This window comes from Melopsittacus undulatus, chromosome 5, assembly GCF_012275295.1.
Source record: "Melopsittacus undulatus isolate bMelUnd1 chromosome 5, bMelUnd1.mat.Z, whole genome shotgun sequence".
NCBI classification, from domain to species: Eukaryota; Metazoa; Chordata; class Aves; order Psittaciformes; family Psittaculidae; genus Melopsittacus; species Melopsittacus undulatus.
In genome coordinates, this window is record NC_047531.1 from 55,547,732 (window position 1) to 55,659,340 (window position 111,609).

The window sequence follows — 111,609 nt, forward strand, 5'->3', positions numbered from 1 at the left end:
GAACCTAAGCTATATGCCCTGCATCTCCAAATGGTAGCACTTTGGATACTAAATTACAAGGGGAAAGTTGTTACTTTGCAAGGCCTGGGTGTGGAAGATGGAGGAAAACAGAATGAAATGCAAGAAATGGGAAGAAGACTGCCTAGGTTTCCTGCAAGTTTGCTTACTCCCACCCAGAAGGACATAGAGTGTAACTGAGAGGAGGGAAATGCCTTGAACAGAATTTCAAATGGAAAAGCACAGGGAAGTCTCTACCTGTCAAAAGGCTGGAGTGATTTGTTTGCATCAAGTTTCAGTGAGCTGTTGCAAATTAAAATGGGATTAGGACCTCTCAGATGTTGCAAGAACACACTGCAGTGAAAATATGTCTTCAGATGAAACAACTGAAGATGTTACTACCTTCTCTTTCATGTATGCTTTTTGGTATACCCTTATTTATGGATTCACTCTACTCAGACTGAATTAAATAGCTAAATAAATATAAAATCAGATCATGTAGTATTAGACCTTTTCATTAAATCCTGGGGCTTGATTCATTTGCATTTTATTTTGTGTTTATAATGCATGCTTATTTTAATTACTACTGCTGCACTTTATTTGTAATTGTCTGTGCAATGCCCAAGAACCTTGCTAAGTGGATAAGGGAAACACTTTATTCCGTAACAACATAATTAATCCATTATTATTCATTATTACTTATTTTCTGGAGTGAACCAAAAAGAATCAGGACTTTGAAAAATACAATACCAACAAATTATCTGTGGCAAAAATAATCTTCACCATTGTTTTCCTCTAGATACCATCTCTCCTGAAGAGAGAAGCAGCAGCATTTAGTGACCTGAAGATCTGGTTAAATGCTAAGGTTGCTCGCAATCAGGGATCTGTCCCCTGTCCGGGCCTCCTGCATGGTCTTGGACAAGTCATCCAACCACTCTATGTCCCTATTTCCCTTTCCAACAGCTACAATCCTACCATTCACTATCTATGGGACAGTAATGCCTACTGCACTAATGTGCAGAGCTTTGCAAGTGATGTATGTTAGCTATTGTGGCAGCATGATCAAAGGCACACAGTGATGGCTGGGTAAAAGAGGAGGCATTTCATAGCTATGCAGGATCCTTACTTACCAAGCGAAAGAACACATTCAGTTTCTTTTGATAACCTTGCAATTCCTCCTGAATGAATACCCCATTTTCATTGAATTTTCTTATTACAGAGGATTATGCAACTCTTCTCTCTTGAAGTTTTGTAAGAATATCCCCACAGTCTTTCATGTCTGGCACAAAAGCATTCTGCTGCATTTTCCATTGGCACATACCTGAAAGGTTAGGTATGGTCTTACCGTTTTCAACCACCAGTCACTACACCCACAGAGAAAACAGGTTTCTTTCTGATTCTCCTAACATGCTTGTTTTTAGCTTACCAATCCATGCCTGTAGGCATCTGTGTAATTTATGACAAAGATTTATTAGTAGAAACTAGGCTAATGAAGCTGGACAAGCAAATGAAAGGTGAAGAAACAGTGAACGAATACGTCAGGACCACTTCGCACAGTAAAAGTCGTATCTTCCGATAGGCATTCAAGCACCATGACAGGAGGCTTCCAAGCTGTTTTGCTCCATCCCCAGTTACCGAAACCAGGACAATTTCTCTTTATTAGTTAGTAACAACCTGGCTGTATACCTGGATAGGCCAGTACGATGGCTATGACCCTTATTTATTCATTGCTTTTATCCAGCTGAGCTGCAAAAGGACATGATGTCCAGTGCAAAGACAGAACTCTGCACAGAGCTTGCCTTAAGAGTTACAACAGCCTCCTCTGTTCTGCAAGATAAACAGTCTTTGCCTGAAGTCTCTCCTAACAAGGACAAGGTAGCTCTGTGAGTGTGTGTGTACGTGCATATGTGAGCGTACCGACAGCCATTCCTGGTTGTTTCCCATCATGTACTGATGCCAAAAGCACATTATTTCCATTGGTGTCCCTGGACTTTGTTCCTATGAGGCAAGACTGAAGTGATGCTGTTCAGTAGTGTCTCTGAAAGGAGACAGCACACCAGCACAACTTCCCAAATGATTACTTTCACACTTCCCCAAATATAGCTCAGGTGTTTTCACCTACCCTTTTTGTGCGTGCCTTTTTTTTCGCATTCCCCTATAACCAACTCTCCCTTTACAAAATAATACCAGATCCTCCTCAGTCATTCCCCTGTCACGAAATATTAATGACAAATTAGGCAATGAGATGGAGGAAGGTCTCCACTAAAACTTTCCAATAAAATCAGAAGTGTGTGGGATATGAATGCTTTTAGTTGTTAAGAGTTCACTCCAGGGTCTTTCCCCCCACCCCAGCACACAGGGGACATACGGCAATGTTTCCCAATCCTCCAAAGCCATCTCTAAGAACTTGAGAGAGAACTGTGAATAGCAGTTCTTTTTTAGGATGAGTCTGTGAAGAACTTCTAATCCTGGTGGTCCTATTTCCATCAGTTTACATTCCCAGGGCTATCTGTGAACAGAAGAGCCTGGAAATACACCTTTCAGCTCCTCTGAAACAGAGATTCTCCCTTACACTGCTGGGTTCCTCACTTTAGGAAATCCTTGCTACAGTGCACGTTCTGCTTATCTGAAAAGGCAAAACAAGAGTAGCTCTACACTCAAAATCAACTACTTAAAACTTTTTGTTTGCTTTTTCTTCTGTGACCTTACATCTTCTATACACTCAGTCAAATCCACTGAAATGCTTGCCTAAAAACCAGGTCTGCCTGCTTGTCACATATCCTGGATCTTCAGCACCCACAGTGTTAGGAGAGGATATCTTTGTGGAAATCAGCAGAATTGTGCATCTACACAGGAGTTCCTGAAAGTTAAGTTATTGCCTTTAGCCAGGTTACTTATTGATAAATGCAATAGGAAGCACACAGACAGTTTCTCAGACCCAAGGCTCTGAAAGCTATGGATGAAGAAGAGTTAGGGAAGATGTTAAGAGATGAAGCAAACCTGTATAGAGCCTAACAGCAAAGGCCCTTCCTGTTACTTGTCTGGTATTACTACATTCCCAGCTTCATAACCCCCAGCAAGCCTCACACCAAGTCCTAATTTTCTTCCCAAGAGCCTAAAGGACAACAGAGACTCAAAAGAACAACAAACTTCTAACATCCATTTTCCTTGGTAATTCCTCCTCCCCTGGCTTCAGATTGGCCTTTTGCATGCTAACAAGGGAAGTGATAGAAACAGAACCATTATCAACAGTGCAGTCAAACCCAGTCACAGTTATTTAAGTCACTTTGCGAAAATAAAAAGTCACCAAGTCACCCTGGAAAGGAACTGCAAAACCTAGTTCAGGAAGGAGAGAAGAGAGACTGCCAAGGGCCCGCACTGGGGCACTACCTGCCCGCTCCCTCCCGAGGGCTCCCCTCACACCGCTGAGCGCGGCGGTAGCGCCCAGACACGGCCAGAGCGGCTCCGGCGACCGCCGCGTCGCTGCGGGCCGGAAGGGAGGAGGTAGCGGGGCAACACCGCTCGAGTTTTACCTTAGAAACAAGGGCCCCAGCACCATCCCCGCCAGCGGGACGGGGACAGGGACCCTCTCACTCCCTGCCCATGCCCCTCCCGCGCCTGCGCGGCCGGACAAGGGGAGCGGCGGAGCCTCTGCGGCGGGTCCCGCCCCTCTCCGCCTCCAAGGCGCTCGGCCGTGCGTGGGCGCGGGGCAGCCGATCCGATCCGATCCGAGCCGAGCGCACCCGAACCGCCTCCTCCCCCCGGCTCCCCGCCCGCGAGAACGCGCGCGCGCGCGCGTAGCCATTGGTGGCGAGGCCGCGCGCGTGGGGCGGCTCGCCTGGTGTCGGCGCCTCCCCGCATCCCGCGCCGCTGTCGGCGGAGCCCGGCGGCCGGGCAGCGGGGCCCGGTCCCGGCAGCCGGGGCATGGAGAGCCTGCTGGAAAACCCGGTGCGCGCCGTGCTCTACCTGAAGGAGCTCACCGCCATCGTGCAGAACCAGCAGAGCCTCATCCACACCCAGCGCCAGCGCATCGACGAGCTGGAGCGGCGGCTGGACGAGCTCAGCACCGAGAACCGCAACCTCCGCGGGCAGCAGCCGCACCACGCCGAGCAGCCGGCGGCCCCCGCCGAGCCGTCCCAGGGCTCCCCGGCAGAGCAGCCCCCGCCGCCGCCGGGCCAGCCTGACCCGCTCCAGCACCACCAACAGCTCCCGGCGCAGCAGCCGCCGCCGGCGGGCAAGCAGGCACCGGCGGGCCCCGGCGGCAGCGGGCGGGCTGCCGGGCACCAGCACCCCGCTGCCCAGCCCCACCAGCACCCCGCGGAGAAGGACGGCAGGGAGAAGGGCTGCTGCGCCGCTCTGCTCCAGCACAAGCCCCCCCAGGCCATCGGCAAAGGCGTCCTGAGCCGGAGACCGGAGTAAGTGAGGAGGGAGAAGGGGGCGGGCAGGGGTGGCTGCGGGGAGCAGCGGTGGAACGGGCCCCGTCCGGCCCCGGGTCCGAGAGGGGACCGGTCTGTACCCCCCTGCAGCCTTGCGGAGCGAGAGGCGGTGTGTGGGTAGGTGGGGAATCCCGCCCTCCATCCCTCCTTCCATCCCTCCTTCCATGCGTTCTCGGGGAGGGAGAGCAGGCAGAGTACAAAGAGGAGCCAGGATGCTGCTTTCCGGAGGCGTTCGCCTCGCGGTTCACCCCTTTCATTTCTATGTACAAGTGCCTATGGTTCATTTCAACCCAGCCGTGGTGCTCACAGGCAGCATTGTGCCCTCATTGTCTGTCATAAATAAATAAGTCTTGGTTCAAAGGCGACAGCAGCATTGTGACAGCTTCTGTTTGCCTTAACTCGCAGCTATCTGTCAAAATACCCCATCCTCCCTGGAACAAGCTGGGGCTTTCCTGCCCTCACTGATGAGAGGGATATGCGTTATGTTGCACACACTGTACATGTGTTCCTAGAGATACAGATGCTGTACGTATGTTTGACATTTAGGATGCTTATCACACTTGTGTGTGGGTTGTCTGGGTTCTTTCTTTCTTCCTTTTATTTTCTTTGATGAGTGGCATCTCACACTGATCCAGCTCTTCAAAAGGACAAAGTATTTTTTCCTGGTCTCTCCTTTTCAGTGAAGAAAGCATGCCTACTAGTACTGAATGCTGATAATGGTCTGTGTGCATGAATGTATAGTAAACAGTGATGAGCGTTCCAGCACTATAGGTAGTGGAAGAGGCTACTATAGAGGGGTAACATTTTCTGGGATCATGTACCCAGTATATGCCACCAGCTCACCAGCTGGTAATTACAGCTGCAGTCAGCATTGTGACAATCCCCTTTTTTTAGGCACTTTGAAAGGAATGTTTTCTGGTTGAACACCAGACTTTGTGAAGTTAGGAGGAGAAGGGGTTTAGTTTCTGATGTGGCTTCTTTTATGCAAGAAAGAAGCTAATATAAGTATTAAAACTAGATCAGAATTCCTTTCCTGGAATGAACTCTGTTGTTTTGGTTATAGTAGTGTCAAAACAAATGAAGCACACAGCACTCTGTATAGCCCAACACATCTTCCTTGTCTGTTTTGACAATTTGAATAGAAGGGACCCTTCTCTCTCATGTTTGCTTTGAATCCACAAGCACAGCTACAACATGGAGCTGGATTTTCAGCTGATGCAAGTACAGTTACACTACTTCATAGCAGCTAAGCTCTACCACATGACTCTATGAAAATCAGTGGAGAAATTACTGTTGAAATAAATACTATCAAAGGAATATCTAATGTCAAGGCATGCTTGAATCCCCAAAGGCAGATCCATATTTCTGAAATACTGCACTGTATAACTCAGTTTCACAATCACAACTTGCAGGGAGTGGGCTACTCAAAGTATTAATACAGGTAGTAGGGATTTGCAGGATCTGGCCCTTCTTTATCATGCAGTAGATGGAGCTTTAAAAACACGTTGGGCCAGATGCTGAACTCACAGTGATTGCTGTACATCCAGAACACCATAGTTTAAGTCACTGAAGCCAAAACAATAAGAAACCTACTTAAAAACACATAATCAACCTCTTGGGTTTTTTTCAGTAGTGAATCCCTGCAGTGAAGGCTCAACATCAGCAAGGGCTTTCCTTTCTTCTGAACAGAGTTTCTAACATACGTCATTACACAGACTGAAGGATCAATTTCTATGCATAAGTCTAAAACCCTCCTTCTTACCTGACCTATCCCTTTTGCAGTGGGGTTTGACTGGGAAAGAACGGTAGATTTTTTTTCTTCATAGCAAAGTGCCCATTGCTGGTGCATCATGCAATAATCTTTATATTTTAAGTACACAGATAGATGGATTTGGATGGAACCTTTATGTGGAAAGTCAGGGCTGCTGCTGGGGATAACATAGCAATCCCTGCAGCGTTCTTCACTCAGGCAGATTAAAATAGACTGCTTCTGTTTCCTTCTATAGCTTAGGCAAACCAAAACCTTTGTACAGGAAAGGAATTATGACGGTTGCAAAACAGTCTATGTTTCTCACTCCTGCAGGTCATTTACCCAACCCCTCTCCCCACTGATTGTATATACTGGGTTTCATCATCTCCTATCTTTGACTGTTAGAAGGAAATCAAACCGACTGCAAAATCTAACTTAAAGGCAACTTGGATGGAGTGTGCAGAATCTTTCACCACCTATTGACAGCATGCCCGATATCCCTTACGATCTAGCTTACCAACCTGAGAGTTGTATTTTTGCTTTTGTGCGACAGCAGGGAACATACACTTGAATACGTACACAGGCTAGGTATCTGCACTCTCCTCCTTCCTCCCCACATCTGAACATGCTTTTCCCTCTATTACAAACCCTGAAATTCAGTGTTATTTAATTTTCTTTTCTTTTAGCTAAGAGCATAGGAACTGACTGTTCACTACAGAAAATGGCCACTCTAAACAGAACAGAAGGATATTTTAGCATGTCAGGATGCAGTGGCTGAAAGCAAGGGTTAAAGCAGCACCCAGGCAGTGCCCTGCTGTCACTGCCCAGTAATGGAATTTCTTCTGCCTCTCACAAAACAGGAGGTTCTGGCAGCATGTTTAAGGGTACTTATGCTCACCCTTCTCACCTCAGACACAGCCCGGAGATTTTGGTCATTTTGAGCCACGACTGAGGTTTTTTTAGAGCACAGCTAAACCTCAAGCCCTGAATAGAAGTGAAGTCCTGAATTTTTGGATATGTGTGACTGTTCACGTCAACCGGGGCAGTCTTCTGTAAGGGGCTTGGAAGAAAAAACAGCTGAAGCACCTCTTTAATTTTAAATAAAAGTTCAGTGTTATATTTATTGTTTGCTTTTTTTAAAAAAAGGTCAAGTTTTCTTTTTGTAAAGCCCCTTCATATATATATATATATATATATATATAAGAAAGCCTTTATTTTAAAAGGGAACAAACCCAAGCCTATCTCTAGAAAGGGAACAACTCCGGAGTTATGCAGAGGCCTCCTATTTGTTGCTGCGTGGTGTTGTGTGAGGAAGGTAGCGCTGAGCTTACCCATGGAAAGAGAGGTAAGGAGGAAGATTTTTGCAGAGATTCTCAGCAAGAATTCGGCTGCTTATTATTCCGTGGCATCTGTCTCTTTCTACCTTAGGAGTCTATTGCATAAGCACCTCACAACTTTAAAAATAAAAAAATTAAGGTCATTCGTCATGGAATGTTTTGCTTCAAAAATACAGGTTGCCGAATTAGCATAGCTTAGATCACCCTTACTAGGCAGACTCTTGTCTTAAGGGACCATTCCAAAGTGTCATCAAATCCTGTGAGTACAAATTTTCTTTCCTTCTTTATCAGAATACTACTTTCTTTGCCAACCCTCAGCTCCCTTTGTTGAGTATCAGGGAAAGGCCACGGGGTTTAGCAGACTAAGTCTAAATGGCTCAAATCCTACTGGTTTTTATCAGTGGAATTCTCACTGTGAGCTTTGCCTATGGAAGGACTTAAGATTTTGAGCATGTGGAAACTCACTTTGATAAATACAATTAGAATAATAGCTAATAATCCATTATAGTTCCTTGACGTGCCATTTACAAACATTCTGCATTGAGGTGGCATTACAGTCTTCTTTTGACTGTCTTGCCGACAGTGTAAACAAGGCATAGAAACAGTATTTGTCTAGCATGACATAAAGGATCTAAGTACTGCCTTTAGGCTATTAGCCGCTGTTTGCTCTACAAGGTAATCTCCTCATGCAAAACAAACTCTTAGAACTCTTGGAAGAAATGTTCTCAAATCACATTTTCCCAGAGGTCTTAAAGCTCATTTGGATTTGCATTGAGCTGAACACTATCTTCTTTTATTTTATCTTGGGTTGGTTTAGGGTGGTATTTTTTATCTGAGTAAAGAGGCAAGTTTAAAAGACAATGTTAAAGTCACTTAGTTGTTGTTGTGGTCTGAGGCTGTTTGCTGTATTTTTGTTTAATTTCAAAAGCTCAATTATGTAACTTTAAAATGAAGATATTATGCAGAGGTGCTGTTTTCCATATTTTTTTTCTTTTTAACTATGCATTAATGTTCTATTCTATGGATTATCTCCAGGGTAAAAGCGTTAGACAAAATCCCACTGATTTCAGTGGGTACTAACAATAACTATAAGATGGCTTTCTATTAACATATTTTGCTATATTTGCGCATTGCACCAGCACAAAAAAAAAAAAAAACTAAACAGAAGATCAGAACAACTCTGAATGACATGTGTACCCCAGATACCTGTTCCCTTCACTTTGGGTGCACAAGGAATGCTACGTTTGCCCTCTCTTTTCATTCTTTCAGATTTCCCCCAGCCTATTTAAGGGTTTAACTCCCTTGAGCTTTCACACACCAGAAATAGTTGCATTGGTGCTGCTCTGGGTTCTGCAAATCCCTGCTAGCAATGTACTGTTTCAGCATCTCAAGTTATTTGGAGTTGAGTGCTGTAAGCTGGTTTCAAATGGCAGAGGTCTGCATTAGAATAGCTACACAGATGCTAAAGCCCTGCTCAAATGATTTTGAAGTAAAAGGCATAATGAGAGGAGAGAGTAAAGTAGAGTGTTTGTGACTACGTCCCATCTAAAGATATATCCATACCAGTTCCGTTCACATTGTACTCAGTCTACAACATACTTCATGGCATGAACACACCTGCATTGTATCTACGTCAGGACCTGTAAAGGCAGAGGAATATGGAATTAAGGATTCACAACAATATTTAAGAAATAACAGACGAAGATGCAAAAGGTCTCAGCTTAGGAAGGATTCAGAATGAAGCTCTAGGTATAAAATTGCTGAGTAAAGATGGCATGAGAAATTCCACCCGCAGAGACAACACCTCAATATAGAATCACAGAATCATAGAACCAACCAGGTTGGAAAAGACCTTTAAGATCCTCAAGTCCAACCATTACCCCAGGACTGCCAAGACCACCACTAAACCATGTCACTGAGGGTGATGCTGTATGAAGTCCCAGCCAGAGCAATGTAGTGTCAAGGCTCAAAATACTATTGTGGGAAATATCACTGATGGGATGGAAACACCTGGAAGGAGTAACAAGGAAGGAATCTGTGAGAAATAATGCCTACTGGTGCTTTGGGCAGATACTACCTATGTGTCTGTGTCCTGAGCCCACTTAGAGCAGTACCTGTGAAACAAATACTCATGCCAATCTTTGAACAAGAGAAGCCAAACGCTGAAAGCAACAGCAAAAAGGTGCATTTTTAAATGCTTAAATAAGGAGGGATGTGAATGCATTATTTTGTTTTTCTGACAAGATGGTGATTTTTTATGTCACTCAGGTATATGTTCTGTTGCAGCCAGGCTGCTCTTCTCAGGAGGCAAGGGTACCTTTCTTCCGTATGCTTTTTACTGGCCCATTTGATGTCATTTCCCAGGCAGATCCAAGGTAAGGCTCTGTCAGAAGACTTTAGGAGCAGTGGAGCTCACATGGCAGCACTGTTAGCATTCAGATGAATTCACACATAGCTCTTTGGAAGAGCTACGTATGGAAAAATGTTCCAAATGAATAGGTATTAACAACACCCTTGAGAATTCCTGCCAGGGACTTGGTGCCAGCTGACAGGACTTGGTGACTCTTCGGCTGGCTGTCCTGTTCATTGCAGCCTGTGCAGTGCGGAAGGACACCCATTGTTCTGAGACTGCAACAAGCAACTGATACCTCCATGTCCTTTGAAAAACAATGTGCACGCAGGAAAATACAAGTTAGACATGGTTCATACAGTTTATGTGTGCAGAAAGTGGCTACTTATATGAGGCATACACTGTACACATTCCCACTTACACCACACTTAAAGTTATTTGCACTTCTAGTCAGGGTAAGCCAGATATATCTAGGCTTCTTGGGCTGCTCATCTAGCCCTTAGATGGTGCCAGACCAGAACCTGTCAGTTGGAAGTCTGGTCTTCTGTTAATTACAGCTTCTACCTACTCATTCAAAAAGAGTGTTCACGTAACAAAATGAAGTACACCTCTGTGAGCAAAAATACCTCTAGACAAACAGATTTAGACATTTCCCAGTTTTATTTTTTCCTTCCGCCTTGGAATCCAAGTAGAAACAGTAAAAAAAGAGCTACTGTCTCTCTGCCTTAATCTTTCTGTATATAGGGTTTATTCATCATCCGCCTTCCTGTTATTTTCCCTATAAATCCCTTGCTAGGTTGCTTCTTTTCTCTTTTTTTCCTCGATCAGCAGTGGTTTATTTATCCTTTTCCATCCTCACTTATGAAACCTTTTGTTGTTTCTCCCTGAGGAAAACACAGAAAGCCAGAAATATTCCTCTGTTTAACAGATGGAAAATACTTCATTTGTTATAAAATTACCTGTAGCCTGTGATCATTACTTGATCCACATTCCATGAAACCATGCAAGAACAAATAAGGAAAAAGTAAAGAAGAGTAATTTACGAAGACAGAGCCTGAAATGTCACCATTTTCCTTTTAAAACAAAAGAATTACATATACATTTTACCTTCAAAGAGGTGTATCTTGAAACAGACTAGTAATATCCTTGTACTCATCTATTCTGGAGTTTATAATTTCATTTTGCTAAGCCCTTGGTGAAAAATGAGAATCTTGGTATTGTTTTTGTTCTGCCCAATGGCTCTGTTTAAGATCTTTTAGAGCATTGGACAGTCTTAAGATCAAAGTTTAATTCCTCCTCATTTTTTTTTAACAGACTTGTGATGTCAGACAGTCCCTTTCATCTCCATGTATTTTAAGATCTGTAGCAAAGCATCTGGAGATCTATTGTTACAGATAATTGTGGGGAGATAGATCAGGAACGATCCCTTTCATAATTTTCAGCACAGGAAGCGGCATTAAGCTCCTGTCATGACTTGCACTGCACACTGCAAGGCAATATGTATATTTGCAGATAGAAGAGAGAATGTATTTGCATGAGCATTCGTCTACAGTACGTGTCTCAGAGGAAAGTTGAAACAGCACTTAGTTTCTGTCCTTTTTACATACAGGAAAGCAAATTGTCTGCTGGAGGAAATCCATGTATCTTTATTGACGTCAGTACAGCTATGACAATTTACATCACATGAGGATCTGTACCAGGGTTTGTGTATCTGTCCTCACACACAAATACACATACATCCACTGCTGTAAATGAATGCTGACAACAGCAATGGATAGCAACTCATTGCAGAAATAACTCTGAACAATGAGAAAACCATTAAGCAACATTTTGATTCTTTGTGTAACAGGTTTGTAATGTTTTTGCATGGTATTTTAATGTAAACTGGTAAAAGGAATTTTGTTGCAGCAGGATTATAAAGATTTATTGACTCTGTTTGATGATTTTTTTTCTTTTCTCTACCTTGTGCATGCACCCTCAGTCTGCTTCTCACACAGGTATCATTTTTATTGCTTTTGCTAAGATTATGCTCATTGATAAGCTGCTATCTTCATGTACCCTGAAGTTGCACTTTCTGAGGAGGATAGAGGTGGATCAATACTTCCCATGATTAGTCACATCTAAGAGGGAACATTTTGGTGGATCTGATGTGATTTTTAATAAGAAATTAAATATGGCAAACCTTATCCTTCCTCCTTCTTCTAGCTGAAAACAAGGGGGTCTGTGAGCTGCATAGCTAATGAAGCTTGACTTCCAGGAGATCTGTGTCACAGTTACATTTTCTGATGCCTAACATGATGTGAGATCTAAGCTTCTCCTGGTGTTGAGGCTTATGTAACATCTCTCTCCAACATGGAGACTCCTGTGTGGAGTAATGGCTTCAGTTCACTTGACAGCCTTTCACTCTCCCTCAGTGGAGAACCTACAAAGTTCTCTCTGTTGCACCCTGCCAGCTATTTTCATGGAGCTTGTTAGAGATTAGTAGCTCTGAGATTACCGTTACTCACTCAAACTTGGTTGAAACTCACAGTGGGATCTGCAGTTACAAAGTGGGAGCCAGCATAGACACACAGACACACACTGAGGCATGCATGCCTAGGAGGAAAAAAGAAAAAATTATTTGGTCACAGAAAACACATTTTGCTCAGGAACTTTGGCAATAAAAGTCAAGTCCCAGACAACTTTTTTAATTAGCTCACTAATACATCCAAATGGCTGAACAATCCAATCTGAATCTGTGATCCTTTCCTGGAGCTGGTGTTCTCTGTGCAATAACCTCTCAAAAGACTTAGAATATCAAAGTTAGAAAGATCTGGGAAACTACTGAATTCGGGGGGCACATAGGTGGAGGTTTACCATTAGCAAAAGGAGTCTGTTTCTCCTTCTGGATTTGCGTATGAAGTTGATGGATCACCTTAATCCGCCTGCCAACATTTGCATGGGCATGGGTTGCTGCTGAGATGGTTATCACTAGAGAGGTTAACTTATATTTGCTGAAACATGCTAAGGCTTCTATGTCATTCTCAAGAGTGGTAGAAAATTGATACTGAATTTATTATTGATCTTAAGGAGGCTTGAGATTTTCTTCAGGTTTTGCTGTACTTTGCATGTTTGTTCAAATTCTGACCTTTTTATTAAAATTTAGGAGCTTGCTGTCAATCTGTCTGTGCAATGCTGATTTCCAGGCAGTTCACAGTACCTTGCTCCAGTGGGAGAGCTGCTCTGACAGCATCTGCTTCAGCCTCAGGATCCAACATCTTGGTGTTGCTGTGCCTTGGTGGGCACTGCCTCCATGGAACATTGTTGGATCTGCCTCCTGGAGCAGTGTTGTTTTGGACCCCTGAGACTCTTAAAGACTTTATACATGATAGCATTTTCCATGGAGCCAAGCTCAGACATCTTTCCTTGCTTTTGTCCTTCTGTGAGGAATACCAGTTTTGCCTCTGTTGAGCTGTCCCAGGACAAGTTTCAGCTTTGCAGTCAGTTCAGAATTCTCACAAATGCCCTTGTCTTTCATTTGCTAGTTTTTAATTTGCAAATCCATTCCCAGTAGAACACCAGTAAATTGCCTGTGTCTGCCTAGGTACTCACATGCCACTCTTCACCATAGTAACTGAGTATCTTTGGATTTGTCCTGAGGGCCGATGCTGATATCCATGCACACTGGACCAGTAACTTTTATCTGAACCAGTGAAGAACCTGAGGAATCTCATCCTTTTTTCTCTGAGTACTCCCTCATTCCCACACCAAAGATTTCTCTTCAAACAGCTTTCTTCTATCATGTTTTGTGCCAATAGATCTATATCCACTCAGATTGCACAGCTCTTATCAGTAATTTACACTATTTTACCATCTAGGTGAGGCAAAGAGTCAGACTCTGTTGCCACTTAACTGTAAATCTGAGTGCTGAACTCACTTAACTAAGTGGATTCAAGCTTGAAGAGATACAACACTCATACGTTAACTTCTAATGTTACGGATCTTCTTGAACTGACTTCTGTCCCACCACTGGGGGTAGTTAGTTTGAGTTAGCTATTAGCCTATTAGATTCTGTGCATACTTGGCATGGCAATCATTTGGGATGCCAACTGCTGTAATGTCTCCCCCAAGAACTGTTTATTACTCATTTGGGAAAATACTGATCTCCATGTTAGCTGCAGCACATCCGCTGCTGGTCCCTTGTTTTTGCCAAGAAAGGGGTGAATTTCTCATCTTTGTCAAGCTGAATACGTAAGTATTGACTTCACTAGACATGCTCTGACTTGAGCTGTTATACCACCTTTATCACCTCATTTACCACGGCTCTTACACAGCCAAGCAGATAGGGAATACTGGGTTGTATCCTTGATGGATAAAAAGCATTGGCAAGGAGTTTCAGTCTCAGACATTTAGAGTTATATAGCCTCCCAAAAGTGGGAGAAAGAATCTACTCGTTTCTAAGGGAAGGACCAGCCTTCTGCCAAGCTCCATTTGGTTTCAGCAAGTTACTTGACAGGTAGGCGGAAGAATGGAAATACTGGTGACAGAGGAAGAGGGGAAGAAGAAGATGAGAGGCACCTATATGGTATCTCTGCTGTGCGCTAAGGGCAACCTTCAGGCTGGTTTTAAGTCTGTTTTAACCTACTCTTCAAATGCCAAGCCTGAAAGCATAGTTGGAGTGTTGCCTCAGGACTACATCCCAGTGGTGTGCACATCTGTATGCTCAACAGAGCCTCTGCAGCAGTCACAAGATAGGCTATACCATACTTCTGCATTCTGGAGAACTTGTCTGTGCAGGGAGATACATGCTGGTGGACGAGTGGATAGCAGAGGGGACGAGTTACAAGGGAAAGGGGAAAGAGCCCAGTGGAAACTCTAGAATGCAGGAGGGCCACAAGCCCTATAGCCTACAGCAGAGGCTGTGAAGTTTCTGAATGGCGGGTTCATTTACATGTGCCACTGTAATGATGCTTCAGTGTAGCTGGGGGGAAGTAAGGAAGTACAGGGATTTACTTCTGTCCTCATGAAGCCTCTTCCTGTGCACACACTGAACATTATCCTTAACAGATACTGACTGGTTGAAGCTACCTCCCCAGTAGGCAGCTCCTGGGCTTAAGGAAGAAGCCCACTGTGGTATGCCCAGAGTGTATGTGACTAGTTCTTATCACTGTAGGATGGTAAATTTGTCAGATCATCTAAAGGGATGCAGCTTAACTTGGTTGGGCAATGTCTGGGAGATCTCCCAGGAAATACCCAGAGTGCTAGGAGAGGACAGTGGAGTATGTCTGCAGATAGCATCATTTTAGGGATATCTGCCTGGCATGAGCACCTATTTTCAGGTTAGATGATGGGGACCTTGATCACCTGTGTCGTTTCACAGGATATACAGGCACAGTGTTATCCCTGTTCACATGCTGGTGTAAATTTGTCATCTTGTCCTTTCACTGTTTTGCTCCATTGAAAACAGGCACCCTTCTTCATTACCTTCCTCTTGTGAAGTTGTTACCTCCAGCACAAATGATAAGCATAAGGAATCACGGCCATTCTTCTGCTGCAGTTCTTTACAAGGCTTCATTTCAGGCTGCATTGGCCAACTCTCAAATCTAACAACAGAAACATCTGCACTTCAGAGAGGAGCACATATATACAGTAACATTGCCTCTTCTGAAGTGCTTTGGGAAGTAATACCCTTACTCAAGGGGAAATATTGCTAGTGTATGTCCCTACCAATATGTAAAAGTGCAGCAAGCAGGAATTATGTACGCTTTTCCTCTAGTACACATCTAACCATGGCAAAATCTTGCTGCAGAATGAATGATGGAAATACCATGCAAAAGGTAATAATAATATTAATAATGACAACAACAATGATGTCTTTTCTACATTACTTTTTATCAGTAGACCCTTCAGTGCTTACAAAGGTAGTCAGTCCTCATTTTACAGCCGAGAACGAAGACATGGAAAATGTTTTGCATGAGTTCACCCAGCTAGTCAAATCTGAGAGTAAAACCTGTGTCCCTGGGCTCTGATCTGTCAAGTAGGCTACAGTGCCTTGAAAGAAGGAGACAAACAGGACCAGAAGTGTTAAATGTTATGAGGTCCCTTCTATGGCAGAATAGCATTGATCTAAACCCTGAAATCTCATTCACTCCCTGGACACCTTGATATCAGGAAAAGGTTTGGCTAATTAAAGGTCTGTAACTTGGCCAAAAATCCTTAACAGCAGTTCATGATTGGTGTCAGTTATGTACACTAGAAAGAATGAGCAGTGGAGGCTGGAGATAAAATTGAATATTGAATTTTGTGAGGGCTTGAGACACGTGGTTTCAGGTTGGGAAGGCTGTGAACGTGTATTGCATGCAAGTCCAGCAAGGTTTACAGCTAGTCCAGCAAGGAAATATGTCTGAGTAGAAAAATGGGAGAAACCACACCTGCATGCTGGAGTGTGCTTTGTTTCTTGCAGCAAGGAACTAGTTATGAGTTGCACGGAATGATGAGGAGTAGCAAGAGAAGGTAGGTTAAGAGTCTATACTCTCTGCTGTTTCAGTTTGATTTGATGTGCAAAAACTCAGCAAGCACATGGAAGACACCAAAAATATTCCTTTTGTGAGAGCAAAAGGAAAAGCCTCCCACAGAGGTAAGCACTGCGTGTGAGCTAGGGAAGCGGAAAGTAATTATCACATCTGTGCATGTGAATAAGTTGACAGAGTACCTTCTCCAAAAGCCCCTGCCTAGCAAGATGCAGTTTCTTCTTCCCACAGCTTTGCTTTCTCTCCCTCTGTTCTCCTATTAGATACAGAACCATAATGGGGTCTGCTGCCTCCATTCCCTTCTCCCCTGACACAATCACGGCAGAACATGCAATCGCCAAGTCATGCAGAGAGTTTCAAAGTCTCGCTCTGTCAGATCTTCCCTGCCTCAACCAAGGAGAACTCTTGCATGACTGATAGGTGTGGCTTAGTGGATTCTGCACTGAGGTTTTAATTTCCAGTAATAAGAAGAGCATTTGTGGTCCCCTATCCCTCCTGTTCCTGATTCAGGGCTTGATGGTAACCATGCTTCATTAGCTCATCCTGATTAGCTGTTAACTAGGGACATCACTTTGACAGGGATCCTTCATCCTGCCTGGTTTTTCATTCAGTACCGGGGCAGGCCCCAGTGTTTTACAAACCCAAAGGGTGCTCTTTGGCACTCTTTCATGCATGTATGGGCAGGGGGACACAATCTGCTAATCCTTATACCACTTTTGACTACATTTCCCATGGTCAAGGGCTGCATTTAGTACAGACTTAGGCTGCATTTGGTAATGACAGAGATGGCAAGGGAGATCTGGAACAAGGGATGCCTTCAGGATGTGAGTGTGCTTTAGGTGTTTCTCAGATTCCTTTCTCTTACCAGCAAGGAGCCATTTCTGCTAGTTACTTTTTCTTCTCAGTTTATACTGTAGGAGTATACTAATTTCCTCAGTTTGAAAGGACTCAGCACCTCAGAGGACCAGGACCTCTCTCTCCTTTATCTAATACCTCTAATTTTTATTTCTCCATTTTGTTATTATTTGCTGCTGTTTTCAGTTCTCTGGGTTGAGCACTAACCAGAGGCATAATTAGTAACTGTTCCCTTATGATCAAGTATGGTATTAGTTGGAGATGTGCTACAAAAATAGCTAAAATATGGATGATTTCATGACATTTCTCTATTACTACTCCTTTTATTAAAGCGGCTCCTAATAGTGCAGTGATATTTGCAAACATATCAGCAAGAATGAAACTGGCCTTCGGGAAAAGAGCTAGGAGCCTCTCCCCTAACTTCACTGGCTTCTTCCAGACAGTACCTCCTGTTTATCCGTACTTAGCTCACCCTTGTTCCTCTTTCTCACTTGCAGTTACACCCTTTCTTTCCCCCAGACCTCCATTCTACAGCTCTGCTGTGAGAGTAGTGTCGATGGCAGCTACACCACTATAGCAGCATACAAATATAGCACTGCTGAGAAGAAGGTGGTGATGGACGTTTCTGTTGCTGGGTTCCTCAATAGCTGTTGGAAGATGAGGAGCATGGCATGTGTACTGAACAGTGAATGAATGGGTAGGTTGAAGTGGCATGTGAACAGTACAATTATCCCCATGAGAATCTGTCTTCCTTTTTCTCTAGATATACATTTCTGTATGAAGAAGTACATTCTGAAGGAATGAGTGGTTCAAAAGTAAATAAACATAACCACCCAGGTGAACAGTCTAAGCGAGATGTGCTTTATGTCACATAAATCCAGTTTTTATAGATGGTAACTTATATGCGTTATATGGGTTACAGGTACCCACTGAATTAACAAAGTCATCAATAAGGAAAGATGGAAGGGAAGATTTACCCAATGTTATTTAAAAGAACTTAACATGACCTGTGTTTTGTGCTTCAAAGAGTAAGCAACCGCATTCTGAACCTGGGACTAAGAAGGCTCCAGAGGTAGCTTAGAAGAAGCTCTGAGTAAGCAAAAAAAGGAAGTCATGCTACAAGGAGGAAAGGACTAAGCAGAGGCTTCTAGGCATGAGGAAGTCAATCTTGGGAAACTTCTGACAGTGCAAAGATACAGAGGTGGGAGTACTCAGGAGGCAAACAAAATGCTGACTGTTACATAGTCCCTGGTATACACTGAAACTACATTGAAACACCTAATACACTGAAACTACATATACTACTTAAAGGGAGTGTAGCCTTCCTTCATATAAATCATGAGACCGCAATCCATGGAGGTAAGAGATGCATCAGCCTTTCTTGCCACTCCATTTCTGAGCTGTTATAACAGACAGTGTGGCATTAGATCATCAGCAGCTACAGCTTTGTTTTGACACAAACTTCAGAGATGTATTTATTGATACTAACACCGTGACAGAGCATGCTCCTATTTAAACTGAAACAGTACATTTTGTCTGCTACCACTGCCCTCTCCTAAGTAGGGAGATCTCTGATGGCAAGCAGTCCATATCATGGCTAGCATGCCAGTAGGCTACCATGGGTGTGCCTTAAGATAAACTTGAGTCACCTTAGTGATCTTTGTCTGCCCTTCATGAGGGTATATCCCCAGGTGGCAAACCCAAGTTTGCTCAGAAGAGCTGTTGTGTGTGTCCAGAACTGTACTTGAGAGGTAGGACTTGTTGAGCAGAGCTCAGATCAATGCAAGAGGTCTGCATTTTGAAGAAGAGACATGTAGAACTGGAGGAGGTGGTGCTGCAGGACTCAGATGAAGACTGAGTGTTATGCAAAGGACTAGCAGATGCTGCATGTGGTGAGACAGGTGAAGAAGCAAGACTGAAACAGCATGAATAGGTCTGGGCTCCAGGGTTTGGGTGTACTGGCAACTCCATGGATGCTCAGGACTAAATTAATAGAGGTGTTGCAGGTGAGGAGAAACTACAGAGCTGCACAAAGGAAGCCTGCATGCACTCTGCATGGCACCAAGCAGTTGCTACTAATCTTTCACTTCCACAAACGCTGATATTCATATAAATTATGAAGAAAGAAAAAAGTTCCTCAAATGCATCTTGATAAGAATCTGGAAAAGTGCCGTCTCAATTTTATTCTGCCTGTCATGATGTTGAGTGCAAGTGTGAATTGATTACTTCTTACTGACCCCTTCCTTTCCCTTGTCCTTTGTAAAGTTCCGTTTCTCAGGGAACTCCGTTTCACTGAACAGTTCGGGCTGTTCTTTGTCCTTACAGCCTTGTGATTTCCACTTCACTAAGCCAGAAACTGCCTCTTTTGCTAATAGGTATTCTAGTTAATAATAGCAAATCCATCCACTGAGAATATTTCTGGCCTGCTTTGCAAGACAGGAATGCTGTTTTAATGGCACAATGCTGGCGCACCAGTGCTAATGTTTGCACCCATTTGTGTAGCTGCATTTTACACGCAGTCTATGCACCCCTGAGAACTTGTGATGCCTGTTGTAGCTCACCAAACCATAACTGTGATGGCGAGAGAGTGTAAGAATTCCATAGACAGCTAAAAATCTCCTAGGTAAAAATACTGTCTGAATTTCCATGGCACAGGATTTCTAGGTATGCATTCACTGCCTGTTTGGGGATTTGACTATGAAGACTCCAAACCAATTTTCCCAATCAGGTTTTTTATATTGTTGTTTTAATTATTGATTACTTAAGAATAGGTTTTCAAGGAAAGATAGATCAAGCCATCTCCCAACAGCATTCAAACTGGTCTCCAAAACAGTGAACTTTAGATCTAAACAAGAAAATTACATATTTTTTTCTGTTCCAAATGTCTTCTAGACAGTGTATAATTCCTGTTTTGTTAACCTTGGCACAAATGGAGATTAACCATTGAAGGCAATGAAACCAATCCAGCGAACGCCCACAGCCAGGAACAGACACAAGTGAGGAGAGAGCCGAGGCCCTAGGAGTTCTAATGGGCCCAGAGGCAACAGATGCAGATTTAATTAAACTTTTAGTAGCTGGATTGGACAGTTAATAGGGAAAGCTATCTCAGCCCTAATAAATAGAGGCTGTATTGCTAACTAAAAAAACCATTTTGATTAAGCAAACCAGAAGGGTAGGGCTGTAGTCAACAGTGGCTGTTGTCTGTAAGAGAACAATTGGCTATAGTAATGGACATGTCATGCATGGGTCTCAATGCCACAGAGGCATTCTGTGTACTGCTGCGTATCTCGAAGTTCATGCCCATCCTGGTTCTATCACAAGTGACACAAAGATGCATCAAGAAACATTATATATATTTTTTTTTAAAATTTGCCCTGTTTGGCTGCAGTGGATTTTTATTTCCCAGACATTCAGAGTATGAAGTTTTCATTCCCCTGTTTCTTCCTTTTTGTTGAATTCAGTCAAGGATATTGGAGAATCACAAATAGGAATGTCGCATGAAGCCAACACTGACAGCATTTCTTTTCTTCTACACTCCAGTATTTAAATACAAAAAACCTTAAAAGAAATCATTATCATTATCAAAACCCTCACAAAATTGGATGAAAGTCATCCTTCCTTTATCCCTCATCCCATACATCTTCCCTGACATGCACTGTCAAGACCAAAAGCCTCAAGTTCCTTTCAGTAAAGATCTGACAAAGCAAAAAGGATGCAAGGTTGAATAATAACTGTTAGAGGAAAGGAAGTATGAAATTAAAAATATAATGGCATATGAATGTAGCTTTTTAAATGCTAAAGAAGCAAAAAGCAAAACACTTTATTTTTGCCTTGCATTCCCCCGGCAAGCATTTACAGAGGTACATGACTGCGACAGTCAGTCTGTTGTTACACATACGTAGCTTTTAGTATACTTAGTTGTCTTCATTTTGCCTCCTCTAATAGATAGGAGGTCTTGAGACAGACTGCAAGCCTTCACAAGGAGAGATGATAAAGAGAACATTGATACAAGAACTTGTTAAGACAAATGAGTTCAAGAGGGTGATTTGTATTAAGGATCTTCTAATCTCTCCAACCTCAACACTGTCTGACAGCAGCTGCTTTTGTGAAGGAAGTTAAACACAAGAGCGACAAGAGTGACTTCCTTCAGAAGGCTGCATTAATTAAACAGAATGAAACAAAACAACAAACAGCTGGAAGGAGAAGATGGGGTAGTAGCTAATGCTATCGACTGGTAAGATCTGCTACATTTCAGAGGCACATGTCATGCAGGAGTCACAAAGCCTCAGCACATTCTGTGAGACGGTATTTGGTCATTAAAAGTTTCTGCTCCTGGGCCAGATGGCCTTTATTGCTGTTGCATGTTGAACAGTCTATTCTCAGATGCCAGCATTGTTGTTTTGTGGGGAGCTAAGGGTGATGTGGCAAGCTTCCCATTCCCAAATGAGCATGCTAGTGTTGCTTGATCCTGGAGGTTTACCACTGCCTCACAGCTTATTGTACTTCATATGGAGCCCATCAGTGCAAGAGCCTGCAGATTCATCTTTGAGGACCAGCCTTCAGATGCATTTGAATTTCAATTCTATAAGGTTGTGCCTCCTTCTGTTATTAACAATTCCTCATTTTATCTTTCATTGGAGCGCCCCTTGGATTGATGTAAAAGCTCTTATTTAATTAGTCTCCAAAGCAGAATTAGGATGCCCAAACCCCATGATAATACTCTGCATCCATCTCTGGTACTTCCATCATGCTCTGTTCCTTTCCTTTTTTTATATTACTCCTTGCAGGTTTTTCTTCTTACAAATCTCCCATTGGTCAAAAACATCACCAGAAAGACAGAGGAATGTTATTTTGTCTGCGATCAAACAGCAAATGTAAGTGCCATCCCCTTGATCTTTTTGAGATGCTGAGGCTGCCACAGTCCAAGCCATTACAAGCAGGAGAAAGGCTGATGAAGGGGAATGAGGTGCAGGCACCTCCTAATTTAGTCCTGTCACATGGAGCTCTCAATACGAGGTGTTACAAAGTCACGAATTCTAGCTCCTTGTAGACAGAAGCAGACATGCAGCAGGTATCTAGTAGCAGGAATCCACAGCACTTTTATTCTTTGTGCACTGCAGGCAGCAAAACACTTTCCAACAAATGTGCAGCCTCTAGCAAAAGAACAAAAGCAGAACTGGACAGTGTCACAGAAAGAGCAAAGGAAATAAATAATATTACACAAACCTTAATTCCAGTAAAAGTAAGGTGTGATGAGTCAAACTAAGTGACCCTAGAAAGCGAGCCACACTGTCTGCTGTAGGGACGGATGCTAAGGAAATAATGGTAGGCTGAGGATTGGCAGGAAAGAATATGACAAATGCTTTGAGTTTAGAATCTCAAAGAGAAAGAGTGGCACAGACTTACACACATAATCAGACTCCTCCCTCCCAACCATAAACCTCAGCAGACCATAAGTGAGGAACCTAAGTCTATTTCTAGGCACTCACGGAACTTTGTCCAGAGCACTTAGCACATATAAAGACCAACCTGTTGAGTTGGACCAAGATGGCCTCCATCTTTCATGTCTACATAGCGACTATAAAACTTTGTGTAATACCTAAAGGAGAAAAAGCCCAGCTCTGTAGATTAAAAGCACCATCACTCCTCTGCTTGCTAGCACCTCATTAGCACCTTCTGGCCTCAGGTGTGTTTTAGCTTCTAAATGTTAAGGAGCCAGTCAGGCTACAGATATATTCTTAGAGATTTAAGAGTTCACCTCTGGGTTATGAATAAGAGAGTGATAGGAAACAATTGTCTTTCCCATGTTAAGGATCATGAAGGAAAATGTAAGGCAATCACACTGAACTGTTGAATAAAGAAAATTGAGGAATATCCTGCCAACCTCTAACTAATCTTACGCATTCCAGCTAGCCACCATTATCTTTCCAGTAAGATTTCCAGAACCAGTGTAATGTGGAACTGTACACATGTGGGAATGTTCAGCGCATCCCTTAGCCTCTTTGCTGTTTAGTTTTCCTAAGGAAAGCCTGGCACACACTTCCCTTCTCAGGATGACCCTCAGCAGTGTCCAGCCCCACAGGTCATCCACAGAGCATCCCTTTGACACAACCATGCTACTCCTTCTATTCCAAGTATGCTCTCAAGGTGCCCTTGACCATGCTGATGAATTCCACCTCTCCTGCTCTATGGTACAATGCTATGGTCTGCTAGAGGCTTTGGTGTGCACTTCCCAGGGGCTCTTACACAGCAGTGCAATTAAATTTACATTAGGATCCAACAGTTGCATGAACTTTATCAAAGGGGCTCTTGGCATTCATACCCTGTGCTGAAGCACTAGCTGAAGCAGTTAAGATATTCTCTCCCTCCAATACATAGCCTTAACGAGGCTTTTCATAAGCATTATTCCCCTTAGTAAAATAGTTCGTGAATTAAGGAGTTCAGAGGATATGTAATTGGAAACAGTTCCATCAAATAATGGCTGTAGACTGGAATTCCCTTTTTGCCCTGAGGGACTCTGTTTGCAAGCCAGAAGAATATTAATTTCCATTTACAGAACCCTTCTCCTTTCTGAGCACTCAAACTGATCATTACCTGCCATGGAGACACAGCTGCTTCTGGGACAGAACGCAGCAGTGCCCTGTGATCAGAATTGCCATTTGTTCCACAAAAGCTGTTGTGCAGGTGTTAGGCTGACCAACAGAGACCAGGCCGTTAGCTGATGCGTATGACCATACCCCCAGTGATTTCTGTTACCCAAATGGAGTTTGACACAGAAGATCCCAAGTTTAGATATGCAAGCATGGAACAACAGCAACAAAAAATAACGCCTGTAATCTTACTAGGAGTTCAAGTGACTTCAGCATTACATCATGCTAGGGACACTGAAACTTATAGCATCGTCCCATGGCACTGGTGCTAGGATGACTTTGAAGGAAAACCACCACTTACTCCAGCACTCCTTCAGTTTTTACTGGAAGTCTTTAATCCAACTGCACGCCTAGACTGACACACTTAGCTTATAATAGCTGACATGATTGCATCCTGAGGAAGCATAGCTATAATCCTCTGAGCATTGCTGAACAGACCTTTTCAGCTTGGAAGCTTTGTCACAGTTTGGAGTCACCCTGAATCTGACTTTGCTATGAATTTTGTTATCCTAAACACAAGGAACTCACTCCAGTTCTTTTAAAAGAAGAAAAACATACCCTTGCAGGTGGCATGAATGCAACACAAGCAATGCCAAGTCTTACTCCTAAAGCATTTCTAACTGCCAATGTTGAACTAGGTGAGCCTCAGTTAGTGCCTATTCTCAGTATTTTCACCTTTGTTCTTATATAAAATGACTCCTCATGCTTCAGTTTCTACTGGTGTGAGGAAACTAAGTTATCAAACACAGGCTAAAGGTTAATCCAATCAACCACAACAATTCAGTCAGAAGTGCAGAAAGACTAGGGCAAAGTGATACAGGATCACATAGAAACTTACAGAGAGTCAAAAAGCAGTAGAATTGTATACTCTTGTGGGAACTCACAGAATCTAGCCTGTGCACTTGCTCTTGACAGCAGAGTAAGTTTAAGGAAACCAGTCATCTTTCAAGGAATGTTGGTTTCTGAGGACATGCTGCAGTCAAACGTGGGATCTTCAGCTTACCTGCAATCTATAGTCAAGCAGGACAGCTCTTAGTTCCTGTCAAAAATGGCCTAGTGATACAAGCATTTATTTTCTAAAGGGGTTCAGTTCAAAGGCAAAAAACGTGGCTTCTCAGGAGCTCAGGGTGAAGAAGCTAATCTGAGATTTGAAATCTGAATGGCAGTGTTCCCATCTGCTCTGAATGACTTAAAAAGGCTAAGTCTTTCAAAGTCATCAAGAGATTTCAGGAGCTTAGTTTCCATTAACACTCATGGAAAAGGAGCACTTAGATTCTCCTGGGCAGACTTGAATCCCTAAATTATTGTCCAGTATATTTTGCAAGAGAAAGAGATTGTTTAGATATCCCTGGTTCAAAGCTCCTCCTTACACAGCTCTGCAGCATAGTGACTGCCAAACCCCACCTAGGAAATGGCTAGACATGGATGGTACTCTGTTTCTCTCTCTCCCCCTAACCTCCTTATAAAACACTTAAGGGATTAATGGAAGTATTTTAAAAGTGTCTTATTGCTGTTATTCCAAACAGCTGTTCTTAATTTTACAAAATGTATTAGCAGTGCCACTAAGGACAAGATACCTTAACCGTCTTCTTTGCCTAGCTGTGCCCCTCAAGGCTTGGGGGACTCAAGACACTCAAATTTAGCATCAAGACGTTATTTTTTATCTTTTTCACATCTTGTCCGTAAATCAGGTTTCTAACATCTTCCCCACCCCAATACAGATACAGTCACATATGTATCCATGGCCACCACTGCTACAAGAGAAAGAGCACATCTGTCCCAGATCAATGAATAGCGTTGCAATGTCTTTCTCACAGCTGTGGCATAAAAGCAGACATCATAATGACAGTAGATGGAGTGGGTGGGGGAGAAGAGGCGGGTGTGTTGTCACAGGTAGTTTTGAAATGTATCAGCACTGTTTTAGAGGGAGGTGAACTTCTCAGGTTGAAGTTCAGTTACCCTAAACTGAGATGGATCATGCTACGAAATGAGGGAGAAAACACTGCAGTCAGTCCATGATGATGGATTTGTGCTGCCAGAATAACAGCATCTAGTGGCTAATCTCCAAGAGGATAGGTTGTCCATGTTAAGAACTAACACAGGTCAGTTGGAATTCAGAAGCCCCTTGCACTGAGCACAAGCATAAGGAGTTCTTGTAATCTCTCTCTGGCACCATTTAAGAATATTTATGAACACTAGAACTGGCTAAGAAGCCACCCCCACGTCTGCAGTGTATGATAAGGTCTCATGAAAACCTCTATTTTTCAATAAAATGTGACGCTTAAGAATCAGCAAACTGTTCTTGTTCCTAGGTTTTCCATTGGAAAGTAATTTAGAAAAGTTAACCAGCATTTTAAAATCTTTAAGTGTTCCTTCTGGGCCAAAAAAGCACTTCTTGTCACGAGAATGTGTGGACTTCTGCAATTTTTGACTAGTTGTTCTTTAATGAATTGTCATTCAGACAAAAATTCTAATGCTTTGACTTCTTTTGCTTCAACCAGAAGTGATACGGGTCATGGCATCTTTGGAGCAATCTGCCAGAAAACGACTCAACAATTTTGCCTCTAATTGTACCCATTAACAGAGCAAGGAAACTTCCTACTCATTATTCCAAGAATAGCAACAATGCCTTTTGAAAGGATTAGCTGAAATTTCAAGTGTGCCAGTACTCCTCAACTCTGAAAGCTCTTCCATTGATGCCAAGCATCAAGATTAGTCTGCAGGAGGAGGGAGCCTGATGTGGTGTTCAGAACTGATGACATAAGTTGCAATGTGATGAAAATTCCTAGCTATTTTGTATGAGTAACGACAGTTATAGAAAGATGGCCTTTGTACTGGCAGGCTTGGCAGAAGAACTCACTCCTTTGGGATCTGCAAAGGCTAAAAACCTTTTTGAACCTAAAACCAAAGACAAGGCACAATGCTAAAACAACATGGAAGGTGGAAAAAGGCTGTTTTCCAATTTGTGTGCATCATATGGCCCATTGTTTTCATGTTCTTTCCTCATACTGGAAATTCCACTTAAAGGTCTATATATTGGGATAAATTACAGAAGGGGAGAAACCTCATTATGTGAGGGCTGCATTTTTTATATTTGATTAGGAGAGAATGTCTCAGATGTTTATATGAAAGTTTGCAGGTATTTGTTCCTGTTAGGCTCCCATTTTGCTGTTCTCCATTTTCCTTTTTCCTTTGCTTGCAGTAGCTATTAGGGACAATCAGTAAAAGAGATATATTATTGCCTGTTAGAACATGTTGCAACTTTTCAGCCTGATTATTTTATTATATCAACCCAAATCAAGCATTTTGCCTGTACTGCACTTCCCACCTCCTGATGTACCTTCTGTCTGAATGGAAGCAGGCAAGGTATGAGGACTCAAGTGGATTGTTAATGTATGCCTTGGGGTAAGCTAACATTTTTAATGATCCCATGAAATAGACCAAAGTCCTAGACACAGCCTTTATCTCTAGTTTTCTTTGTGCATATGTACCATCTGCTTTTTGCAGCGTAGTAGGAGAGATGGGGAATGTTTGGTTTAAGTCAGCCTGGAGACTGAAGGAAATAGTCCCAATGACACCTACGCGTTCTCACAGAGATCTTCTTTTAGCTCGAGGAGGAGAGGGTTCTTTCTCCATAGGAAGACATTAGGGGCTCCATTTCTCTGCTTTCACTATGCAAGCAGATGTTTAGCCAGGTGCAGCTGTGCCCATTTGTACACTGCTGCAGGAGTTTCAGTGGTGATTTCAGCAGAAAGGGGCTGCTTATTTGGTGCCAACAAATAAGTGGAGGTTCTTGCTGTGTTATTGAGGCTATATTTTCTTTTCTAGAGAGATGGAGACTGGTTAAAATACCCGTAAAGCTAATCTATTAGTAACAACCGAGCAGTACAGGTCAGCTTCATTCCTGTTCCCGTGGTTTATTAGTGATGTGAACCATTTAATTCCAGTTCATTTTGTGTTGCCTTTGCTACTTGTAATGAATGAATTGGTTTGCTCAGACTGGAAGGGCCAGTTTTATACTGCTCAGGTTCAAGGACTTCTTCTGGTTATATGAGCTCATTTGTTGTTCCACTGACAGTTTACATAGCATCTGCGCCCTGTTAGAGCAAGGCCAATACTCAATTGAGATAGGCACAGAATAGTGCTTCTGAGACAGACATACTCTTCAAGGGCCACAGTTTAGGTTATGTAGAAGAGCACTAGGATTCAGATGCCATTCTTTTCAAGGAGAGGTGCCCATTTCTGTTCCTTAGGGTTGTTACCCAGTAAAGGAACTTACACTCACCTTTAGGGAAGCACCTGGCCGGGCAAGCTACTGGAAAGAAGTCACTTGCACTTTAGAAAGCTTCTCCCTCATTTAAAGAGGCTTTTTGCTTTGCAGATTGTCACAAATCAGGGCAGAGGAAAGCAGTATGGGAGGGCTAGATATGACATCTACAAGTTTTAGTAGTCAAGCACAGGTTGTTTCTGTCTTTTCCCTCCAACTCTTTGAATTCTTTGTGCTGTTTTCTTCCTCTCATGTGAAATTAATTCATTTGGCTCCTGTTCAATATGGTGTTAAGTACCTACTTAATCCTTTGCAGTAGTTTGAGCTGCTGAATAGAGCAAAAGCTTGGGCTATTGCTTAGAAACCAGGACTGAGGTGTTAGAAAGGTAGGAGCTTCATGCTACAGACAAGCTTGCTGTGTGACAGTGGGCATATTGTATTGACTCACTTTTCTTGAGCATCCCCCTGTGCAACTACGTGAGTGTTACTCATTTCCTTTGCAGGGGGTAGCACGAGGTGCCTGCCAGTGGGGTTTGTTAAGAGCTTTGAGAGTGCTGCCTTTGAAAGATGAACAGTTTTGCTGCAGTGAGCGCTGGATGACTGGACATGTTTGACAGCACTTTGTGGAGAAAAGGAATGAGTAGGACTGTGCATTGTTGTCACAAAGGGGAGACAGTTTCTAGGGCAGGTTTTGAAGTTGAATTCTATATTTCATTTTAATGCAAAAATGTATTTTAATTTAGACATAATACAAGGAGCCACAACTTCAAAAACCAGAGTAGAGGCTCACTGAGGCAGCATACTGGAACATTCCTAGCGCTTCCCTGGAGCCACCACTGAGCTTTGAATCTTGACAGCCTCTGACAAAGACAGTCACATACTAATGCTTAAGAACTCCATTTTGTCTTCATGTCAGGTTAGGTGGAGCAGTTTGAGGTACAAACAGTGTTTGGTGAGAGCTCTCAGGGTGGCAGTTCTAAATGGCTCACCCACATCCTATTTTTCCAGCACCCCAAAGCAAACATAGCGATTAAGACATATGGGTGACAATACAACTTCCTACCCCCACAGGTGGAACATGGACCTTGAAAAGAGAGAAGAGTTGCCTGGGAAAGCTGAAGGAAAAGAAAACCAGTGAGAGTGTTCTGCTAGTACCTGACAAAGATTAATACGTTTTTGGTATTTAAATATGTTTTGAGGATTGAGCCTGTGGATGGGTGCCGCGGAACGGACTCAATCAGAGATCAGTATGATCAGACAAAAAAGCCATTTATTGCAAAGCATTAACTCCTTATATACTATTGCTTACACACACCTACAGCAATTTGGCATATCATGATTGGATACTTGTCTAGAAGACCCTTAGTGACTAACATATAATTGGTTAAGCACAGGAGTGAGAACTTGGCCTCGAACGCTTGCCAACAGTCCACAGTTCTCATAACTCAGTGAATTACAGCTTCTCCTTATCTTGTTTGCTTAGGCTTCCTTGGGCCTCCCACGGCCTTGCTGTATCCCTCAGTTATTCAGAGCTCATGTACCAAATATCCATTCTCCTGTGAGAACACTGTCTCCACAGATGGGTATGGCATTCTGAATGCAATGGCAACAATTTGCCACTCAGAATAATAAGAAATAAATTTGGAGGCTGAAACTTAGATCAAGCTTAGCAGTTTTCAGGTAAGTTTTTTGGATTCCTTGAGAAGAGAGAGAGGCGTAAAGTCACTGCAGATTCAGAGCAAAGGTTTTTCTCTCCAGTCACCCTGAATTAGGTAGAAGAGGAGCACAGTTCACTCAGTCTTTCACATGCCATATCAACAACTGGAAAAAGGCTGTTACGCAGGTCATACAGGACAATCACAGGTTTCCTTTTGGCCTCTGGCACACTCGTAACAGGACAACATAAGACGGGATATGCAATAACTAAACATGAGAACATTCGCGATGCTCTTTCCCCTTCAAACAGGATTTAGCCCTGGTGAGAAGTTCAGAATTGACGTTGCAAAGGTCTGAAATTTCTTGTTTACCTCAGAAAACAAGAACAGCACAGGCCATGGTAGCTCAGGCTTCCACAGGGTGCCTCAACAAATCATCGTCAAAGGGATGTGCTACAGGAGCGCAGGGGTAGTATCCTTACAGCCACCACCACTAAGCCTTTACAAAGTGTCTTCAGCCCAAGGATCAGAGGTCTTTCCAGACATTCCTAAATGATGTGCCTAGCTCCTGCAGGAGGTTCACTGGGCTCAGTGAGGAGATGGGACAGCTAAGGACTACTGCTTTTTTATCCCTAAAAGTGAGGCAGGCACACACCGCCTTCTACTGCAATCTGTGCTTTCTCTCAGCATCAGCTTAGTGGGACACAGTCCCATCCTGGCACACAGGCTCTGTACAGATAAGTGGGACCGTTCACACCTCTCTTGCTGTTGCTTCAGTCTTTTTGCGGCTCATGCTGGATCATACGCTGTGGATTGTATGCGAGCCACAGAATTTTCAGCACTGCAGACCTGCACACGACCTCTCTCTAAACCCATGTTCAGAAAGTATTCATCATGGAACAGTTAGGGGCTCTTAACATCAGGCTGTGGGGTCTGCTGCCCACAGAAAAAATACTTCCATGTGAAAGCGTTACAAATGTAAAAAGATTGAGTATAGAGAGGACAATATAGGTATTGCTAGGGGAGGCTGCTATGTGAGAAGCCATATTGCTTATTGATTCTCCTGTTTGAAGTGGCAATAAATCATATTTCTCATGCAACAGACGCAAGAATAAGATCTGTTCAAAAGCAGGAAGAGCCTTCATTTGAATGCAGATAGTTAACATTTGCGTCAGGACAACCCTTAAGAGCTGAACCACCTAGGATTCACTGCATGGGACTTGAAATCAGATTACATACAAACTCAGTGGAAATACTGTTCTAGTGAGAGTTGGAGGAGATCCCAGTTGAATAACAATCAGATTCCATTTCAACCCTTACTCTTGGCCAGCTGCTTCTTTTGTATGTGCTGGGAAAGATTAAAAAGTTTGGAAACAGTATTCATGTGGTGCCTTATCACAGTTCTGGGGCATTCTCTGTTTTCTCTCACTGTACCCGAAGTTCTAACAGTTTAATAAGACCAGGGTTTGGGGTTTAAGAGAGTGGTGTTAAAGGACTGCATATAGCCAGCCAGATTACATTCTGTTTCAATCAAACCCATTCTGCCTGGAGAAAACTTAAAGGACAAAGGATGATTAGATGTATAATTGATGCCTACACAAGCAAGTAGGTGGTCAAAGATATTTCAAGCTTTATTTACCCTTTTCTGGCTAGCATATTGATAGCAGTTGTTAAGTTTCCTCTGAAAAGAGTGAGAATTGCATAGCGGCCTCCACATTCCTTCCTTATATTCTGAAAGACTTCGACTCTCTACAGAGGTCTTCTTGTACATCACTGGAAACCTTCAGGTCTTCTGGAATCCTTCCAGTCTTTTTGCTTATGGGGAATCTGCTAGTACATTTATAGTTTGTCTTATGTTCTATTTATATAAACATCTAATAAGGTCAACCTTTGTTAGAATCTCGGGTTGTGTCTCAGAGCTGTTGGTAAGTGTATAGCACAGAGACATTACCATGGCACCTACGAAGTTCTCCAACAGAGCTGGACAAATTGATTGTATCACAGAGTTCACTGGATATATTATTCATTGATTTTCACTTTGTTCACACAGCTACAGAGTGAACGAAAACAAATTCTAAAATGACTCAATGTCATTTGCCTAGCTGCTGTATAAGAACAGAATCCTGCTTCTCCTGATATCAAGGGCTGACATTCCCATTGAACTTGTTGATTAGACAGGAGCTACAAGTCTCCAAACCAGTTCCATCTGTGCATAGGCTATGGAAATGCCATTGATGCCAATACGTTTACAGTACAGTTGTATTTTTCCTTAAGCATCCTTTTAGATGATTCTTCTCCACAAAATCCAGTCTCCCACTGGTTCTTAAACTTCATGGTAACACAAATTCAGCCTGGGTTTGACTATTGTTTGTTTGGGTTTTTTAAAATAGCCATATTATCTGGAAAGCACATGACCCAGCTAGGCATTTCCAGCCATGTAAGCAGAGAAAGATGACTACTCCAGACAACAGCCTAACAATGGTATCTGAAACATGCAACTGAATCATAGCATACAGTTACACCCTGTGGCTGAAGCAACAAAATCCCTGTATTTTTTCTCTATTGATGCATTTTATACAATTCAGTATTGTTTTGCAAAGAGGCTTGAAATGTCCTATGACAGTAATCACTATGAAATCTCAATAAATGCTAGAAAAACATGGTCCATTCCAAGTGCAGCCTGACCACAAGACTCCAATCTGTAATGCAACCTGTTCTTCAAGATGGGAAATTGTGTCTCCATCCAACTAAGAGTCTGTCACTGTTTGGAAGTGAATGTGGGAACAGAATCCAAGCCTGAAAAGAAAGAGTCTCTTCCACTTAAGTTATTTAAAGAGCATTAGTTTGGCAAGAAAAGAAAAATTATTGCTATTCTAAGACCTTGCATGTTCCAAATTACCATCCCCTCTGGAACACACAACATACTATTCCAATGAGACTTGTCTGTGCTCGGTCAAAACTCTGACACTATGATCTTCATTCTCTCAGTACTGTATAGTGCAGAGACAAGTAGATCACAAGAATAAAATCGTTAAGGCAGTGGTTGTTTCTAGAGATACAGGAATTACAGTGCCTAGTAACCGAGGACATAGAAACAGGCTCTGATATGCCTTATGTATTCCAGTTATTCTGTTAATTTACTCTGGAAAAAGGAGATGGTGGTCTTCAACATGCCTAAAGGGGTGGAAGAATTCAATTGTTCTGCACAAAGGTGTAACACCAAAGCAAATGCCCTCAAATTCACAGTGGCATCAATTGCCCTGAGCTTGGGAGTTTGGAAGATGCATTTTAAATTATGGAGTAAAGCAGAAACAGAATAAATAAAGCACACCCAAGTATGGCATAGCCCTTTATTGGGAGTCATGTAGTGAAGTAGCAAAGCAGTCGATACCACAGTTAACCAGAGGATAATTTTGCAAGGGGAAGGGAAAAAGCTTTAGAATTTGTCCTTCCTTAAGGAGACAAACCTAAATCTTTTTATGTACTTGCTCCCCCAGGCTCTGCCATGCTTCCTTAAAGGAGGGAACCTGGCACTAGCAGAGGTTATTCCACAGCAGCTGAGTTGAAAAATGCTATTAATGAAAGCAACTTTTGACTTGCAAGAATTGACTTAACCTTTTTGGTTTAGTATTCAGCTTTATACAAAATGCCTGTACCTCAGGATGACAATGTACTGGTTCTTTCTACCACAGACAGACACGCACCAGTACTTTTAGTGACATCTCTTTGGTCATTTTGTAAATATCACGTAATGCATCCTTTCATGCAAAATCAAAGTTCCTCCTGATAGAAACTGCCTACCAGAGTACCCCACCGCATAGTCTGTAGTGCCAAATTCTCTCTCGTTTATGACATTTCAGATCCCAGCAAGGACCAGTGCAACTGCTGCCACACAGACCAGAAAGATTAATCTGTTAGTATCAAGCTTAATTTGAAAATATGGTGGGTAGAAGGAGAAATAAACATGTCAGTGAAGTATGCGTGTATATGGTTTGAATAAGCACTGGATAGAGTGGTGATGAAAGCAATTAACATTCATTGAGAAACAACTGTTATGAGAGGTACAGTGAGAAGGGGAATATATACAATGAGAATCAAGTGTAGACTGAGCTATGGGATCTGCTATTTGATGGAGAGGTCAGATGAGAAACATGGAGCTATCGGTACAGCTGTTTTCATCTAGTCCGGGTATGATGTTGGCCATTGTATTGAAGTAACCATGACCAGAGAGGAGGCAGGGATAAGGAAAGTCCTGAGGAGATGCCTTTCTAGTTAAAATAGAAGGCAAGTGTATAAAAGGTAGAGTTGCCTCTCAATGTTATTTGCTTGTTGGTTTTGTAAGCAAGGCAGAAGAACTTTTATCTCAAAAATAAAGAAGATGTCTTTTTCTCACCCCATGTAGGTGTTTTGTCAGTTTGCTGCAAGGACGGACATTATTCAGCGTTACTTACCCTCCACTATGAATCACTTCTGATTTTCTTGTTTTTTAATCAGGTGACTGCTGACTGTAGCAAGAGTTTCACTTTACAGATGGTCCCAGATCCCAGATCCAAAATGACCGTGGAGGCCTCAGCCCGTAGAGTCTAAATAGTGGTCTGCAGCTGCAACTCAAATTCTGCCTTTCTCAAGGTCACACAGGCAGGAGCCCAGGATGGTATTCCTGCTTCTTCATATATTTTTCTGCTGTGTGAGCATGCTGGTCTCTGCTAACTGTGGAGGGAATCAGGTACTAATCCTTTAGAAGAGGAAGTAGCAGCCATTGGAAGACAGGAATTCTAGGAACACAGAATCAAGGCACAAGGTATGAAGAATCTTATCTTCCTGTAGGGTAGGACTGGGGTGGAGCAGCCTGTAAACCACATGGAAGTAGAAAACCCTGAGATAGAGTACCCCTCCTAGCCCAGGAGAGAGGGTATTTATTCTCCATGTGCATTGGGTGAGGTCTGCTTCATCACCATGAAAGAAATCCACTGACTAATGTATCTCTGTCACAATTTGTTTGTTCCAGAGTCACCCTGAGCACAACTATTATGTGTAGGTACTCCCTGGATGCAGGGGGCTGTGCTCCAGCTAGAAGCAATGCTGAACCTGATAACCTACGAGTGTGATATTTGCTGTTGCCTATTCATACTTGTGAAGGAAGATGACTGTTCCTTCTAATCCAGAGTTCTGCCTGTGTGCTTCTCACTGTTTGTCACTTGTTTGATTAAAATATTTTTTATTAGGTTGTTTCTCTGTGAGAGGCTCCAGTGTCTCTTCCCAACACCTTTTCTACAGCTCTCAGATCTATTAATGAGCTATACTCTATTTTATACAGAGCAGCAGCTGCCAAAAGTGGAGTTTCCCCCACCACACAGCTCTCAAGGCTAAACTAGAGTCTAGGCAGAATCTGTTCTTCACACAAATTGAGATTTCAACAGCTTCTAGTGCTAAAGTAAGCACAGATGCACATACTGCCATTGCTGTTGCCTCTTCCCAAGATGGAAAGTATTGTCACATCCCGGCATCTAGGGTCTGGAACTATCACTGATGTAGCTTCACAGCTGAAGTGTGAAAGCACAGCTAGCACTTCCCGCTTATGCTTAGCACATAGTGTCAGGTCCTACAGCCCTTTTGGCACCAGGGTACTGAAGCAAACTTGTTATATCTCAGCTGTTAGAAGACTGTCCAATTGTAAGTACAAGGTTCAGAAGGTCTGCATCAGCTGTCTTGTCTCAGGAGCAGAAACATCATCAGTCACTCAGCTCTTCACTCTGATACCTAGTAACTGTTTTTGCAACTTCCCTGAAATGCCTCTGCAGAAATCGGGTTCTGTACTACAGGAAAATCTCTTATGTTTATATTTCCAGTACCACAACTTTTATGTTTTATATATATGTATATATATGTGAAAAAATATGTATTTATTTGTTTACTTTCTTACTTATTTATTTTCCCCTAAATAAATGAAACCAAGAACCCCAGCACATAGTGGGAAGCTTAAAGCTTTGTTAAGTAGAGAACAGTAATGGATTTGTAAGTCAGATGCTTCAGTGCATTAAGACTCCCCACAAGGCACAAACTGCAGTTAAGGCACCAGAGAGAGATCCAATAGTATAGGCAGACATAAGCAGCACATTTAATTCAAGATGACCTGTGTGTTTGGTGGCAGATGCAAGCTATATAGGTTCCTATAGTCATCACTGACTGAAGCATTGCTCTTTTGGCCAGGCATATGAGTGTAAGATGACATTTGTATCTCAGTTCTTAGGGCATGGATGAACAATTGGTGTATGCAAGGCATCAGGTTAAGAAGTGATGTCTTCTCTATTTTTGTGGTGATTTTTTTTCCACTGCTGCCACACCAGACAGGGAGTATAAAATAATCCAGCTCCTGGCACTAAAACTAATTTAAGCTGTCATCATCTTGTTAAGTTGACTTGACAGCACATTACATGTCCTACCAGTTTTAAATCCCAGGAATTATTGAGCAGTTAAGATGGAGAAAGGAAACAACTTCTGTAGCTTTTCCAGATCTTACGATACCTCATTAATTCCACCTGCTCTTCTGCTGCCTTAGCAAGGTCAGGAGCTTATGAAGCCTCAAGAAACTGTGAAATCTCTTCTTAACCCCAAACCAAGCATCTGTGATGGTAAAGGGCTGAGCATACAGGTTGCATCCTCTTCCCACTTGCGTTAGTGTCAAATGGTACTTGTCTTCCAGAGCAATTACATATGTAAATTCAGCTGCTCTTGGTGTCAACCAGCCGTTGTGTCCACAAGCAGTCTTGAACACTGCCTATTTCCCATGTGCCAGGGCCACTGTGGAAGCACATGTGGGTGTGTGGAAGGGAAATGGGGAAATTAAATTTCCCCTGAAACAATGGTGACTATTCCTATCTGTTATGTGAGTCAGCTCTGCAAATGGTCCTGCCCTTTTCCTCTGCTCTTCCCCTTCCCACAGCAGGAGCAGCTCAGCTCTGAAACATGCAAGAACAGGAAAATTTAGTCTTGTGCAGCCATTAGGCAGCCTATGTTCTGTTCTGCATCCCTAATTCTCTTTGTTCCCCTTCCCGGTTAGGACTTCCACTTCCAACTGTGTCATTGATGCAGCAGCCCGAGATACCTGAGAGTCTGGTAGTAACTGGGTTTCCATAGGCAAGGTCCTAAACCAAGGGCCTGAAGCAGCCTTCTGCAAGCCAAGCCAAGCCAAACAAAGCCATGATTTTTCTTACTGCATTCAGCTGCATTCCTTCTGTTACAGTTTTGTGTCAAACCTTAACTCTGAGCAGCTCAGTACTAGGCAACAGGACTATACCCCACAGAACATTCTTGATAATCTTTGGTGAGTACATGCAGAATAAAACCACTACTGAGATTTAGTACACCAGCCCAATGTGGTAGTAACAAGCTTTTAAGTTTGTCTTTAATGGCTGGTGAAATTTACTGTCATATTGCTCTGGTATCCAGCCTTGAATACAGAGCTGTCTGCAACGGCACAGAAGTGCAATGGTACAAGCAGCAAACCTGGCCATGCATTTCCATGCAGGAGCAGGTCTACAGGAGACAGTGCTGCTAAGGTGCATGAAGAGCTCAGTGATGAGCAATTTCTGTGCATGCAGCTAATTTGCATGTTTATGGGATTCTGCATTATTGAAGAGCACTCCTTCATATAGCTTTGTGTCAGTCTCCAGTGCTGAAGGACAGTTCAATTTTGGAAATTTCTGGGCTCTGGAAAATTCCAGGGCTTTCTTCCTGTACTAAGGGGTTAAACATGAGCCACATGAGTGAGAAGCCAGTAAGAAATCTAAGCCTGATTAAAACCAAACCTAATACTCAGTCATAAAAAAAATCCTTTTACTGAGTCCAATTCTGGCACTTATTCATAAAGTAAAAATAATTTATTCTTACTGAGGAAGAGACCTAAATTCCGTTTATATCTCATAGTCCCAGTAATTATGTAGGTGAGGTTGCCAATTCCACTGACACAAGCCTTAGCTTTTTTATGGTGTTCATACATATTGGCCTGAAATAGGAGAGAAGAAAAAAGGTGTTTGTTCTGCTAGCAGAGCATTCAGGCAGAGTGCTAGCTCTGGATCCCTTTAGGAGGACCACATACTCATTGGTATTAGGATGACAAACTATAATTACTATTTGAAGAACTGGAGGGGATTTGGAGAATGCTTCTGAGTGTAATTAAAGTGAACTTTTGCCAGCTATTTTCATTTTATGTAGTTATGTTATTTGAGCAAAGAAAAAAGGGCTTTTGTATAGTATAAAACAGAAGAGGTATGAAAAGATGTTTCAAAGCTACAGGAGGTTGCTCTCAGTATGCATTTGCAGACATGTAATTATTCCATTACATATAGAACCTTTAAAAGAAATTATGATATTGGAGATATTCGGAAATGAGGGATGCTGTCTTGGAAAAGGTCATATATTTTCTTGGAAAAGTAGTTTTATGTTAATACAACATCTTTCCATTAAGAAATTAATAGATCCAACTTCTGTTTATGGTAATTATTTAATTTAAATGATTTCAGGAACTTACACAAACTCCCCCTCACACATGCTTCAGATTTTGATGGCTGCTTCCTATTTGTGATATCTGAAATATAGTTTTGGCTGCTACTTAATAAACTTCTGCTCACTCACAGCGAGTGTTGTGTGTGTCAATAGAGGATCCCTTCCACATGATCAGCTGTGCACATACAATATCAGATTGCTCTTTTGTACAGTAGGTGTTTTTCCTAAGTACCACTGTTCACCCTGTTAACAGGTCAGAGCAAATGATGTTGTGACTTGTCTATCACAATAAGTCATCAGCTGCTTCCACCATTGACAGAGGATCTAAACAAGACTGATGGTGCACAATGGGCTATTGCATACTCCAACATACAGAATTTCCTCCTATCATGGCCACTTTGCCTTCTTCCTCTTAGTGCATACAAAGCACCAATCCAGTTAGCAGACAGCCATGTGTGGCTGATGTTCCTCTGAAAGAGAGAAATCCAATCTAAATGGAGTGAATGGACTCCCCATTGACCTGTGACTCAAAGGCATTTCAGGAAAGGGAGCCCCCCAGCCCCTCTAGCAGCTGATGACAAACTCTTCCACCCAGGGAGTTTCTCCTGGGATCTATGTAGCAAGTACAATCATTTGCCTGTCTTGTTCCTATTGTGCCTTAGGAAAGAAATTAATAGCAATAGGAGAAGCTTTGGAGTGAATCTCTTCTGCTGGGCAAATATGAGAGTATGAGAAGCATCCCCCATAAACCCAAAGAGTATTTCCTCAACTAGTAATTCTATGAGAATAGAACATAGCTACATCAGAGATACAAGTATTCCTCTACAGAGAGCTTTCAGCAGTGCTTGCTTCTCTCTGGCCATCCACGTGACCCAGATCTGAATCTTTTGTTCCATCCAAGCTGAGTATTATTCCCAAATCTCTTCAAGCTGCTGCCTTCTATTAAGGCACTGCATGTATATGCAATACATTTTTTATGTTTACTGCTTTAAGGATGAGATTTTCTTTGTGTAGTTGATACTTGATCTTTAGTTTCCTCCTGTGGACAATTTCTGTCACCTAGACTGACTCTGATTGCAATAAAGTTAGTCCACAGATAACTGAGAATGAATGTATCATCCTTAGTTCACCTTAAGTAAGTTACTTCATCCCACTGCAGCTGAAGCACCAAGAGCCATAAACCTGCACAAAGAGTGATGCACCTCCTAGCATGAGAAGTGCTGGAAGTCAGTCAAAAGGCTGGCCCCAGCTTTTGCTTCTGGCTGTCACAAGATTATCTGGCAGGCTGGACCCAGAAGCCAGAATGGAGTTTCCCCCTCTAGGTGATTTCTGGAGGATATTCCATTCCTTTTTCTGTTCTTGCCCATTTCTAGCACATAGAGAAAATCTGGCTGTTAGCCCAACTGCTCCTTGCAGGTGTAACAAATGCATTAGATTTCCTTCAAGTGTTTGTGGGTAACAAAATGAACTTGTCAGCAGCAATTTTCACTGAATATAGTGAATACACAGGTGACATCTTTCTGATCTTTCTCACTGTTGCGAGCAATGTCTGGAACCTAGATCCTCGGGTAAGGAAATTTCTGTCAAGTAGCCTGTTAGCAACAAAATAAAAGAGCATATCTAGGTCTATGGCAGAGGAGCAGACCCCACTGAGCCAGAACATGAGGCCACAGCTCATTTTCGCTATCCCCCAGACATTTTGCTGACTCTGTCCATAAGTCTGTGGATGCCAGCTCACATTATCCCTTCACACTCAGACCCACTTTAGTACACTTCCACACACATTTGTACACAGTTGATGTTCTTTGCACTGAAGTTGGTGCAGAACACCCCAAATCCTTTTGAAAATCCATGCACTCATCTACCAGTCATGAACACAATTTTCCACTAAGAAAAGGAGACATCTTCAAGTGAAGAGTGAGGATGTACAGGAGAAAGGCTTGCCACAAATGAAGACTAAAGCTGGGAAGCCAACTGTTCAGGAAGATATGGCATCATCATCTCCATCCCTAAAAGCAGATGGTGATAAATGAATGGCATATTTGACATATCTATTATAGTCACCCAACTAGTTAACCAAAAAAAGATCAGATCACAGCAGCATTGGCTCAGACCTTCTTCCTCCAACACAGGAAATTCCATTTCCCCAGCATGATGCCTTGTGCTTATCCTTCCAAGCTGTGCTGTTCTGAAGAACCCACAATAGCTCAAAGACACACACTTGCGTCAGCATGTCACATTGAATTTTCACTTTCCAAACAGTAGTGTATGCATATGGTATTTTATACTACTGAGGTGCATTTGTTTTAAGATATTTTATAGGGTCTCTAAACCCAACATATTCTGGTGAGAAACTTGAAATACTCTGTCAGTGGGAATCCTGTCTTCATTCCATCTCCTACTACTAGAAAAACAGATTATAGTAAAGATTATAGTAATGCTGTACAAAGAATGCATGTCTTAAAATGAATTTACACCAAGAAACAATATGATGATTAAGCAGGTGCTAAGTAGGTTTCAGAGGATGAGCCCTGATCTTTTGATCATCACATTTGTAGAGAAACTTCATGGAAGAAGGTACTTACTCCAGTGCTCATAAGGTGTTCAAGGCAGGCCAGGTTTCAGACTATAATACATACTTGATTTTTCATTTTTTAACAGGTCCTATAGTCAACAGACCAGAGAGTCAATGATAAGTATGAGGAATAGATATGAAGTGGTTTGTATAGACTATAGTGGCATAGTCACTGCCATTTGAGAGGATGTGTATGATGAAGGAGTTGAGGCAGTGATGACTTCAAGAGGAAAGTAAATCTGTAGCCATAAAGCTGACAGATGTGGAGTATAGGAAGAGGCAGGGGCAAAGAAGTTATGGAAGGGAAATAAAACCAAAGTGGCCTAGAGGTGTCGATAAGAGCTTGCAGGTTCAACACACACAAATTTCAAATCATCCTCCTATGATCTTTTGCTCAATTTTTTCCTCCGACTTTTGTCCTCAAAAATCTATCATGCAAATCTGACTCCAGACTGCTTCTGTCTTATTCTCCTCTTTGGGGATTAATACTGGGACATGTTTTGACTGAATACAGAAGTCTTTGACTATTTAGAAAAGATTACCAAATCAGTACAATCCTAAGATGCGTCCCAGGGACACTCAGGTAGCGATTGTTATAGCTGCCGGGAATGTAAAATAAAATGACAACTTCAGTTCTGTTGCACTCCTACACTTCAGTATCTTGACTACTAATCCTCCTGTCCTTTAACACACGATTTCTCAGACAGTCAAATTCGTGAATCTGGTTTGTGTAGCTCTTTTTCAGAGATAACCAATGTCAGATGTTCAAGAGGAAAGAGCACAAAGGGTCACAGTAGGTAGCCATGGGACACCCATAAAAGCCTCTCTATAATGCTAAAAAAAATAGAGTCCTTTAACATTAGCTTTGGGAAGGTTCTGCATTAAGTATTATCATAGGATAATATTTAAAGTGTCTGGTTACTCTCTAAATCTTGTCAAATTTTTGCTATCCACCATATACTATAACAATGAGGAGGCCATTGAGCTTACAAGGAGTTAACTTAAATTCCAGAAATTGGATTTATGGATGGTTTCCCCATAACATAAACTCTGCTCATACTCAACTACCTCCAAAACACCAGTCTAATTACTTACAATCAAGAGGAGTAATAAAGACAGACAGAAAGTTTTAGTGAGGGTACTTTGGAGTGAAGAACCAGGGGGAGTACTAAGCTAGTACTGGCTGTTGGGGAACCTAGTGATCTTCATTGTTCTTGCAGTAGGGGCCATGCCTTTTATCCTACATAGCTGACCAGGGCAGCAGTCACACTGGGATGCAGGGGTGATGCAGCATATTAGAGAGAATCACGCTCTATGTGCTCATAGTGAGAGCAATTTTCATTCTGTCTTCTTTTAGCATTTCTTGTAATCTAAAATCATTCATGCAGAAAAACACAGAGCTGCTCTTTATCTCTGGGAACAGGCCACTGGATATTTGTTTAATTAAAGCTGACTGATGGAGAGCAGGGAGCACCACTGTTTTCCATATTCTTTCTGGGTTGGGGGTTTGCTTCTGTAGGGGGCAGGAAAAGAAGAAAAAGGGGTTAGATTTGTGTGGCATAATTCAGCTCTCAGCAGACAGGCATCTCTGTTTCAAGATGGTTGTCACCAGTGCTAAACTAGTGGGCACTGATGAGCAACAGCACTGAATGAATATAGAGCCCAAAGGGAAATACAACTTGTCCAAAGGGAAGATAGAGCATTAAAGGCAGTTCTGGGACAGTGTGTGTTCCTTGGCCCTGTGATGTGCAATCTGGGTAGCTACAGAGACTTTAAATTTTTGGATCTTAGCTCTTGTACCCTCTACACCAGTTTTTAAGTGGAGGGAGGCTTGGCTGTTTGGGATCTGTAGTTGTAAAAACCAAAGCAGCATGAGTCAGGAGACCCCTTTGCAGCATAGTCCAACTTCCCAAGAAGCCGGAAAGCAAGAGCTACCTCCTGAGCTGACTAGACAGCTTGTGCTAGCCAGGAGGCTTGGCACAGGCCTCTCTGAAGTTCATCACAGAGCCGGAATTGCTGTGGCTGGACAGTTCATTCACAGATACTCCCTCTGAGGCTGCAGGTGGCTGGCTGGAGGATGCCTCTTGTCAGGAGCAATGTTAAAGACAACTGAATAACAGTCAGTGAGTTGTTTTCTCTCAGAGGAGAGGGGGCTAATAGTTCAGTTGGCAGCATGGGTTACTACTGGGCAAAGCATAGCTTTCTCTGTATTTGAGATAGGTTTGGACTGTCAAATCCTTGCCTCTGGAACATGCATCTCAACTAGACGGAGGAAGGCACTGACAGGCTCAGGCTGTTCCCAGTCCTTCTTTTGCATCCAAGCTTGTCCTTGTCTCCTGCTGCTCCTCCATACACAACTCTGGCAACACTTAACCTCAACAGGCCTTTCAGCATGCCTCCTCCTCTCTTTTAGGCTTCTCTTTTGCACCACACAACTCCTCTTCACTCGCCCTTTCTTCTTGGTGGCTTTTCCCTTCCAAGCTTTCATCAGGGTGCAGCGCTAAACATAATTTGTATGTTTTTAAAGCAATAAATTGGAAACACACAGTTCAACAGTATCCTGACAGACAGGAGAAATCAGCTTGCTTCACAATCACCTCCCTGATCTGCCCACAACAGTGTTTGTTTAGCTGCAGTGCCTGCAATGGCTTGCAAGTGTGAGAAAGGCAAGGTAGAGGACATAAAGGAAGAGACAGAAAGGCAAAAGAGAGAGCCTGGAACCTACCATTTTCATTGGCAGACCATTGCCACCTACCTGAAGTATTGAAAAAGAAAAAACAATTACAGATAAGCACCCCTGAGTAATGAGTCTGAATCAACTGTCACTGGATTCAAGACGTGTCGCCTTCCTCCCTGTTTTTCAAAGGCAAAACAAGCTTCATGCTTTCTGGTGTCTGACTCCTCAGAGGCTGTACATTCAAGGTTTATGTAGCCTTTCTGACTTACAAAGTAAGATTTGTGTAAAAACAGAATAAAAAAAAAAGCAAAGAAAGGCAAAAAATAAACCCACCATCAAAAGTCTTACACTGACTTCAGACAGATAAATAAATATCTCAAGACTCTACAACTGCAAAGGTTGACAGCACCACAGGGGAATGAAATCGAGGTAGTCATCAAAATCCTGCCAGGTCCTTTTGACTCACAACAAAAATAACATCTTACCTGAAGACTTCACAGAGTTAATAAGATACCTGCTTTCCTAGGGCACTTACTTTAGGCTTACAAGTGATAGTAAGCCCCTAGGACACATGCCTTTTGCACCTCGGTGAGAGGTCCTTTGTCCAGGTATAATTACAGCCTCTTCAGGATGGGACCAGGGCCACGTATTCCATAGCAAGTTAAACCTCTCCCAGCCCCTGTCTGGGTAATGCATGCCATGCTGCAAAGGCAAGGGCATGAATTTGCTAGAGATCAGGTATGTGCAGGATCAATAGATGGAAAGGAAGAGGAAAATTAATAAGGATAGTCTCCAAGGTGGAACCCAGTCCTTGGTTTTGTATATTCAGGTAGCATAAAAGAGAAAGATAAGCAAGCTGTAAAAGAAGAATGTAAATAGATCCAGAGCTCCAACTGCTCTTGGGCATTTGGGTAATTCAGATTTCATAGGAGTAATAAGATATCCTTACCTGCTGCCAGTCAGGGGAAGAGTTCACTGCACAGTCTTGGAATGCCCATTTATACCTCATGTACTTACCTCTATCAGGCAGTGTCTGCTCCTCCCTACCTCCCTGGTGGTTTGTCCATGGAAATCACAGCCCATGGATGGGGACTCAAGGATCCCAAATGGCCTGGAGGCAGATCTCTGCTGTGGGGCTGGTCAGCATCTGGTAGTGGTACATAAAAACTACTCCAGATCTTGAGATCTCAGAGGTTCAATAGGACTCTGGCTTATGCAGAAATGCCCAAGTTTAGTGTTAAATGCACATGAGAAATGACGAGAACCAGAGTCAAGAACTGTCTGTGCAGCTGCAGTACTCAGACCACACTGGTTCTCTGAAGAGTGTCTGTGAGATGTTTCAACTTGAAACACCCACAGGAGAGTGAGCCTAGAGTTCTGCAGCTTCACATCACTCTTCCTTTCCCTGTGCCCTTTCACTTTTTCTGTTTCTGTTGTGATAATCAACTAGCAAGGCATTTTATCTACATACAGGCTTCTATTTCTCCATGTGTAATTAGGAATTGGAGCAGTGCATCTGCTGTTCGAATAAAAGAGAACTGTTCATTTAGGGAATTACAATTGAGATTAGAAATGGCTGAAATCTGGGGTGTACATTGTTTGGAAGATTCTATCTGGAAGTTGGTAAAGGGTCTTGCAGATCAAGTTTTATGTGGGGTGGCTGAGGGAACAGGGATGGTTTAGCTGAGGGGAGACCTTACTGCTCTCTACAACTGCCTGAAAGGAGGTTGTAGCAAGGTGGGTGCTAGTCCCTTTTCCCAGGTAACAAGTAATAGGATGAGAGGGAGCAACTTGAAGTTGTACCAGGGGAGGTTTAGATTGGATATCCAGAGCACTGGAACAGGTTGGCCAGCAGGGTTGTGGGGTCTCCTACGTTGGAGATATTCAAGGCCCGCCTGGACAAGTTCCTGTGTGATGTACTCCAGGTTACCCTGCTCTTGCAGGGGGGTTGGACTAGATCATCTTTCGCGGTCCCTTCCAACCCTTGGGATTCTGTGATTCTGTGATATTGGGAAATAATTCTTTCCTGAAAAGGTTGTCAAGCATTGGCACAGACTCTGCATGGAAGTGGTGGGATCACCATCCTGGGAGGCATTTAAAAGACATGTAGATGTGGTGCTTAGGGATGTGGTTTAGTGGTGGACTTGGCAGTGCTAGGTTAATGGTTGGACTCAATGATCTTAAAGGTCTTTCCAACCTAAATGATACTATTACTCTATGATTTAAAAATATGTTGCTGCTTTATCTGGAAGTAGCCTCCTTGTCCCCAGTGGTTTCTGTAGAGATGAAATTCAGTCGGAAATGCCAATCTGGAATACTCCTGAAACCAAGCATGCTGCTCAGGGTGAATGCCAGCTGTAGCCGAATCAGCTGAGAGCCTTGTGCATTTCCACACTGCAGCTGGCGATGTCTGTGACTGCGGAGCCGACTGCCTTGGCACAAGTGCTCCACACCTCTTGGGCTAGCCAGCTCCCAGCATTGCTGCTTTCGGACTTGGGCAGAACAAAAACCTGTGTGGGAAAGCTGATGGCCCCCCTCCCAGGGCATGGCTGCACTAGAGATGTGAAATACGGAGGCAGCCTGCCAGGAAAACCTGGAAGAATCTCTGTCAAACCCAAGATGTTTTCCCCAGGCAGTTTATATTTGATGAGTTGGTGGGTTTATGCAAAACTAAAATTTGATGTGAAAATTCCTGATGGATGGGAGCAGAGTGACATGATGTAGGAGCTGGAGTATTTGTGTGAGCCTGCTTAAACATAGACTCGAATGTGATCCCATCTCTTGCTTCAGTAAAAAGACAACACAAGTGGTTTATGGACACACCGGTCAGAGAAGTGCTTGCCACCTGAGAAGTTTAGATTAGAAACCACCTAGTGAGAGCCAGCAACAACCAGGCTGGCAGGAGAGAAGGGATGTGAGCTGGGTAGTTACACAACGGAAGACAGGAAATGGATTTGGTATGTCGCACAAACTTGTCCTCTCTTTTTCAGCAGGTTGCATGTCAGGCAGGAACTGGGGGCATGGACAGAGGTCAGTGAGGTATAGCTAATGCTTTCATCTTCCCCTGCTGTGTTGTTCCTTCCAATCCTGTTGTTTCTGAGGAAAGAGTCATGTTGAGGATGCACTGGAAGCTAAGGAAGCAGAGGAACTGAGCAGTTTGTTATATTAAGCTAGCTGGGAAGCCGGAAGGAGGCGCCTTGGAATAGTATCATAATTGTCTGTAATTTAACTATCTTTGTGGCCGTGTCTGTCAGATTTTGACACAGACAAAGGTGGTAAGCTTCACGTTTCAGAGTGATATGGAGTGTGCAGGGCCTTTGGAAGATTCTGAGACCCCCATGGCAAGCCAGGAGACTTGGTTTTACTGTTTATGGCTGAGCTAAGAAGATGCAAAAGTTTTTTTAAAAGGAGATGACCCCATTTGAGCCCTTGGTCTCTGCATTAGCACCAAGAACAGAGCTCTAAGTGCTGCTTTCACTGACTTGGGCACAGGGTGATTTTATGCCAGCTGAGGATTGAGCCTGCTTTATTTCCCCTGCTTTTCTTCTCCTTTTATTTTCTTTTCAATTTCCTAGTACTTTCTTCCCACAACACTGTCTCTTTATAGTGACTCCTTTTTACTGATGAAGGTCAGTGTGTTCTGAATTGGTTGTTGGTTTGCACTACCTATAGCACTCAGGGGCCTCCCTGGATCTCGTTTTCAGAGGTGCTAAGCAGCTCTTACTGGGTTCCAATGCTGTTATAAGTGCCCAACACCCCTGAAGACCAGGCTCCTTAAAAATGTTCCCAGGCAAGAGACCCAGAACAAGCTACCAAAGATTAGTGAGCAGTTTTGGAAGTTTATGATCACAGAATGGTTTGGGTTGGCAGGGACCTTAAAGCTCATCCAGTTCCAACCCCTCTGCCATGGGCAGGGACACCTTCCACTAGACCAGGTTGCTCCAAGCCCCATCCAACCTGGCCTTGAACACTGCCAAGGATGGGGAAGCCACAGCTTCTCTGGGCACCCTGTGCCAGTGCCTCACCAACCTCATAGATAGGAATCTTTTCCTAACATCTGATGTAAATCCCCCTTTGTCAGTTTAAAGTCATTCCACCATGTTCGGTCACTACCTGCCCTTGTAAAAAGTCCCTCTCCAGATTTCTTGTAGCCTCCTTTAGGCACTGGAAGACGCAATAAGGTCTCCCTGTGTCTTCTCTTCTCCAGGCTGAACTGAGCCCAACTCTCAGCCTGTTTTCACAGGAGCGGTGCTCCAGCCCTTGGATTATCTTTGTGGCCTCTTTTGGATTCACTCGAACAAGTCCACATCCCTCCTGTTTTGGGAGCCCCAGAGCTGAACACAGTGCTTCAGGTGGGGTGCCATGAGAGCAGAGTAGAGAGGCAGGATCACCTCCCTTGACCTGCTGCTCACACTCCTTGTGATGCAGCCCAGCACACGGTTGGTTTCTGAGCTGCAGGCACACACTGCTGGGTCATGTTGAGCTTCTCATCACTGGACACCCCCAGGTCCTTCTCCTCAGAGCTGCTCTACAGCCTCTGCCCAGCCTGTATTTGTGCTTGGGATTGCCCTGGCCCCTGTGCAGGACCTTGCACTTGGCCTTGTTGAGCCTTGTTGAAGTTTGGTCTAGGATTTTTTCCTTTGGATGAATTCTGCTGCCTTTCTTATGTAATAAACACATGTTAGCCTTTTGTTTTTCATTTTGCTCAGGTTTGTTACTTCTTAGGGTTTTGCTTTCCTTTTGTCTTCCACATGCCATTGTCTCAGCCTCCCCCCCCCACCTGTGCTTGTTCTGTCAGATTTCTTCTACTCTTTCTGGTAATGCCCAGTGCTGATTTGCTGAGGCCATTTCTGTGCTCTAGAAAGGTTTCAGGAGAAATGTCTGCAGAGTTAATTTAGCCACTGTCAGCAAAAAATCTCAACTTTTTTGCATTACAATGTATAGGAAACATATCTAAAGAGATTTTCTGTCCCAGAAGAAATAGAAGTTAGAGATAGGCAAAATTGTTTTTCATTAGATGTATGGGATCATGAGACAGATACTGATAGAAGGAAGACTTTTTATCAGGTCACATTCCACCCTATTCTCTCCAGCTTGACAGCAGCAGCAGCACAGGTAAGGTAGGGGAATAGAATTGTCAGTCCCCTTCTCTCCTGCTCCCACCACCTCGGAGTGCAAAATGTTCATGTAAAATAATCAGGTCCTTCAGCTTCATGGGGAGTCTCTGTTCCCTTGCAACAGCCCTGGGAAAGGCATTCCCCCCTGAGTTTCCTGCTGAGTGAGCTGAACACTGACCTGCTGTGGTTTGGTTTTTTCTTACAGGAATGAAACTGTTTTACACCAGTTCTGCTGCCCAGCAGCTGATGCAGAGCAGAAGCCTTCATCTCCAGACTCCTCGCCAAGGTGGGAAATTACTGTCAGCATGACCTTTTCTTCTCCATCCCCTATTTCCTTATCATCCATCACTAATCACCCTGCCCCAGACAACACTCACATATTATCACGCCGATCCTCCTCCATCCTCCCTTATGTCCCATGTCCCCAGCACTGCCATCCCTCTCTTTTCCCTCCTAGAGGTTACTGTTTATACTGTTGTGTAATTGCTCAGAAACTGCCTCTGGCCTCCACTCACACACCTCCAAACACATACTTTCAGACTCTCTTCAAACATCTACTTCAATCACCCCACATTCACGCTTGTATCTTCTCTTACATTTCTGCATCACTTTAATACCAGCATATACATGCTTCACTCTTCTCCTTCCAAGTAGTTATCCCATATAAAGTACCTGGACACACACCAGTATAGACCCATAACCTTTAAGCTACAGCAGAAGTCACCAAACAAACTCAGGGTTCTGTCTCACACCCTGAGCATGCAGTTTTACGTTTGTTGAAATAAATGGTCTGAGGTTACCCATGAAGGTCAGTTACAGACAGATACTGTTAACTGTCACCAGCTTGTATTCAGTGAAGCCCCACTGGCAGTTGTCATAGCTCTCCCTCATCAGTGAATAACATCAGTGCCAAGACCAAGGGGTCCAAGGAGCTCTAAAAACACTTGAGATGCACATACTGCATATAGTTTCTATGCTTGGCCTTGCACCTCTCTTCTTGTTATCTCCTTCTCCTCTCACTACTTCTTACACCTTCATCTCACAGACCTACTCCTTCTTCTCAGGCCTCATCACCCTTCTGTCAACAGCAAACAGGTTTCACTTCACAGATTTCCCTCCTCACACTGCTAGACTCTTACATCTGACCTTTGGCATCTCTATGAGAAGCCTGAGTTACTGGGGAGGGCTGTGGATGGAACTGGGCATTGAATTGCAATAGGGAGGCTACAGCATTTTAGAAATGGTATTTCTCTAGTTTGTTCTGCTCTGTGAAGCAGACTGTGGTTTCTGTTTCCTTCCAAGGGAAGTGTGAGTGCTGGACAAGTGTGAAGAGAACATTGTATATATGTGTGTGCTGAAATATAGTGTTCAGCCACACTCAGAGACAAGCAGGACCACTCCTGACCATTTGTGTATGAACATGTATGAAGCCCTATGATGTCTGTGCTGAGGGCTTTCAAGCACTACTAAAGTGTGCATGACAGCCTTGTGGGACATCTGCAGCTGCACCTTTGTGGTAGGTGTGGGGACGCTGGTGAGGAAGAAGAGGAGACAGCAGAGATTTCTGTGGTAGGGACAGCTGCCTCTCCCTTGGATTTCTGAAGAGAGTGTTGGTTGTGTGCTCTGTTCTGTCTGAATCCAGGCTCAATTTTGCCATAGTGTTCTATCATCATACCCTGCTCCTTGACCCTGCCCCATTCTTCTCCAGCCTCTATCTTATGTCTGATCAGTTCCCTTAGTTTCTAGCATTTTCTTATCCTACAATAAGTATACACCTACAGTATTCTAAGCTGTTACACCTACAGTGTTTTAAGCTCTAGGGTTCCTTTTGTCAGGCCTCTCTTTTTTTCCCAGTGACTCCCAAAGGCCCTCCCCATCCCTTGAACCTGAGTTTTCCTGCCCTCCTTGTGCTGGGAACCACCAAATTTCTCAGCTGGGGTTTGGCAGGTAAATTAAAGAGAAAGTAAATTGTTTCAGTCACTTAACAACTCTGGCAAGTCACAGGCAAAGGTGAGTCTGAGCCAGGAAACTCAGGAGTGGGGATGAATGATCATGACCCCTTTCATTGTTAAGTGATTTCTCATACCTATCTATGCCTGTCCATTTTATATCTTCTGTAGCTTGTACCACTCTGCGGGCCACCTGCTTTACTTAGTTTTTTCCCCAAGGCTTTCTCTTGTCCTCTACATTTCTAGTGCCCTGTAACCCCAACAGTAGTCCTTAATCTGTGTGTGACACAATATTCTGTGTAGAGTCATAGAATGGTTTGGGTTGGAAAGAACCTTAAAGCTCACCCAGTTCCAGTCCTCTGCTGTGGGCAGGGACACCTTCCACTAAATCAGGTTGCTCCAAGCCCTGTCCAGCCTGGCCTTGAACACTGCCAGGGATGGGGCAGCCACAGCTTCTCTGGACAACCCGTGCAGTGCCTCTCCACCCTCACAGTAAAGAACCCCTTCCTATAGAGATAGAGGTGGTTGAAGCCACTGTGGCTGTTTGAAGGTAAGAAACAGGTACACAGAATTTTTGCTTTTTGAAACAGAGCAGCTTTTGTATGCAATCTCCCTATGTGACTGTCTCAGGTGAGAAGAGCATCCCTACTTCCCACACCGTGCAGAAGAAAGGCAGAGCACATGCAGGACTTCTATGAGAAGCTTTATGCTGGCCAGAAAACACATTCAAACCTGTGACAGGTTGTGACATCACCTATGGGTTTTCTTCATATCTGAAGTTACGTACACAGTGCAGCAAGGAGGGTAAAAAAGTGGCAGAGAGGGAAAAACACAGGGTCACTGTGGAGCTGACATCCATAGCTGATAGCTATGCTGCTCTGGAATGGCTCAATATGCTCCTAGAAGAGGCTCATCAGATCATTTACAGAGCCCGTCACTCTGCTCAAATCATGAACAGGCTCCCCTTTGACCCAAGGCAGAACAAAAGTCAATCAGGACTGAAATATGTGGGTCAGACAGCTTGAATAGGCAATCAGTTCCTGGGTGAGCAAGGCACATCCCTAAATAAGCTCATCAGGGCTCCCGATGTGAGAGCCTGGGATGCAGGGGCTCCCTGTGCAGCTCTCCTGAGCCCCGCTGAATGGACGGCCAGTCACAAGTGATGCTGTGGTGAATTTGATAAACCAGCTCGGGTTTATTCTTTCTTTTCTCCTTCCATGATGAGGCGTTCCCCTAAATGAGATAAATCCTGTCAGAACTGATGCCACTAATAACCATCAGCAGTCTAGTTTTAATTAGAGTTTGCTTCATTAATGCCTCAACTCCTCTCTGCGCAGCAGATTAAATAATGTACTTTCAGCTCATTTACACAAACCCCCAAACTGCAAGGCTGAGCTGCAATCCTTTAATTAAACAGCCTGGCTGATCCCTACCACTGCCTCGGCTCATCAGTCTAAGCCGATTAAAGAGAATAGGGACTAATAAAGAGCATAAACAGGGAAGTGACTCTCGTCTCTTCAAGGGACTCGGAGACTCCAATGGTGATCAGCTGCTCTACCAGAAATCTTGCCTCAGCCCACATCACTTCCTTCTGGGACTTGCAGGAATGGTCCAGCTTTCAGAAATCCTTTTGGAGACTGAGGGAACTTGAGCGGCAGGAGGGTGACACAGTGGGGAAGGTAAGGATGAAGAGGGGCATTAAGGGAGAAAGAAGAGTGACTGACTGCTGGAGAGACCAGCAAAAGCAGCCATACAGCCCAGGTGTGGGACAAAGAAGGAGAAGGAAGCACAAGGCATAACAGTAAGGGGTTGGCTGTCAGGATCAGTCTGGGACAGAAGTTTGTCTCTGCTTGTAGTTTGTGATGGTCATTGTTGTTCTCATGTGGTCTTCCTTACTGTTTGTCCTGCAAGATTTCAGATGCTTTCTTTGCTGCCTGTCAAGCTAAAAATGGCTTGACTTTACCTGGGTGGGAATGGTTAGGAACATGTCAGTGTCTAACCACTCAACAGAGGCCAATTCAATTAGGCAATTGCAATTATACCCGTTTGTATGTTCTGCTTTGCTTCACTGACTGCCACAAGCAATTCCAGCCCCTCTCTGTCCTCCAGCATGTGAATTCCTTGTAGGGGGGGTTACAGCTCTATGACTTTAGCGATGTGAATTTCACATCTGTCTGCTTAGCTGGGTTGCACCAGCAATCAACAAGACTGGTGCTGTAGGCCATGAGTATTAGGAGACAGATTTGATCTCAGAATCTATCCCCATGAAGCTCAGAGCCAAAGTACAGTATGAGGTGGTGGCAGTAGCAGGCATATCCCTGTTGCTGGACTCTTAGGACTTCCCCATTTCAAAGCATAGTGTAAATCCTGGACATGGACCACTGTTGTCTCCACTGGACTTGTACACCTCTGGCTTCATGACCATAACCCATCTTGGAGCTTGGGCTTCCACTGGGGATGCCAAAGATCAGATTGAGGGGAATGAGGAGACTCCATGGATGGCAGTGGAAGCTAGCCTTGCTTCTTTATTGAGGTTCTGATTAGAGTGTGATTTAGCCAAACCCTATAATTTCATAAAGCAACTGCTTTCTTGCTGGCTTCTGCCTGTTAACGACAGGGTTTCATTCTAGGGATTTGAATAGCCTAGTAATTGCATCTCCCAGTCTCATACAGTGGAGACTGGCATCCCAGAACAATGACCTTAAATGCGTCCAGCAGCAGCCCAGCTCTAATGGGATTACATACCATTTTCCTTTGTGGGAGGTAATAGGGCTGAGATGAGAAAGATTTGTTTCTATTAGAGTAATGAGAGGAAATGATGGAGTCACAATTGGAAGGAACAGTATATTCATTCAGTTGCCTTTCATAGGCCTTTCGGAGCCTGCCTCTGGCTTGCCTGCAGTTCTGAATAGGAAATCAGCAGAAAATCACCCCTGCTCCAGGGATGGGAGAAGTTCTACTCTGGCGATGGACACAGGGATAGCATTGGAGGGTTTAAAGATAATGTCACAGAGGAGACTGAATGGGATCTGCGTGCATTTGTATGAAGGGCAGGATTGGATCCCAGCTGGCTCTTTGGGAAAGGAGGATGTTCCACCTGCATTTGTAGGACAGAGAAGGTCCTTCCTATCTGGAAGAAGCGCAGATGAGACCTGACCAGCAGGTCGTGTTTTAAGGCAAATGAGACAGAGTTCTCCCAGGAAGAGAAGGTGTCAGGGATCTGAACAGAGTGTTCTGGAAGGGCTTGGAGGAGGAAAAAACATTTCTGGAAACATCTCTGGAAAACTTGGGCAAGCTCATCTCTTCCCACTTTCCTCACTTTCCAGTAGGGAGACTGCTGCTTAGATCAGAGTTGAAACACAGTTAGTGCAACCAGCACATATTTACTTCATGACTACAGACCAATTAAACTTTAACTCAATATAGTTTAGACTTCAAACAGCTGTGTACTCATTTCTGAAGTGCCTGCTGGATTAGTCACCATCACGGACTGGTTACTGCCTGCCATGACAGCACCAGTTAGTGGTAAGGAGACATGTAAGCCCTTGGCTATATCTTCAAGCCAGCCTTCCTCGCAGCTCTGGTGAAATTCCCTCTTGCCCCAGTTCTGACTTATCAAAGTACTGAAATGGAAATACGTGTTCTTGCTGGAAGAGGTGCTTAGTGCTTGTTGCTCCAGTTTTGTATGTGGGAGGATGAAAAGTGGAAGGACAGATTTTGAACAGTTCTTTGAAATCAGACATTCAAAATTCTTTCTTCCCAGCTCTCCGAGTACGCTACACACCAAACAGAACTTGGTAACAACCAGGTCTGAATTAATTTACTTCTGGAGGTCTGCTGTCTCTGGCTCTTCATTTTTCTTTACCTAAGCTCTCTGTTTCCATTGAACATACATTTATTCTTTCTCCTGTGAGGTCATGCTGAAAGGCATTGGCACAAAAGAGCCATGAATATTATCTACTGCACAGTCACAGCATCATGTCCTTCTTTGACTCCACACTGCCGTGGTCCAGGAGCACCTCTACTCCCAGTACAGCTCCCTCTTTGCCCTTGGGTCCTCTAACAGTTAGATTCTTCTGAGAAATCCACAAGACTTTGTTTGATTTGTGAATGCAATACCCCTTAAGGCTGAGGCCCATGGAGCTGGTGAGAACTGAACTGCTCTCCAATTCAGTTCTCCTTTTAGATCCCACTGAAACATCTTGATAAATAGGTGGGAAATGATGACTTTCCACTAGTATCCATCACACTTCAAGCATTACAGAAAAACAACTGACCTACCCAGCATGTTTTCTGAACTTGTAAAAGATTGACCTTGCCTGACAGAAAAATGGAAATCCAGCTCATGAAATGGGAAATTGGCCTTTCTGGCTTAGGATTGATGGCAGGATATTGGATATATAACTTGGAGGTCAGTGTTTCCTTCCAGCTCAGAGGTACTCAGTGTCTCTGGCCCAGGTATGAAACATGATAATGATTCTAGTCTGTATCAAATCAGGTCTACAACCTACCACACAAAACAGCATAACAACTCAGTCTAATTGGCCCCCAGCTGGCAGTGCCAAGTGCAACCTCCTACAATTAGTGGACCATGGGGGCTGAATTCTCTGATTCTTAATGGAGAAAACTCCAAGTCAGATTTACAGCATCTGGACATGCCAGTTTAAAGCAAGCCTCTACATCCAGGGTCTGTGCCTTGTGTGCTCTGAAGACAACTTCATATCCAAAGCTCTTCAATCGGACTTCTTTCATTTGTGCTAAAGTCTTCCACAGCACTGTTTTTTAAAACACAGAGGAGAAGTTTGAGCAGCGTTTCTGCTTTGTTAGCACATCCTGTTTGTGCTTCTTTTCTCATTTCTTTTCTTTATTGAGGTCACAGGCATGAAGAGAGGATTTTTTCTGCTTCTTAACAGCTCATCTACTTCTTATTCTTTCCTCCCTGTAGATTTAATAATCCTGTTCAAGATATTATGATTGGAGGTTGTGGGGATGCTGCAGACAGGCAGAGATGGGTCAGCAAAGTTTGTGTAAATATTCCCTGTGCTCACACTTGTCAGAGTTTTGATTTTAGTCTGACACAGAGATGTGGGTGAGAAGTGATTTCTAGACCCAGATTTGAGCTCTTCCTAAACTTGGGAGTCTGTAGATCCCTTGTTTTTTATGGGTGTTTTGTACAGGCAGAACTAGCAGCCTTAATTGCTTTGTAGGAAACGAGGTCCAGAACCACAGAGGTATTTAGAGCATGTAGGTTTAGGGGAAATACAGAAACACAATTATAAGCAAAAAATGTTTTCAAAAGCATACTTAACAACATAGTTACCAACAACCTTGGGAATCTCTTGCAGGGAGGTATAGTTGGCAATTCTTCTGGTACTATGACCTGGGAGGAATGGCTCTTTCTGGAAGCATCCAAAGAAACAGGAGGTGAGTTTCAGATGCAGCATCTCAGTCCTGTTAAGGAGATCCAGTAGGACATTTTGACACTATCTGTCTCCCACACAGGCATTTCTCTGCTTCTCTCCAGCAGCTGGTGCAGCCACTTTCAGGCAAGTTTGGAGAATATGAAGGTGAGGAAGTACAGTGAGGAATAGATGGGCTCTTAATGAAAAAATACTGCCTCTGTCAACATCTTTTTTCAGGAAGGAGGAAGATCGCAGGAGAGAGGCCAAGGAAATCCCATCTGAAGTATCCTCTTTTGAATGTAAAGATACTCATCAGACACTGATGAGAGCCTGAAGCTGTATTCAGCCATTGGCTAGCCACGTATTTTTCCAGTCCTTCCTTCTTCCCTGTTGCTTATAAGGGTCCTGCCCTAGAGGAATTTGGACTTGGATTCAGGTGCTTTTCTCCCACATGTGATAGCACTTGCCATTTCTTGGGCCACAGCAGGGTAATGTCAATAAAAAAGAATCAATCGTAGCCAACCTTACAGTTGTGAGAGGCACTTTTAAACAGTTATTAAGGCGAGCTAGTTGCTTTAATACTAGGCATGGAGACGATCCTCACGTTCTCTCTCCTACACAGCAAAGAATTCCCTGCCCATAACATGACAACTTCTTAGTACCAGCAGAATGCAACATAAACACCTGCTGTATCCCGTGGTTTTTGTGTGATAACACCACAGAGACACATGAGAAGAGGCTATGCCAGCTTTGGAAATAGTCCTGTATCTAAGCACTGGAAAACGGGCACAGACAGTTGATAAAGTGATAGCAGATGGACCATAGTGGAGCTCACACCATTCATTCTAATCCTCTACTGAAATCATCAGACCTGATCTGCAACAGTCAAGATGCCCCCACCACCAAAATTTGGTCGTTCGAGATCTTTTGTGCACAGAGGTGTATTCTGTTGAACTTGACACGTGTCTTCTGTGGACCCTCTGTCCACACACTTGTTGCTGGCTTACAGGGCAGAAAACAGAGAAGGCAAGAGATGGAAAAAAAGAGCCACTGAGGAATAAAGGGAGTCAAACTGACCCCAACAAAGATAACATGGCTACAGTAAGGAAAATGGGTTGGAAGCTTGTTACACAGAGAAGGATGATAGGAGAGAAGGAGCAGGAAAAGTAGGAAGGTAAAAACCAGTCAACGAAAGAAGAGAGGGAGTAAGAACATATGAACATATGAAAAGGAGATAAAGGAGCAGGTCTCTTGGTTGTAATATTCCTGCTCATGCCAGCATTCATTAGCGATGACGGCAATGAGTCTCTGGCCTTTTATTACACTTTTTTTTGTAGTGTAATGTCAATCCAAAGGTTTTTTGTCTTTTTTGTGCTCTGCAACATTAACTCATTCCTATGCAGGTTCGTCTTCTGACCATCCCATTGGACAGGCTCTGGGCTGAAATACAATAAGCTCTCCTTTTGGAAAAGCACATCTGTGCTCCAGAATTCCTTCTTCTCCATGTGGCCCTGGCAGGCTCTGTGAATAGCTGTATAGCTGAGGGAGAGGGTGCATAAGGCTGTGGGGGTGGTCACTGGAAGGGGGAAAGGAGGGAGGAATGCTAACCATGCTGTTTCTGTCTTGGTCTTCTATCTTGGTTCATCCTAGATCTGAACACACTGGCAAAGTTAAAATCCGGATCGTATCTGATTTCCTAAAGCTGGTGAATAGTGTTTGGACTGTCTGTATTGAGGATGGTGATTTGAGGCTGTGTTACTCTTCATGTTGGGGAGGATCAAGCTTCCTTCTTGGTTTGAAACAAGCAGTGACCTACTGGGCTGCAGTGATCTTAAGAGACAAAATAGCCAAGATACTTGAGAACAGAAACAGAACTTATCTGGGTTAAGCAAAGATGTTTCTGTGAAGTGGATCAATCACTGCTTCAGAAATCAATTACCCCAGTCCCTTGGGAAGGAACCCAGGGTTGCAGTCTATCCTAGGGTCTGTCGCAACAGGTAGAAAAAGAACACAACAGAAGCCCTTGCTTAGGTCTATCAGTGCCAAGAGTTGTGTCCCTCAGCCAGCTCACAGGCAGATGGAATAGGAGAGCAATGGGCTGAAGGGATATTGCAAGGTTTCCTTGCCTCTTGCCTCATAGAGGCTTTGCTGCCTCCCAGCCCTGAATTCATCTCATTTTAGCAGTGAAATTCTATCTTATCTTCTGCATGATTGCACCGGCAGGCTTTTGTCAGCGAATTTGGTAATGTTCAAACCTGCCTCAGGGGTGAGGAGCCCAGAGATCTGAGTCGAAGTGGCAGAAAGACTGCTGCTGAGAAGCCAAGTTTCTCTTTCCCGGGGTGCTGAGCAGGCAGTTACACTAATGCAGGATGCCATCTGTTTTTCCCTTCCCTAAAAGGTCATGTTTACTAAACATTGCAGAGGCAAAAGAGGTCTGGGGTTAAGGTAACAGTAATTAAACCCTGATGAGCAAGGTCCCCCTATGCCTTCACTGTCCACTTGGTTCTTTTCACACCTCCGTGTTAAGCATAGGTGCCCTGTCGACACCGCCACAAGTAACTTCCCCTGCAGTGACAGGCTGTGGGACCTCCTCTTAGTCTAACCTGCAGAGACAGCAGAGCAGCCAGCCTGGGGCTTCAAGCACTGAGGTGTGATGGGCAGCTGAGAAATGGGAGGTACTTCCTAAACCGAGCCCTGTGCTCCTGCATGGCTGGGAAAGGAAGAGAATAGAGGGTGACCTGAGTGTCATTCTGAGGTGTCACTCAGGCACACGTAGGAACTATAAGAAAAAACCTGTGCAACAACCACAGTACACAGCACAGCCAGCATTGCACCACAAACACCGTTTCTCCTGCAGTGAGAGCTGCCTTAGGCATTCCAAGTCACCCTCTGGAGGAACCTGTCTGTCTCCGTGAAAAAACAGAGGTCCTGGTCCTCAGCTGGCTGAAGTTAGCCACAGAGAGCCTGGCCACGTACAGGCATGAGTAAAGTTAGCTCCCATAGTGCTGTTCCGTAGCAAAAGGCACAACAACACAACAATGTGGGAATTACACAGCACATAGGGATCATGTTTAAATACCAAATTTGAAATCAAAGCCCTGACTTTGTCATGTTGAACACTGTAGGACATGAGGTTTTAGCTACTGTTATTACATTTTCTGTCTGCTTAATATACATCTCACCAAAGCCACTCTCAGCAATGTTGAAAAGATATTGCCTGTTTTGGTCTGTGCTAAAGGATGTTAAATTTCATTCATTTCCAGTATATTTACCATACTGTGCTGTCAAATCTATTTTACAGGTGTGTGTGCCAGCCTTTTCATGAAACAATTAATACATTCTGGGATGGGTAATAAACTTGGCTAATTATCATTAAATCCTCTTGGGTAAAACTAGTGTGAGAAGATGGCTTGATGCCACTGCCTTGCAAGGTGTTACGTGAATGTAGACAAAATCAGAATCTTGTTCCTATATTTGTCTGTGTTGTGGAGACTGTCTGGGAAAGCTGCAGCTTGGCTGGCAGGGGATGATTTGCCAAGATCAAGTTCCAAGTTCCCTGCCTCTCTGGCAGGATAGACTTCTGCCTTCTATCATTTTCAGCATGCTTCCAGAGAGCATTGCCTCCAAGTCTCCTTAAAACCTGAGCTTAAAAGCAAATCAGAAGCAATTCTTTAGTACTCGGGCCCCCAGCATGTCAGAAATTGCTGAACCTTGAAAAGATCCCATAATATATTACCAAGCCTGTCTTAGCCATTTTTCCATTGAATTCTGATCAACCCATTCACCATATGTTATGGGTGTCCTCAGGGAACATTGAAATGAAATAAACTGAAAAGGCACTTTGGACCCTGCAAAATCAGCAATTTATTTATTTGCTTTCTGATCAGGGGAAGGAGACAGGATGGGGGAAATGCTGACATGTCTTAAGACGGAGGGAGCACAGGTTCTTGCAGACCTGGGGTCTGAACTCTGTTATCTTGGCATTAGCTAATGACCTCTTGTTCTAATTCTCCCTATAGCACTTTGTAAGGGTTTTTTATTCTAACATCCCTGAAGCTTTGAAGTCTTGTGTGGCTCTCATGCCATGGTAATACTAATCACAGCACTTCAGAGCAGCGTATGTACAATAACCAACTGACCCTCATAAAGAGCCCCGTGAAATGGATTCATAAATTTTTGTGGTCCTTCACAGCTAGTCTGTGTAGTCTTTGCCTCAGTTACAGGTCACAGTCCTGCACACTGACCTTGAATACTATGAAGAAAGTGTTTGGTAAGTTATACATGGGAAACGGCAATGTGGTCTTCTGGAGTGACACAGGGAGACAAACAGGAGGTGAGATCAGCTGCTGTAGTACTTTTGTAACACCTCACACCCACAGCTTCCCCCTGTACAATTAGCTAGATCTTGTTGCATAACCACTATACCTGCCAACAGGGCATCTGAGCATCCTCTTCTTGAGTGACTGGTTTCTTACACTGCTGTCCAATTCCAGAAGAGACATTGCTGGTTTTGTTATTCTGCTGTTGCCTTCATTCATATGGGATAATTTTGATTCTATGAGAAGGAACAAAGAGATAAGTTTTGTGTCTTGACCATATGGGAGTTGTGTAGCTCTGGGGTGATCAGTGAGAAAGCTCAGTTTTAATTTCTTACAGGACTAACATTACTGTCCTTGAGTAGCTCTCCTGACCCTAGAGCCCCATTTAGTCACTCAGCTACCCTGTAATCACCTTTGTGAGAGCTCTGAAAATTACTCATAAGACCATGAACTGATCCTGCTATTTGACAGCAGTGCAATGGAATGTAATAGCTGGAGCATCCAACTTCTGTGTTCCTGCCTACTGGTCTAGCTTGAAATTGTCTTGAAATATTTGGGGGAAGGGGCTGTATGTTCTTTCTCAAGTCATCAGGTATGGGAATGTGCCTGACAGTCAAGATCCAACAGATAACCATAGTTCATCTCCACAGCTGGCAGTTAGAAGCACAGATCCTTACCAAGGTGGAAATGTGTCTTTCCAGCAGCAAGGAGATGGTGAGGTGCATGCAAGGAAACGCACCATCCTGATGCTGTAGGAGCTGAAGATCAGTCAGATCTGTCCCATGACAGAGTATGGTACAACAGTTCATCATGGGGAACTGATACTGCTAGGAATGGGCAGATGGGCTTCTCTGGTTTGGTAATGTAATTATCACTGGTTTGGGCTTCAGGTTTCCAAAATACCAGGAAGGGAGAAAAAGTTAAGTCATAAAAACCCCCTTTTTCCTCTGTCATCTCTGTGCATCCTTCCCTCAGTGGACTCCTTATAGAAATTCTTCTTGAGAAATTTGCAAATAGAAGCTAAAGATTAGAAGCCTCGCTTGCGCATACTTATGGGTGCCCAGCTGAATTGTCTCAAAATATGGTGAGAGCTTTTTCACCATCCTGCTTTATTGAAACAAATACTAGGATTCAGCACAGAACCCTCATATCCCTGTTTTGAAAGGCTAGACTAGCTATAGTATTTCATTTAAGCCCTCAGTCAGACTGCAGTCACCATTTTTGTTAACAAAACTGGTTTCTGTCTGCAGAAGGCATATGCAACTTAGCAGTGCAAAAGTAGCAGGAGATATCTGAAACTTGCGAGATGCTTTCTACAGCAGGTGGAATCTATTTGTAATAATAACTAAGCTTGTTACTATGGGTTATAAAAGTCATGTTGGAATGAATATCTAGGATGAACAGAACAGCTGAATTTGTAGTCTTTGTTTCTATCTGATTGTGAGTGATTTACATTAGCATTACAATTTTCAATCAATCAGAAGTCAAAGACATTACAAACCTTCCCTACCTGATTGCACAACTAGCAGAAAATTGCTTCATTATCATGCAAGAGTAGCTGTAAAAACTATGAAGGGTGGTGGTATATGATACTTTAGGACAGCAAGTGAAGAACACTGATTACAGCTGAAACTGCAGGAGGGATCCTGGGATGCAGAACTAAATTAACCTAGTTGGAGTCTGTCCAGGACACTGGGATACATACCTTAGACTCTGCGTGGGACTTCTAATTATTACAAGTGGTCTGAGAAATTTTCTCATCCAAGAAATAGAATGTGCAATAGTTCCGTTCCCTTCCTTCATCCTACAGCCAGGGAGGTTGGCTGCCTGGCCAAGGGAAAGTAAGTGTATCCCCATAGTTACAATAGCTTCTGAGGCATCACTTACTAACAGAAACTGCTCTGCCAGTGCTGTTCTATGCCACTCAGGACAGAGGTTAAAAATCAGCATCATTAAGGTTTTAGCCTCTATTTCACTGCCGCATCAGTTTCGATCTCTAGCCGCATGTTTTGCCTGCCATATGGAAGCTTCAGCAGTCACTCGATAACAGAGAATAGGTCTTCCCACAACACTTCCTCAGAAACAGGTTCAAGATCGAGTAAACCTATGAAGAATATAGTGTGGTAAGTGGAACCATAGAGCTGTAATGCCAACATTCAGGCTGCTAAGCACACTCTGTCTTTGCCCCTTTTTTCTATTGCTTGTAAGTCACTAAAGTTTGCCAGCTGAAAATGGAATTTGCAAGGTTTGATCTCTTGCCCAAAGGTGAAGTAGGTTTGTCTTTCATTTTTGGAGATTTCTTTTTTCCTACTATGTAGAAGTGGTTCATCCATTTATTTTCCTCACAAAGGAACATGTAGAAACTATTCCCACTTCAGCAAGAGTGTTTTCTATTGCTTTCTGAACAGCACAACAGTCAAACAAGCAGGGGGTTAGAAAGTTTACATTTAGCCTAAAAGCAACTAGCTGAAAAATGCCTTTGAGTGCTTCAGTAGAATCTGATTTTGATTTGAGCGAGTTTTGACCCTCAGAAAATTCCACACATAAGCTCAATACATTCATTATTGTTGTATTCATTGGGCTCAGAGGAGGAAGGCAAGGTTATACTGCATGTACATGTGGTTAGTGTATGTCCTTATCCTAGCACAGTGTCTTTAGGAGCTTCAGTACTCACTGTGAGTGGAAGCACTGCTTCTCATGCATCTGTGACTGAATGTGCACTTGGTGCTTGCAGTCTTAGGACCATCCTGTGTCTTCAGTAATAACCTAAATGCCTAATGAGGCTAAAGGGGGCTTCTGAGTAATTTGGGATGGTCCAACTACCTCTGCCTCATTGGCCAGGCTAAGAATCTGGTCCAGTGAGGATACCTAGGGTCAGACAAAGCCTAGACATCAATGGGCAGGTCCTTGGTGATGAGGCAGGTCCAAGGTCAAGCTGTGGAGTCAGCAGCCAGATCAAGTTGGTCCATGGCCATGGAAAGGGGAAGCCTGTGGCAGAGCTGGAGACCAGTAAGCTTACAGTGTTGTTGGGGCAGGGGCTGAGTGCTCCGAGCTGGGCTGAAAAGGGGAAACTGTGCAGGGGATATTTGAGGGGCCCCAGGTGATGCCAGTCAGGCCATTAAAGTCTAGTAGTGCAGTAAGGACCTTGACAAGGCTTTCCAGAGAACCAGTCTCCAGGGAATCTTCAAGTCCAGAGATACTCAAAGATTGACTTGAGATGGACCATATGTGTCTGAAAATGGCCCTGCTTCGAGCAGGGAGTTGAAGTAGAGACCTCCAGCCTTCAGTCCCAGCCTGGGTTGTTCTGTTATTTGACAAAGCCTGCTGGTTTTTCTTCTATATTATCAGCGCATCCGGGATATCCTGTCACTATGAATGTTACTCACTCAAACTTTAAATTGTGTGTGACAGAAAGCTAAATAGGTAGCATACACTAGGCATGATGTACAGCCTTACAGAGTGATGAGCCTGAATGCTGCAAACTCTTATGCACACACTTCACATTCTACCATCAGTCAGTGGAGGCCCTCAGAAAAATAATTAAGCATATGTGCAAGTGTTTGGAGCATATCCAAACGAGGATATCATCATCATCATGACATGAAGAAATATTTGCTGGCATTTAGAGCCCATTCATGCTCCAAGGGAAGTCAGCTCTCTAGCTCTCTAGTCTACTGTCTCAGGCCCTGACCTGCCTTAAAGAAAGTCTGTGTGCACTGTGGCCTTGACTCAGCAGAGCAATTTGGGGTATGTGTCTTGCTGAATCAAAGCTTATGCACCTAGCTGAAATTGCTTTGTAGGACACAGTCCGATTCCCGTGAAACACTTGTGAGGCTTTTGGCATTCACTTAAATGAAAACATGATGGAAATCTGTGTCACCTGGTCACCCCTTGAGCTGGGAATAAAAGTTAAAATGAGAATGGATAGAACAGAGGCTGCCAATATAAATGGTACAGTGTGAGCCATAGGGGAAAAGGCTTTTATTAATGTTTCCTGCAATGTGGATGGACATAGAACAGAAGGAGTTAAAAATGAGTACATTCTTTACATGTACATCTCTGGAAAAAGAGTGTTCAATTTTATAGTATCAGGAATAGAACAAGGAAAGAATTTATGAGGTGTACAACCGAAAAGGACAGTTTTATGCCTCATTTTAATGGTGGTGTTTCCTGATTGATGAGCATGCAGATATGTCATTTTAATATGCTTTGACAAAGTTGGTTATATAACATTTATGTATGAGACTGGTTTCTTCTGTGAATTTACTTTTGAAATCTTAACTGGTGACTACATGTGTGTGTATGAAAGAAGAAACTTTTTGCCTTTAAATGCTTCATCTTCCTTAGTTGTGAAGTTGTGGTACTGCCTTTGGCTCAGCAGACTTGGAGACCTTCTAGAAACTGTGGGAATATTTCTAAATTTGGTTGCTGAATCTGCTCATCAGAAGAGCTACCACTGGAGAGAATAAATTTCATTTTAAGGTACTAGGAAGTACACAAAAGTGCTCTGAATCTTAGGAGCCAAAGTCTATTTGCAGTTAGAAGACTTGGGCTCTTAAGTGCTTACAGCACTTCTGAAAATGAGACTTAAATGCTCCTAAGTAATTTGGGTACTACAGAAAATCATATCTAATTTCCCTGATTTTGTGCTGACATCAACACCAATCATAAAATGATTTGTTATCTAGATGGTGGCAGAAACTGGTCGCATGTGCAGCAAATCCAAGAGAAGGAGATATGATTCAGAAGTGAATTAAATAATTGAATGGTGTTTAAATACAGGAGGCAGCACACATCCTTGGCTTCAGTGGTTCTGTAGTAATTATTTCCAAAGCAGATGTTGCTCTCAGCTAAACACTCCTCCCCTGGAAAACAGTGGAGCTGTATCCATGCAGACTGGCCTGCACACTCCTGGAAATCCTAAGTTATTCCTCTGTGGCCACTGGAAGGAGACTAACATAACAACAAGCACACACTCCAATGCTTCAAACAGTCCCCCAGAATACCAAAACCTTGTTCAAAATTGTGTGATTTTGGAGAATATTTGGGAAGAGAGGTTAAGGACAGACTTTCTCATCACTTCAGTGGATCAGATGTATGCTAATCCCATGCTGCCTGGAGCAGCATGTCAGGTCTCTTAAGAGTGCACTGTTGTCAGGCCCTGGTTTCACACGATTACTGCTGTGGCTGACAGGAGGAAAAGGGGTTTTCCTTTCTGCACAGGATCTCAGTGGTACCGCAGTCTATGGGTCAGAAAGAAACATCTTTCATGGAAGCTCTGCAGTCTGCTATGGGTGTATTGTAGACATGCTTTAAAGAGTCAGGACCTCAGGGCTGGCTGACTGTTAACCTTTATACTCTCAGCTCTCCAAAAGTTCCTCTGGAAACTGCAACATTCAGCTGCCTTTGCCCCATTTCCCACATGCCCTTAGAAATTCCAGGACAAAACTGGATCCTTGGGATCCAGGCTCCATGCCAGATGGAATTCTGGGATGCACAGGGAGATGCTGAGCAATAGGCAGCAAGGGCACAGGGGCAGTAGCTGCTATAGAGAGCAGAAGAGGTGTCCGTAGGCTGTGGCACCACCTCCAAGGGCAGCACTGGGCAGCTTCAGGAGTCTCAGGACTGGCACATACCATGTGTGCAGGACAGGAGCCTGCTGTCAGGGAGAGAGGGATCAGAGCTTTGGCTGCATCAACCTAAAGTCCTGATCCGTCACTGAGAGAGACCCCTCACAGCCCAGGCTCCTCTAACATTTAGAATACAGCTCAGTGCCTGAGTATGGCAAGCAGCAATAAGCATAATCATACATACAATATAATAAAACCAAATAAACCAAGCGAAACGTTGCGTTTTGTTCACAGTGACGATCCCAGCGGTTCCACAAGCAAGAAAGCCGGGTGTGAAACGGAGGATCCGAAGGAGGCCGGCAGACAGAGTGGCCAGGAAGGCAGGTCCGACACCCAGACGCTAAAAGCCCAGCATGCGGAGCTCCAAGAAGAGCAGGCAGCGGGGTGTTCCCCTCTGGTGCAGAAGGCGAGCCTCCACCACACGGGCTCCCCAGTGAGAGTGCAGCGCAGCAAAGGGACGGCCTCGTGTTCCCATGCAGCTGCCTCCGATTATGAGCTCTCCCTTGACCTAAAGAATAAACAGGTACAGGGGCTTCCTCCTCAGGCTGTGGGAAAAGGGGACGGGATGGGTGGGATTGCATTCACACTGTGGTGGGACATCTTTCAGCAAATACCTTAGCCCTTTGTTCACCTGAGCAGGCCTGGCCCTTTTAGCTCCGTGGGGCTGATGGAGGAAGTAGCTTCCCCATTCTGACTGCAGCACCCTTTCACTCAAACCTGCTGGGCTGTTCTACCCAGTGCCTGGGTTCTGTGGTCCAACATGGACACAGATACTCCGTTGCCACTGTAGGCTTAGAGCTGCAGGCAGTCAGGAGCTGCAGCATCCAGAGATACTGCCTTGCTCACAAGCAAACAATGCCTGTAGGGCTCCCAGCGACTGGTCCCAAAAGTCCTCCTTCATGGGAGAGGTCTCCAAGAGCTGTCTTTTCTTCTTGGATCATGCTCGGCAGACCCCCAGTGCACTTCTGCTTTAGTCTCTTTAAAGCATGAGTTTACAGGGGTAGAGGGATTTATTTAGTGAGTGTCCTGCAGTGTCTACCACGATTGTTTGGGTAATGCTACCATTATTGCCTTCAATCCAGTGATGAGTGCTGAAGAGACAGGCAAGTTTACCAGGCTGAAAGTGATTAAATTCTGGAAGCTGCAAGCCTTACTTCCTGTGCCTGAGGCTACAGCCTAGCTCCATATCACAAGTGTACCCATCTCAAACTGCATCTCCTCATGGGCTCTCAGCAGGAGACTGCAAGACAGGGGCTAATAGCAGCTGGTCTCCTCATTCAAAAACAATGAGGTGGAAAGTGCCCCACTTCTCTGCAGATTACAGCCCAGGAGAGGTCCTGTGCAAAACAAAACCCAAAGAATATGGTTTCTGACTTTTCCCTGGGATGGCGGCTCAACCAGAGGCTGTTTAATATGCAGACCCTGTGGTATGTGAGATGAGGAGGACAAGCAAATGCTAGTGACAGTGTCCAGATTACGTTCAGTTGGAGAATTCAGTGGGAGCTGTGCTATTGCAGATGAAGGGTCTCAGCTAATGAGTTTCTCACAGAGAAGCTGCTGCTTTAGGGACATCTCTCAGCCACTTCCCTCAAGGCATTGCTGCTGTCCCTAAACATATATGTCAGATCAATGGACCAATAAATTCCTGAGCAGAAAAGAGACCTTGGCTCTTTAGCTCCGTCTTTCTTAAAATGCTGCATACTCAATTCAGACAGAATTCTTGCTTCACACAAGGAAAAGAAACAAGAGAAACCAATTAACTGGCCTCACAAACTAATGTGACATGTCTTCAGGGTGGGTCAGACCTCGGCTGCTATATCTGGGCTTAGCTTCCTCAATGTCCTAGAGCTACTCTGATTTGTCCTGGGGAGTGTCTGTCCTGTGTTATTTTAGCATTAAGGTCATGTTGTCCTATCACTGTTCTTGCAGCAGAGGCCAGACCTGCCCTGGATGCATGTGAGACAGAGAGACATGTTAGCTGCTCATTCATTAAATTCTGGTGCCTTGCAATACTGACCTTGCAGGGACATAGCCTATCTCATAAGTGAAACCACTTTTCTCAAAGCTAATGGGCCTTACAGGGTGCATTCTCCTCCAGTCTGTTGGATATCCTCAGGGGATTGCCTCCAACTCTGGAAGGAGAGATTTTCAGGGAGTGAAAAGTGCTAGGACCCTCAAGCACTGTCCCAGTAGTTTCCTAGTCATAGCACAGACTGTAATATGTTCATAGAATTTACAGTACAAAAAGCAGGTGGAAGGAGACATTTTTAGTCTCAAAGTGCAGTTGAAGTCACATTTACCTTTCAGGAGACAAATGAGTGCTGGTGAGGAAGGAAAGTAGCCTACAGACTCTTCTGCAGGGCTTGGAGTTTATGGTCATCACACTAGGTGGCTGGTGAGTGGGGTCATGGCTCTACTTGCTCTTTATCCCATGAAACAAAGCATGCGATGATGTGCAGAGCATAAGTGCACTATGCTGGGAAGCTGGAAAGTAAAATCAAGTTCTAAAGTTCCCCTGCATTGAGATTCTATTGTACTGTCGGGGATCACAGGAGAGAGGAGCACACTTTCAGTCATGCACACTCTTCTGCTGTGCTGAAACATGGTAGATGTACCATGGATGAAGGAAAATATCCCATTAACACGTGGCTCTTATAGCAATGTCTTTCCATTGTGAAAGGTTGGTGGGAGGCAGAGGTATTAAGAATGGGTGACAGAGAGCATGTATGCTCTCAATGTCTTTTTGTTATTTTTTACAATGCGTGCATTGACTTGAGTGACTCAGATTCTGTCACTGAGCATGATCCTCTTTCTGCTAACATGGTGGCGTGCTGCCATCCTCAGTGGCAACCTGGGTGGAAAACCAGTGCTACATGAGAATAAGATCAGGCCCATTCTCTCCTGGCAGATCTATGAATTTATGCCTATAGGCAACAAAGCCATGGGTTTGGCCTCAAAGGTTTGGCCATATCCAGGCCTGGCACTTTGATTTGCCTTAGGCTGACCTTGTTAAAGCTCCCTTCATGAGCAATCCCTCACGGCAATGGATATTTCCCAGCCATTTCTCATTCAGCCACAAGGCCTGAATTGCTCAGACTGAGTGTTCATGTTGAGACCCAGAAATGTATTAAGCTAATTATTCTTTGAAATCCCTGTGACCCCCTCCTGTTTTCCTCTTCCTTTGGCGCCAGCTGTCAGATCATTCCCCAGAGAAGAGCAGCTTTAAGTAGGCAATTACTTGTGATTCACAGGGTTTATTAGGAGTGAGAGAAGGCCAATCATGTCTGGCCTTTTTCCCCTCTCAAATAGGAAGAGAAGGTTCCTCCAGCAAGCCAGACATACATCTCCATTACCTGTGACTGCTGTGGTGCTAATGGATGCCCTTTCCTCCTCTCAAGAGAAAGAAAACAGGCCACAGCACTGTGAAATCCTTAATTCCTCTGGAGTGACAGTTTGCTCGACCTGATAGCAAATGTGAATGTCTCAGACATCAGTAAGCAGTAAATGCCTGGGCTACATCAAGAAGAGAGAGACAGAGATCCACTCCTACCAAGGAAGAGTAGGGAGGAAAGTTCTCTGTGGGGCTGCTGCTTCTGGCTTTGCCAGTCTTCTCAAGCATCCTTTGGATCAGTCCCCAGTCCATGTTATCACAGCCACAGACACTGTAGGACTCCCTTTGCTTTGGATAAGGCTGCATGGCAGTGGACCACATGCAGAACACATCTTTGCACACCTGGTATGTGGTGGAGAACAGACTGGGTTGGGAGTCCTGTTACTTTACATCTTGTTCTGCTCCTTGATGCTTTAGCCCTTTGGAAGGATTGAGATAATGGGCTGCAAAAAGCTGGTGATGTTTTATCAGGGTGCTGACAGCTTGCACCATTCTGTTAGACTTTTAGAAGGATCTCTCCTCTTGCTGATTATTGAAAGTCTGCTTTTTTCAGGAACTATCCTTGCATGAGATAAACTGGCCTTTTACTTCAGATCAGCAATGACATCTTGTCTTTGCCTCTAATAAGATCAGTGCATATGAATCTCGTGTTTTCAGAATGGCTGTCACCTCCTTGGAAACCTCAGATAATTGTAAGGCTCTTGCTTCTGACTTATTTTGCATTTTACTATTATTCTGTCCCTCAGATGGCTGTATCTGTCCCTCCCATTTGTTCCTGTTTCCCTCCCAACACAATTAGCTCTACATTTCCATTAACCAGACCATTATATTAAGTGCTCATGGTCAGTTGTCAGTCATAACTATCTGGGTTGGGCCTGTGTAGGTTATTGGTTTAATTTGCACTTATCTGCATGAGTCTTCCTCCTGAAGGGAAGGGCAAAGGAATAGCTCAGTCTCTTTCAAGGGAGGCCAACTTGAAGAGGTGTGGCAGGAAAGCTGGTTTTATGGTAGGATTTAAGATGGTCATTTTGGAAAGAAGGACAAAGAACTCCAGCAAAGCCCTTCTGCGTGCTACTCAGAATCTCTTTTTATCCCTGTCTTTCTCTTTGCTGCGGCATCGAATTCTTTCTGGGGTGCCAGCAGGACAAGTATTAGGCCAATATTTTTTAATTTAGGGGTAAGCAGATGTCATGGTTTAACCCCAGCTGGCAACTAAGTACCACACAGCCACACATTCCCTGCTTCCGTTGGTCAGATGGGGGGGGAGAACTGGGAAAAGGTTAAACCTGTGGGCTCAGATAAGAGCATTTTAATAAAAGAAATAAGTAAATAATGATGATGATGGTGATGATGATGATGGTGATGCTGATGAACAAGAAGAAGAAAAGGAGAAGGAAAAGAGGAATAAAAGCTAAGAAACCAAAGTGATGCACAATATGATTGCTCATCACCTACTGATTGATGCCCATCCTGTCCCCTAGCAGTGATCAGCAGCTAAGCGTGATGTTCCATGGAATAGAATATCCCTAGTTTGGGTCAGCTGTCCTGCCTCTGCTCCCTCCTGGCTTCTTGTTCATCTCCTCATAGGAAGAAAACAGGAAACTGGAAAACTCTTGATTTAGAGTAAGCAACTTAGCAACAACCACCAGTGTGTTATCAGCATTGTTCTCATACTGAAGCCAAAACACAGCACTGCACCATATACTAGAGAGAAAATTAACTCTATCCCAGCTGAAACCAGGGCAGCAGGTCTCTGAGTCAGCTGTCTCTTCAACTGCAGTGGCTGACCCCATTGCCAAGCAAATTGCTAGTATGTCTCAGTGCTGGGCTTGATGCTTGCTTTGGACAGATGTGAATTCAAAGGCAAGGAAAAACAGAAAACAGAAGCTTTACATTTGAGGCCAGACAAAGGGTCCATTCTTCATTTCCAGGGAGGAAATTATGATAGGTTGTGCCCTGAGTCCCAATCCCTTCCAGAAATGGCACTTTCCCATCCAGTGCAGCAGGATCTCTAGACCTGTTGCTGCCTGGGGTGATGGGGTCTCAGTGAGAAAAGTCTGCAGTACTTACTCAAGCAGCCAGGATACCAGTGCAGGCACAGAACATCCGGTGTCATGTTGTTCCTCTCTTCCTGTCATCCCTCAAGGTCATATTGTCTTCCCCAGAGGACGTAGTATTGGACAGATGCCAGAGGTGATTTACATTTTTTACAGCTGTGATTTCAGGCCTTCTTGTACCTAGATCACTCATTGATGGTTTTATCTGCAACTTACATAGTGTTACAAAAACGGAAAACAAGAAGGAAGCAGACGATATGACCCTGCGAGCTGAGGCTTATGCCTCAGTCTTGCTTTGACTACAAAATCAGTTTGCACTTAAACTCAGGTCTCCTGTGAGTTCAGTCCTTCATCCTGTGAGTACTGGGCCAACAAGGTATGGTGAGGGACAAGTGGTGTTTGTCTGGGGATAAGGATGCAGTCAGTAAGACTCACCCTTTGGATCTGCTAATGAGCTCATACTCACCACATGAAAGATGTAGTGAATCCTCTGTTCATTCAGGGCTGATTTTACCAGCACTCCCAGTCTTGCATTTCCCCTTTTTTTTGGATTTCCACATGTGCACACATACACATATAAACTCTACAGTCTGCATCTGTGCTCTGCCCTGTGAAGTGACAATGTAGAGATTAGCTCATAGCTCAGTCAAAACCTCAGTGAAGGTAGTTCAAGATCATCCTTATGTTTTCTTCAATCCCATCATCCACCATCATCTTCACACTGTCCCACTTGTCCTCCATCAGTCACTCACTGCAACCAAGTCATCTAACATTATCCTGTAGGATGTTAGTGAAGGGCCAGCTGCAGAGGAAGAGTGAGGGGATTACCAGGAAGTATGAACACTAGACTATGGAAGAAAAATTACGATTCATATGTGCTTTGTTGAAGCCTGTTGAAATGCCATTTAGCTGCGTGTGTACATATTTACATCTGGTTTTGCTGTTACCAGCTCGGGAAGAAGTAAATCCTCCTTCTACCTGTTCTTAATATCCTGACTTAACCTTTAAAATCAGATTTTTTTACCTTTCAGAACTGAGAGTCTTTCTTTTCTTGAGTAATTTTCATTTCACTGCTGGCTGACACCTAAAAAACACAGATATCAGAAAGGAAGACACTCTGGGATTCAGAGTGCTTTTTAAAAGACAGTGAACAAACACAGCTCTCATTGAATTCTATGGAAGCTGATGTTTCTCACCAGCTCCTATGATCAACCCAGCATTTTCTGAATTTAAAAATTAACTCTTTATTCCTATTTCTGTATGGTTTCTCCTTTCCATTAGAGTATTTCTTAAGGTGACTAAGGAAGGGAGGAGCATTAGTTATACTCTGAGATAAGGGATGATGCTTGACATCACCAGAGCACTACAGAGCAAGAAGACGCATTGCTGGAACACTGTATTTGCAGTGATGAGCTTGCCCTAATGACCATGAGAAGTGTGTAAGCAAGGGAAGGGCACCTCCAGGCTCCAGCAGTTCAGGGGAAAGCTAATTTAGTGTCAGAAGTTCCTCTGACAGTCATTACAGACTCATCAGTGTAGGAACCAGGGTAACAGAAAGCCATCAGAGGTCAATTAGCAAAAGAATAACACCTCCTGTTTCTATGTGTTCCAGATCGAAATGCTAGAGCACAAGTACGGCGGTCACCTGGTGTCTCGCAGGGCAGCCTGCACCATCCAAACTGCTTTCCGGCAGTACCAGCTCAGCAAGAACTTTGAGAAGATCCGCAACTCACTGCTAGAGAGCCGCATGCCACGCCGCATCTCCCTGAGGAAAGTCCGGGTCCAGAACTCGGAGAGCTTCTCTGCTGAGAAAGCCCTGGTGGAGGGGTACAACTTTGTGGGCATCCCTTTGGTGAGGTCTCCATCTTTGCCAGCCACCATCAGTGGGGCACTGACTGAGCTGGAGGACTCCTTCACAGAACAAGTTCAGTCCCTGGCCAAGTCTATTGATGATGCCCTCAGCACTTGGAGCCTGAAGACCATGTGTTCCCTGCAAGATGGGGGCTCATACCAGATAAGGGAGACCTTCAGTGCTAGCTCCATGCAGCCAAACCAAGATTTAGAAGCTGAGCTGCAGGACAAGGAGAAGGAGGAAGGGCTTCTGCCAGACACTCTACCCAAGAGCAGCAGCACTCTCATGATGGCTTTTAGAGATGTCACAGTCCAGATCGACAACAAGAACATTTCTGTCTCGTCTTCTACCTCGGTGTCCATGGCAAACTGCCTCAGCAACAGTGCCCAAGCTGGTCTCTCTCAAGCTACCAAGGCTGAAGAAAGCCCAGGAGAAGGGGAAGGAGAAGCCAGTGAACCACCGGCTGCCCCAGAGAGCTCACCTGAGTCCACAGCTCTCCAGAACAGCCACACTTTCACCGAGGTGAATGTCAGTGCTAATGGTACAGGAGACAGCAGTGCTGAGCCTGGGCAGATGGCAGTGCAGAAGCTCCAGTTTGATGCTAGCAATGAGACAGGGCAGAGCAAAGGCTCTGAGTCTGAGAATGCAGACAACTCAGAGCAGCTGAGCAGCAGCAGCACCTCCACTTCAGCCAAGTCAGCCTCGGAGGTGTCCTCCAAAGAAGCACTGCAGGCTATGATCCTCAGCCTCCCGAGGTACCACTGCGAGAACCCAGCTAGCTGCAAGTCTCCCACACTTTCAACTGACACCATGAGGAAGCGCCTCTACCGCATTGGGCTCAACCTCTTTAATATGTAAGTGGCTCTTCCTCGTTTGTGTTTCCTAGCCTATTTCACTCCTCACAGGAACATGTGATGGCAGCCTCTTGGTCTAGATCAGTTTAGCTCATCCAGCTTTTTCCTGAAGTTCATTAAGTACTGTCCTGATCTTCTGCCCAACAGAGGAACAAGACCCATGAGTAGTGCCCATGCTCTCCTGAGTTCTGAACCTTCAGTCCCAGTTGCTGTCCACTTGGCATCCACCAACCGAGCTTGGAATCTAGGCTTCTGCCCCACTCTGTTGCAAAGGAACCAGCATAGGTGGTACTGTAAACCCAGCCCTGGTTACTTAACATGGGGCATTTCCAAGTAAAGAGAGGTGGAAGTAAAGACAGAGGTGGAACTGGGCTTAGTTTGCCCAGTACAAGTCGTTTTCATTTTGGTATCTGGGTAGATTTTCACCTGACAGACCAGGTTTAGTCATCTCAGTCTCACACATACGAGACCGATATCCTAGGAAAAGCAAAAGCAGAGCAATCCAAAGAAGAGTTTAACTGGAGGGGTCACACAGAGTCTATTTTGGATTAGCAGAAAGCAGCTGAGCTCCTCTAAGGAGCTTTAGATTTGCTCATTGCCTTTCAGTGAGACTTTTCTCATCTAAGCAAGCCATGAGAAATACTGGTTTTTGCTTCATCACCTCACACTCATCTGATGCTGTCTTTGTTTCCATTTGAGTCCCTTGTTGAAGATGTTGGGGATGTAATGCACTCATACTAGAAGAATGTTTTGCCACACATTAGTAGGGGCCTTTTGGTGAGAGTGGGGACTAAAGGTTATACAGTCCTAAGCAGAAGTTTTGCACAGACAAGGGGAAATGCACAAGATTTATATACTTGTAGAATGGAGGTTGTGGACTCCAGGAGGCAAGAATGTGGAGTCCACAGCCTCCATATTACATGTATGTATTGTGGAGGTTTTTCAGACTGGGAACAGAGCACACCCAGAGCTGAAGTGATGTTAGAGCAGACAGATCTGTGACTCTTACAGAACTAAGGACATTTTGCTAGCTCAGGTTGTGAAGAGGCGAGTCTGTGTGTATATATCAAAGTCAGGCTCTGAGCATACACAGATTTGACTGATGAACACAAGCAGGCTGGAACTAGAGAAGGTAGCAACCCACTAGATGCAGGTGGGTTGATTATGCTAGAGATAGTTCCAGGTCCATATGTATGTTCTAGTGTTTGTGCTAGGGTAGGTGGAGGGAGACATGGGGCTCACATCTCTGCTCCTGAGTGTTTCAGTATTCTCAGCCGTGCTTGGCCGGAATCCTTCCAGCCAATGTGTTTTCCTTTGGTTGATGTGGGCACTGATATGAAGGTAAAGCAGGAATGAGAATGCTTTTTCCTGGCCTTTCCTCCTCCCCCAGTCTGCCTGGCACACATTCATGTGACAGATTAGAAACACCAGGTCTGCTCTGGGGAAGCAGCTCTGCCTTCCTCCTTCATTCAGTGACCTGGGTTCACTGCATCTTGCAGATCCCTGTGGGCTACAGGGCTTACTGTGGAGCTCTGAAACACAGTTTCCTAGCCAGGCCTCCCCTGCTCCCTTGAAACTAACTGCTGAAATAGTGTGTATTAACCTGTAAGGCTCAGTTGTCTTGACAAAACACTGGAGGACAGGGAGGAAGGGAACTGACCTGTTAGCTCTGGGGAGTGAAGGTTGGATTTTATTATTCTCTGAGTGGGATTTAAGGCTCCCCTTGTGACACTGTACTGCATCTCCATCCAAGGGGGTGGGAAGGCCTGTCAGCTTTCTGCAGTTATTTGGTCGTCATTTCCCTATCAATTTCTAGCAAGGAGCCAGTTTACTGTTGTAGGGTTTGTGATGCAGGCACCAACCCATAGGACATGGAGCTGAGGCCGTGCCTCTGTGTGTGCACATCCTTTTTGCTGACTGCTCTCCCCTGGGCCAAGAGGTGAAGCCTGCAGTTGCTGTCACCATCTGCTATAGTCTACCCAGCCCTGTGTTGCCTTGAGTTGATGCTTTCAGAAAGCAGCTCTCTGGCTTGGAGCAGCCCCCTGGGAATGCATGCATGCTGTGCTTCTGTGGCAGTTTCCCAGTCTCCATTCCACAGTGAGGGGGTGGAATCCCTGGAATGGAGAGTGCTTCATTATGCAGTGCTGCTGTAATAACTCAGTGTGTGTGGGCAGCTGGCTGCGTGGGCATAGGGAAAGCCAGCAGGACGTGAGGAATCCCGTAGCATTTGCTGGCAGTGTTTAACACCCCTGCAGTATTAAACAAAATAACAGGCACCAGGCTCAGGAGAGATGGAAGCTGAGTTTGCTGCTGTACATCTGGGTGAAAGCTGCATGCTGCGGTACATGGGATACCTCTGCAGGTGCTGAGAGGCAGAGATGCTGCACTGCTTATCAGGATTTTATGGAGAACAAACTGGATCCCAAGAAAAACTGATGGCAGGCTGCTGCTGGTGAAAGAATAGTGTATGCAAGTATGTTTGAGTTATAGCATAGGCAGTGCAGGAGGGCTGTCACAGCTGGACTGTTTCAGCCTACATTCTCTTGCACTGTGTGTGCCATCTCTACTGAAATCTGCACATCCATGCACATCCAGTATGTGAGCTGCATTTTTGTGCCCATATTCAGCTCCCAGCTCCTTTGGACTGAATGCAAATTCAGTCCGGTGGCTTTGGAGTCACACCAGTATAGCTGAGATCATCCCCATACTGTGAACACCGCACTGTCACTTACCAGATACCGAAGTGTGCAGGCTAAGCATTGCTTAGCTTGACTTCAGTCCTGACCATATGACCTTTGCACTTAGGTAACTTTGCCTGTGCTCTTCAAAGGTGAACCAGATCTGTGTGATAATACAAAAGGCGTACTGTTGCTTTTCCCTGAGGAAGGCCTGGGGTTTTCAATATCAGATCTTGCAACTCTCCTGTTCATAAATGTAATGGCTCAGCCTGTTCTCCCAGCCACTCTCCCCAGGGACTCCATGCTCCCCAGGGTATTTTCTTTGTGACATTATAGAGTAAGCAGAACTATTTCAAGCCCATCTACTTTTTATATAGCCATGAAGCCCCTGTAAGGAGCAGGCCATTCCAAATGCTGACTCCCTTATAGCTAGACATATGTTGCTCACCCACATCCTCTACCACCTGACAGTGTCACAGTCTGTGCCTGTGCATATCATGCATTCACGTGGTCTGGGATCTCATCCTTTCCTTTCCTAACCCCAGGAAACTGCCTGAGCAAGCTCACTCCTGGAGCCTTGACATAGATATCTGAATTTGGGTTAATGAAGGAAGTATGGCATCCTTTCATGAAGAAGCTACCCTCTCACCTCCCCCACTCACCAGCTCACAGAACCAAAGGAATGTGGAAATCTCCCTGAGATTTCACTAATTCCTTTCAGCAAGAGTGCATGACACCCTTCAGTGGGGCAGACTGAAATATAGGAAGAAAACCTGCTACACGATACACACATACACACTCATTCCTGTCTGTACTGTGGGACACGCACCACTACATAGGCTCACAGCCACCGCCAGGATACATAGAACCATGTGTGCTTATAGGAGACATGAGGAGGAAGCCAAAATATGCAGACACACAGGCTCTACTGAACGTGTATGGTGCAAAAGAAATCTGTATGTACAGGACATAGACTCATACAAACATGTGTGCCTTTTGAGACACACACTACCCCTTAAGAACTGCAGTCAAGCCCACTCACCACCAGTCTTGTTCTCAGAGAGGCACCCACAGCCACAGAGGGAGAAAACCCCTCTGTCTTTTCCCAGCTCTGATAAGACATTCTCCAGGTTCCTTCTCTCATTCATACACACACAGAGAGGGAATAAATCAATAGAGAAGGGAGGAACAACACAGCTAAGGGTGGGGGAAGTGGAGAAAGAGATAACCAAATCTGAGCATGGGGGTTCGGTTCAGGGAGCCAGCACCAGGCTCAGGTGAAGAAGGCAGAAAGTGCCACTGACACTGAGCACTTAAATGTGTGTAAGAGATTTATATATTTTTTTTTTTCATAGAAAAAGTGCCCACCTCTGATTATCTCTCTTTGTGTCTTGAGCCTCATTTGCCCATAGACCATGGCAGGAATGTCTCCTAAGTCTCTTTACAGCCACATTTTTCCCTTTGGCTTTGTCTGCCCTACTGGAGATGCAACCCCAGCTCCCCAAAAAGCAAGGAGCTGTCACCCTGGTCCTTGGAGACAGCCCACTGTGGGTTGCATTTGGAGCAGCTGAATGTACTTGTATTTCCTGTGCTGTGTAGGACACACAATCTAATCATGTCCTTACAGGACCCCTAAGTAAACCAAGCTGGGGCAGGGAAGGTACAAGAGTCTTACACTGAAGAAGACTGATGGCAGAAGATCCTGTTGAGCAGGATCCTTTGTGGCAGTAGGATGACACTTGTGATTGCCAGGTGACAGCAGGTACTGCAACTGACACAGCATCCCCTGGCATCCTTTAGTCTTCAGCAGCAACTGGAGGAGGACTCCCTCAAATCACTTCTCCTTGCCCACACCAGTCCCATTCTGCCACACACATGAACTCATAGGAGCCCATGCACATACTGCAGGCTGCATTGCTGCAAGCCATGAAGTGAGCCAGAGGTGATAATGCCTAAAAGAGATCATGCAGGCTCATCAGGTATGTCTCCGATCTTCTCTTTCAGAAACCCAGACAAAGGGATCCAGTTTCTGATCTCCCGAGGATTCATCCCTGATACCCCCATTGGGGTGGCACACTTCCTGCTCCAGCGGAAGGGCCTCAGCCGCCAGATGATCGGGGAGTTCCTGGGCAACAGCAAGAAGCAGTTCAACAGGGATGTCCTAGAGTAAGTGTGGAAACCTCTTCCCCTCCTCCCTGTTCTGTAAAGGACTTTCGAGGTCACTCTGCTCCTGGCTGCACCAGCAAGACCCCATCCTCTATGTCCTCTCCATCCCCACTTCACAGGAAATTTACCATTCCCACTCCCTACCTGACATCTCTCAATGGATTTCCCAACAATGTGTTTCCTCCTTAATATCAGCAGCTGTTTCATTTCAGTCTCTCTTCAGGGGGCTTGGGATCATCTAGCAGGAGCTCAGCACTGTTGGGTGGTAGAAGCAGTGATGCTGGGAGGTTTTGTGGCTGGGAAGCTCTGTGACTGGGGTCTTACCCAGTCCAGATAAAGCACCTCTGATGTGTTCTGGGAAGTACTAAGAGGCAGAAGAAGAAAAGTACCTGTTCCTTGCAGTGAGACCAGCAGCAGGTAGTGAATAGTGGCTCCACACCTGGTTCTGTTTCTGTCCAGTTTTGTAATGGGTGGCCTTTTCATTTTGTCCACTTGCACTACGTGGATAATAAGAGGAGAGCTGATTGTGTTTGGCAATTCTACTCCTGTTGGAAATGAAAAGCCTGCAAAAGGAAGCTTGCTACTAATGGTTTGTCATTGCCACTGCAGTCACAGAGCACTGAGGAACGTTCCCACTCCAAAACTCCAGTGGGCTGAGCTATCCCTTTTCTGAGCAAGATCTCAGGTTTCCTCCATGCTTAGTGGCTGCCTCTGATGGATTCTTCCCTTCAGTTCTCTCACAGTGACTCTCCCCTGGTCACACAAACCATGTATCTCTCAGCCTATTCCTCTCTCATCTTTCGAGTACTGCAATTTGGGCTGCAAAAACCAATATACCAACCTGTACTACCTCAGTGCCTACCTGTTTCTCTGCCTTCCACATTGTAACCATTGCTAATTTGTCAGACCCCAGTACCAAAGGAGCAGGGTGTGAAGTGCTGGGAAGAAAAACATCTTGCCTCTCCTTCTGAGCAATGTCCAAGATGACAGGATTTCTGCAAAGATAGGCCTGGGGAAGTGAGATGACCATTTGTTTCCTCCTTGGTCCTGGTGTACTTCAGGTGAGGGAAAAGGAGAAAGCACAGCTGTCTGTGTGATAAAAAGGGGACAAGGAGGAACAGGGGACACCACCCAACCACCTGGAGAACTACTGCAGCGAAAGCAGAGTGAGATTGCAGCTTTTCACCAGTGAGTGAATGTGAGGGCTGCCATGCAGGCTGATGTGACCTGGGTAGTCAGAAGGCAGCAAGCTCATTCTGAGACCATTTCAAGGAATGACCAGCTAGGTCTTGCTGTTATTAGGCAGAAGGACAGTTCTTACTGAGAGCTGTCTTTCCATTAGACAGGAAGTCCTTTGTGCTGGATCCTTTATTATATTCTCCCATCCTCCAAAATGTTGAATTTTGCAGTGGTTTCTCTTGAGCCAAGCCAAAAAGAAACCCTAAATCCAATGTACACCCCATTTTTTACTCCAGGGAAGTACTAGAGCATGCCAGTTCAAGAGCCAAATCTGGGTCCAAATTTCAAAATTAATTCCTGTTGCAATTGCTGCTTATTGCTGCAGGTACCTGACCTTTGGTCCAGCTCTTTTTTTTTTAATATACTGCATGGGTTGGGTATTGATTTGGCCAGCAGCAAGACACATGTTCTCTCCAGTCTCTTCATGCTGAGAGCTACAATTAAAAGTAATTGCCTCTTTTTCTCCAGCAGGCAGTGTGTGGGCTGCTTTACCTGACAGATACTCTGCTGAAGTCCAAGCCTAGCTTCTGCACAGACAGGGAAATATTGCAAGAGCAATAGGCTGGCACTTCCTTGTAGTCCTAAATTTGGCATCATCCCTGCAAATGACCATGTTCTTCTGCCTCATGTGACTGCAAACTCTGTGCCAGCAGCTCCTGAGAACAGCCTCTATTGCAAATCTTGATGTCTGCCCCCCAGCCTCAATGCTCAGGAGCTGCTGTGTTCTGGTTGCCCATCTTTGCATGTTGCAGGAGGTCCATTAAAGCAGGTGGCCTTACTCTGTCATGCACATTACTCTCAGTTTCCACTGCACCTCTCAGTGTAGCACTCCAAATGTTCCATGTAAGAGTGACCCCACCGTTCTATTTACAGCTGTAGAAAGCAAGGCTCAAAGATGGGAACTGAGCTGTTGGGGCTGCGTGTACACTGACATATATTGGATATGAACTCTGTGTATATCGACATGTATCAAGCAACTGAGTCTGAATCAGGGGTTCAGACCTGTGTTTAATCTCTCCAGACAACAGTTGATGTTCTTGAACTAACAATCTACGCTGCCATCCTCTCTTCACAATAAATTGCTGATTCATCTTCCTTGAAGTAGACATATAATATACACAAAATGTTCTAAAACAATAAGGAAAACCACACACATTCAGCTGGTTGTAGCTGTGCTGTTTGCAGGTACTTTCACTCTCTTCCTATGTCTGTTCTGAGCTTGGGGATAGCAATGGGTTCTGTGTTTCCCAAGTAAATTTTCATCAACTGCTTGTAAGAGCTGGCTGGGCAGTGGCTGCACACCCAGTTATGTGACATGTATGGAAACAAGGCATTGCCAGGGTAAATCCTGGGCCAGGATTATCACCCTGGATATTTCTCCTGTCCCTACTGCAGGAAGAAGAGGGCTGGCATTGTAGTACAGTATGCTGGCATTTCCAGTGCACTGTAGTGCACTATAAGGCTGGTCATGACTGTGGTAGTTAGCCATTTGTGTGGGAGCAAGAGGCAGCTCAAAGACCTTTTGGCATTTTAGAACTAAAACCTAGTCTGGTTCTCATTCCTCATCCAACTCAAATCAAACTAGCTCAGAAACACTGACACCTGTTGAGAGAATGGACTCTGCAGGGGCTGTTTTGCAGTCCCCATATCTACCCACTCTTAGAAATCCAGTGGTATTCCCAGCAGAGCACGTGGCAGACAGGATAGTTCCTACAGTAGGTTCTGCACAATTTTCCCAATGCCACAGTCATTTCTGTGGCACAAGTGGGCAGAAGATCAGGCCCAAGCAGGGTGGCCGTGAGCAGGCAGTAGTTGTTGGGCAGGCTCTTACTACCTGCAGCAAGCAAGCCTTTATGTCTCTGCTCTTTCACATCCCAGACCTGATCTTGGAGCCTTCCTGGCCCATCCTCTCCCTCCCGAAAGCAATTTCAATTATTGATGCCACTTGCTGTGTTAGTTTAGCTTTCTCTCGATGTGAAAACTTGTGTTAGAATTGTGTGTTGTAAGCATTGTCTCTGCCGCCACCAAGTTGAATTAACCCAGCTGCATGAATAAATAATAGGACAGCTTTTAAAATATCTACAAAAGTGTCAGCCTCCCTTGTGCATTTGTTGGCAGGGCAGAGCTGCCCAGGTCACAGACTCCAGACTCAGCTGTAAGTCCAGCTATAAGACTGTGCTCTGCAGACTTCTCTTGCTTTCTGCAGGTATTGAAGAGTGATGCTGACAAACAAGCAAATCACTGCCTGTTCCTGGAGTCAGGCAACAGAGCTCAGGAGTATACAGTAGTATTTGATACTGTGGAGATACTCCACCTTTACTGCTCATGTAAAATTCCAGAGGAAGTGCCATGCTGGTTGCAAAGCCTCTCACATATATGGGCATGGAGGCAGGTGAGGGTAAGTGTAGTAAAGGGCTTGAAGACTCTGGCATGCAATTTTGCCTTTCCACACCAGCAGACTCAGCACATAAAAGGCCCGAAGCGACATTCTCCCATCCACCTTCCTACTCTGTCTTTCAACCTTTAACTGGTTTTCTTGGAACTCAGGAAAGGTGTCTGGATAGCCCACAAATAATCCACAGAATCGTAGAATCAGCTAGGTTGGAAAAGACCTTTAAGATGCATCAAGTCCAGAGTTACCCCAGGACTGCCAAGTTCACCACTAAACCATGTCACTGAGGGTCTCATCTACATGGTTTTTGAACACTTCCAGGGACAGTGATTCCATTACTGCCCTGAACACCCTTTTGGTGAAGAATTTTTTCCTAATATCCAGTCTATTATACATGCTAGCCAGTGGAAGGGAGAGATCAGGGGATTATAGTATCTGACTATAACTGGGACACACGCTTTGATAACGCTAAACTGCTTGTGCCTGTCTGTTAAGGGAGATGCAGTATGTTGTTTTCTTTTGCAGAAAAGGCTTCAGTCTTTCAAAGTAGGATTTATCTCACCTATTGTTAGCCACCACCGAGTTTAGTGCATTCTATCAATTTATGAATTCCATTAGGTAATGGAGAGACACAGATCCCCCAGGAGTGTTGTTTTTCTCAATGTGCTTGTTTAGGCTGGACATACAGCTTTTAGGTGTTTTATGTTACAGGTGATAAATCCCATCTGTAACTAATATGAGCATCCTGCAGTAACAACCATTCTCTTTGATCCAGCATCCCACAGTAAGATCCATCCTCTTCTCTTGGGAATCTACTTCTGCAGCCTGACCTGAAGACAGTTAGAAGGAGTCCCTGGTGATCTCCCCCAGGGCTTCAATGTCTACCAGTCTAGAGAATACAGCTGTAGGGAGGTAGCCTGGTCCACTAAAGCACTGAGATGGTACTGAGCAGTTTTATCAAATATACTTAGCAAGTACTGCAGAAAAATCATTTTGATACCTTGAAAAAGAGGCCCAAGGCATTAACACGTTTTTAATGAGACACATGATTGTTCTTGCATTCTTTCTTCATTCCTTTCTTTTGTGTTACATGCTCAGATGTATTGTTTATTTCCTGTTTTGTGCATTCTTCATTCTCTGCTTATTTGCTTTTATTTTCCTTCATTCATACTTCCCTTCGCTTTGGTTCATTCTTCCCCTCCACCTGGTTCTGACTCAGGAAACTCTTCCATTTATAGTTCATTCATGAACAAGATAATGTGAGTGATGCCATGAATGGAGTCAGCTGTGCTGCTGGTACTTTATGGTTTGTGTTCAGGTCGTGGGACTTGGAAGTGCAGAAGTGACTGTTCTGGTATGTTTGCTTCCAGAGGAGAAAGGGGCAGGGATTCAAGCAGAAGAGACATTGTGCTGAGTTGGGGACTGGCTGTTGTTAGACTGTAAGTTGCTGTTAGACACTCTCCCTGTGGGTGAGCAGCTCTCCTGTCTGTCAAGTGTGTGTATTGTCTTCTCTTTCTCTCACGGGAAGTCAGGGAGAGAAAAGCTGCTCTTAGGAGTGTAAGTGCAGAGCTGGAAGCCCAGCAAAGCAGCTGTCTCTCAAAGAAGTGTTAGATTCCTCTTGGACTGGCAGAGTGAACTTGATGGGTTAGTCCAAACTAGCCCCCTTTCCTCTTCTCTCTGAGGACATTACAAAGGATCAATGGGGGACTTGCATTACAAGAGGGTTTGAACAGTGCAGTGCTGCAGCTTGTGCTATGGAGCAATAGATAACGATGTGATAGAAACAGGGCAGAGGGAAGAACATGTTAGGCAGTTCTGCCCTCCTGCTGAAAGCAGAGCTGTGGCACAGATCAAACGTGAACAAGAGCAGCTTTCTATTCTAGATTTGTGAAGACTGAACATGTAGCTTGCATCTGTCTAGGTGCGCATGGAAACAGTTGTTTCTCTTGTCCTTTGGGGGACAAGGATTACCGGCACCCCTTGGAGGATAAGAATAAGTCTGGTATAACCCTCCCCTGAGTGGCCAGTGTGCCTGGAGTGGGACCACCTCTCTGCCTTGCAAGGCAGCTCTGGTGCAAGGCATGGTACACTAGGCAATTTCTTGCTTAGGAAGGAGGGGACGGCCAAGTGAGGAGCAATGTGAACTACCAACAACCCTGGGAGGGCAAGGTGACATGACTTAGCCCAGAAGAAAACAGGCGATACATGTAGTGCAGCACCCCCAGATAGAGAAGACTGGTGTGAGCCATGGTCTCCATTGCATACAGGCTACCCTTACACAGGAAGGGCAGGATTGAGACTTATATCCATGCCTGCTGGTGCAAAGAATCAGTGAGTCCTGCTCACTTTTCTTTCTGTGAGCCTCAGTTAACACGTGCAAGGCAGACTCCTCCCAGGGAGCAATTCTTCTGCAGTCTACCCTAAGCACGGTTCACTGTTCAGAATGCTCGGAAGATTAGGGAAGCTGAGAAGAGGGATGTTTTTTATTAGTGTTTTTGTGCCTTGTAGTTTTAAACTTTCCACCTGGCTGCCTCCCCCCTTGCTCCCTCTGTCAGCATGGGCTGCAGGTTCATTATAGACACTTCTAGTTGCAGCCCAGCTCCTGCTTTGTTGTCACCTGAGTGGAAAAGCTGGAAAATAGGTCATTATGCTTCAGCAAGCAGATCCCAGCCCCACATGATACAGCTGCTTCCTGCCTTCACTGAACCCTCTCAACACAGGCCTCTTTCACCATGCTTAGCCCTGTACTAAATCCTCACAGATATGATGCCACTATATCCACCCCACTTTTGGGGGATATATGCCCTGCACACTAGGAGGCATCGTGGCCACCTCTGAGGTAATAGCTGAGAATAATGAACCACCTAGGAACCCACTTGGTCCTGGCACATGGCATGCAATTCTTTGCAGCTGTGAGATGTCTGCCTGCCAAGTGCGTTAGGACAACCAAAGCTTCCCATGTGTACAGGTGGCAAAAGAGCCCTCAAACTCCACCATCTTGTTTATGGGGCAGGATGTCAGCACTCTTCCAGCTCACTGTAGCTACATAATGCAAACATCTAAAGTCATAGTCCTGCAGATAGTGGTCTAAATGCATCTCTGGATGCAGTGTGAGCTCAATTTGTGTGTCTTATTGAAAGTCTGTGGGGAGGAAGGAGTTGAAACAGGAGGAGATTTTATACAGCGATTACTCTGCCCCTGTTTTATTATCCTTCAGGCGTCCTGGTGGTCCTGGAATAGAGGTGTTCTGCTGTTTGTGCAGAAATGAATTTGGCATTGGTTTTGGCACATGCACATAAGCTGCTGGGTTACTGCTTGGATGCAGAGAGCCATCCGCCCTCAGCTCAACCTTTGTCTTGTACATTGGCAAATCCAGTCCTGGGGGAGCAACCCACCCTTATGCACGTGGTTACACTGCCTTTTACATTGCAGTTTGGGAGGCTGACAGGACCAATGTACTTTTTGCAGTATGCTTGCCAAGATATCCTGTGTCAGCTTCCAGGTTCTCTAGCTTGGAAAGCACAGACCTCCTTGCTCGGTTTCAGAAAGTTATACTGCATTTCAGGGGAGCTCTGGTATAGGCACTACAGTACATTCGGAATGCTAACGGGAGTCTGTACAGGAATCTGAGGTCAGGCAAGGCAGCAAAACTTGTAGCCACCTAGAAGAGGAGCAGAAACATGGCAGCCCCTTGGCACAAGGCTCTTTTGCTCTTCCAGTGCTCTTTGCTGTGTCAAATTTACTCACAAAAAAATATCAGGCAGCTGTGATCCACCATTCTTTCTGTCTAGCAGCAGAAAGTAGGAGCATACCTGGTAGTTCCTCTGGGAGCTGTTGACAAAGCACAGGCTTTGTCGAATGCAAGCAAATAAATCAAATGCAAGCCCATGCTGACTTTTCTTGAGTCAGACTTTCTTCCTAATCTGCCCTTCCTGCCTGGTCAGCTTTTCTCAGGAAGCAGGACAGGGGGAATCCTTCTTTGGATTCCATTCCTTCAGATGAAAGGGACTCCCAGGGTTTTGTCTTTGAATTTACAAAGCAAACCAGCATCTGTCAGTCCATGAAAGAAACTCTCAAAGAGAAGGTGGGCATAACTCTTGTAGCAATGCCTGTTTGAGTTTGAAAAGCAGCTGCCTTGTCCTACTTGTCCTAATAAAGGCTTGATGCTTTCTGTATCAGGGGCATTGACTTTATTATTTGAGATCTGTACACAAAGGGAAGGATGTATTAGAGCAGCCTGCATGGAGCTGGAAGGACTGATCAGGGAGGGAGGGAGCGAAATATACACAATCTAATGCTGGTGGATTGGGGTTGCTTAGGTGAGACCGCAGCAGGTCTCACTGGTGTGTGGAAAGACTCTGTTTTCACATGTCTAGAAGCAGACAATAACAGCAAAATCACTGGGGTCAATGCTGAGAAACATCACACATTGGCAAGTATTAAAAAATAATAACAGAAGTCCAACTGCAGAGATGGTTGCAGCTGTGAACACAGTAGTGACTAACCAGAGAAAAACTTTTACTATCCAAGATAAATTCCAAGAAGCAGGAATCCTTGATGCCAACCCAAGGGACATGTGAGTATAAGAGTGGGAAAGTAAAAATAACAAAGGAAGGGGGTGTAGGGGAGAAGTTTTTGCTGTTGCCAGAAACCATCTGTAGGGGTTTCTGCAGTCCACCTCTTGGAGAGGAAGATTTCATGTTAGATTTCCTATGAGAGCAGCCCCATTGATTCTCTGCCCTTGCTCCTCAGCAGTTGTTCCCTCATTTTGATTATATAGAGTTTGTGGAGGGACAGAGTCTGTGTTTCCTAGTTGAAGTTGTGATGACTCCAGCTTTAGGAGATACTGAAGACTCTGTTCAGCCAAAGCTCTTGCTAAGTTATTCTGTGGGTGTCACTTCAGTTAAGCAATGATATTTGAACTCTTGATCAATGAGGGAATGGAGAGATGTCCGTGAGCATTTGAACCCTGTCTGTCACACAGTCAAGACATAATGCATCAGATTTTCATTCTAGCAAGGCTGTACATGGCACATCCTACCTCACAAAGTCCTTCCCAACAGCCTGCAGCAAACTGCAGCACTCTAGGAAAGACCAACAGACATGTCCTCAGTTTATCACAGAAAGGAAGAAGGAAAAACTGATGACAGCACATCCCTTGATTAGCAGTGGGTTACTTGGGAAAATTTCCAGATAATCGTAGGAAATAGAAAGATCCAGAATGGAAGTAATCCCCTCCTCCTCTGTTTTCCCTGTACCACTCCTCATACTGTCCCAGGCAACCTGTACTAGGGAAAAATCCCTCTTAACCTCAAATTTGGGGTCAGTTTATCTTTTACAACATGAGAAAACAAACCAAACACAATACCGAGGATGATACAAAGGCAGGGGGAGGGTGGGTGGGAGGAATAGCATTAGCATCCAAGGTATATAGAAGCAGCAAATATGAAGTCCTTGAATTTTTAACACACTTGTAATGTCAAGATGGTGCCATATGATTGAAGATTAGCAAATTAGTAACTTCGCATTTAAGGAAGGCTTAAAAAATTGGGATTTTGGCACCTGTTAATTTCTTGGTCTGACAGAATGTCAGCTTTGAGAATTTCTTTATGGGAAAGAATGATGGCAGACAGGAAGGTAAATGGTACGTACCAAAGCTAGTGGAGAGTAGATTAATCCAGTGTCTTTGTTAAGACAATAATAACTGGTTTTCTAGACAAGGGACATGCAGAAGGTAATTCTAGACTTCACCAAAGCATTTGATGTGAGAAATTGTTAGTTGAGAGTGGAAGGGATAGAAATTAGCAGAGGAATCATAAACAGGGGAGAAAATTGCCTGATGCAGACATTAGTACCTACATACTCTGCTGCAATGGGAAGCTGGGCCTAAGGGAGGCTATGAGCAGAGTTTTCTGAGCCTAGGCTTTTGATTTATGATTGCAGTAATGACCTGGACACAAAAGTAGGAATATGTTAACAAAATGTGCTGAAGCCACATGGGGAAGGTGCTGTCATTACAAATTACTAAAATTTCAGGCAGTTACAATAAGAACTAGATTATTTGACTAATACAGAGAGCAAGGACTGTAGTGGTAGGTTTTGGAGACTAATGGTAGGACTTCTATAAGCTGAGAATGCTTAGGTGGAAAACAAGAGAGCTGGCATACTTTCTTTGGGTATCTAAATTGGCTGTGAATTACCAGTGTGCAATGCATCACCGTGAAAGGAAAGGTGATGACACCAGATGTATGAGGTGAAGGATCTCTAGCAGATAACAGGGAAGTGTGGCACTGAAGTATGGTGGAAATTAAAAACATTGTGTGGAATGGGTAGAAATGTGTAAATGAATAGGGCTTTTACAGAATTAATTGGCAGGGGACTCCTGGTGTTTGACTACATGGGCAGAGTTTTACCCAGCCTTGATATTTCAAGCCAGCAGATGTTGCAATGTTATTTCTGTACAACAGCTTCCATTTACTATTTTCTCTGAGCTGGCCCTGGTCTTCAAAGATATAATGAATGTTGTTGCTGCAGTGGTTGAGTGGGAGTGAAGAGTGCCATGAAGGTATGGGCTGCAAATGGGGATGTATACTGGGTAGAATGGAAGATGAGGACAAGTGCAGGAACAGCCCAGTGAGTAGAGATAAGAGAAGGATGGATAAGCAAAGAGTGAACAAGTTTATGTGCTGAGTGGAAGGGAGGAACGGACAATGTGTGAAGGATTACCAGATGATAGGAAAGGCAAAAATAGATGATCTAAATCTAGGTTGATATTGGTATCGATATAGATGTCTAAATATCTGTGTCTATACAGGTAATTATCAATACATACATATATGGACTTTGTATATATAAATATATACCCTGTGCATGGTATGATATGATATATGTATATATCACAGTATCTACACACATACATGCATATATATCTCTATATATATATTTAGACACAAGAATTGCTTACCTCCTGTAGAATGCAGGAATCACTTGTCTGAAATTACTACCCATTATAAGTGTGACCTGGGCAGTGTAGAGGTGGCTCAGGGCCTTTCCCATGGTATTTCCCTTGGGAACTGAGCCTTGGCAGTGCAGTGAGAAAACCTGCTTTGCATCATCTGCGGGAGGAGGTGTTGATGAAGGCTGTGTCCCTCTCCCACAGCTGCGTGGTGGACGAGATGGACTTCTCAGGCATGGAGCTGGATGAAGCCCTGCGGAAATTCCAGGCCCATATCCGTGTGCAGGGGGAGGCACAGAAGGTGGAGCGGCTCATTGAGGCTTTCAGGTAAGAATCAAGAGAATGAGCCCTGCAGCTCCACTTCTGCAACCAGGTGAAAGCAGAGAGCACACCCAAGGCAGAAAGCATGCAGCAGCTATGGAATGAATGGCCAGGGACCTCCCTTCCAAAGAAGGTGATCACACAGGAGCTTCTGAAGCAGGGAGTCCTCTGTGCCAGTGCTGCAGCAGAGCCATGTCCTTGTCAGATGTTCCATGGTATAAAGGGCACAAAGGGCTGAAGCGAGGCCAGTCCTGACATGTCTGCCAGCAAGGGACTCCCTGTTCATTGTCAACTCAAAGGAAGAGCAGTACTAGGGGGTTGCAGCGATGCTACTCTGCTCCCTTGGCACATCCAAAAGAGTGCTTTGTCCTTAGCAAGGCAAGCTGGAGTAGACAGCTCCTATATTATCCTTACGTAGTGATACCAGTTCTCTCTAGTCTCACTTGTTTTTTTTGGGTCTTGAGAACAAGAAGGCTGAAGTTTCAGTGGCCTACTTTAGCCGTGGTGGATAAACTTACCTTGAGAGAGCAGTTAGTTCCTTCTCATTTGTGTGAGAGGTGGAGTGAAAGCAGCTTGATCCACTTAAAATGAAGCTGTTGCCACCCTGGAGCAGAGGACTCCCATGTTCCATGTTGAGTGTGTGCATCCCTCCTGCTGCAGCCAGAGGTACTGCATGTGTAACCCAGACGTGGTCCAGCAGTTTCACAACCCAGACACCATCTTCATCTTGGCCTTCGCAATCATCCTCCTCAATACGGATATGTACAGCCCCAACATCAAGCCTGACAGGAAGATGATGCTGGAGGACTTCATTCGCAATCTCAGAGGTGAGAGTCCTACTTTGTTTTTTTTTGCCTTCTTGCTGCTCTAAACTCTGCCTACGTGAAGGCAGCAAAACTAAAGCGGAGCTGCCTTTCTGTATGGCTGCTGCTGCTCCCTGTGAGCCAGACATGGAGGGCCCTTTGAGGTGTCTTGTGGAATGCTGGGCAAGAGGAAAATGTAACCTTTGTTTTCTGCAGAAAGCTGTCCAGTCTTATCAGAAACCAAACATTTTCCTTGAGAGATGGTTTCATCTTTTAATAGATCTCACTGCCTGGAAGCAGTCCATTGTATTACATTTTCCTATTGTTCAGATCCATCCTTCTTAGACCCTGCTGGATAGTGCTAAACAAGCCATTCCTCTCCTTGTAGCTTTGAATACATAAACACATTTTCCTTCTATTCAGGCTAAATCTTCCCCTTCTTAATTGCTTGCAATTACTTATAGTAACTGTAAGCATGACAGAGTTCAAGCATATATTACCTCTTCGCAATTTCTGATACATCAGTTCCCCAGATCAATTTTCTTCTGGTTTTCAAGGTCAGTCCTTTCCATCCTGGTAATAGGTTTCTAAAAGCGCTTTTTCAGATGTGGTCACAACATACTTATATATAGAGCCACTGCCTCCTCCTTATTTTCAGATCTGCTAATGCAGCTTAGTATTGTTTGGCCTTTTTTACATCATGTCTAGACAAACTGTTGTCTGATTCACCAGCCATGTTCACTCCTAGGTCAGTCATCTTCCAAGTGTCTCTTCCTGCACATCTGCTGCTCCCTCAAGTTTTCCCTGTCTAGATTTTGAACTTCTGTGGGTTCCTTTGACCTGGTTCTTTGTCCTGACTGCTGTTCAGAACGTGTTGCCTCAGCCTCCCACACCTTTCCCAGTTTGTCATCCACTTCATATTAGTATAATGAGGCCCCCTTTCAAGTTATTTCCTGAAATACTGAATAGGGCTGATATCTGACATCATCCCCTCTCCTTTCTTATTACAGCTGATAGCACTAACTGAAAAGGGTTTTTTTTTTTACATTAACTTATGCTTAGAGTTGCTTGAAAATCTGTCAGTTCACATCACAATGAATTCAGCCAACGTGCACCACAACTCACTAGAGAGGGTGAACGTTACCCTATTACAGACAAAGGGAGACAGATCATTCCAGACTCACCTGCAGGCCAATACCAGGTCAGTAGCTTCACCAGCCTGTGTTTGGAAACAGACAGAATATTCAGTTACACTTGTAAGGATGTGGATGAGGGAGCCAGGAGATGATAATGCCTCTCCATTCCTCAGCAATTCCTCACCTGCATCACTCAGGGTAGTACATCTCAAACCAGAGAGCTGGAGGGAAAGCAGAGAAAATAGATATAAAATGAGTGGAGGAATGGAGTTCAGCGGAATGCCTGGCAGTTCAATTTGTGTTGTTTGGCTCAGGGAAAAGTGAAAGAAAACTTTTCTGCCAGGCTCTGCAAGCATCAGACAGTGAAATCTGGAGAATTGTCTAAGGAGATATAAAAGAGGAAAGGACGAGGCCAAGAGAGAGATATCACAGACAGTGTAATAGAAAAGTATTACTCCTAGGAGACATCACAGAAGGACAGTGAAGGCCACCAAGCAAACAGGAGAGCTGATGCTTGCATTGGCAGGAGGAGCAGCTGAATCCCATCATAGATCTCCTCTGCATCTAGCACTTCCGATGATACGAAATCGATGCAGAGGTTGCTGCTAAGTGGCCCAAGATATATGAATGTGAAATTGTGGCTATAAAACCTTAGGGAACGCATGGAAAGGAGCCACCATGCAGAGCAGAGGAATAATGAGATCTTCTGCATTGGCCTTAGAGATGTCAGTTTCTCCTGCTGGTGCATTAGGTGTGTTAGAACAAGAAAGAAGACAGCCTAAAGTGAAGTCATCCTCTTTCCCTTCAACCTTCACAGCACTACACAGCGCAGAGGCTGTAGCTGCCTGTCAGGGACCATCAGTTCTTCCCTTGCCTTTTCTCCCTGCCTAGCCTGCACAACAATTTCTGTGTTCGGCAGGGGTCGACGATGGTGCTGACATCCCACGGGAACTGGTGGTGGGGATCTATGAGAGGATCCAGCAGAAAGAGCTAAAATCCAATGAGGACCATGTGACTTATGTCACCAAAGTGGAGAAGTCCATAGTTGGAATGAAAACGGTGAGCCACCTACAACCTTGCTGGCACCCACTCACCCCTCTCACCCTGCGTCCCTCCCTGCCCTCTTTTCTGCCTTTTTCCTCTATGCCCCTACTCCTCTTCTGTAATACTTTGCTTGCTTGTCTTGATGGATTCACTCCTTTTTCTCCAAACACTTTCTTCCTCTCTGTCTCATTCTTTCCTAATTTCAGGGAATCTTCTCATCCACAGTTTATAGTATCTGGTGCAGTAATTGTTTGCCCAAGAATCACACTGCAGGTCCTTTCTGCCAATGCAGGTCCTGCCTGCCAATGCTCCAGTGACAGCTCTGCAGTGTTTCAAACTTTCAGACCTTGTGAGGGTGTAGAAAGAGGAAGGCAAAGTGATAGAAAACAATTTCACCCATCTGTCTCTAAAGAGTTCCCTAAGGATTCCAGCATTAGGAGACCCCCAAATGCAGAGACAGCTTCTTTAACAGCAACTGAGATGTAATGCAAAAACATATATACTGTTCACCCAAAAGGAGCAGAATAATTTCTCAAAGCTCATGAAACCTTCAGATGTCCAGTGGATTGAGAGGTTGAGCAGTCACCTCTGTTTGGAAGCCACAAGTATAGGAAGATAGGATGTGTGAGTAAGAGGGATTGCCTATAGCCTGTCCCACTCCTCAGATTTATCCAGATCACAAAGGGGCGGCTCTCTGCTATTGCACCAGCAGGAAAATTGATGGTGAGGAGTGGTGGTGAGAGTGGGCAGAATTGGCTTGTGCTGCTGTCACTGGGCAGGCTTGCACCAGCTGAAGCTTAGGGAGACCCACGATGGCACCTCCCTCAGCCTCTGCATGCTCTTGCGGGTCTTCTGCAGGTTCTGTCTGTGCCCCATCGACGCCTGGTCTGCTGCAGCCGCTTATACGAAGTGACTGATGTGAACAAAGTGCAGAAGCAGGCAGCTCACCAGAGGGAAGTTTTTCTCTTCAATGACCTGCTGGTGGTGAGTGGCGTTTAGGCACTGCTGTGATAAAACTCCCCATTGTTCCTATAAGGAAACCTAAGAGCAGTCCACAACATCCATTTGCCCCTGTCCTAAGGACAGACCATCTCCTGGTCCATTGATAATGTAAGACACAGCTCTGGATCCTTCACTGTTAAAAACCTACTAAATCTAATGCTCTTCTAACCCTTTAAAAACAAACTGTCACATCCCACAGCCATCCCAGCAATGTCACTGCTCTCTCTCATGCCTTTGCCAGCAGGAAGATTCATTTCATTTCTTTGTCTGTTTGTACCATAGTAGACAGAGCCCTCCTATGCACTTTAAAACTTCCCTGCCAAACACTTTAAAACCACTGCCTTCTAACATTGCAAAGGCTGTAGGAACTAGATATTACTTACTGGAGCCCCAAATGTGTGCAGTACTTTTAAAGCTTGCAACTGAGTTCAGACAGGTAAATGGGAGGGCAGAGTTACACTGAGACAGGGAGCAGACCAAACAAGATGGGAGTTCTGCTGAATTTAATGGCAAAATGAAACTGTAGATGTTGCAAATGTAAGGCTAACCCCAAGCCCTTTTGTAGGGGCAGCGGACTAGAGAACTTTCCCCACCTATTCCTCTGCATTTGTTTGTACAGTTGTGAGCGTGGGGAGAAGGTCTGCTCCTTGCTATCTGATAAATCAGGTCCGTAAGAACTAGTGCTGAGGGAATGAGGGCAGCGCAGCATTCACATACGCTCTTGTTCCCAGCTCTGAGGTATTTCTGACAGGCTTCCTTTTGCCTTTTGATCTGACCCTCGGTGAAGAGAGTTACCCTTGCAAAGTCAGAAATGTGGGCATCAGAAAGCCAGTCCCTCTGGGAGACAGGGAGCTGTGTGGGCCCCAGGGCTATCTATGCATGCCGAATTGCAGGAGTGTTATTACAAGTGCAGTATGCCAGGCAGCTTTCTGGGCAAGGAGCCTGTCACTCACCCAGTGTTACTCCTATGCAGAATTAACAGAGCTTGCAGAAAGCTTTCTTACTTTGAGCAGGTTGTATTGTTCTTGCCCCACTGTTCACCAGTACCCTGCACAGTGATGCATCTCTCCCTCCAACAGATCCTCAAGCTTTGCCCCAAGAAGAAAAGCTCCTCAACGTACACATTTTGCAAGTCGGTCGGCCTGCTAGGAATGCAGTTCCATCTCTTTGAGAATGAATGTAAGTCCATTGCTCATGGGTTGCCTGGAGGGGTTTGGCAGGGAAAAGGAGTAGGAAGGAGGGGGCTGTGTCACCCAGTGTGATTGCCATCAGAAGAAAGATTTTATCAGGCTTAGAAGTGGAGGGGATAAAACTGAGGCTTGGTGCTGAGGAGGTGACTGTGCAGGTACAGTGTGATGAGAAGAGCCTTCTGGTAACTCTCAATGGGTCTGAGCTCCTGCAGAAGGGATGAACTAAAGTTTATTGAAAGATCTGTCTGTCATGGTGGCAGGGAGAGCACTAGTGGGAAGGAATGAAGGAATCAATCTCTAGATACACCTCAGTGAGCTCTTAGGAGCCAACTGTAGGTGGAGAACCTCGTTGACAAAACTGCTGCTTCCAACTTTAGCCCCTCTCCCCTCATGCCCAAAGTCACAACTCCCACCTCTACATCTGACATTGATAAAGGCTCAGGTGCTGCTGTGGCCTCCCCCCACTGTGCCATGCTGTGCTGTGCTGAAAGCTTCCCAAGACAGAAGTAGAGTCCTTGGAACAGCACCCACCAAAGCATGGCGAGAGGCCAGCCCTAGTCAGCCTGACCTTGATGGACTGGGAATAGAGCCATGATGTGTCATCATTGAAGCTAGTTGTGCAGTGGAAGAGCTCCAGAAACAGGCAGGCTTCCTGCTGGTGCAGGCAGAGGGGCTGAGGAGTTTGTGAGGAGCTGTAGAACATGCAGCAGGGAAGGAGGACTGTAGCAGCTCTGTGGCTGTAACAAGTTTTTTACATCCTCCCTCTACCTTACTGGCAGCATGAGTTGTTCTCTGAGCACTGTATCCTCTGCAGCATGCAGGGTGTCTCATATCCCTGTATGTACAAGAGTCATTTATAACTGAGCATCGCTGGGCACCACTACAGTAGGGATCAGCTTTCAGGGGTATCATGATTATCCTGGGAATGCCCAAGGATCTTCTGGCAAAGGCATCCCCTCATGTATCCCCTGCAGAGACAGAAAAGCAGATGTCCTAAAGAGCTTGTCACAGATCAGAGACACAGAGTGGGAAAAGGGTCCTCAGACATAAACTGGGGGAGCTGAGGGATGGCAGCAAATAGCAGGTTGGTCCTTTGGCTGGTGTGGTAAAGATTGATAAAGGAAGAGCATGGGGAAGGTAGGCAGTGGGGGAGGAGAGAAAGCAGGACAAGAGAAGAAAGAAATTAACTGTAGAGAAAGGTGAGAGGGAAGGAGAAAATGGATTGAAACCACTGGCCATTGAGCAAAAGGTAGAGGAAGTCCAGTCACAAGTGTAACAAGTTTTCTGCATGCTCTTGTTCTCCTGCTTCTGTTGGCTGAATCTCCAGCCACCACCTCCCTGCACCCAACCTCATCTTTAAAACACGAGGCCTTTTTCTTTGATGTTTCATTTACATTCCCACGTGTTTTGCGTGTTGGGGAGTGCTAATCAGAGACCTACAAACCCACATCTTTACTGTTCTCTCTGCATAGCACAATGAGTTCCCTACCCATGCAGTGCTAACACTCCTGATGTGTTCTCTGATGATAGAAGCAGAGACTGGGGAGAAGTCCTGCCTCTGGATGTTAATGGATGTTCTGGCTATGACTCCAGGAGCCAACTTCTCCAGCTGCATCTCCCACAGGAGAAGAAGTGCTGTTGGCCTCCAATATACACTGTTTATTCCTCCACAGATTTAGAAGGGCTTTACAGTTCTATCTCTGTGCTCAGGTTCCTAGAGCCAGTGTTTCATAAGTGTAACTAAGAGCTAGTTTGGGCAGTTCTGTGGTGCTGGTGGCACTTGCCTTGTTGCTGCAGGTTGGCCATTCCATTCCCTTGTAAGGCTGCAATGCTGCAGGCTCACAGTCTGCAGTGGGACAAACTCTAGGTGTGCCATTCCCTTGGACTTATGTTGGATACTCTCTTGCAGGGGTACCAAAGCAATCAAATACTCCATCAAGAATGCCTAACACCACTTAATTTTTCTGACACACCTTTTTTTACAGATTACCCCCATGGTATCACACTGGTGACTCCAGTTTCAGGCTCAGAGAAGAAACAGGTACTACACTTCTGTGCTCTGGGTGCTGAGGAAATGCAGAAGTTTGTGGAAGACCTCAAAGAGTCAATAGCAGAAGTGACAGAGCTGGAGCAGATACGAATTGAATGTAAGGGCCTCTAACACAATTCACACTCTAATGCCATCACACTGCATGTGTCTACAAGGGAGAAAGGGTAAAGGAAATGCATCCTTCAGCAACAGGGGAAAGAGGATGAGTAGCACAAGTCTGCACAGGACTTGTGTTCATTGATAATGTGAAAAAGCAGTCAGGCTCTGTGACCACCCACCAGCAGGAAAAATGGAAGAACTTAACTACTTATGATGCTTATGAAACAGGGTGAATGATGCAGTGGCTTGGAATAGTGAATCTTAGACTGTCAGACCCAGAAGACTCTTCTCCATTCAATACTCCTTTGACTATGCAAATATGGTCACTAGATAGCTGAAAAGTATGGGACAGGTCTGGTAGCCTTAGCAGAGTTGTCCTTCAGTCCAGGAATGTCTAGGGGACATGCAGTCTGTACTATGTCTCTCTGTGGTCTATCCTACACAGATCAGATATTCATGTAGCCTTCAATGGCCTTTCCATGAATAAACTGGTGAGTCAAAGTAGCTCAGCATCAGTGGTCTCATCTGTGCAACCTATTCATTATAAATGCAGGTCATACACAGAATGTGTGGAGATATGTAAGTTCCTCCACGTGTCAAGTCCTCTCCAGTTTCTGTTTTCTCTTGGCTGTTCCTCACTCCTTCCCTTCTTGACAATCTCTTGTAATATTCTTGCATTAATTCTCCTTACTGACTTCCCATATTGCTCCTTCAATATGCTGGTGTCCTCTCCCTTCTTCTCCTTGTAAGCTTTTGTATATTTGTCTTGCAGGGGAGCTGGAGAAACAGCAAGGGGCAAAGACTCTTTCATTAAGGACCAATGGAGCCCAGATGGAATTGCAGTCTAAGCAAGGCTCACCAACAGGTAAGAGGACACCCAACTTCTCATGGTTAAGCAGTGGTGCCTTTGCAAATGTGTTTTCATTGATTCGTGTGAGAATAACTGCAAAAAGAAAGTTCAGCTTTGTATCCTTTAGCCTTGGGCAAATAGTGGAAATGTGAGAAATAGTGGAAATATGTGCATTCTTCAAATACCCTAGAAAAACCATTAAAGCCTCATTATCCAGTCTGTAGCTGTAACATCTAGCAAAGAGGCTTTACTGATGCAGCATAGGTAACTGCTGAAGAGCCTGGGCCACTTTTTCTTCCCTGAACTGATGCAACACAGAGACTTTCTCCAGCCTCTATACCAACACTTTGGACTAGCCTCTTTCTATCACAGGCTTGGGTTCATTCGTGCCCTGGCTTTTATGCCAGCAAAAATCAAGTGCAGAGGTGAGTGGCTACCAACTCACTGGAAAGGCACTGAGATCAGGACCTAAGGATAGAGTCCAGAAGGGTCCTCCTCTGACCCCACAAAGTAGCTATCAGGTTGCAAGAGGGTCTGTATTTGTTTGTGCAGTCAAGAGCCTTGTTTGGCCATGCACCTCTGCTTTTAGCTTTCCATTGTACAGTATGAGTGCCAGTACAGACCTCATGAGTGAGATTTGTTGTTTTGTTTCAAAGGCAAGAAGGATTTGGGAGAGAAGGTCTCGGACAGCACAGTGGAGGTAAGTAGAGTGCAGAGCAGCTGAGGTAAGTAATTCTCTCTCACTTCAGCTCTTCTCACATTCTCTGTTGTTTCTTTTCTCAGGTTTTAATCAATGCCTCCCCAGCCAGACTGACAATTTTACCAATTTCCAGAGATACAATTAAAAGTTACTGCTAGGACGGGTAATACAACTTTCAAATCCAAACTAAACTTCAAAGCATTTTCAATCCGTTTTTATAACTGTAACATCCCTCATGGACCAAGCTCCCAAACGCTGTAGACTAACCCACCCCACTGCTTTTGGGGAGACTGAGAACCCCACTAAAGACTTCCCTGACATGCTAACTCCATGCAGCATCACATGCAAATTCCCCGCAGCCCAGCTTTCCTGCACAATCTCTGCAGCTCTCTCTCTCCATCCCCCCTTGAAGGGGATTAAGCATGGCCTTTGTATACCAGAGACTTTCCCTAAAGCTTCACCTTCCTAGGCAGGGAGCTTGGCTGTCCAGTGTACTTCTACCTTCGCAGGGATGTCTAGCATCCAGTGGGTTGCCTGTTTCTTCACAGACACCCATACATCCATTGCCTGTGAGGAAACAGGAAAATGTGATCTTCACAGCTGAAAATCTTGTCTATTGCTTCCTACTCTCTCCCTGTCTGGAATATTACCGTTGTCCTGAATTTGCCCTTTTCCAGGGTAGTTCTTTTCTCTCTTGTCATAGTATATTCACTTGAAGATTTCAGCTTCTCTGCGGGGAGTGGGTGCTACTTCTTTTCCCTGAAGAGCACCCCATTTCCTTGGAGACACCCCCTTCCTGGGAAAGGTGCCTCTCCCAGCCAGTTTCCTATTCTTGGGAGGAGTGTTTCCTTGTGGAGAATGGCTTCCATGTATCCTAATTTCAGTAGCACATCATGGCCCAGCAACCAGTTTTTCCTATGGCATATTCCACTGCCTGAATAAATATCAACACAATATTATGCCCTGCTGTACAGTGACTCTGAGCGACATCCATGCTTTTTCCACCATGGTGGGAAGCTCGGCCACTCCACAGCTTCTCCTTCTCCGTTGCTGGCATGGCTGCCCAACGCGCCAGACCACCGGCGCAACCCTGCTGTCTCATCTGCCTGTCCGCTGTACCCCTACCTAGCTGGAAGTGCCATGCAAACTGGCAGGCATTTGTTTCCTACCCAGGGTTTGTCACTTGGCTGACATTCTGTTTTGAGCCAACAACTTTGCTCTGGTTTGGGGTTTCCGTCAGCCCATATCCTTGCCAGGAGGAACTATAACTTCATCCACCATTTGGGAAGCACCATTTTTCTGCTGTGCTTCCCCCTCTAGGGACTTCCAGTCCAGTCCAGCTCCTCCTTTTCAAACGGGGCTCAGTGAGCTCCCTCATGTGACTCCATTATCAATTTGTGAGGACCCTGATGACCTCCTGCTTCCCTTCCCCCTTTCAGCTGCCTAAGTAATACTCTGCCAGCAGAGGAACATTTCCATTTCTTTGAGATTATCTAATCTGCTGCCATTTCATCATGAATTTCTTTTATCATTGTATGAGCTAGATGGGCATTTTTTCCTTTCCTTTTTCTTTTTTTTTTTAATCATTTCCTGTCACTGACAAACCATCAAATGGATTGGAGGGAGCTGCCGTTTGCTAGAGAATGTCAGGTTTCTGCTTTTTCCTTTGTAAACAGATTAGCCAGTCAGCTGGTGTACTTTCCGACTCAGAAAGGCAGGGAGCTGGGAAAGGCTTGAGTCTCTCTGTCTGCCCCTATCTCAGATTCAGCTACTGTCATATTGCTGAAACGCACAACCTTTATTATGTGAACCCTCGCTGTCTGGTTCCCCTCTCCTTTTTGCTGGTGGGGACAAGGGCATGACCTCCAAGGTCTGTTCATTACCATGAGAATTCATGGACCTAGAACTGATTTGCGTTCCCTGTACTGTTTGGGTAATCAAAATTGCATTGGTTTTGGGAACGCCAGCCCTGATGCCTTTGACACGATGGAAAGGACAGGGGCACTTAGGCCTAGATGGGGATGATTGGGCTACTGGGGAGTTCTGTGCAGCCAGGGGTTGTGTCTGTTCTGGTTTGGTTTTGGAGGGAGGGTTTAATGCACGTGAGTCCAACTGGTGGCGGGGGCTCAGGGCAGCCAGTAGCAGCGGATGGGAAAAGTCTTGTAACATTTAATGCTTCTTTGGCTGTTTCTAAACTAGGTGTCAATTCACAACAGGCTTCAAACGTACCAGCACAACTCCGCCCTGGGGCCCGAGAGTGGAATGCAGCCCAGCACGCGTCTTAACATGCCACGGGAGCGGCTGGAGACAGCACTGGTGCCCTCGCACCCCGCCTCGGCGGGGACACTTGTACAGTGCCAGCAGATTGTCAAAGTCATTGTCCTGGACAAGCCGTGCCTCGCTCGGATGGAGCCGGCCCTCAACCAGACTCTGACACGCTACGTCACCTCTGATTCCTGCACCTCCACCCCCTGGCGCGGTGTGGGCAGTGGGCTCCCGGGGACCCCCATGAAGCTGGTCCATCAGCCTCCCCTCCCACCTCCACCACCTCCCTACAACCACCCTCACCAGTATTGCCCCCCAGGCTCCCTGCTTCAGAGGCGCAGGTACTCCAGTGGCTCGCGCAGCCTCGTGTAGCCACACCACCAGCACCAGAACAGCACAGACTTCCCTGCTTCCCTTCCCCACCGCCCCCCGGGGACCCTTTCTGCCTACAGAGATCTAGTTTGTGATTTATTTTTTAGTAAAAGAAGAAGAAAAGAAGAAAAAAAAAGAGTAAAAAAAACAGCCGATTGACCTAACTCTTGCCCTGCCTTCCCTCAAGGTGATGCTAATTGTGAGGAGCCATCTGTAGAAACTGCCAGCCTACATGCTCACACATCCTCACACTCTGCCAGCACTGCTGGCCTCCCATGCTCGTGCCGTTCCCCTGTAGCACTTTGCTGCTCTGTTCCTGAGAGGCTTGATGACCTGCTGCTTTCTAGGCGCTGTGTCTTCCTTTTGCTACTCTTCGACCTCCTCCCCTGCCTTGCGTTTTCCCAGCCATAGGTTTGTACCCACCCCAAAACTTTGCCAGCCTCGGAGAGAAACGGACTCACCTGTGCCAAGGACCGGCCTTGGGGCCCTCCTGGAAATGGAGTTCCCCCTGCCACCACTGCTGCCACCTGCTAAGCTGGAACTGAGAACTTGTACCACTTGCTATGCTTTCTTCTCATTGCTCTTCAAATACTCGATCCTTGCAGCAGCCGGTTCCAAGCAAAGGAGTGCACAAGTGGAAGAAAGCTCAAGAAGAGGAGAGACTGTCCTGAGCTGCAGTGCGACACGAAGATGGCCTCACTCTGAACACCAAAACTCTTTCTGTTGTTATATTGGAGCATTGTACCAGAGACCTCTGCTGAGACCTAGCAGACCTCATCACATGTAAATACATCTGTATGGTAGCGTATGTACAGCGCATGCTTACTAAAGGAAGCACCAAGCAGTTCTGAGGGAGCAGAAGGGATGAAGTCTAGGGATCTTTCCTGGGATGGTTGAGTGCTTTTCCAAAGAGATGGCACCAAGAGGTGCCCTCCCACCTCAACACACACACACACACACACACACACACACAAAGGTTCTCTCTAGCATAAACAGACCCCCCCTCTGCTTTCGTCCTTCTGGCTGGGTTTGTTTCCTGCCCACCTGCCTTTTTCTATTCTGAATGCAAAGCCAAGTGTTTTGTTCGCTTTCTGGGGTAGATGTTCCCTCCTGCATTAGAGTGAAGGGGATTTTGGAGACCATCCGTGTGAGATCCCATCTTTATCTCTTGCCTGACTATACTCTTTCCCCCATCAGCCGTTCCTATAGGAAAGTTGCTCAGATACCAGACTCCAAGGCCTTCTCTCCCTCCCTATCTTTTCCTATCCCAGCTTCAAAGTAAGGGGAGGGGTAGATCCTGAGATAGAGATGGCAGCTCTGCTTTACTGGGAACATTGATGTGAAGGAAGACAGCATTAAAAATGGGCTATGGATGTATTTTTAGGAAGCAGTAGGGAGGGGAAGTTATTAATTAGCTTAAAGGCTTTGGTCTTACTCATTCACTCTATTTCCCTTTGAGGCTTAGGAAGATCAACTTTAGGATTTTAAAATAGGACAGAACGCCTTTTAGAGCCTTTATTTTTATTTCATTTTAAGAGGGAAAGAAAGTAATGTTCTTCCTTCCTGTGCCAGGCTGAGACGTGAGCACTGAGTGCTGATGACAGCCACCGTGTGAGGAGTGGCAGGAGTTTTTGGCAATGGTCGGGATGTGCAGAATGTCAGGAAAGGGGAACAGTGAAGACAGATGCAGGAAACTCTTTTTTACCTTGGAGGATAAAATCCACAGAGCGATTTCCATAGGGATTGCACCAGTATGCTCACCTCTGGGGCTATTGCCAGTGACAAAACCCGTAGTGCTTCAGGGACTGGCTCCCCTCAGTTCCCTTTGGATATCTGCTGGCCCTGCTGAAATATTAGATGAAAGAGTTCATATATTTAACCTGGACATAAGCCCAGCTGGGGTTAGGGAAGTGGACAGAGGCTGGAGCGAAGGGTCCTCTGTGCTTGGCTAGCTCTCCAGGGCAGGAGCCTGCTCTCTTCCAGGCCCCCTTATTTCTGAGCCTGACCCAGGTGTGCCAGCAGGTCTAAGTTGTTTTCCTAGCTGTGTGGAGCAGTACACTAGCCTACTGCTTTTATAAGCAATAGCAAATGAACTGAAAAGGAACAGGCACAGCCCCAGGGAGCACTGCAGAAGCAGAAGAAGGACAAAAATGTAAGAAAGGTCTGAACAAAAGTCCAGTCTCCTTTCAGACAAGAGCAGCTTTCTTCTATCCAGCCCCTCAGGGCAGTGAGGATGCTCTGCATCCCACATCCGGGCCCAGGGAGAAGTCCTGACCCCCAGCCAGGGCTCAGCCCCGCACTCCAGCCAGATGTGAGGCACAGCTGGCGTGATCTGCTGCTGGCTGCCTCCAGGGAGACACACCATCTCATCACACAGCCCGGATCTCATCCGACCTGCCCAAAGCTTCCCAGGAAGTCATACGTGTGGCATCTGCCGTTGTCCAGTCAATGTAGTGTATAGCTGCCCTTTTATTTTGCTCACTGCTGCAGTGGAAGGGGTGGTATCCAGGAGGAGGTTTATAATAAGGTAGCATTATGACACTTCCTTTCTATGGCTGGCACTGCCCTCCCATCTCGGTGGTTACTTCACTGCCTGAGAGGAATGGCAGTCCTTGTTTGTTTGTTCTTTCCAAGAGTGCAGCGAGCCACTGAATGTCTGTGTGCGTGTGTTAAAATCAATAAATTAGATTTTACTTGACATTTAACACAAAGTGACAACACAACCTGAAGGTACTTGATGAAATAGTTTTTTTAGATAAAATATTTATAACAATGCCTATGAAGTTCCTACAAGAGAGGTTTGCTGCTTTAATAACTGACTGGGAGAGCTGCAAGAATTTAAGGGAGAAATAAAGAAGCTTCCATGAGACTCCCTTCTATGTGCTGGATGAAGGGTGGGAGCGAGTTAAATGAAGTGCTGAGGTACCTGAGGCACAGCAGTCTCTCAGAGCAAGTTGGCTCCATTTTCCTGACCTTGCAAAGGCTAATGCTGGCCTTGAGCTTTGGACAGAGATGCAAATGTAGATAACACTTGCTGTCTTCTAGCCTGCTGGCTACAACGTCTTCTGTTGGGTTCAGCTAGAGAGACACCAAACTACTCTATTCCAGGTTGTCGTGCAACAGGTTGCTCTAAATTCTACTGTGTAGCTTGAGCCCTTCGGACTTCACTTCTAAGTATGGATATTTTTTTTCCTTTGAAGGTTGGTCTCAAAGGATGACGAGCACTTTAAAGCATGTCTACACCTCATCTGATCTATTGTACTGTCTGCTCCCTCAGCCCTCCCCCACGCAAGCGAGACACACAGGCTGCAAGTAGCTGTGGTATGGTGTATATTCACCCTTGCACACAGGCTGATCCTTGACAGGGTGCAGGCTAGAAGGAGCATGTCAGTGACAGCCTAATGAAGGACAAAATGTGTACCACAGCTCACCTGGAGGGACCGGTCCAAAGAAAAATCACCAGCCCTTGACAGGAGCTATTCTGCTCATGACCCTAACACAATCCTAAAGGAGGCATCAGGCAGGAAGCTGCTGCAGAGACTAAATCAACCCTAATAACCAGTGTCTTTGCTGTCAGATTCATATCCTTCTATATTAAATGAAGAGAGGAAGGGGGGAGAGAGAAAAGAGAAGCCCAATAGAAAGTATTCTGTATTCTGCAGTGAGTGTTGAGTAGTCAGTGGCGGAAGAAGGTTGCTCTGCAGGAGGGTAGAAGAGAACAAGGTGATGTCTACAAAGCTGTGTTATGCAGCCTATCAGGCTCTGTCCTGAGACTCTTGCTCATGCTGGTGCAGGCCAGTGAAATTAATCTGTTTACAGCAATAGTAAAGGGATGGAGAAACTGTGGCAGGAGAATCAGGCTTAGTGCAAACAATTTGGGTTTAACACAGTTTTTGTCCACTGCTGTAGCACTTTTAGTGCCATAGTCTGGGCCACCATGGTAGCAACACTTGGTGCTTTCTGCAAGACCTTTGGAGCATCCCACTGTTCACCTTTTCTCTCCTCCCTGTAGATGAAAGGTGTGGATATGGTCCACAACCAGAATTTCATCAATACTCAAACTTCTTCACAAAAGGGTACCAGCAGATTTGGAAGTGTTTGAGGGCTGCTGAGCTGTAAGTTTGAGTTCTGTTACGTGTTTCTCAGAAGGCTCAACCTGCAACAATCTGCACATGTTTGTGAGGTTTCCAAAACAAATCTGAGCCTTAGATCAAGGAAGCTGCTGCTTGGCAGAGTCTCTGCTTTGAAATGCAAGTTGCTGAGCAAGCTCCCCTATCTCCCACTCCACCAGCTGCCTCACTGTGCTAGTGTAGGCTCCAGGGACTGCCAGCAGTGTTTCGTGAGCTAGAGCTGTCCTCATCCTGCTTGCTTTGGCACAGCTATGCCTGGGACAGCAGCTTTGAAGTCACCCACTCTTCAACACTAGTCACAACCCCATCTGAATGTGTCTTTTTAACAACTAACAGCAGAAGTGTTACCTGTGTGTAGGCTTTTGAAAGCACCTGTCTGTCTGTACCTGTTTCCTGCTGTAAATATCACTGAGAAGAGCTTCCTTTGGGAAAAGTGGTGTGGTCACACCTAGCAAAGAGTCCAAATGGCTAATATTTTGTAACAAAATTAACAAAAATAGGTCAGAGGTATTTTATCTGTTCAATTAATAGAATTTTAGAAATTATATTGAGATATGTCACTTGTGCGCTAATGTCTTCTTTGCCTCAGCCCCCCCGTCCCATGTCCCTGACCTCCAGTGGCATGCACAGGCAGACTTTCAGTGCTTAAAAGGGGCCTATGAGAAAGATGGGGAGAGACTTTATAGCTGGGCCTGTTATGACAGGATGAAGGGTAATGGTTTTAAACTAAAAGAGTGGAAATTCAGGCTGGATTTGAGGAGGAAATTCTTTACAATGAGGGTGGTAAAACACTGGCACAGGTTGCCCAGAGAGGTGGTGGATATGCCATCCCTGGAGACATTCAGTGCCAGGCTGGATGTGGTTCTGAGCAACCTGATCTAGTTGAAGATGTTCCTGCTCATTGCAGGGGGTTGGACCAGATGACCTCTGAAGGTCCCTTCCAACCCAAACCATATTATGATTGAACGACATGACACACCAAGGGTGCACTCCCAAGGAGTGCTAAGCATCGTGGCTCCCTGCTGGCCCCAGGGGCAGCCTGCTGCAGCTACTGTTGGTATTTCGTGGAACACAGCAGGAGCTAGTTCAGTGCTCAGGCTCTCTGAGGATCAGATCCAGAGGAAACCAGAAAGAAATAATCTTGTCCAAGGTACAGCAACTCAATGTAAAATTCACCCCTGCAGTGAGGCAGAGAGAAAAACAGTGAGAGGGGAAGGCAAAGCCGTTCTGTGCTGCAGCTCCTTCCTGTCCATCTTGCTGGCACACTGCAGATCTAGCTGCAGACCCTCTGGGTAGCTCTGCACCGCTGGGGAAGGCAGCTCGCACACCCATGCGAAGCCCATGCTGCTGTGGCAAGGAGAGCAGCTTCACAAGCCGCATGTGCCAGTGCATGTGCTGGGTGCCAGCTGGCCACAGAGAAACTCATGCACCCAGAGACATCAGCACATACTGCGTGTTAACGCACAGACCATCTACCAATGTGTAGTTCTATATGGATGATAACGTGTCTATATTCACACAGCTGAATGTGCTGTACAAAAGTATTGGGCACATGCAGCCGTGCACTGCGTGAGCAGGACAGCTGTGCTGGCTGCAGCTACCATCGCAACACATCTCACAGGCTACGTAGGCTCAAGCTTGGTTAACATTTGGATGGGAGGCATGTAAGGAAAATGACATTTCCCATGCAAATCAGATACACATGCATATTTACACAAAGCATAACCCCGAGGTTAATGAAACTGACCTTTGTGAAGTTCTGCACAGGGATGAGAGAGATGATCAGAGATGAACATGTGCACACAAAGGGAGCTCTCCTCTGCAGTGGATGGGGGAAGGCAACTTACTTTGCAGCTGAGTTGAGTAGATGCTGGGTTCAGATTGCACCTGCTAAAAAACCCCTGTCTACAGCTTGCAGATTCTTTGCTGGCTTCAACGAATCCCTTAGATCCCCAGGCCCATGGTGAAACACTTTGCAGGACAGAAATCCCTCTGAGACACAGACAGGCAATTTCCCAAGGATTCAGAGGTTCCCGTTTATGTTTTTGTGTGCCACGGATTTATTATAAATGAGCCCAATCCCAAACAGTCATTTTCTAAGATGTTTTGAAACAGGATATTATTAGAGAAATTTCTGCCTGATGTTTAGATCACACACCTGGCTGTAAAGATGAAAGCAATAAAACCAGATTGTCTATATGTTAAATACTCCTAACTTGCTCCTATGTGCAGGTACTATTATTAAGCAGAAGGCTGTAGGTCCTTTTCGGATGGATGCTATGTAGACACATACAGGTAGTGCTGGTACAAAGATTACAATCCAAAAAACAAATCCTACAGCTGTCATATTGCATCTCTACACTGTTATATGAATACAGTACACATAATGTGCAATAACATACACATAGTGCATTCAGACTTGATCAAAGTATGCCACTGTCTTCCACTGAGAATTTTGGGATGCAATTTTTCTGTTCAACGTTAAAGATGGACCTTAAATCAAACACATCCCACAAGACCTTTGCTGTCAGTGGGCTCCCCATTCCACCTCACCTGAGGTACTCTGGAAAGATCATGCTGGTGCCTTGGGGGTGCCTGGGGCACAGCTCATCACAGCTCCCCCGTTCCCCGCACATCCAGGTTTCCTGTTGTCACCAGCTGCTGGGTGCCCTTCTGTAAGGTTGATGCCCAGATCCTGAGTCCAGCAACCTGGAATCATGCACATACTGCTGTCTGACCTAAGAAAGGTGGCTGAAAATCAGGTGCCTCAAGGATGAGGATGGCAGGTGAGTAGGGCTGGGGGATTTAACCAGATTAGGAGCTCTGTCACACTTGGCTGGTATTAGAGCATCTTTCCTGCAGCTAATGAGTGCAACTGGGGTTAAAAACTGACTGAGGAGCTGTGTTTTCTGTCTTAATCCGTGCAGTCCATGGTCTGGGATTGTTCTGAAGCATGTAGGATCTTATTTTATGCAATGCCCATGCTCCAGCCTTGGGGTCTGACAGTGTGGTACAGTCATTAATGATTTCTTGAAAACAAGCATCCTGTCTTCCTAAGCTTTCCTCCTCATGAAGAGTAGGGTGTCCCAAGTGATATCAAGTCAGCTTGCAAAAAAAAACAGGGAATGGGAGAGGGGAGGATCTTCCTCTACATGAGAAAGTTGGGGCTGTTCAGCCTGGAGAAGAGAAGGCTGCATGGGAAACCTCATAGCAGCCTTCCAGTGTCTGAAAGGGGCCTATAAGGATGCTGGGGAGGGACTCTGCATTAAGGACTGTAGTGATAGGACAAGGGGTAATGGGTTAAAACTTAAACAGGGGAAGTTTAGATTGGACATAAGGAAGAAATTCTTTATTGTTCTATGACTGTAGGTCCAAGACCATAGCAGCAAAACCACTTCAAGTGAAATATGTCCATCCTGATGCCTTCCATGTGCACCTGCCTATTCCCTCCCATTCTGGAAAGCTTGACTTTTCAGTACATTTCAGCTCATCATCTCGAGGTCCTTTCCAACCCAAACCATTCTGTGATTCTATGATTCCCTGTTCCCTGTAGGAAAACACAAATCCATATACTCTGAATGTTTATCTCTGCTGGCTCTGACCAAGCCCACAGCAGCTAAACCTGGCACAGGCAGGCACAGTGTGGGGGACTGCCAGCCAGGCTCTGACAGCAGCTAGCTGGACACCAGCCCTCCTGGGATGCTATGAGCAGGACTTTCCCTTGCCAGGACAAGCAGTCCTGGCAGGAATGGAGCAACCTAGGACAGCTGATGTTACAACCATTGCAACTGTACAAGTGACAGGCAAGAAAAGCTGCCAAAGCCCTCTTCAGCTTCCATGGAAGGGAAATGAAGGTAGGGAAAAACAAAACAGCAAATAGTGCTATAGCCCTGCTGGCTGGGGAGCCCAAACCCTCTCACTGGGGCAGGCATCGCCAAAGAGCTCGGCGCAAATGGTACCAATTCCCCAGGACACATAGCTTTGAAAGCTCTTTGGGAAAAACAAGTACAGAGAAAGCCTGCTAAACCCAGGGAGAATAGTCACTGAAGTGAGCCTGGCCATACCAAGGCCTGGTGTCTGGTGCTGGTGCCTCCACTGAGGCACTGCCACCAAGCATCTGGTGCCCAAAGCCTCCTCATGTTTCCCTGGTTTTCACTCTCATGTGAAGGAAAGCTTATCCCTTGCTCCTGGAGCAAGTGCAGAAGAGTTTGGGTCCTAGTACATCCCCTTCAGAGCCTGGGAGACAGCAACAATGGGGAGAAAGCTCAGCTTTATCTTTCTGAAACAAACCTCAGGTTTAGTCTCAGACTTCAACCATGTGCCTTTCACACACAATGGCCCAGGCAAACCAGCAGTCACCAGTCAGCATCAGCAAATGTCACATGCAGCTCCATGGCACATGTAAGACAGCCCCACTTACTGGCTGGGCAACCCACAACACCATTAGCTTTCCCTGTTTTCCCAGTCACAGCCCATGACCTACAGAAGGAATTACCTCCTTCGCACCCAGTTGGCTACAGCAAAGCTGATGGCAGCATAAACCACAGCACAGGCTGGTCTCCGAGATCCACGTTTCTGCTGGTGTGAGCAGGCAGCAGGCTGGTTTCAGCACCTACATCAGCTTTCTGTGCAGTTAGGATCTGCCCTGCAGGACCCAGTATTTAGCACAGCCCTTCTGACCTCCTTGTGGGGACTGGTCCCCTGTTGTGTGCTTTTGTAGGGAGGGAGAGCATTGCTCAGCGAGGGCCACATGAACCTGGGCAGAAGTATCCTCCCTTTCTAAAGGGAAAGAAGAAACCCTATCCCCTGGGGTCTGATCCCGGCTTTCACCTTCTGGCATCCCCAGTGAAAAGGACAACCCATCCAGCAGCCCGGAACATGTGGCCAGGAAAGAAATGTGCAAGGGAAAAGCAGGAGCCCTTATTAAATAGCTTGTCCAAAGATAAAACCCCAGCCATCTGTCGACTTGCCCTAGAAGTGCAACTGCCATAATAAATAGCAGAGGGAGAGGTGGCAGAGATGCCAGTGAAAAACCAGCATCAGTTTGCTAACATTCTGCACAGGTCTGCCGTGAAAACAATGGGAGGAAGGGGCAGGGGGAAAAAGCACAGAAGAGGACTGATCACAGTGCCTCTCAGGGGCAGACACTGCAGGTCAGAAGCCTCCCTGCACACACACACCTGCTCCCAGCTAACTGTCACCCTATGGAGCCTGGAGGCTGAGCCTCGGCTGCTACTGCCCTGGCACCCTCAGTGGCTGGGGCTGTGACAGCTGCTGTCCCTGTCACCCAGCTCCCCTAGGAGCATCACACCGAAGTTCCCCTCACAGAGCAGAAAAGCTGCTTTAAAATAAGACTCTTGGATTATAATTCCTAATCCTTTCATTTGCAGTGCATGCAGACAGGGGACAGAGATGACGTTGCTCTTCCTCTCCTTCCTGCATGACCAAACGAGCCTTGAAGCATTTGTCTCATGAGCTGGGCAGGCAGCAACTGGAGGGGCCACAGGGACAAGGTGCTGTGGATGCTGAGGGCAGGGAGAGGTGGAGGGGGATGTTGTCCCCCTCCATTCAAGAGTGCTCATCCCTCTCCATCCCTTGTCCTCCTCCCCCCTGCGGAGCTGGTTTTAAAGGCATGTCAGTCTGCTCTGGTGTGTGCCAAGCTGTGGCTGAGAGGCACTTGGGCTCCCTGGGGATGGGCAGAGAGCAGAGCATGGTCCCAGGACTGCCTGCATGCTGGGACATGAGGCATCATTGTCCCTGTGTCCTGCCCCTTGTCCCCTAGTGCCAGCCCGGGGACTGACATACCTCCAAAGCTGAGGAAAGCTCCAAGGCTTTGAAGCTATTGAGCAGATGGGAGGCAGCACTCTACACTGAAAGCAAGGGCTGAGTTTACATTATAGAGTCTCATATCCGAACAAATACAGGGCAGTTTGTGTCTGGAGATGGGTCAGCAGCATCAGCACAAAATGCAAAGGTGCTTTTCTTCATGGGGTCATGGCAGGGGTATTGGTGTTTTCCCAGACAGAGTGATGCAATGCAAACCAGCCAGGAGCGTTCTCGAGCCACACAGCCTTCAAAGGAAG

General features: G+C 45.0%; 1 protein-coding gene across 3 annotated transcripts; it reads left to right on the top strand.

Annotated features, from left to right (window-relative positions):
* Nucleotides 1–3,921: 3,921 nt before the first annotated feature.
* Nucleotides 3,922–102,352, top strand: IQSEC3 (IQ motif and Sec7 domain ArfGEF 3). 3 transcript variants are annotated; one of them, XM_005144380.3, is made up of 15 exons: nt 3,922–4,412; nt 48,886–48,966; nt 66,215–66,503; nt 73,041–74,134; nt 78,817–78,978; nt 89,769–89,891; nt 90,546–90,712; nt 92,744–92,883; nt 93,727–93,852; nt 94,950–95,049; nt 97,046–97,207; nt 97,982–98,074; nt 98,716–98,759; nt 98,843–98,922; nt 100,976–101,055. In XM_005144380.3, exons 1-14 carry the CDS (start codon nt 3,922–3,924, stop codon nt 98,915–98,917), a joined length of 3,147 nt encoding a protein of 1,048 aa, XP_005144437.2. In that variant the 3' UTR covers nt 98,918–98,922; nt 100,976–101,055. The 3 variants fall into 3 exon arrangements, with proteins under 3 accessions (XP_005144437.2, XP_033918998.1, XP_033918997.1); XM_034063107.1 differs by lacking the exon at nt 98,843–98,922 and having other exon boundaries at nt 100,959–102,352; XM_034063106.1 differs by lacking the exon at nt 98,843–98,922 and having other exon boundaries at nt 100,976–102,352.
* The last annotated feature ends 9,257 nt before the right edge of the window (nt 102,353–111,609 follow it).

What these genes read in the sequence shown, in the direction of transcription:
- IQSEC3 (XM_034063107.1), top strand. Translation starts at nt 3,922, where the DNA reads ATGGAGAGCCTGCTGGAAAACCCGGTGCGCGCCGTGCTCTACCTGAAG. An exon ending in GGAGCAGATACGAATTGAAT is followed by an intron (nt 97,208 to 97,981) that starts GTAAGGGCCTCT and finishes TTTGTCTTGCAG; the next exon opens with GGGAGCTGGAGAAACAGCAA. An exon ending in TAAGCAAGGCTCACCAACAG is followed by an intron (nt 98,075 to 98,715) that starts GTAAGAGGACAC and finishes TTTGTTTCAAAG; the next exon opens with GCAAGAAGGATTTGGGAGAG.